The 144,179-nt window shown below is 44.9% G+C and overlaps 4 protein-coding genes across 6 annotated transcripts; 1 reads left to right on the top strand and 3 right to left on the bottom strand.

Moving 5' to 3' along the window:
• Window positions 1-2,903: 2,903 nt before the first annotated feature.
• Window positions 2,904-28,283, bottom strand: flr (actin-interacting protein 1 flr). The gene is made up of 16 exons (XM_084591120.1): window positions 28,130-28,283; window positions 26,745-26,866; window positions 24,380-24,470; window positions 24,141-24,288; window positions 23,908-24,088; window positions 23,661-23,738; window positions 23,478-23,555; window positions 18,522-18,613; window positions 17,853-17,994; window positions 16,227-16,308; window positions 15,968-16,121; window positions 15,479-15,563; window positions 15,242-15,352; window positions 11,341-11,508; window positions 5,184-5,334; window positions 2,904-3,958 (listed from the first exon to the last, which is right to left on the bottom strand). Exons 1-16 carry the CDS (start codon window positions 28,143-28,145, stop codon window positions 3,849-3,851), a joined length of 1,809 nt encoding a protein of 602 aa, XP_084447246.1. The 5' UTR covers window positions 28,146-28,283; the 3' UTR covers window positions 2,904-3,848.
• Window positions 28,284-28,710: 427 nt separating this feature from the next.
• LOC146206451 (endoribonuclease LACTB2) lies at window positions 28,711-29,673 on the bottom strand. The gene has a single exon (XM_084591121.1). The coding sequence runs from the start codon at window positions 29,664-29,666 to the stop codon at window positions 28,830-28,832; it is 837 nt and encodes a 278-aa protein (XP_084447247.1). The 5' UTR covers window positions 29,667-29,673; the 3' UTR covers window positions 28,711-28,829.
• A 40,351-nt stretch (window positions 29,674-70,024) lies between these two features.
• Window positions 70,025-97,581, bottom strand: LOC146206450 (E3 ubiquitin-protein ligase TM129). 3 transcript variants are annotated; one of them, XM_084591116.1, is made up of 7 exons: window positions 97,325-97,581; window positions 93,713-93,951; window positions 92,954-93,183; window positions 86,298-86,457; window positions 83,849-83,911; window positions 78,680-78,888; window positions 70,025-75,043 (listed from the first exon to the last, which is right to left on the bottom strand). In XM_084591116.1, exons 1-7 carry the CDS (start codon window positions 97,527-97,529, stop codon window positions 75,001-75,003), a joined length of 1,149 nt encoding a protein of 382 aa, XP_084447242.1. In that variant the 5' UTR covers window positions 97,530-97,581; the 3' UTR covers window positions 70,025-75,000. The 3 variants fall into 3 exon arrangements, with proteins under 3 accessions (XP_084447242.1, XP_084447243.1, XP_084447245.1); XM_084591117.1 differs by lacking the exon at window positions 83,849-83,911 and having other exon boundaries at window positions 97,325-97,576; XM_084591119.1 differs by lacking the exon at window positions 70,025-75,043 and having other exon boundaries at window positions 78,708-78,888; window positions 83,849-83,948.
• A 222-nt stretch (window positions 97,582-97,803) lies between these two features.
• LOC146206449 (tetratricopeptide repeat protein 1-like) lies at window positions 97,804-123,777 on the top strand. The gene is made up of 7 exons (XM_084591115.1): window positions 97,804-97,943; window positions 98,326-98,574; window positions 98,867-99,040; window positions 109,446-109,482; window positions 109,695-109,843; window positions 123,105-123,159; window positions 123,255-123,777. The coding sequence occupies exons 2-7, from the start codon at window positions 98,344-98,346 to the stop codon at window positions 123,368-123,370; spliced, it is 762 nt and encodes a 253-aa protein (XP_084447241.1). The 5' UTR covers window positions 97,804-97,943; window positions 98,326-98,343; the 3' UTR covers window positions 123,371-123,777.
• The last annotated feature ends 20,402 nt before the right edge of the window (window positions 123,778-144,179 follow it).

Raw genomic sequence — 144,179 nt, 5'->3', positions numbered from 1 at the left:
AGTGTCCCCTGATGTCGCATCGAACGCAAACAATGTGTTACGCTGAACGCACACTACCCACGTAGCACCAAACATTAGAATGTTATGAAACTTATCTAGGTTACCTGAATGTTGCCTAACGTTCTGTGACAAAAATAACATTGAAAAGAAGCATTTCACTAAACCTGACTTTTGAATGTTGTTATATAATGTTTGATGTTGCATTATAACCATTATTTTAGTGTTACAAATGTTGTTTCAGTATTGTCTCCTAAAGATTAAAGTAATTTTGGTTCATAATATAAAACATAGTGTATATATTTCACACTGTGTCCCAGCACTTTTGCCCTTTTTCTTCCAGTAACCATGTTTTTCCAATAAAAATTCTTTGCAACTAGAGCTCCGAGATGACACCCACTGTAAAATGTAAGTACAGCCCCAATATTTTGTTAGTTTTGGTTATCTGTTCGCCACTATCACTCATGGAATACCCGTCCGCAATGGATATAAAAGGTTGACTTTATGCCATTTTTCAGAGATGAGTGTAGGAATGGTGCTGCATCATTGAGTTGTAGTGCTGTATTGTGGTCTTTACAAAGCGTGCAAGCTGTGTACCATCAAAAGCGGTGGGCCTACATATGCTCATGCAAGGTTGCTCTACATTTTCAGGAAAGTTACATTTATGTTACATACATATTAGATTTATGTTGTTTAAATGTTTATGAAAACATTATACCAATCTTCATATAGATTGCTAAAACATTAAAAAAAGGACATAACATCAAAATAATTTTCGACTGAAACAAAAATATAACATTGCTCTAATATTTCGGTGCTACCTGGGTGGGACGTATCAAGTTTCAAAACATGGCATCCGGCGATGTCATCGTCCAGCAGTATGAAAGAAATATTAAAAAATAAATGAAAAATTGAAATAACATTGTCCGTGTGTGAAACGCTATCACGTCATGTCTTTAACGGCGTAGCTTAAGCGCCCCCTAATTTTTTCTATTCATATGTAAATAAATGTTAGCTCCAAATCTTGCCTAGCAACGGAGTGTGCGGCAAGTTCAAGCTAAAAATAAAAACCGCCAGCTTTGTCGCATAACAAGCAGACATTCACGAGGCCATGCCACATTTCGTTTTTTCACGGCTTTTAAATGGCACACAAGGTCCCACTTGGCCAGAAAAGACAACCAGAGCAGCACTTACAAACAAGAAACGGAACACATTACGACAGCTGGTTTTGAAATGTAAATACATTAAAAATGGGCAAATTTTGGTGCATCTTCGAGGCTTACAAGCGCCGATTAAGATGACGTATCTATAGTATCTTTTCTTTTTTTTTTTCAAAAGCTAAGAAAGCCTCCCCAAGTTCCCTAGCCGCGGAAAAAAGACCTCGAGAGTCCATAGGATAAAATATTTTTCGCGAACTTTCAGCACTAAACAATAATCCTCAGAGCCATGTACAACTGCAGGTAGTGTTTTCAAGAGTTCCTGCGCCATAATTTGACTTTGGGACCCTTGCCTACACTTTAATGTATTAATTTGCAGCCAACTTGATTTCTGAAAGAAAAATGAGGCAGAAATCAAGATTTGTGATTAAAATTCCCACCACATGAGCACATTTGAGAAACAGTAGAGACACTCGGCTCATGCATAAGTTTGAAATCGAGGGCATAAAAACCTTCCAATAGAGGGACACAGTTTTTCTTCGTTAATATGTTCCCCAAAAATGCGATTTCCCGGTTACTAGGTACAAAACTGACTAATTGTAATCTTATAAAACATACGAACGGCCGAGCCCGGGTGCTTACGGCGAGCTAGAGAGAAGCAGCGCTCATCCACTGTGAAGGCATGAAGGTTTGCAATGCCTTGGTACAATGGGGCGACCCTTAGGACGGGACTACATAGCCTTTGTGAATACTGGTTTATGGGCAAGAAACCACTGCATTTGAGTACTATGCGCAAACATAAGAACGGGCCAGATCTGGGGAATGCAGACAGACCAAGAAGGTGGCCACAGTCAGTCCCCGAGACGGCTTCTCAACAGTGCATCGGTGTAAGGAGAGTGAAGCATTCAAAAAGAACCAGGGAGTGATCCCAGCTCACCACTGCCAACATAGAGGATGTGCAATTAAATCTCATTTGTACTAAAACAAGCACAAACCGATCTCTGCAAGAACTTAAAAAGGGTACTTCATATCTTAATCCTCGAAATGCTAATCTACATTTTTATACAATGAAAATGTCACTAAATGACGTTTTATCTCACTAAACAGTTACTTTTTCAAAATCGGGCATTTTAGATTATACATTTCCCTGGATAATCATACACACGAGTGCTCAGTCTTCATAACTGAAACAGCCATGCAGTGATAAAGTATTCCATTTGACCAAGTGTATGTATTCACTGCTCGCCCACCCTACAAATGCCACTAAGCTGCCAGAGTATAGAAGTTTTCAAAAAGTGGTCCAAGGACGCTGCCATATTGGAGACTGGGCTGTGCTTGTAGCACAGGGAAGAGCCGAGGATTACCTCCCCCAACCTAGCCCCACATCCCAGTCAAACTGGTTTCTCCAAGGGCCAGGAAAAAGTCTCTCAATGCTCACAGCCTCTCAATGCTCACTACCAGCAGTGACTAAGAATAAGTTTCAGAAACTACTACCTGTCCAAATTGCTGTCCTTTGCATTTCTGACGACCACAGCACACTGCTGATTCACACTTCAAACAACAGCAATGCCATCAATTACAGCAAAAGTGGTCCAATTTAAGTGCCAAATGCAGTCCCCTAGCTCTAACACTCAAACTTTGAAGCCTACAGTAGATACTTTTTCTTACAATTCCTTGAAGTGTGAAAACGCTTGAAAATAATGGCACGGGAAACAACGCCACTATCAAAACAAAGAAGACCAAAGCAAATACTATTCCCCTTTTTTTATTGGCAAGGTAACCTGCATATTTTAAAAGTTAACAAAATACCGACAGTATTCCTCAAAATGTTGCATAAAAAGAACTTTATGAACCATTTTCACAATGCTTGTTGATCTTGATCCCATCATTCATGCCACAATAAATATTGGACAACTTTACTGCATGTGACACACAATCTTCATGGACTTGCACTTGGTGACTACAATGCATTTTACAACAAAGAAGAGATTATGACTGTGGCAAGGCATCCTCCTTTAAGGCTCTGTGCAAGGCATGTGGCCATTGAATAAAACTGATATTGGCAGGTTATACACCAAAACAGAGTAACCAAAAAAAAGCCATTTGGCAAGAAAATAAGACTGCGCATAAAGTGACAGACTTGAATAAAACACGCAATTACAACAAGAATTCATTAGCGGCATCCACAACATTTCCTTCTTCAAACTCAGTTCAGTACCAAAAAAGTTTCATCAACTTCACTGTACGTGTTAGTCAAAACATAGCGATCAGTTCACATCAGTTATAGGCACATAGGCACTACAATCCTACGTCACACTGGCACTTCAAAATAACTCTAAAGTCCACAATTTTCTTCTCACTCTGTAATGGTAAGAAGGCCCCCTACATTCCCCCGTAATCAATAACTTATCTTGCATCGCACATGTGATATGCTACCGTTAGCATTAAAACAAAGTAAGCGAACTTGGATACATAGCCACCGCCTGCAAAACAAAAACGATCTCGAACCACATCTGATTACATGCAGAAACAATAATTAAATTGCCGAAGAACCAACGCACAAATTGGAGGAGCCCAGGTGTAAAACGAACAGCTCCATGGCAAAAGGGGAAACAAAGAAAGTAGGAGCCAAGCAAGAACCCAGCTCCAAGGCAGATAGACATTTGCAGTGGCAGTGTGGAAAGGAAGCCCACTTCAGGACAAAGTCACTTCCCAAATCTTCACGTTACTGTCCTGGCCAGCAGACACAATTGTTGAATTGTCCAACCATGCTAGCCTGGTAATTTGGCTCTGGGGATGAGCCTCTGTAAAAAATAAATGAGCAAGTCAGTCTGATGGCAAGAATGGGCCCTTTGGAAAACTCTGGAAGTCAGCTTCTCTGCATAGCGCCAAACCTGTTCTGAGGGCAGAAATAGGGTGCAGCACAGGAGACATCTCGCGTGACAATAATGGCCATGTCCACTTCCTCTGCCTCGTGTCGCTGTCGAGATTGTGGGACTAAGAGCGCCTAACAGGTACCATTTGTACCTCCCCCATCCCACTGTTTAATAGCAAAGGAATGCTGCTCGCATGAGGCTTGACATAGAAGTATTCGGCACTGCACCCAACTTGTGCTCCAATGATGGGCTGCGCAGCCAGGGTAAAGGGGATTTTACTATACAGCAAAGCTGACTTACGAAGTCTTGCAAAGGGCCCATAATGTATGCAGAGCTGACTAACATGCACAGATATCTTTTCCCCAGCTTTTAAAAAGCTGTTCCTCGGGTCATATACCAAGTTGCACATAAAAAAGCTTAAAAAAAAAAAGCAAAAGGAAACAAACAAGCAAAGGTCAAAGTTTGCCGTCCAAATTGGTGCAATGTTGATTTTTACCACCCTTGACTGCTGACAAAAAAATTCCTTAGACTTCCTCTCACTGCTACTCAACCACATGCCAAAATTTGACCTGGCATTCTATTTATTCCCCCAGTCAGCAAAAATATCCCTATATACTAACATTCCAGTTGGTTAAGGGCAGTACTTGACATACACAGATTGGTACAAGTGCTTTTTCCCTCCACAGAAAACTGGAACCCCTTCACAAACACTGACGTGCTGATATCTACCATGCTTTATATTGCAATTATTTTCTTCTTTACTCTATAAAATGAACTCGATATGTGCCATTATCTTTATTGCAGTCTTTTTCTTCTTTACTCTTCAAAGTGAACTCCCTGCTCGGACCTAACCATGGCCTACAGTATGCATATAAAAAGAACTGATTGTATCAATATTCCATGTTTACACACAAAATGCAAAATGAAAAACCAAATTTACTTATTTATGCTTGTCTGCACTTGATTTCAGCATTAGTACTCTGAAATCGACTGAAAAATTAATGCCTTCTACATAGACACGCACAATTTCGATCAACAAAGAATAGGAAAAAAAAATAAGGTATACATTTACAATTTATGGCCACATTTAAGATGGCAGATATACCACAGAACACTGAATAGGATTTAACAAAAAGACACCAATCATGCTTACTCTTGATGTTGATATGCTTTGATGGCTGCTCAGTGCTCCAAACAATCACACCAGTATCCAAACTACCAGTAGCAAGAAACTTTGAGTCAGGCGACCAGCCAACACAGTTCACTCGAGCCGTATGGAAGCACCAGTCCAGTTTGTGGGCCAGCTGAAAGCAGACAGTAAAGGATCAATTTAAGAGGCCACTTTGAAAACTTTTTATATTTAAAAAAAAATAATAATAATCAATTTTTCAAACTTTATTTCATCAAATTATGCAATTATTTCTGAAGAACTGGCAAAAAGACTATGCTTTAACTAAAACTATTCCAAAGATTCAGCCAAATTTGTAACCACGGGTTCATTTTGCAAAACCAAAGCTAAAAGTTTGTTTTTATATATTGAAAAATGTTTTCATTTTTTGCTGCCTTGCTTTTTTTTATTCTTATTTCAGTTTACAATCATAATTGTTTCTAAGCATGTATGTCCACTTTACTTTGCATTTACAAAAAAAAAACCGCTCATAAGGGGCGGTGCGCATGACATATTGTCCACGTGGACTGTACACTAGAGCGTCCCCCATTGATTTGAACAACCTGCAAACATATTTTTGAGGAAAAAAAAAAAATAAATAAAATATTTTACTTAATTTACACAATCGATAGAACCAAATTTGTAACCCCTTGTGCATTATTAAGCTTCAGTTTGCGCAAGAAACGAAAGAAAAAAAAAAACAGATGCATGAGCAAAAGAAAGCAGACAAGACAAATAAAGACCTCAACGACCTCCAACACAAGCAAAGAAAGACCTGATCTACAAATGTGGTGGATTTTAACCCTCCTGGACTTCGCCGTACGAGACATGTAGCAACATCAATTTGTTTTTGTTGTTTTGCTTGAAACTTACTTCGCTGCCATTCCCTCTTTACGTAAACATTCGTAATCTTTTTCCTCAAACAGATTTTTAACAAAACTTTTCGCACTTATTTTGCTGCTATTCCCTCTTTACGCAAACATTTGTAACCGTTTTCCTCAGATTTTTTAAACAAAACTTTTCAGTTATTTTTCATATATCAACTACACACTGAACTATTTAAAATAAAACTGCGATGAATTGTTAGTTGCATTTGTTTTAAAAACATTCCTTATAGAAAACCATTGTTTTCGGTAAATCTGTCATAAAAACAATATTGAGGATGTATTTATTTATTACACAGCTGATGTCTCTATGTACATAACTGCAAAATCATATTTCCTTGTGGAAAACTATGCAAAAGTTATGAATAGTGGTGTGGGATACATATATAACATTTTTTTACAATAAAGTTGAGCTGAGTTCAGTTGAAAGTCTTTCATTAACTAGAAAGGCTCACGGACATGGATGGGGGTCTTCACAGAGTCTTCACTGCTTACATAGGTCGTCACTCATCTCACATTGCTCTGACCAGGCCACTGATGGAGCCATACTTGGCAAATATGATTTGTGAGTTAGAGTCAGTTGCTAGAAGGGAACGGTAGCTCATGTGGTAGGATCTGATCTCGGAGTGTCTAGTTGAAAAAGCAGGGCAATCTCAGAGAAGATGAGATGCGCCACCGCACGTCAGTTGTGCAGTGGGGGCACGTAATCATTTCCTGTGTACTGATGATGCCAACGGGCTATAATACATGGCATGTAAGCCGCATGGGCGAGGAGCTTATAGACCTCCTGACATCAAGTGAAATGGGTATTACGCGTAAAAGATGGGTCCAATGTGGCCACCTGCAAGCAATGCTGACTGAGGCTGAGAGGACTGGTCTGTGTATAGTGCATATAAAAAAAGGAATCTTTTTGTGTGTATTTGAACATTCTAATCAGAATTTAAAAAAAAGGCAATTTTTAGTATAGACCACTAATTGCCTCTTTGTATTTGATATTAAATTTTTTATTCTGAAAAGTGGCCTCTCATACTTTAAACTAATAGCCCGGCTCAAGCAGGCCTCACATTCTTGAAACAATGCAGTATTTGATGAGACAATTCTATGTCATATGTACCATAGAGGGCATAAGGACGTTTAGAGGTATTCCTAATGCTTACTGAATAACTCCCCTTCATGGATCACTGCCTTGTCGTGGCGGAGGGGCTTGCGAAACTCGATGAAGTCGTGAGCTCTGCTGTGTAGGGCCACCCAAGATAGACAGGTCACGGCAGAGAGTTCTGACAAAATGTGATTCACTGGAGAAGGTAATGGCAACCCACTCCAGTATTTCCTGCCAAGAAAACCCTATGGCCAGTCACAATACCATTAATGATATGGCGCTGGAAGATGAGCCCCCCCAGGTTGGAAGGCGTCCCATATGTTACTGGGGATGAACAAAGGGCGATTCCTAGTAGCTCCAGGACGAATGAAGCGGCTGGGCTAAAGCCAAAAGGACGCTCAGTTGTGGATGTGTCGGGAAGCGACCGGAAAGTCCGATGTTGCAAGGAGATGTATCACATAGCAACATGGAATGTAAGATCTATGACGCAAGGTAAACTGGATATCGTCAAGCGAGAAATGGACAGATTGAACATTGATATCTTGGGTATCAGCGAGCTCAAGTGGATCGGAATGGAAGAATTTAACTCCGGCGACCATTATGTCTTTTATTGTGGGCACGAATCCAAGAGAAGGAATGGGGTCGCTCTCATAGTAAACAGAAGAATGGGCAAAGCAGTGCTAGGGTACAACCCCAAAAACGACCGAATGATTTCACTTCGGATCCAAGGTCACCCTTTCAACATAACAGTTATCCAAGTCCATGCACCGACCACTACTGCTGAAGAAGCTGACGTTGAGAGATTTTATGCGGACCTACAATGCCTTTTAGACCGCACCCCATCATCAGACGTCGTTTTTCTTATAGGAGACTGGAATGCTAAGGTAGGGAGTGAAGAAATATCCGGAATTACAGGCAAGTTCGGTCTTGGTGAGCCAAATGAAGCTGGGCAGAGGCTAGTAGAGTTTTGTCAAGAAAACAACCTGACCATAGCGAATACTCATTTTCAAAAGCACAAGAGGCGCCTGTACACATGGACTTCGCCGGACGGTCTGTACAGGAATCAGATCGATTATATTATTTGCCGACAGAGATGGAGAAGCGCTATACAAGCACTAAAAACAAGGCCTGGGGCCGATTGTGGCACCGATCATCAGGTTCTTGTTGCCAAGATTAAGCATCGATTGAGAAAAACGCAGAAAGCTAGAAGGCCTTTCAGGTATAATCTGGATCAAGTTCCATTAGAATATGCTGTGGAAGTGAGGAATCGATTTCAAGAATTAGATCTAGAAGACAAAGAGCCCGAAGAGATGTGGACTGATGTTCGTGATATAATACAAGAAGTTGCTACTAAGGTAGTTCCAAAGCAAAAGAAATGCAAGAAAGCAAAATGGTTATCTGAAGAGGCTTTGCAAATAGCTGAGGAAAGGAGGATGGCAAAAGTTATGGGGGAAAGAGAAAGATACAAGGTTCTCAATGCGGATTTTCAGAAAATAGCAAGGAGAGATAAGAATGCCTTCCTGAACATACAGTGCCAAGCAGTTGAGGACAACAGCCAATTAAGGAACACAAGAGCTCTGTATAAGACAATCAAAGATATCAAAGGAAGCTTCTGTGCTAAGATGGGCATGATAAAGGACAAACGAGGCAAGGACCTCACTGAAGCCGCAGAGATAAAGAAGAGGTGGCAGGAATACACAGAAGAACTGTACAAGAAGGACCCGAATGTGCAAACCCAACATAAGACGGTTGTGGTCACTGATCTCGAGCCGGGCATCCTGAAGAGTGAAGTTGAATGGGCCTTAGCCAGCCTTGCTAAGAACAAAGCTAGCGGAATTGATACAATTCCAGCTGAGTTGCTTCAAAACCTCAACCATGACGCTGTTAACATTCTGCATACATTATGTCAGAAGATTTGGACAACCCTGCAGTGGCCACAGGATTGGAGGAGGTCAGTTTACATCCCCATTCCAAAGAAAGGCAGTGTCAAAGATTGTTCCAACTACCGCACGATCGCGCTTATTTCGCATGCTAGCAAGGTGATGTTGAAAATCCTCCAAGGTAGGCTGCAGCAGTATGTGGATCGGGAGCTTCCGGACGTGCAAGCTGGGTTTCGCAACGGCAGAGGAACTAGAGACCAAGTTGCCAACCTTCGCTGGATCATGGAAAAAGCAAGAGAGTTCCAGAAACCCATCTACTTCTGCTTTATTGACTATGCGAAAGCGTTTGACTGCGTAGATCACAGCAGATTGTGGCAAGCTCTCCAAGAGATGGGAGTTCCAATTCGCCTCATCTGTCTCCTCAGGAACCTGTATGAAGGGCAAGAGGCCACAGTCAGAACTGGGCATGGTCTTACTGATTGGTTTCCGATTGAGAAAGGAGTGAGGCAAGGCTGCATACTGTCGCCCTGCCTATTTAACCTATATGCAGAGTGCATTATGAGGAAGGCTGGTCTGGACGAGTCTTCAGCTGGAGTGAAGATTGCTGGAAAACGTATCAACAACCTTAGATATGCGGATGATACCACTTTAATGGCAGAAAGTGAAGCGGAACTCAAGAGACTTCTGATGCGCGTACAAGAAGAGAGTGAGAAGTTTGGGCTTAAACTGAACATTAAAGAGACAAAGATCATGGCGTCTTGCCCTATCAAGTCCTGGAGCATCAAGGGACAAGAAGTGGAAGCTGTGACAGATTTTCTCTTCTTGGGCTCCAAGATTACCTCGGAAGGAGACTGCAGCCATGAAATTAGGAGACGCCTGCTTCTGGGAAAGAGAGCAATGGTTAGCCTTGACCGCCTAGTAAAGAGCAGAGACATTAGTCTGCCAACCAAGATCCGTATAACTCGTGCTATGGTCTTTCCAGTTGTGATGTATGGATGCGAGAGTTGGACTGTGAAAAAGGCTGACCGCCGAAGAATTGACGCGTTTGAATTGTGGTGCTGGCGAAGACTCTTGAGAGTTCCTTGGACTGCCAGAAGATCAAATCAGTCAATATTGTCGACCATAAACTCTGACTGCTCATTGGAGGGTCAAATTCTAAAGTTAAAGCTCAGCTACTTTGGTCATCTGATGAGAAGAGAGGAGTCGCTGGAGAAAGATTTGATGTTGGGAAAGGTTGAGGGTTGCCGGAGAAGGGGTAGGCAGCGAACGCGATGGTTAGATGGCATCCTCGAGGCACTGCAGATGAAATTATGTGATGTTAGGAAGATAGTGAGAGACCGGAAAGCATGGCGTGACATGGTCAATAGGGTCACGAAGAGTCGGACACGACTGAACGACTGAACTGAACTGAACTGAATAACTGCGTGTATATTATGATACAAAGCTGTTTCATGAAGAGGCATATTTAAGGGGGGAGTGATCACCCCTCTAGACTAAACATTTCATAAAAAAAAAATCATGCTGAGCTTCATTTCTCTTTCTACGAAAAAAATTCAAAAAATACATGGCTCAAAAGAGACCATTTTATCTCCTCCAGCCATAAATCTGCCCTTGGGTTCATGACCCAAACTTTTTTAGCAGCACTGTACCCACCATCACTGATGCGGTGAAAATATGCTGCCTCGTGTGCATAGAGAATGCGTAGAGCGAGTTCTGTTCTCTGGGCATTTGGCCTAGACAATGCTGGCCCCATCACCTCGCAACTTGTCCTATGATAACCTTTCTTTGCAACCCTGCGTCCCAGATTTATTTCATGTGAACATGGCACCCTCATGGCCACACTTTCGAGGCCTTGCTTGTTGCTACAAGGACAACACAGGTTAACAAGGTGATAAGCTAACACCCTTCCATTTGTCTTTCTTTCATAAAATAGCTAAGGCTCAGATGAGAACAGTTTCACAAGTTCAAGTTTACTTACCTGCCCAGTCCCAATGGATGAAAACAGTGCTGCAAATACTCTTTAGCTTCCTCAAAACTTGTATCATTAATTAATATTAATAATTAGTAATAACTAATTAATTAATAATTAACTAATATTATTGTACCTGGTTTTGGAGTGCAAAAATAAACTTTCAGCTTCAACTTCAAAAGAAAAACTGACTAGCCAAATTGCCCCATGTACTGATTCCAAACAGTGCAGGCAAAATGCTTATAACTGAAACTAGCACAGCTGCCCTCTAAAAGCATCATAGACACTACCATTAATACTTGTTCCATACCTCGTAGCTTGAGCTGAGGTAAAGACGGACCATCCGGTTGGCATCAGAAGCAGCCAAGTATTGGCCGTCCGGTGAGTATCTGACATCCGTGATTGCTCCACTGTGGTCCATCACTTTCTTCTCAGTTAGGCAATGGCCTTTTAAGATGTACACATGAACCTTGTGGTCCTAGGCATGTAATAAAACAATGTTAAAACAAGGAACACTCCTTTTTTGAAAATGAAGGATGGCCTTATGAAGACATTGCCTTAAACGGACACAGAGCCCCAGATATGGAAATTGCCACGTGCAACAATACCTTGTGCCTCTGAACACTTCAGCCTATATATACAGTCGAATCCGGATATATCGAACTCGAAGGGGATCATGAAATAGTTCGATATATCGACTATTCGATATACAGAAATCGGCTTGAGACGCCACTTGCGATTGTGAAAAATGATACTGTATCTGTCGCATAGTCAACCAACTCGCATAATGAACCCACTCCCCACTTTTGCCCCAGAGAATTTTGAAAAAAAAAAATAAAAAAAGCGTTCGGTGCCACGTCCCTACGTTTCGATCATCGCATCCACAGCTCATTTATTGGCAGTGCGCCAAGATGCAGCGCAGCGATAACGTCAGGGCGTGCTTATCTTTTGACTATACTTTTCATAGATCCGGGCGAGTGCCCGCGTGATGGCTTGATTGCAAAGCCTGGTTTGATTTATCGCGCCGCGCTTGGGGCGGGCGTAGTCCACTGCTACAAAATCATTGGCAAGCGTGATAGCTGCAAATGCCGTTTGAAGCGAACAATGCTAAAAGCCGGTGTCATGATCACAGCTGACCGTGTGCTTTCGGTGATTCATAGATACAAGAATGAACAACTCTCGCAAAGAAAAGAAAGGAACTGCTGCTTCTTAGTGTCTGCAGTCGCCGTATCTTACGCGCGTTCAAAAGCACGATAACATGAGCCACGCAGAGCGTTTACAACACACACTGAAGAAGCGTCTGCCACGGGTTGAGCTGGCTTGTCCGCGCATGCGTAGTGAAAGAGAAACCGGAAAAGAGAGGAAGGGAAGAGATAAAGCTCAACAGGTGCACCTTTGCGCTTCGCTCCATGGCGTTTTTCCCCCTCTCCCGAACACCATGGCTGCATTGGTTCCCTCTTGTTCCTTCATGCACATGGCTTGCAAATGTCGCATGCTGGCGCGCGGCAAACATGGCTGCAAACGATCACCGCAGATACCGCAGATGCGCGCACCTTTGGGGAAAGGGCACGGCGCTGACCTAGACCAGCAGTCACTGAACTGTGCCCTCACATTCCTTCCGCACGTGGCTTGAAAACGTCAAGCAGCAAGCGGCCGAGGGTGATGCGATCGTCTTTGGGGAAGGCACATGTCCAATGCGTGGTGCGGAGTTCGATATATCGAATGACCGGTGAAATTGAGCTTGATATACAACGCAGCTTTCCTATACTTTTACATGGGATTTTCAAGGGGATATTCCGCGAGTGTGATATAACCAAAATTCGAATTATCCGGGTTCGACTGTAGAGTGCTATAGACCCTAGAAAAGCATTGTTAATAAAGAAAGTTTCCTCTCCCCTTGCAGCCTCTCCACAGTGCTGTCATGGTATGATGCTGCTAAATTATGCCAGCACTCAAGGTATTAATGGGAGGGGGTACCCTCAGGGTCCCTTTAAAGAGGCAATTGAACAGTGAACACAACGAAAGCGATTGAACTGTCAGGTATGATTTTTTTTTTTAGCATCTCAAGCAGTTCCATAAAACTATGCACAAAATAAAAAAGAACCCTGTAATATGTCTGTGACGTGCTGATTTTCTTGGGCAGCTGTGCTGTGTGTGTGAGGTCCTCAAAAAAAAAAAAAAAAAAAAAAAAGCCCATACACTGGCATGTATTGTATTACCGTGCAATACTGCAACATAGTATTGCCAATATGAGAGCAACTTGAATCCCATTTTCAAAACATACAAAGATGCCTATAATCAGGGTTGCTGAGCGAGTTGTTTGCTCACGATGAAAAATGTAGCGCTAGTAGCAGAAAGACAGAATGAATAAAACACAAATGCACTTTCACAATTCAGCCTTGCTTAGTTGGTAATTCCATATATGAATCCTGCAGCTTATGCATGAAGGCATAGGAACAGCAACCCAATAAAAACTGCTGAATGTTTACATTGGGAACACTAAGAAACACTATATGACATTGTGAGCATTGTTTAAGTCTTGAATAACAAGTATGAGGAGAAACAGTCAAGTCAAAAATACAATGAAAGGGACAATTCAATGATGCATGACACTAAGTATGCATTCCATTTTAAAAATAAAAAATGCCACAGATTAAAGAAACACACTTCATACGACAATGACTTCAACAAGAGTCAGATGTAATCAACAAGCTATATTTCTAAAGGTGTCGACCAGGAAAACACTATATAGGTCTTGCCCCCTCTTATGCCTCAAGGATACTGGCCCTACCCTCTGATGCAGATAGAAAGGAAGGTCAAAGCGCTGATTACCACCTGAACAAACTTACCCAAAAGCATTCAGTCTATAAGAAAGCAAAGACGTGCACAACAGTTCATGTAACAAAACCAAAACAAACAACAAACCAACTGGCAAAGCCAGCTGCATGTGTACACAGAGAGGTCTATCAGTAGCAAGCTAAACATTACTGTTAAGGAAAGCAAAATCAGCATCAAGCAAGGCCAGTAGAGATGCAGTCACGCTCCAGTTTTCGTGTCTGAAGCACTATATATCAATTCCATTCTTGCTTCCCTGAACATTCTAAACAAAGCAAAAAGAGCTATTTTAAATTAATATCAACACACACACACACACAGAGACTATCCAAGAACAAAGCTGTACATTCACTGCCTCACTACATAAAACAGGTCATAAAATATATGTTAATCAAATATTTAGGGGTACATATCCCCCAAGGTGGGGTACATTTGTAAGAAGGGAGTAATTGCTCATTAACATCCACCCAAGCGCAGCATGTCAATGAGTAATTACTCCCTTCTTAAAAATACATGTTAAGGTCTTTAATGCCAAGAACAAATTGTGCACATTATGTACGGTCATTGAAGCTGCAAGAACAGTGCATAGAGCAAGGCACAAGGGATGATGGACTTCACCAACTGTATGCACTGTGTTTGCAACAGTGTACTGAACAAGCATGACATTTTTCTAACATCCTTCAAGTGGATGCACAGGCCACTAAAAGTGAATGTAATCAGTTTACCTGGCTATGTGTGCACAACGGTGGCACAGGAAACCGTGGGAGCTGACTGCAAAATTAATAAATTCGCAGGTGATCGATCTGACTGTAACGTGTGTGTGTGTGTGGCAAGTTGCCGCTGCATAGGTCATTGCAAATGCTTTCCGCTCCCACAGGCACCCTGTGGCTCACAACCGATGGCTGATGCCAGTTGTGGCTAGCAATTCTGTACTACACCTCGTGCAGATTTGAACATAACAATCCAGCACTAGTGTGACATTTTGGGGAATGCACAATCTTTCCCCAGAGACCACCTCACCCTGGACAAGGTGGTGGTGGGCTCTCTTTTTGAGGTATCTATACAGCGTGTCCCAGCTAAAGCTAAAATCAACAGAGATTTTAAAAAATTCTAAGCATTCTTCCAACTGACATCAAGTAAGTATTGTTACGAGTCATGTAAAGCATAAAATGGTATCTTTTACATTCTACCCATTGAATAAGGGGTCAAATTAAACAATTAACTTTTAAATTGAGATTTAAATCAAAGATGTGATTAGGAAAGTTGTCGAGAACCACAAAAAAGTCTGAACCAGGTGCTTCCAGCAAGGTAACCTCAATAACCCTTCTTATTCAGCAAAAATAAAAGCCGCCAAAAGACATCAGAATTGTGCTCACCTTGGCTCCACCAACAGCAAGATCTGGCTCTTGAGGGTGCACAGTGACACAGCTTGGCTCATAGTCCACAGGATGTGAAGCAACCTTCATGTCATTCTCCACCAAAGAGATCTGATTTAGAAGCAACAAATGTGACATACAAGCATGAATTGTCACGGTTGTCTATGTAAGAGGTATAGCCAAGGCAGAATTCATCATGCAAAAAAAAAATATGTATATATATATATATATATTTACATCGCAAATGTCTGCTAAAATAACCAGATTTCCATCCGCTGTGGCCATGCCACGTGGCTGGGAGTCCATCTTAACACATAGGTTCCTTGAAGAAAAACAGCAGAATATGAAAACATGAACACTGTACCAATAGAAAGAGCCTCTTGTTACCATAGCAACCCTCAAAAAAATGCAAAGCCCTAACTTTCATTCCAAATGAAAACACCACTGCATGTTCAATTTCAAGTCACAAAAATCTCAGAGCACATCTAATCCAAGGTTCAACAAAAGTTGGTCTGTTCAGACTTTAATAGCAAATTACACATAACAGTCACCAACCAAGTCCACGTAAAAAAAAAAAGGTTTTGGAACCGTACGAGTTCTGAAACGTGTCATTTTTACTTTAACTTGATCAGTGGCCGATATACTTTTCGTTCGACCTCAAAGTACTAGAAAATCATTTGGCACAAAGCAGGTCTAAAAGGAAACAATGTTCATCCATTTACTTACGAGTACTGATTGGACAACAAGCTGATAGACCGTACAGTATCATCTAGGCCACAAGTGTAGATGGAGTCCGTGCCTGTGCACATGTCTTGAACTTGATTGCTGTGGCTGTTGCCGGACACACGGTCCTGGTCTCCCGATGCAGCATCCCAAAAACATACACTGCTGTCAAGGAACATGGCAAATAAGAATGCAGCTCAAATGATCTACCAGAAGACTACCCTGACCCACAAGCAGCAATTACAATTACAACAAAGGATACTGATGCAACCATCGTGACTTCCTGTGTAAATAGTTTCTCTGTTTGGGCTTACAGCAAGTGCTGTAATGGACTTGTGGTGGCCCTGCAAAAAAAAATTTGTTTTCTTCAACACACCATTTCTATTCCGTTAATGTAGAACTACGTAATAAGCACTTTGCCCGGCAGCTTAAGTTAGGTTTTACAGCTATGACCCGCAGGATAGCAGATTACGGTTTACAACAAACGTCTCAAAGCAACTCTGGCTATGAGGAACATGACCCCCCAGTGCAATGCTCTAAAAAATTTCCAAACACCCGGACTTTTTTTAACATGCAATGACATCACATTACACATCGGCACCTCGAGTTCAGCCACATGAATGCACATCCAGAATTCTTTCTTCCTGCAAACAATCCTCCCCTCCCTTCCGACAGGCTCATCTCAATCACCTGAGTTCTGCTAATTTCAATTTTCTTTTCGCTGAGTATGCCTTGCTAGTCTGAGCAAATATGGTACTGAACATTAGACTACATTGAGAGAAAATCTATTTTGCAATCAGAGTCTTCGAACGCAAAAGCTTGACGTCTTACTCAAAACACACGAGTGCTTAAGTTCATCCTTGGCCCGTCCAGCATGTTTCAACAACTATGCTGTCTTCAGCTTCTTGGATACAAATTGCAATAAAAGGGGCCGTATCCACTTGGCAAGCAGCTGTGCCCTAGAGTAAATATACCAGGCACTGCATCACATATAGTCGTTTTCAAAAAACAAGGATGCCGACCAGTAAAATTAAATTTAGCTAGAGTAATCACCGCAAGGATCATGCGTAAATCGGGTTAAGATTACTCTTGATGTGATTAAGCATGTGTGACATTGTCTGTATTATAAGTTGGTTTGTGGTTTATGGGGTTTAACATCCCAAAGCGACTCAGGCTATGAGAGATGCCGTAGTGGAGGACTCCGGAAATTTTGACCACCTGGGGTTTTTAACATGCGCTGACATCGCACAGGACACCGGCGCCTGGCTTTTTGCCTCCCACAAAAAGCGGCCGCCGAACCAGGAGTCGATCCCGCAACCCCGGGAACAGTAGTCGAAACCCCGGGAACAGTAGTAGAGCGCCCCAACTACTGCGCCACCCGTAGTTATCAGTGATTTGTGACTTATAGTGATTTATAAGTATTATAACTGATTTGAGATGTAGCCGTGATGCTGCCAGTGTTTTTTTTTTCGACGATTCAAGATGAAGATTTTTGCGGTGATTACGCTAGCTTTTAAAGATGAATCTTTTTGGCGTGATTTCATTGTGAACAAGGCCCCCGTTCTGGGTGCCGAAACATCAACATCAAATTTCATTCTACTAGTTGGAGTCTGTTTTTCAAAATGTATGCGCCAAGACAGACATAATTCCATCATACTCTCAACTTTACAAGCAAAGACATTTTTTGGTGTGTGTCAACAGTGCCTCCATTAATGCTTGGAAGAACACCAGCCAAGTGGCACAGCAGTCATCAGTGCTTAGCCCCACTCACTTGATGGTATGCACTAAACTGAAAGACAAAGTGAGAAGCTGCCAAAACCCCCTAAATTAAGCTACCCAAATATTGTAAGTGAGCCTAATTACAGCTTTGCATATATGATGCACTCACCTTTATTACTCTACGTGGCTTCTCAGGGTTGTTGATATCCAAATAGTTTATGAAGCCTGAGAGAGAGACCGAGAGCAAGTAGTCTCCTTGCCAGAGACAACTCACTTGCTGATCCATGACGTCCGTTCCCATCACGAACTCACTGCATTTAAATGCAACCAGAGGGGGTTAACAAAAAAAGCACATTTTGCCCTCAGATACAGTGGCAGAACTAGATGTTTGCCGAGTAATTTTTTCTTTTCAACTCCTGATATTTTGCGCTTATTTTGCGCCGTCTAATCGAATACGTCAGCATAGTTTCAGCAAAATTCTGGATTAAAATTTACTAAAAAGGCAATGATGCTTCAAAGCTCTGTAATTTATATAAATATCTGCTCCAATGCATGTTCCCACCATTTAAAAAAAAAAAAATAAAAAATATTATGGTGCAACGACACATGGCATCAGCAAGTCATACCAAGATTACAAGTCTAACTCACAACTAGTTCTCCTGAAATAATCTAGGTCATTTTGGAGTCATTTCTGCAAAATGTGAAGAAAAAACAAAAGGAGCACTACAATTAATTCAACCAACTGTAGCATCTCACACTGGAGCTAGCACCTTTCTGTAATGTTGGTTATCAACAAAAGAGACAAGTCAATGGTGCAGATTCAAAACAAGTAACTCACGTGACAACAGATAATGTGCTTGCATCCCAAATCTTGCAGGTTTTGTCTCCAGATGCAGTCAAAATCTTAGTATTGTCTGGGCTCCAAGCAACCTTGCAAAGCACGAAGCCACAAACATGAACACACCAATTGAAAGGTTGACATAGAGGTGCTTCCAATATGAACGAGGACAGCCACTTTGCACAAATGACAATTTTTTTGTTTACTCCTCTACTATTGTATAAGCCAAGAAAAAAAAATTCCGTAGAACCCCTTTATAGTAAAGTCACTAGGACCAGCAAAAATCTTTACTACATCAGTCTTTACTTTCAAAAGCTATGCGGAATGTACTAATCAATCAGGACAAATTAGAAAATCGTTCCCGTAGGAACAATTTGTTCTTTGGTATAAAAGATGACAATGATAAGGAAACATGGGATGAATCAGAGGGGAAGAGTATATCTGACTGCTGTGACAAATTAAGTGTCACTAGTGAACCATCAACAGTCGAGAGAGCACACAGGATGGGGAAGTATAAAGACAATAAACCAAGGCCTATTATAGTAAAGTTTGCGCTATTCAAGGACAAACAGAGTCTTCTTTCTGCTGCTTCAAAACTAAAGGGCACTGGTATGTCGATAAGTGAAGACTACTTTCAGCAAGTTCGTCGTTGTAGAAGCAAACTTATCGCTTATGCGAGAGAACAAAACTCAGAAGCTAAATTTAAACTGAAGTACACCAAAATGACTTTTGACAGCAAAACGTATAGTTACGATGGTGCAATCGATTCCGTACAGGAGAATACGCAATAGCAAACAGAATGTGGGCCACCGCGGCTTAGAAAACACTTATCAGAGCGCCTATTCATCGTTGTTATCAACTGTAGAGTAGTAGCCTGAAGAATAAGACAGATGAATTTGCAAGCCTTTTGCACATTTCACAACCTGATAGTGATCAGGACTGAATCCTGGTTAGAGCCTGGCATATCAGATTGTGACATGTTTCCATCGGAATATTTAGATTATCGGAAAGACCGTAATCGGCAGGGCGGAGGAGTGTTCATCCTTGTGCATAACAGAATACGAAGTGCGCCGTTACACTACGATGGCGTCTCTTCAGAATGCGTTTCGTGTAGAATATTGCTTTCTAGCGGTAGGAGCCTTGTGGTGGGATCGTTTTACAAGCCACTGTCGTCAACAAGCATAGAGCCATTTCGTAGCCTTTCACAATCACCGTCAGCATTGTCATCGGAAACCATTCTACTGGGAGGCGACTTTAACATGCCTGAAATTGTATGGCGTGACCGCTGTCCTGTGGCAACAAGCGGCTCTGGCCTGCAGTCTGCCTTCTGTGAGCTGTTACAGAACAATGAACTTGCTCAGTTTGTTAATTTTCCAACACATTATGGCTCAGCTGGAGGGAGTACATTAGACTTGTTGTTTAGTAACAGTGAAGATTTGGTGGAATCAGTTATGGCAGTGCCAGGAACAAGTGATCATGAGGTCGTATGTGCAACAGTAGTATGCAAAGAGTTAAAGATCGTTAAGAATTGCCCTAGACAGATTTTTATATATGAACAGGGTAATTATGTGGCCATAAATGAGGAGTTGGAATTATTCCTGCCTGTATTTCTAGAACGTAGCAGTCAGTGCAGTGTAGAAACATTATGGAATATGTTCAGAGACAAACTGCTTTCTTTGGTCGCTAAATATATTCCCTCTAGTGTCGTATCATCTAGGCGCAGAACAGATAAACCGTGGATTAATAAGGAGCTGCGTGTATCAATTAGAAAGAAAGCAGGGGTATACAAGGCTTTCAAGAAAACACCAAACCAGAACTTGTATGATAGGCTTAAATCTAACTAAAAACTTGAAGCAGGAATTAAGAACTGCAAAAAGAACATACTTATCATCCCTAGCGGATAAAATAAGATCTAACCCAAAGGAATTAAGGCGATACGTCAAAAGTAACAAAAGAAGACAATGGTGGTGTTCCTGCTCTCAGGCACGAAGGGAAATTATTAACAGATGATACTGAAAAGGCTGATTACTTCAATGAATATTTTCATTCTGTTTTCACAACATACCGTCATACACCACCACCTGAAATATATGAGCAATTACCTCAAATAGAGGGCATTGTGCTGAATGAAGCTGGAGTTCGGGCGCTCTTGAACAATCTAAACCCGTATTCTGCTCACAATCCACATGGCGTGTCAAATCAAGTCTTGAAGCGCTGTGCCCAAAGTATTGCACCTTTTTTGGTTGATTTATTTAGAAAGTCATTGAATTCTCAACAACTACCTAGTGAATGAAAAATGGCAAATGTAACTCCTATTTTCAAGGGTGGCTCTCGTGATTTGGTAACCAATTATAGACCGGTATCTTTGACTTCTGTTTGTTGTAAAACGTTGGAACATGTGTATTCGGAACTTATTAGGCACCTTGATAACCATGGTTTTTTCATCCCAACCCAGCATGGATTTCACTCTGGATTAACCTGTAGCACACAACTTGTAGAATTCATCCATGACACTGCATAGTTTTACAATGGTACACAGATAGATGCTGTTTTTATTGATTTCAGAAAGGCGTTTGACATAGTCCCGCATAACTTACTTCTACACAAACTTTCATATATTGGTCTTCCTGATTCACTTTACAGCTGGGTGAAAGATTACATGTACGAAAAACAGTAAAAAGTGGCCCTAAATTGTGTGACGTCACAAACGGTTGAAGTTTTGTCAGGCATGCCACAAGGATCCGTCCTGGGGCCGCTCCTGTTCCTCGTGTGTATCAATGATTTAACTGAAGGCCTTGCTTCGAATGGTAGATTATATGCTGATGACTGTGTTGTGTATAAGACTGTGTCATGTGCAGAAGATATGAGCGTGTTGCAGTCTGATCTTGAAAAAAATCTGTTCCTGGTGTGTTCAATGGAAAATGGACCTGAATGTAGCAAAATGCTATCGTGCAGTTCACGAACAAAAAGAAAAAGTTCTCTAGCTCATAAATAATGCTTTAGTACAATGTCTCGACTAAGTCAAATATCTGGGCGTCACATTAACAGCGACATTGGACTGGACAAATCACATTTAAACTACATGTGCTAAACCATGTCGCCTTTTACATCTTTTTCAAAGAAATTTCAAGTGTGCACCAAAAGCCCTGAAGGAAACATTGTACATCTCTAATATCAGGCCTGTGTTAGAATGTTCGTGTGTGGCTTGGGACCCCTTACAAAAACCCTTGAAGATAAGTTAGAGCATGTTCAAAAAAGGGCTGCAAAATTCATCACAGCTATCTACGACTACAAAATTAGAGGTTCTCAAATCAGGGAAAGTCTAGGTAGGAAACTGCTCTCCACACGCAGGAAAATCTTCCGGGGAAAGCTTTTGAACAACATTAACAATGGTAACACAGGAATTGATAGTAAAACAACCTCATTATCATTTTGCGCTTCATTCGTGTGTCGTCGTCCATTTGTCTCTGTATATCAAGTAGCGCAGTATTCCACAGAATGATCAACCAACTGGCCCCCGTGTTTGCATTATTGGCTACTCATTATCAGTCTAAGAGACGAGACAATTCCAAAAACATCAAGCCATATCAAAGTCGCATAAATGCGCTTAAGTTTTCATTCTTTCCGCGCTCAATTTCAGATTGGAATTTACTCCTGGATGAGGTCGTACCTGTGCTCAATTTTTCACTTGCCATCGAGAACATTATATGAATCTGTGTTACATTACAGGCAGTGTACTTTATTGTGAAACTGAGTCACATTTTTGTTGGGTGTGTTTTTTACACTTGGCAAAAAATGTGCTTCCATTCTTTGTGCTAAAACTTTTTTTTTTTATAACTGATTGTATGCTTTCACTTCCACTTTTCTGTTTGCTTTATGTTTGCAAATAACCCCCCTACGATAATGCCTAATGGGTGCTGTAGGTATTTGTAATAAATAAATAAATAAGTACTAAATAAATATATCAGTTGTTGGTGTTGACATGGTCCTGAAGATGCTGTTTAGTAGTTGAATGGGCACTTAATGAACATGTCTTGTTGCTTAATGAAAAAAAAAAAAAAACTGAAACAGCTTCCATCCCTCTCTTATCTCTTCAAGCAATTTTTTTCAATTACAAAAATTTTTTACATCTAGTGGAAGTAGCTTTTAAGCATGAGGATGTGGCTACGAATACAACCAAATTTGATTTCATGTGAAAATCAAAGCCTTGCATGAACATGGTGCCACTTTTTGCTATTTCTGTCTTTTAAAAGGCAATAAATGATAAATGTGCGTGGCAGTCAAGTGCTGCAAGACTGCACACGCTGCGCCTCCACTTCTTACCACCACTGCCTCATGCTTTGTGCTGCACAGTGTTGGGAATGTTCGTCCGCTTCTTGCCCTTAACTATTTCTTGGTGCACTTTTACTCTCCTTTACTTTCTGAACGGACCGCACCACTTCCATTCTGTTTGCAGACAGCTTTGTTGTTTTTTTCCTACGCGCTGTGTGCTTTCCCTTACGGCTCCAAGGCCTTCGTAAAGTAGGCTTCTCCTGAATGTTTGTAAGCATGGTGGTAAAGCCACTTGAAAGGACACTGTGTTATTTTTGTTTTAAAATACAAAAAATTCTTTTCTTCACGATTCTAGGTAGTGCGCGGGTGGCGATGTCATATCGTGGGAGTCGTCACCGCGGCCAGGCGCACTTTACTATAACAGATTTTTACCAAAAATATCTTTACTATAAAGGGGGGAAAATGTACAGTTGTCTATGGAAGATGAACTGGGAATACAATTTCACTTTACTATATCCGAGTTCTTACTATATCTGAATTTACTATAGTGGGGTTCTACTGTACTAGAAGAGCATGCTGTCACACATAGTAATAGAGAGATCATTAGGTGAATGGCAAATCCCTGTTCCCTTTCATACTGGTACAAGCTCATCTACACAAATAAAAATAATGAGTGCTGCTTACTGCATAGATGCCGCCACTGTGCGCTGGAGACCCAAATTCACCGACTTTTTCATATGTGCTGGCATTGTAGAGGAACATCTGACAGAAAAGCACAAAGTTATTAGCACAAGCTAATATTTACACTGAAGCATCTTAGAACCTTAACAGGTGCACTGCATCCCATTAGAGTTGAACAAGACCGACCTTTCCATCAAAGCCTCCACTTGCAAAGAGTTCACCATTCGGCGAGTAACGAACAGACTGAACAAAGCGAGTGTGGTCCTGAAAAAAAAAGAAAAAAAAAAGACAATCTCACAAGATGTGTAAAAAAAAAAATAACAAAACATTTAGCCAGCTGTTCGAACATTCAAACCAATTCACGATATAAATGTAAAGCCTTTTTAATCTGACGGTCATAAACGGAACCTCAAAACTGACAAGCTGCACTTACGCTTATTGTTAGCTTGTACTTGAAAGGAGGTCCCTCATAGATGCCAACAGTGTTGTCTTCACTGCCAGTGATAATGCGAAAGGGTCGTGTGGGCCGGAAGTCACAGGAATTGATCTGTTTGCTGTGGCCGCCAATCTCACCGACTGAGGTTCCGGTCTCAGCCATGAACACGTGGCCAAACCTGTCAAGGGGGCCATTTATTACATACCTTTCAACCACTATTTATTACACACCTTTCACGACCTTCTCCCACAACCATGATCCTCTGGTTATCTGGCGACCATGACAAATCCCTGACAATGCCAACAAATGGCTGGAACTCATTCTTTAGGATGTGCTCCTTTTGGGTTGTATCCCAAATTCTGATTTTCCCCGTTTGATCTAGAGAAAAAAATAAAATGTTGCAAAAATAAAATGTATTCAATGAGAAACTCAGAAATAAATATGTGACCACACCAACTTTACAACATACCAGCAGAAGCAATGTAAAATCCACTTGGCGAGTACTTGGCAACAGTTGTCATCTGGGAATGCTCCGTGTATATGTCGCATAACGAAGGGTTCTGAAAAGGCAAATACAGAGAGTACCATGACTTATTTGCCATATTAAAGATTGTTACATGGCAATGAAATTGACCTTTTCTTGCAAGGCTTGAGAAAACCTAGCTTAGTAAAAGTTCAGATAGGTGTTAACAAAGTCTAAATGATTTGGACCTGTTGATATGAGCAAGAGATTGGAAGCAGATGAGAGTGCCAATTCCTTGCAATCAGCTGAGTTTCACCCAGGACAAATATTTGATGTTCCATATTAGTGATGAGTAAGAGCTATACAGATGAGCCCCGGCTCAACGAAACTGCAGGGACGCCTAAAACATTTCGTTGAAATGGCAATTTTGTTGTGGCGAAACTTGCCCAAAAGCACTTTTAAGCTTTGACTGCATACCTCAAAGACATCATTTATTCCTGAAAAAAAGTGCCATCTTCATTTGCCTCCGTCCTCTGCATGGGCTTAATCATTCATAAAATCAATTTCCAAGCCCAGCTCACTCAGCGAAAGTTTCGTCAAAGTGAAAAAAGGCCCAAAAAATTGTTCGTTGCAGCAAGAACTTAATTGCATTGACTTCTGCTAAATTGCAGCTAGCTGACTGGCAATAGGAAATATTTCAGTGAAGCGAAAATTTCGTTGAGGCGTTGTTTATTGCAGTGGTGTTCAACTGTAATGTTTTTACTCGAGTTCCTTATTTTGGCCCTATTTATGTAAGCTTTCCTTCACACAATGCTCCAATCCATTGACAGCGTGAGGCAACCTAAATCAAAGGAATTTTTTGTGGCCATGCAATGTACAGGAATTCAATGAATTACAAAAAAATAAGCCAAAAACAAGAGAAGATATTCATGGCAAAGGTTTCGGGTTTCACATCCCATATGGTATATCCGGTTTCCTATCCCGAAGTGGCATGGGCTATTACAGGCACCATAGTGGACATCTCTTGATTAATTTTGACCATCTAGAGTTTTCAAACACAAACATGACATCACGCATTGCACGGCTGCCTTGCCTTTCGCCTCCATCAAAACGCAGCCACCACGCCTGGATTCAACCTGCATCATCGGGCCAAGCAGCTAAGTGCCCTAACCACTAAGCAACTGTGGAAAGCCACTGCAAAGTTAATACACTGAAACTGACACCTCATTAACTCTTGCACGCACCGGTTGTCACTTAATTTCAAAATGAATATTTTCCTGCTTAAATAGTTCATCAGTGCTTCAACATAGTGATTTTGGAGTTTTCAAGCACAGTATATGGAAGGTTAATTTTTTTTATATGTACATACAAAATTTTTTAATTGCACAGTGTTCAAACAGTAACATCGAAGCGTTTGTGACAAGGGAACATAAAACCACCTTCTGTTGTCAAGATGCCAATGACGTTTAGAACTTGAAAAAACAAATCACTGAGTGAAACCTGTATGCATTAAAACAGTTAACAACCTACTATCAAGCTTTCTTTTTTTGTGTGTGGATTAAAATTTATGGCCTCTGTTAGCTGGTATTAAAGAGGCAACAGATTTGAATGAAATAAATCACTGTTAAGTGTATGACACCAAGAAAAGGCTGTGAGCAAAGAATAAAGCCCTACGCACACATTTGTGTACATAGCGCCTTGCAGGTTTAAAGGACATGTGGCAAGGGTAGGCTACTTGACAAAAGCAGAGAGCACACAAAACGAAACCTTTTTAAACATGAGCAGTTGACTCTTCCTGCATTATTTTTTATTTTTGTTGTGTGCTCTTTCTTTATGCAGTTCCCTTAGTCCATGTTCCCTATACTTTTAACCACTCATTCTTACATACTACATGGCTACTCTGAATTACTCTGGAGTCCTTCACTATGGCATCCCTCATAACAAATGGGTCACTTCAGTATGTTAAGAATCATAATTATTATGTTCCTAGCCAATCATGCCGCCTATTTCTATGTTCTTTACATTACAAACAAGCATCCCTAGTTAGGACAAAAGCTGCTAGCACCAGAACAGACTAAGCTTCAGCAATTATGCATGTCAAGCTGACTTACATTTCCTTGGCTGAAGCAACAGTTTGAGCAACAGAAACAAATTCTACACACAACATTAAACGTTTTAAGGGTGGCTAAATAATGTGACAATTTATTCAATGTTCCAATTTATTCACTCCAGAAATTCAGTTACCTACTCCACTCAGGCAAAGTGGTTAACTATTGAGGTGACACAGATGCAAATGCCAAGCTTAGCACTCCGAAGCACCTCATGACTAACGACCACCTAGGCTGTTCCCAAAAACAGAATTGCAACTCACCGCAATATCTCTAATGATCACGCTGTGGCCATTAGTATAAAGGAAATTTTTTCCTTTTGGGTCTCCCCCTAGGACCAGAGGCATGCCACGCTGAGTGCGTGGCAGTGTAGCAAATGTGCTCCCTGTAAACAAGGAGCCACTAGTAATGAATACCAATAAGTGTTCACAAACCCTAGTATAATCCAGCCAGAGGCTGCATTAACGGTGTGTTATAAGTAAAGGTCCTTTACACACGCAATGCAGCTTATGGCTCCACTAAGGCGAAGAAAGCCGGTATTTATCATTTTTTTACTTGCAGTTAAATGTTCCCTCTGCTCATATTCAAAATTCACTTCGGACAAAAACATGCAAAATGAAAGAAAATACTTCGACATAAGAAAAAAAAAAAAATGCGTTTTGTTGAACGTGTGTGAAACAAGTGTAAGTAAAGACAGAAATCTTCACTGGACGACGGTTTCAAATCGCCCCTTTCTTGAGCCTCGCAATGCGCATCCTGAAGCTAAGCTTCGAAGCCTCTGGTACCAGCCCTTCTTTCATGACTAACGAATTCTCGACGACTCACAGAACTAAGGTAGCATACACTTGTGCGGAAGCTAAGAAGCAAAATAAACCGCCATGCACCAGTGACACCAGTGAAGGCCATGTTATGTGCTGATGTAGTTCCCGATCACTGGCCTATTCTATATCACGGAGGTTACTAACAGTTTACAATTAAGGTACAATTTGTCATTCAACAGACACGCATGCAGTTCCAGTTTATTCATTAATAGAAGTAAACGTTACAACGCGGACGACAGACAAGTGCGCCGGCTTCCTCCCGAAGTAAGCAAGCGGATGCCGGCACGGTTCAACGATGATTCATAGCCTTGGTGTGTCTCGTATTACAGTTGATTCTCGTTTAGATTTACAATTAAGGCAAACCAAAATACATCTTAACCTGCAACACAGCATTGCTGCAGATGATCCAGAAAGTAAAGACGGAAGCGCGGCAGCCCTTTACCAAATAACCGCCTCTTGCTGACAATAACTTGGCGGCTAAGCGGACGAAAGCAAATATATAAACAAGCAATTGGCTCTTGAAGGGCGTTCGTAAAAAAAAGCACCGAGACGAAGGAGGAACGCCAGGAAACACAGTTAGAACTTAATGCTGCAGCTCCGGAAAGCCCTGCGCTACAATATAAACGGAAACGCAGCTCTCAAATATCTTGGTGCCGTTTTTGGCACTTCAAGCCGCACCGGCTCACTGAAGTGCCGGGTCGCAATACTTTCTGGAGCGCCGCGAGCGAGATTCACTATGCCCCTTCGTTCAGCAGAAGCCGGCCAATCCGTATGCAATACAAAACACTTGTCTGAAAAGTTTGAAGAAACATTCACGTAAAACTTACTATTTTTGTACGACATACTTCCACCCAGGCGCACTCTGTATGCAACACCTCCCTGGCCGCTACAGCGGAACCGGAAATGCTGCACTCCACCTACTCCCGCGTCACTTCGCTTATGGGAGAGGCAAGACTGGCAAGACGCCTCGCGGGGCGGTTTCGATTTCGCTGCCAACCCGAGTCCGCTTCACAGCGGCGCCTAAAATAGTTCCCACTCCGACCTCGAAATACAAAACTTCGCTAAAAGTCACGGTGTCTTCACTTACAAGCCCTTGACACCCTCAGCTATGCCTGCAGCACCCTCTCCCCACCCCCCTTTTTTTTTCTTTTTCCTTCTTTTGTTTCATCCCTGTGCGATTTTTTTTTTTTTTTGTTTAAAGACGAACTTTGTTAAGGGTCGTGATTCTTTGTCCGCTTGTATTACATATCTACATAGTTGTCCTTATTTTACCTCAATTTGGATCTCCCTTTTTTCTCACGTGAGCAGCTGCAACGCGGCTCGTGTCAGCAAAGGCGTGAAACGACGAAAATTGAATAGACATTCTGCAATAGTTTTCACATATACAGCAATGTCAGTCATGAATTTTACTACAATACACACCACTTACGGCTACGCCATATTTATTTGCATACAAAAAATTCCAACTACTACTGTACAAGAAAAGGTAACATTTCTTTAGAAAATTTTTTTTCAAAATTGTTGACATCACACCAATCGGTAAGTGCGCTCGGGAACGCTTTTGACAACTTTCCCGTCCTTGATAAGCTTTTCGAGGTGATGCTCCACATTTCGTGCAGCAGCTGCATGAAGATGCACAGGCGTCTCCTTGTAAACTTCTCTAACGATGTCCATAGCCGACTTGTACTCTGTGCCTGTATCCGACAGGCACTTAATAATCTGCTTTTCTCTTTGTAGTCGGTGCTCAATGTATTCCTTTATCTTCGGCTCCGGATCTGTTATCACAGGTCCATGCCCTGGATATATGACCGAGGGTTTAACCGCTAGAATGGTGTTTAGGGAACCCATATAAGAATAAAAGTCTTCGAACACCGCTGACCCTTCGCCTAAAATGCAGTCTCCACTAAACAGTGCATTCTCTTCATCCAGATAAAGCACGATGTGGTCCTGCGTATGGCCTGGAGTGGCGATTACCTTGAGCGACGCGCCTTCCGTCCGGATCCATTCGCCATCTTTCAAGTACTGGAAAGAAAGCTCTGTACTATCTCCATGAAAAGCGTACTTCTTCACCGCGCACCCAGGCTGGATCTGTCGAAGTATTTCGTCCACACCCCCCACGTGATCCAAGTGCCAGTGGCTGATGATAATCTGCTGCAGAGATATTCCCTTTTCACACAGAACATCCTTTAGTGTTTCAATGTACTCCGGGACATCAGGATTTCCAGTATCGAGCAGAATTCGCTCTTTTCCAGTTCCTATAATGTACGTGTTCGTTCCCTGCAATGTCATCGGTCCTGGATTACATCCCAAAACACGAATAATCCGAGAAGTTAGCGCAGACACTTTCGGAATGAACGTCGCCATTACTGGATAGGATTGGATTGGATTTCGGCTTTTTCATTTTAACTATGCACACAACGTTGCAAACGCCCTGCCATGATAACGCCGTCTGCCCGCTACATTCAGCTGCAATAAACACGTAGGTACACTGCGACTCGTGAGGCAGAAAACACACACAATGCTTAAGACAAATACTAAGAAACATTGTCACTAACACTGTCCACTCCGCGAAATAAGAAACAATAGCGGTACATGGGCGACGTTTAGGTGAGTCAACGCACTGCACGCATTCGCATTGCGCGGCCTTTCTTCAAGCTTCGTGGACCCTGTGAAGCCACCTACCTGTGCTGCCTGTAGAGTGCTGCCTGTGCCGTAGTCCATAGTCCATAGTCTCGGCATAGAACGAAGACAGCTTGACGTCTGCACGACGGATGCTAGAATTAGGTAAGCCAAACGTGCCAAAGCAGGTAGCCCGCTGTCTGTTCCTGCAGTGACTGGATTTATTCGCTGTGTTTAACTTCTTATTCGCCTTGAGCGGCTTTTGTCGCTGAACAAGGACCTTTTGTAGGGCTCACCCTGGCACAGCCCAAGCTTCGTTGAAGGGCAGCTCGTCCCCGGTGGCCGCAGGCCACAAGGCCTCTTACCAGCGAGGCCTAGCATGGCCGCCTCGAACGAAATCCACGGCCGGTCACCAAGCCCTGCAGACGTCTCTGATGGCCTAGCCCTGGCGGGGAGCTCTGGCTCTCGGGACGGACCTCTACCACCTGTACAACTGCAGGCGCATCATCACGACGCTCATTCTTCCCTGAACTCTGAGCTGCGGGCTCTATCGGATGATGCACTTGCCGGTAACACACATCAGTCTTCTCCGGACTCCGCGTCTGTTCTCCCGGACCGTATTCAACTCGGCAGTTCTGCGAAGGCCATGGCCCTCCACGAGGGTATAATAGCAACGATCCTGAACCCACTGCACAAAGTACAGGCCACTGTTCGTGCAGAGCTTATCACGGCCGTCAGCGAGCTATACCGAGAATCATCAAGGTTCTTCGCTGTTGCAGTTGGCGAGCGTGGACGTTCAGATGTCCTTTTCGCCACTTTACGCGAAAGAGACCGCGAAGTTGAGGCCCTCAAATCATTGGTTGCGGAGCAACGAGTGCGGCTCACGGAGGCTGTGGAAGATTTGCGGGCCCTCCGAAGTAGAACAGCGGCTCCTCGATCCTTTGCGTCCGTGGTGCGCGAGCAGCCTACTCAGGATACTTCGGATGCCGCCAGCTGCGTCCCTGTAACTCCGTCTGCTGGTCCTATTGACTCCTTTGGCAACTTGTCCTCTGTGATCCCCAGTCCTGATCACGTCATGTTTTTGTCACCCATCCAGCCCTCCGACTCTGCAGGCCGTGATGTGGACACCGTGCTCAAAGCTAACATCGATCCTGAGGCTGAAGGCATCGGAGCCGTCACTTTGCGACGCACTCGGCGCGGGGTCACAGTCGTTTCCAAAGATCGCTCAGACCTCGAACGCATAAAGGAGGCGATCAACCGTACTGAGGTAACCCGCACTTCGATAGCTGTTCGAGTGCCGCAGCAGAGAAATCCTCATGTGAAACTTGCCGGAGTGGACGCGGGTGTTAGCACGGACGACCTGATTGCTGCCCTAAACCGCCGGAACCAATCGCTGCAGCTGGACCCTGCCACTTGTAAGGTGCGTGTTTCGTATAAAGAAAGAGGCGGAACTTATGCACATATAATTGAAGTGGACCCGGCTGCGTTTCGCCGCCTGATGGCAGCCAGAAGTGTCATTGTAGGCTGGACGTCAATCGCAGTCTTTGAGGATTTGCACGTGCCCCTTTGCACGCACTGCTCAGAGTATGGTCATGGGCTGAGCCGCTGCCCGCATGCGGACGACCTCTCAAAAGCTGTCTGCACACGCTGTGCTGGACCTCACCGCGTCACATCTTGCAGTTTACGTGTGCGGGACTCCGCTGTTTGTTGCGCCGCATGCCGTGAAGCCGGGCAAATTTCGAACCATCCTGCTGGCCACGGAACGTGCTCAGTTTTAAGGGATAAGGTAGCCCGTGTTCGGGCCCGAACTAATTATGGCGGGACACCTTAAGCACAAACGACAGTCAAAAAGTGCACCGCCGGATTCTACCATGGTTGCATGGCAGTGGAATTCCAGAGGCTTTCGTCAGAAAAAGGCAGGTCTGCAGCAACTCGTAGAGTCTCGCGGACGCAAACCAGATGTTATCGCACTCCAAGAAACGAACGGCACGCCAACACTCACGGGATATTCAACATTCACGCAACAAATATTGGATCCCTACGAAACACCACGCGTAGCCATTTTGGTTAACAATGATATGGCCGCGATTGATTGCTCAATGACACAACACTCACACATTTCACACGTTTTGCTCGAGCTCCTGCCTAGAGAAAGAGGCCATGGCAGTGTATTTGTGTTGAATGTGTACAGTCCTCCCAAAAAGGGCAAGAGGGACGTATTTGAAGAGCTCTTTCATGACGCCCTCGAGATTGTGAAGCCACGTGAGAATTCTTTACTAATTATGGGTGATTTCAACGCGTCCCATCCTTCGTGGGGCTACAAAACCGAAACTCCCAAGGGCCGTAAGTTGGCCCTAGCTATTGCCCGCACCCAACTGACTCTTTTGACTGAAACCGACCATCCCACCCGTATGGGCAACAGCGTGAACCGGGACACTAGCCCGGACCTGACACTAGTTCGCACGCAACATCCGTGCACGTGGACCAACCTAGAAGAGTCTCTGGGCAGTGACCATTTTATCCTTGAGACGGCGATGCAAGTGCGAGTGGGCCGCGTGTCTGGTCGTCAGCTGCGCCTCACGGACTGGGACGCCTTCCGAAAACAAAGAATTGCTTTGAAAGAAGGCGAGCGACTCCCTTTGGCTGAATGGGTGAGACAGCTTCAGATGGATTTAAAGAACGCCACCTCCGTAGTGAAGGCCACAGAAAAGGCACCTGAGATCGACCCGCACCTCCTCCATCTGTGGGAAGCTCGAAGAGGACTTGTCCGAAGATGGCGGAAGCAGCGACACAATCGCAAGCTACGGAAACGTATAGCGGAAATTACAATTGCGGCAGAGCGCTATGCAGAAGAGCTCACGAGTTCCAACTGGCACAGGCTCTGCACAAGGCTGCAGGGAACACTCGGAACGGCCAAAACGTGGTCACTCCTCCGAGGTCTTCTCGACCCATCCAAAACCAGAGAGGAAACCTCTAAAGCGGTTGCCAAACTTCTCCATAAGGAAGCGAAAGATAGCACTGCACTGCTGCATGCCCTGGAGGCGCGCTATATACTGACGGGTCCCAGACCGCAATATAGAGACTACCCTCATCAAAATGAGTATTCACCCCTGGACGAGGACATCACGGAATCAGAGGTTCGAGCAGTACTCGCGAGCCTGAGAAGGAGCACTGCCCCTGGGGCGGACGGTATTACATATAAGATGCTCCAGAACCTTGACGACGAATCAATAACTGCCTTGACCAGTTATTATAATGACGTCTGGAAGACAGGTACACTCCCGCAAGAATGGCGTCATGCTGACATAAATTTAATTCCGAAACCAGGCAAGCAGCTCGCCCTTCAGAATCTTCGACCCATATCCTTGACGTCGTGTGTTGGGAAACTGATGGAGCATGTAGTGCTCCGGCGGCTGCACCCACACTTGGAAACCAACATCTTCTTCCCTGACACCATGTTCGGGTTCCGGCCGCATCTCTCTACTCAGGATGTTCATCTTCAGCTTAAAGAGGAAGTGATCGATCATCCCGGCAGGACCCAGGCCCGTGCTGTCCTGGCCTTAGACCTGAAGGGGGCCTTTGACAACGTGTCGCACGATGCCATCTTGGAGGGACTAGCGAGTTCACATTGTGGTCAACGAACTTATGATTACGTTAGGGCTTTCCTCATGGATAGAACTGCTACCCTGGGTATCGGAGACGTACGCTCTGAACCGATACGTCTCACTGGTCGAGGCACCCCACAGGGTTCGGTGTTGTCGCCCACATTGTTCAACGTGGCGATGGCAGGACTTCCTCCGCTGCTGTCAAGAATTCCTGATCTGCATCATTCGCTCTATGCTGACGACATCACGTTGTGGATCACCAAAGGCTCTGACGGCCACATCCAAGACAGCCTTCAAGAAGCAATTGAGATGATACAGCAGTACGCATCTGAGCGCGGGCTTACGTGCGCGGCTGAGAAATCAGAACTGCTTGTCATTCGTGCACGAGCGAGGACCCAAGTAGTCAACCGGGAAATCGGCTTGCATCTCGAAGGAATTCCCATCCCTAGAGTGGATCGACTAAGGGTACTGGGCCTGTATCTGCAGAGCAACGGCAGAGCGACCTACACTATACAGCTGCTCAAGAAGCAATTCGCGCAGGTGGCGCACTTGATCCGCCGTATTTCCAATAAACGTGGGGGGCTCAAGGAAAGAGATACCATGCGAATCGTGCAGGCGCTATTAATCAGCCGTATGACGTTTCACGCCCCTTATCACAAGTTCAATCGAACTGAACTAAATCATCTGAACATCTTTCTACGATCGGCAGTAAAGACAGCCCTCGGACTTCCCCCGTACACCTCGACGCATCGCCTGCTTCAGCTTGGCCTCCACAATACCGCAGAAGAGCTGATAGAAGCCCAAAGGAATGGCCAACTCACGCGCCTTCGAGACACTAGAGTGGGCCGGACTGTTCTCCGTAGACTAGGCTACCCGGAGCCGACAACACCGCTGCAACAGAGGTACCATGCCATCTCGCCCAAACTGGCAGCTAAGATCAGGGTCGCGCCAGTTCCGAAGAATATGGACCCCGCACTCCACACTGGTCGTAGGACCGCTAGAGTCAAGGCACTCCTGCGCCAGTACAGAGGTGTCCAAACTGTTTTATATGTCGACGCGGCGAGATATCCATCGGGCACTGACGCTATGGCGCTAGCTGTTACGGACGCCAACGGCTCAATTAAGATTACGGGCTCCGTTCGTGGCAGGAATTCGAGCACGACGGCTGAGGAGACTGCCATAGCGGTAGCACTCACCTTCATACACCACATGGACACAGGTTACAAACATCCCACCAGTCCGACATACACAATAATCACAGGTTCACAAGCTGCGTGTCGCGCCTTCGCGAAGAATACATTATCTTTCGAGGCTTCACGCGTGCTCTCAACTATAAACTATCATACCTTTCCCATTGTTGAAATTGTTTGGACTCCTGGTCACTCCTCCCTTCCTGGCAACGAGAGTGCGCACGCGCTCGCCCGAGCAGCAACCTTCCGGGCGCTGTCGACGGAAGCGGAGGAGGAAGTAGACACAGAGGACGCCAGCACAGTTCCACAGTCATACACCCACATTACACTATATTACCGCACACAAAGAAGAACTCTACCACCGCCGCACCCAACACTCACCAAGGCCGAAGCTGTGGCATGGCGACAATTGCAGACTCACACGTATACAAATTTGTACCACAAACATTTGTTCTTCCCCACCCGCTACCCAGATAAATGCCCCACCTGCCAACAACACCGACCTAAGCTATACCATTCTGTTTGGGCCTGCCCAAAGCCACCCGGCGGCATTGCACCTGTACCTCACCCCACCCTCTCATCTTGGGAAGATGCCTTGTCCCGCACGGAGCTGGCCGAACAACGCCGGCTAATCGAGCGGGCCGAGAGGATTGCCGTGGCCCATGGGCTTATGGACTGACGTGTATTTATTTCTTCTGAGACCGCTTCATCAGCACCAAACCGCAAGACCAGCGACAGCTGTTCTGGTGGGCCTGCAGGATTGAGGCGGCACATGGAGCCCTGGACTGAGGGCTCCACTCAGGAAGAAAAGGAAGTTTACATAATAAATGTTTTTCCTCCTCCTCCTCCTCCTCCTCCTCCTCCTCCTCCTCCTCCAATGGTGACTTTTGGCAGGTCAACGACAGTGTGCCCTCGAGTTCGAGAAAGGGGCGCCTTCGTAGCCTTCCCTCGCAGGCAGGGATGGCGCCAAGGGGAAGGTGGAATGCGAAAATTTGCCGGCTACACAGAAATATATACTGAGTGTTTATCAGGCGCTGAGAACAGTTCCCAAGTATACAGCCGAAGCTCTTGCCACTGCCTTTGTAGCTGATATACTGTCATATTACAGGTTACTTTTATCAATTTCAGACTACCGCCGAGGTCCTACGGCATATCCCGCCAATCCACACCTGTCCATTTGCATTTTACATCGCTTGATCAAGTAAGCATCTGTGACGGCGCGTGCACGAGGCCGCGGACGCCGGTCAGTGACTCATATGGACACTGCTGGCCTCGCCATGCTGGCGTAGAATGGCACAACTCTAGGCGTGCGTATATTTGGCATCGCGGAACGAAAATCTGCCCATAAATGGACAGCCACCGACTACTCTCTTGGGACGGGACCTGCGAAAGGGCGAAGTGGTGAAAGCCGCGGGGTTGCTAACAAAGGCAGCTGGAGGCCGCTGAAACTGGTCAACCCGTGAAAAGGGGGCACAACAAATTTGTTTATTCCTTTCCAATACCTCAATGACCCCAGGAGTGCGGGGTTTACATGAGGGGTGCAGCGAAATGGAGCGAAAGAGCTCAAAAAATTAGAAGAGTTCAACGCTGCTGAACGGAATATTGAGCGAAAGCAATAGCTGCACTTCTAATCTTTTTCCCCAGCCCACACATAAAGCCCCGCTTTAACCAAGCCGTATGAATGTGCCTTAGTGGCCTAGAGGGGTAACGAAATGCCAAGGTCCTGGCAGGCTGATTCTAACATAAGCAGACCCAAGTTGGCAGCTCCTGTCAGCCCATATCTAAAGCCCGTCTTTAACAAAGGCGTATGAACGTGCCTTATTGGGCTCTAGGAGTAACGTGAATGCCAGGGTCCTGACAGGCTGTTCTGACATAACCGTCCCATGTGAAACGAGAGACCCAAGTTGGCAGCTCCTGCCAGCTTGGGGTCGTCTACGGGGGTCGTCCAAAGGTCAAAGGTCAATGGTGGTCACTACCGTTCCACGCTGAAGGCTCAAACTGCGAGCAGTATTGCTTTCGCAATAAAAGAGGAGGCGAACGGGAGAGCGGGGGAAAGTAATCGCATGGAGCGGACGAGACGGTCGAACAGAAGACGAGTAGGGCAGAAGACTGGGGCTGAGTCACGATTTGGGAGCCTGGGGCCTAGCCGCCGTTCAAGTTCGGCCCCTGTCATCCTGCCTCCAAGCCAGGCAGCTCATCCCCCCGCCAGCTGGAAACTAAGGAAGAAGCGGCAGCCCTCGGCGTTCCACCACCTGGCCATGATGAACACCCAGCCTTTCTTCGGAGCCCGTGCACCACGCCGATGTAGCGGCGCAGCCCAGTGACGGCGAGCTGTAAGCGAAACGGAGCCAGTTGTTTTAATTAAATATGTTAAAACTATATCCCGAGTCTGCGCTTCCATTTCCTCATGCACAGTATGGACCCAGGATCACTCTAAGGAACTCGAATCATCACAGTAGTGTCAGAAGTGGGGTCCACCCTTAAATCATTGGGCAAAAGCTGGATTGTACCCCAGCGATAGGAGCTTGAGGCACTGACAATTTGGTTAAAAATGAAGGGAACCAAGTCGAGTGCACAGCCCTTTGGGGCAAGCGTATTTGCGTTAGCTAGCATGGTAGAGAAATATACTGGTGACGATAAAGGGCCGTCTATCAAAGATTTTTTCGGTATGTTAGAACAAGTAGGAAAGATGGATGGTTTAACTGAAAAACGATAGCTTAGGATAGTGAAATGTCGAATGTCCAGAGCACAGGGACTCCGGAACCGGGGCGGTCGCCCCCCCCCCCCCCACTTTTATTCTGAGGGGGCGGCGCCCCCCCCCCCTTTCCACTTTCCGACCGCTTACCCTAAAATCAGTCAGTAGTTGGCTTACGTAGCTATATGCACTTGGGGACAATCGCAAACTGGTGGTTTAGAGCGCTCTTTATATTTCTACTTTTGGTTTCCTTGGTCTATTACGTTCTCGCACATATTCTCTAATCCTTTTTAAGTATGTAAAAGAAGTAAATAAGTTTGCAACTTCTGACGGCTGCCCATCGTCATCTGCCTACCTTCTCTTTCTGTAACGAAGTCGTCGGCCGCTTTCCTGATTTAGCAGGGTAGAGAAGCGATGCATTAAGTAGTGCATGCATTTGTTCCGCGATAAACACTCTTCATCAACTTTTCCTTTTGGAGGAACAATGAAAGGTCAAAAAATAAAAAAATGATGCCCGGAGGTAGGCCACATATTACGGGTGCGAGTAAGCCGATCTTTCGACGCATCTAATTTCAAAATGTCTTTACTTCAGCTATAGCCTCGGAAAATAAAATATAAGAAGCGCCTGTCGATAACAATGTCATCTTTGTTATGTCCGTCGTTGACTTAAAACAAGGCATTCGCCGACACAAGGAAACTATAAAGATCCAAAGACGGAGGCTGGCGGCGCGGAGACAGGGACAAGGGGGGTGGGAAGGAGGAGAAGGGCAGTGACTCCGCTATATGGAGAGGATCGAGGAAAGTGCATTTCCCGCTTCTGTACTTAGGCTGCAGTTCGCGCATTGTGAGTCTTCAGCAGAGGCGTCCCGAATTCCAAGCCCGGGCACTGAAGTGCCGGGGTCGTTAGCTCTTTCGAAGAGCGGAGGCTGCTGAGGTGCGCCTAACTACCACAGCTAGCGCCAAAGCCTGCCCCCCCCCCCCCCCCTTTTTTTCGTGGAACTGGCGAGGTCGTGCATGGTGCATACTTTCACCTCTAGCAGCTTATTGATATTCTCGATCGCCCCTCAAATGTCTTGCACTACAGGGGGTAAAGAGGGGCGGAGGTGTTGTGTTGAGTGTACACGCGTGCCCTTACCCGCAACCACACAACGACCCAAACCAGCTTGGGGAATGCGCTTTTCTCCTCTCCGTACCGCGGGGAGCCCATCCTTCACCCCTTGTTCCTGTCTCCACCTCCGCATTGAAACTAAGGGGAGATGCTTTAGAATCGCACTGACAAGTGGTAGCAAAGGGTGTAGCACGCTTTCCCTGATGGCGGTTTCCGCGTGTCGGGTGCAATGTGCCATCACCCAGCAGTGCCGAAATCACGTGAAGTAAGAGCTACGCATGCATTTTTCCATGTACAGGCTCCCCCTGCTCACAATAAATTCACACCCCACCCTTCTTGTCAGCAGTGGCAAGAGCTTTGGCAGGGGTCAGCGTCCTATACCCCACCCCCAGGGCGTCTTGACGACGAGCATGTAGCCCTTCTTTTTTTTTTTTTTTCCGCTACCGGAGTTGGAGGGCGCGTGAAGGCGAGAGGAGTACGGGCTTTGGACTGAGGCAACAGCCAAAACGGGAAAAATGTCTTTTCTTACACGTTATTCCTGCGAGCGTTGGCGTGAGGACGCAGTAGTGTAGGAATCTTTATCGAACCCATATTAAGCAGCGTGTTCACACATAGGCGGCTAAGACCACGACTGCCCGTTTATCGGTACTCGATGTTGTAAGCTGCGACGACGAGCATTGTTTCTGCGCAGCCTTGTGTACAGGTGAGTCGTTTTAACAGCCGACAAGTGTTCGTTCAAATTGGCCTGCCTGCTAGTGTTTGGGAGCACAATAAACGCATGTGTCGAAGGCGACAGGGATTCGTTACCGAAGGCGTCCCTCAACGGATGTGAAATAAGTCGTATTTAAACAGCGATGAGAAATAACACTGTTCGGGATGAAATAATTTTTTTTTCTTTCATTTAAACGTCGCGATAAGACGAGAAAGGGTAATGAAGGCTTGTCCCACACGTTCCAGAGGGTGGCTGGTCAAGCTATTAAATTTACTCCATATTTCATGTGCTCTAATCAGAATAAAGTGATGTAATTACTCCCTCCGCATTTAACGTCATGCGTAGTAGCAATATACGCCAGATTTTTTTTCGTGTAAAACTATACTCTCCTTTTTACTCCGCAGCTCTTAATTTTTGTCTCTTTCAAAATAGGTATTGTTTTCAGTTTTGTAATGTCAGTAAATCGTCAGTAGATCTACTTCTACCGGCACAATTGTTTTTTCTCAGTACCGCTGCCGGCGCACCTTATCTCCCAACGTTATAGTAGTCAGGCTGGAGCCTAGACTACCCGAGGGATTCACGCGGGTGACCTAGTAATGGGTGTGCACGAAACATGTGGCGTCTAGACGAGTGTAAATAAATAGTTTTCTCGCGTCCGAAAAACGGGCGCTGTAAAGTCAACGGCTATATAACAGTGGTGACGAGGAAGCCGATCCTAGTTCAGCGTTAAGGATATACTGAATAAAAAAAAAAAATGCCGCCGAGATTTCCAGCGCAGATGGTAGCTATCGCATTGGGAGCGAACAAAACAATCCACTTTATGAACTGAAATGAGCGGAAAGTAAGTATTTTAATGAACATTTCTCAAATCGCCGCACCTAGCGGGCTCCTGTGAAATCTGACAAAACCGGATAACAGGTCATTTTACCTGCCTCCCTCATGCCTCCCTAACCAACCCCATTGCGAGCGGTCGCACCTGTTCATTTTTCCTTTCCCTGTCCCCCATGGCACTCACAAAGCGCACTGACGTACGTGTTCTTTTTTCTTTTTTTTTTGTTTGCTTCTGGTGTTCCTGCGCACAATTCATCATTCCCTCCCAGCGCGCAAACAATTGTCCTCCGTATGCGTCCCCCTCGACCACACTTCTCAGCATTGTGCATGGCGCGACTCGGGGGAACCGACACTGCTTGTAGCCGGTCAACCAACTTCAGGTGCGGGGACGGCGGCGGCGAGATCGTGGGGACATGACGTTGCTGAGGGTAAATGTGACGTCACACCCGCCAGCTTGCAGTCGGGAGCGCGCTGTTTCTGACCCGGCGGCCGTTCAGAAAACATCAAAAATACGGCCATCCACTCAAAACTAACCCGAATTATGTGTCTGTACTAGTGTAATCGTGTCTTAAGAATGCAGTTCTGTTGCTTTCTCAATATTCTTGGATATTTGCTCAGTATACCTTTAAGCTATGCCCGTGCAACAACTTGGCTACGCTCGCTTATCCCTTACGGATACCGGAATTCAACGGCTTTACTTCGGCTTCGGTGTCACGGAGAGCGCCCAGAAAAGAACCCGCACTTGCTCAAGCTGTGCGGGGAGGAGACGAACGACGCCGTCTGTCCAGCCAAGCATGCCAGCTGCCGTGGTCTGCTAGAGTACTACACCATCGTAGATGCACTGAAGAAGCATTAAATCTGCGGCCATCTGAAGTCAGCAGCCGTCTCGCTTCCAATGGCGAGACTAGCTGGAGGGAGAACTGGCTGCCGACTGCAACTTTGGAGCAATGCCTATACGAACACAGCAGCCACTGAACAGTCAGCCAAAGCAGTGTCGTCGCTATCGCTTGTTAACCCGACTATGTTCCCATTGGAGGTCATGCTTCGTGACAAAGCCTTATAAGAGCACCGGTTCGCTGGGAAGGACCACTCGTTCTAGAAAACATGTGGCGACCCATCGAGTTGTTGTTATGGCTGTAGGAAGAAGGAAAAGAAAATGCACGGGCCTGCTACTGCCTCTGTAGCTGAGCCAAGTCCGCTGCCTCGTGCAGACAGAAGAGAAAATAGAGAAGGAAAGAAAGAGGGAAAGACGCGCACCGCAACAACAGCCGTCGTCCACCACCGAAGCGGTGGCGGGTGCAATGACGGCCTACAACAGATAAAAATTCGGTGGCAGGCTAGCCCCCGCCGCAAGCGGCGGTGACCTACCTGTCCCAGCCCCATCAGGGGAGATAATCGAGACAGTGCACCAGACAGGCCGTTCGCACAACCAGAGCCACAACACCAAGGTAAGTTCGGAAAAACTTGCAAAAGTTCGCCGTTGTTGGCAATAGCTGTGACGAACAAAATACGCAGACATGCCGGTTTCAAGAAGTTACGTGGAACTTTTAATTGCTACCGGCGTGGACACCTAGAAAAAGCCTGCATCGATAAAGAAGCAAGGTAAAGCAGCTATTTTAAGTAGCCACAGCACAGATGCTTCAATTACATAATTTGGGACGTAACAACGTGTCAGCTTCGTCAATGCTGTATGACCTTGACAGTGTTGCTAGCCTCTGCACACGGTCTAAGTAATAGCTCACTTGATCATGAACCACCATTTGATGTAGTTCGAAATGGCTCCGAACCGTAGCGGCGTGCACCCTCATCAGCGAGGACATCTTTCATACAACGTGGCCGGAACAACCACGATGACACGTACCTGCTAGGTCGTGGTCAGGACAGATCGATCCTCTCACTAATGGGTAGCGCCGGCGTTGACGATCCCAACAATAAGGGGGTGAACTGCAAGCCGCCACTTTTAGCTGTTATGGGCAGCGAATCAAGAATGTTGGGAAGAAGGTGGTTTGGCGCACTCGTGACAGCGACAAAACTACTGTGGAATATCTCAAAGAAAAATATAAAACCTCGGACGACGTTCCAGGACACAACACTCTTGTATACCTGGGCTTGCTAAGCGAAGGTATAAGCAGTTCTTTAAAACGAGGTCATTACCTTTGGCCCTGGCATGTTCAGTGGAGGTGAAAATTGACAGATTGCAAGAATAGGGCACCCTTGAGCCAACATAACAATTTCTTCTCGCAAAGAATCTGAGGGCAAGTAGTTGGTACCCTTAACAACCTTTTGTTGGCTCCCTGAAGTTTTGTATTCTGTTAAATCAGCTTTTCGATTGCTTGAACTTGAATCATGTTGGTAATTTTGAGTGAGTATAGTAATGAGTATTTTGAAAGTATGAAGTGCGATAGCGTTTTAGAAGGCCGTATTTGCGAACAGTTCATGGCCTCATTCTTCTTTGGGGGTAAAACATGCTTTCAAATTGCGTAAAACTAGATTTACAAAGTTTAAATGTCGGGCTAAATTTAATTAAAAAATTAAGATAAAATAATAAAATAATAAAACAAAATAAAAAAAACAAATACAATAAAAATTACCTGAAAAACAACTATTAGGACCTGACAAAATTCCCCCCCCCCCCCCCCCCCACTCAAAAAAACGTTCCGGAGTCCCTGCCGGAGCAGCACACGATTTTGCATGGAGAGATGAGAGAGTAAGGAACGCGGGAACAGTGCTGAATTTAAAACACTAACGTTCAAGTACTTTGACAAGGATCCTCCCAGTGTAAAGCTCCGGCGGTTTCTTGACGCTAGACAGAAGCCAGGGGAAGACGCACGCGAGTTTCCTTCCCGTCTTCACTTCCTTGGTAATGACCCTCAAGCGCGAGAGCCAGGGCCTGATAGTGCTAAGCAAACGCAGAGCCAGGGCCTGATAGTGCTAAGCAAACGCATGCCAGAGCTGCTTCTCGAGCATATGAAGTGCCAGTTTATCACCGGGCTGAGGGATCCAGTGAGCAGGTTTGTCCTGTCGAAGGCGCCAGCTACTTTTGAAGGGGATGTTGAGGCAGCCGTAGACGAAGTGCGCAACGAGTTGTTCGTTTCCAGTGAGTAAAAAGTGAGGTTGGTAACAGAGCCAAAAGGCGTAAGCGCAGACGCAAGTGTAACCCTGCTAGCCGATAGGTTACTGGGGGCGCTCCTTGCGGAAGGATTAAGATCAAAGAGAAATTTCTGGAATCGGGAAAGGCAGATTCGCTGCTATGGTTGCCGCGGTTACAGGCACGTCGCTAGGAACTGTCGATAAGCCGCAAGTTTGATCGGACAAATGAGCAGAAGCTTATACTCTGACGGAGGCGGAACAAAAAACTACTGCCCCCCCCCCCCCCCCCAAAAAAAAAGAAAAAAAAAACGCGTAGAGTCCCCCGCAGCCCAGTCGGTTGCGGGGAAGAACCTGAATAGCTGGGCTATTGTAAGCGTGTTCGGAGAGTCCTGTCAAATTGCCAAATTTGTGGTGAATGGGGTCACTTCCAATCTTGGTCGACTCTGGCTCCAGGATAACGCTCCTAAAGCAAACGTTTTTCGATCTGCTGACAAGGAAGGGAGATAGGTGCATGAGGCCCGACAATATCCTAATGTAAGGTTTGTGGGGATCACAGGAGTGGATCTCTAAACTGAGGCCTGTACCTTTTCCGATTTGCTATCGGAAGCGAGAGCTTTAACCATCCCAGCTACATTTGTCCCGACGCTGTTTCGCTACCGGACGAGATAGCGGGTTTCCCGGGTCAGGACATGATGCGGCAACGTGGCATCGATCTCATACTAAGCCAGAACTGGCTTTCCTGTCGCGGGAATCTGATACTATAAGGAAACCGAGAGGCTGAGTGTGTTGCACGGGTGGACTATGAGGAGCAGCGCGGAAGACTCGCCAAAACACGCGGGAGTTAGTGTTCGAACAATAAGAGAAACAGTGGTGCTACCTAGGTCAGAGATAGTATGTATGGGCGCGGTTTCGGCTCACATTGATGAAGGACACACAGGACTGCTTGAACCTGTAGAAGGGCTCGCAATAGGACAGAGTGTAGTGTGCTGTGTTGTCACAGTAGGGTCAAAGAAAAGGGTTCCCGTCCGCTTGTGTAACTACTCGCAAGGAGAGCTCCACCTGCCGAAAAACAAAAACGTAGCTACATTTACTACGGCTGAGGTGGATGAGACGGGTGCCACAGTTAGCTCCACAAGGCTCGTCAGTGAAGGGAAAGATAAAAAAGCGATCCCCTATTTCGACCTCTCTCATATCGAGAGCCAAGAGCGAGATAGAGCTGAGAGTCTCCTACATCGTTACTCCGATGTATTCGCTGCATCAAAGATAGACTTGGCAAGGTGCGGAGTGATTAAGCACCGTATTTTCACCAGCGGCTCACCGCCAGTGTACCAACGGGCCTATAGGATCGAGAAAGGCATTGTTGAGCACTCCAAACCTCCGCGGGGAGCACCGGCGCTTCTAGTTGATAAACCCGACGGTTCATTTCGATTGGTAATAGATTATCGGCGATTGAATTCCGTTACGAGGATAGACCCCTACCCCCTGCCACAAGTACTGGAAACCCTCGCGCAGCTAGGGTCAGCCAAATATTTTACGGTTGCCGACCCTGCATCAGGGTTTTGGCAGATCGAAATAGATCCGCAGGATGCCGAGCAAACTGCATTAACACCCCATCTGGCCATTATCAATGGAGACGCATGCCGATGGGACTTGTTAACAGCCCTGCCGTCTGGCAGAGAACCGCGGACATAATCTTGGATGGTATGCCGGGAAAAAGGATCTTCGTCTGCATGGACGATATCATCATTTATAGCAGCACATTTGCTGAGCACTTGAAGGCAGTCGAGGAGGTGCTGATCAGATTGCGAGCCGCTGGCTTAAAATTGAAACCTTCGAAGTGCCAGCTGCAGGAGCAGGTCATGTCGTTGGACATGACCTTGGACATGTCGTTTCTGCGGACGGAGTAAAACCCGAACCAGGTAAACTAAGTAGCGTCCGTGACTTCCCGAGGCCAACCAGAGTTCAAGGTGTGTGCGAGTTTCTTGGCTTAGTCGGATATTACAGAAGACATGTTCGAGACTGCCCGAATCGCGAAGCCACTGACTGCATTAACTGCAAAAAACATAGTTCCTATGTGGTCTGACGAGACACAGACGGCGTTCGGGAACTAATAGAAAAACTAGTAACGGCCCCTTTGATGAGATACCCTGACTTTAGCAGACCCTTTATTGTGGCGACCGACGCCCCCAAGTTTGCTGCAGGTGCGGTGCCATCTCAGAACTTGGACAGCAGGGAGCACCCAGTCGCGTTCGCAAGCCGGCAATTCAGCCCAGTCGAGCAGCGTTACAGTGCCACTGAGCGCGAGTGTCTTGCGGTAGTTTGGGCAGTGCGGCACTTTCGGTGCTATCTCTACGGCCGCAGGTTCACGCTAGTGACCGATTGACCGACTGGACTGCCAGCCCCTTAAAGGGCAACTCCGGTGGTGTTTTCGTCATTTTGTGTTTTTGGTTGAATGATATTCCTCGTCATGTCCTGACTCCAACGCAAAAAAACGTTTTTCGAAATTCCAATTAGAAGTATTTTTAAGAAGGAAAAACAGCAAATCGAAACCGAAACTGCTTTCACTGCCAGGAACGACGTCCCAGTAGACGAAATGGTGACGTCACACTCAGTATTAGAAAAACACTCGTACGTGCGTTGGATGGTGAAAATAAAGTATGGAAATCATGACGTACTGCATAAAATGTCTGAAGTAGTTCAATTCACAATTTCATAATCACGCGGGAAGTGGACAGTAACGTCTATATACTGTTTGTGACGTCAGAAACTCAGTGTTGCCCGCAGAAATGCTCTCAACTTAAGCCATGAAAACAGCATATTTAAAGTCGTGTTGCGTGCGAACGGATTATCGTACAGCGCCCAAATTTTGTAGAATGCGTTAGGACGGAGAGGAGAACCTACAGTAAAAATTTTACTAGAATTTTCGAATGTCAAAAAACCTCCGGAGTTGTTGCTCTTGCAAAATCTTGCAAGTGGCTGCAAAATCTGAAAGACTCAAGGTCGCGCCTCGCGCGGTGGAACCCGCTGCTGCAGGAATACGATTTTGAGACAGAACACAAATCAGGCAAGGCGCATACCAACGCGGACGCGTTAAGTAGAAATTTGGTTACACCATCAATGAGCTTTGTCCAGCCATAGACATGGAACATCTCCGCACTAACAGCGAAATGACAAAGCACTGGAGAAATTCTTTCGTGTTGCTTCGAAGACGGAGGGGGGGGGGGGGGGGGAGGGGGGGATCACCCGGGACCCTGACAATGCTTATTTGGTGGACAGCCAAGGGACACTACGAAAGCGCACACGGCCTACTTGGTCAGGAAGAAAGGCTGGCCAGGGGAAAAGTCGTGATGCCAAGGTCACTAGCACCACGTATATTGAGGATTTTTCATGACGCTCCGTACGCGCGCCACTATGCATGCAGTAGCAAAGACACGGAGAAGGTTGGAGCGCTAATACTATTGGCAAGGCATGTGTTCTGGCATTCGAGACTATACTGCGCTAGCTGCCAATCTTGCCTAGAAAGAAAGACCCCGAAAAACCGCAGGCCAGCTCCCCTTCAGGAATTTGAGGAGGTCTCGACGCCTTTTGAAAGGGTGGGAATGGATATCATGGGCCTGCTTCCAACGACGACGACAGGAAGCAAATATGTACTGGTGTGTGTGGATCACTAGACAAAATACGCTGAAATAACCGCATTGCCTGGCCAAATAGCAGAAACCGTGGCGCGCGCCTTTGTAGAAGCGGTCGTTTTGCGGCAGCTGTTAACGGATCAAGGGTCAAACTTTCTCTCGAGATTGATGAAAGATGTCTGTCGGTTTCTTGGGACTGACAAAGGGCAGACAACCACTTACCACCCGGCTTGTAACGGTGTTGTGGATAGGCTTAACCAAACCCTTATCCCACTACACTTCGAGAGACCAACGTGATTGGGATTTATGGATACCGTTTGCTGTCTTTGCTTATAACACGGCAGTACATGAGAGCGATCCGGTGACTCGCCTTTCTACCTTTTATTCCAGTATCTCCAGTATCTGTCACACTTGTTTCTGTGGACACCTGAACCACGCCGTAAGGGAAGGGAGGAAGGTGGGAGTCAAAGTGGCTACAGAGAAATGGGTGCCGTAGTGGAGGGCTACGGAGTAATTTCGACTACCTGGAGACCTTTAACGTGCGCTCACATCGCACAGCACACGGACACCTCTTCGCTTCGCCTCCATCGAAAGGGGGCGCCACGGTGCACTCATGTTCGAGAGACGTGCGGCGAACCGGTTCTGTCAATTTTTGACAGGAGTCACGGATCAAGCTTTCGGACCCCAACAATTTTGCTCCCTTTGGTTCAGCAAGTTAGCCGGCATCCGTGGACACCAATTTCATCAAGGTGGGCCCACTTTTCGGAAATTTAGAGCGGTTTTTCCTTCGCGTCTCGTGGTGCCGACGCTAAGCCTAACGGCTGCGCCGGCGCTCAGCTGCGAGGAAGCCGTTTCTCGTGTCAAGATGGAGGAAACGCCGCTTTAACGTGGGTATGATCCGGACGCCATGTACGTCTTGGTCGACTGTTCCCGTCACTGTGCAACAGATTTCGGCACCCGCGGACAAGATCCGTAATGAGAACCTTCTCCATCTAGTTGAACGCCGCTTCCGACGAAAGGCCAAGTTAGCGGCTCACGCCACGCCGTCAACCGGCAGGCTGACGCTACTCAACAAGTTGTTGCCTGTAGTGCGGTGGACTCTGCCTGTAAGGGTCGCAATGCTGAGCAAGTGGAGGCCCAAGCATTTGCCAAAATTCCACCAGGACGGTTTTGTGACCGCCATCAAACCCCGGAAAGCACTGGCCATCCGGGGCGCTTTCCAATGGGGCGAACTCGGCGCCGCATTCGGCGCTTTCCTCGGGGCGCGAATGGCAGCCGAGTTGCGCCTCCTTTTCTTCAAGGAGCAAAATTTGATCATCGCTAGCACCCGGAACGACCGCTTCGCTGATCTTCTGCTAGACGACTTTTCCATCAAATCAGCTCAAGGTAATGGACCTCTTTGCAGCCATCTCAAAGAACATGGAGAAGACGTTTGCTATGGGGTCATTACAGTGGCCAACCAAGAGACGTTCGGGTCCCTTCAACAGCGCGTACAGTTGAGGAACGGAACTGTGCTTGACATCCGGAAGTTCGGTAACTCTAACAAGGCCCGGCTGACCTTTGCCGGCATGGTGAAGCCCAGGTTCGTGTATTACAACTCCGAGATCGTTTCAGTGCAGCCATATTTGCGCACTATTATGACCTGCAGCGTGTGTGGAACTGTCGGCCATCGGGCGCCTTTAGTGGAGGGGGTGTGGGCCCCTCATGAGTGTATACACCCAAGTGTGCGGTTTGTGGTGGCGGCCATGCCACAAATTCGCGGGATTGTACTGCAAAGTACCGTCTCAACAAATCAGTCACCCCAAGGGGCAGGGAATCCGACATGACGGGAAAGCAGCCACGTCAACCCGACGGCGCCGGAGCCGATGATTCATCACATCGCGTCGACGCCACTGCCTCAAAGCGACAGACGCCTGCTATAGGCAAAGACACCAGGGGCAAACAAGTGCCACCACCGCCCCCACATAGCGGCCAGGTAAAGCAAGCCCACTCCCACGACAAGAATGACACGGCCGGTGCTTGGGCCAACGCCGTCAAAAATGACAAACAGGTGAGCAGCTCGGGTAGGGTTGCCTCCTCCCACCCCTTTTCCCCCTCCTCTTCGCTCGGCGGCAGACGCTGAGCTTTACAAATTAGTAGCTTCTCTCCGGGCACAAAACGATATGCTACTCGCCAAAATTGAAGCCTTAGAGGCTAAAGCAACTCCCCCTAGTACGCCCACTACGGAGGTTATAGAGAGCGAGACGGCGGCGGCGCCGGAACCTTCCCTTGCCGACATCGAAACCCGTCTTAATGCAAAGCTTGATTCCCTGCTTGGGATAGCGATGGAAAACCTCATCGCTCGAGTCGTGGAGGCTCTTCCCTCTATGATAGCGCAACACGTCGCGACTCACTATTCACACTGACCCTGTCCACCCAACTCGTATAGGCAACTCCGTGACTCGGGATACGTGTCCGGATTTGACCTTCACCCGCAACATTCGGTATGCAGACTGGATGAACACCGAGGAGACCCTCGGCAGCAACCACTGCCTCCTCAATACTACGATTAGAAACCGTGCTTTCGTTCGACCCATAACAAGCCCGACTCCCAGATTGGACCAAGTTCAGGCAAAACTATAACACTACCCATATATGAGCAAGGCTACCAATCTTGGTTCCAACAAGTGGTCTCTAGTCTTCACTCCTCCGAAACTCAAATTCAGCTCACAGACGCGGTCCCGGAGGTAGACAACCACCTCTTCTACCTGTGGAAGGCCCGGCATTGCCTCATCCGTCGGTGGCGCCGGCAAAAGCACAACCGGAAACTTAAATCTCGAATCGTCGAGCTCACCCAGCGAGCGGTTGAGTATGCGGCCCAGCTCGCCGACTCCAAATGGGTGGCCCAATGCAATACGGCCGCAAGCAGATGTCTAGCCGGAACACCTGGCGGCTCTTTCGCGCCCTAATTGATCCAACGCAAACACGCATGGAAACTTAAAAACACCTCCAAATAGTAATACACAGCTTTTATGGCAACACAACCCAGTTGGCGCACAAACTTCGGGAACAGTACTTGTGCACCGCTCAGGACCCCTGCGGGCCGGCGTACTCTTATGCGGGCTTTGAGAACGTTGAGCTGGATCAATCGTTCCAGCTCCACGACCTGAGGGCGGCCCTGGCCAAAATGAAACGTGGCACTGCTCTAGGTGGGACAATTAGTCAAATTATTAGCTAACCTTCCCGATCCGGCACACCTATCTTTATTGGATTACATTAACTCAATCTAGATTGGGGAAGTACCACTCCCCATAGACTGGAAGACTGCCCTGGTCACCTTCATTCCTAAAGCTGACAAGGCCATAAAGACGAAGAACCTCCGTCCCATCTCTCTGACTACCTGTGAGGGCAAACTCATGGAGACGATGGTACGTGACAGGTTGGCCGAGTTTATGGAATCCCGACATATTTTCGCAGACACCATGTTCGGATTTCGCCCACACAGATCTGCACAGGATGTCTTGATATAACTCAATAGGGTTGTCCGCGAACCCGTCGAATGCCCCCACAATGACAAGGTCTTACTCGCCTTGGATTTGAAGGGAACATTCGGCAATGTCACACACGAGATCACTCTCACTCACTTCTCCCAAACTAACTGTGGCAAAAACGCGTTTCAATACATTCGGTAATTTTTGACCGAACGACAATCTTACATTCGAATCCAGGATACGTAAAATGTTCGCTTAGAAACCAGGGATACACCTCAGGGTGCGGTGCCCTCTCCCCTGTTATTCAAACTGGCACATGCCAGCCTAGCTCGGGGCTGTCACCGGTGTGCAGCATGCGCTGTACGCCGATGACAACACCTTGTGGGTGACGCAGGGCTCCCTCGGAGACATTGAAGCCAACCAGCAGGTGGCGACCATAGTGGACAGTTATGCTCGCCGCTGCAGCCACCAATGCTCCCCTCAAAAGTCTGAATTTGTGCGCATACGCCATCAACAAAGTGAACTGCCAAAATTACATTGTCTCTCGAAACAGGTCCAATCCCTGAACGTGTGGAAGTCCGGGTATACTGGGGCTCTTTAGACATCAACACAGACGTGTGGAAGTCCGGGTATACTGGGGCTCTTTAGACATCAACACAGACGGTCAGAAACGACATTGGCCAAACTCCGTAAGGTGGGGGACTAAGTGAGCCGATTAGTTCGCCGGGTTTCTAACAAGAACGGGGAGTTACGATGCAAAGACGCCTTGCGGCCGGCGCATGTCTTTATAACCAGTCGAATTCTTTTCGACTGTACCTCCACCTACGGAAGCAAGACGAGGATGCACTCGAAGTCATCCTCCGCAAAATTATAAAATGGGCTCTCGACCTCACCGTGAACACCTCCAATCAGCGCCTCCTGGGGCTCGGCATGGTGAACACATCTCGTGAACTGCGGGAAGCGGCGCCTGGCGCGGGCGGAAGCCCTGGCTCGCCACCATGGATTAAAGCCCGGCGTATTTTACGTGGACGCCTCCAGCCCCCCCCCCCCCCTCCATAGAGGATGGTATACAGCCGCAGTAGTCCACCAGTCTAAGGTAGTAAATGGGCTTACTTTTCGAGCCCGAGACAGCACACGCAGAGGAGGCCGCCATTGTGTTGGCTGCATCTCCCATCCCACTTCCAAAATAATAATTTCCGATTCGCGAGGGGCCTGTCGAAACGTCGAGCAAGGCTGGGTACCGTACCTAGCCTACCGTATTCTACAAAACGGTGTATACACCTGGGACCCTGCTCGCCGGAGTATTATTTGGGCTCCTGCACACATGGGACTTGAGGGAAATGAGGCAGCTGACGCCGCCGCCCGCGCGCTCTCTCACCGGGCACTCCCCTCCTACCCCGACAATCAGGAATTACAATTCACTCCTGCCTACTCTTTCAAAGATATCGTTCTGCACTATCAATCTGACCACAGTTTTAAGGGACCGACGGGCACAACGATTTAGCGCGGGAAGTCGGGGAAAAGTATGTGGCTATGAGCCCAACTCCTAGACAACAGTCTTGTAGCATGAGTGGACGCAGTTGGTGCGCAGACAGGAGGGCGCCGCGAGGCGCGGAGTGTGTTACTAGCTGAATGACAGGTAGTGAGTCTCCGAAGAGGGAGACATAGACGGCACTGTACACACGCTTGAGCGCACAGTGTCGATCCCGCAGTCGCAGGTGAGACGCCCATTCACGCCAGCACCTGATGGAATGTGGTGGCTTGCGTCTAACAAAAGCGGTACGGCCGTAGCGACAGGCGAGCGGTGGCACGGCCACTGACGGCTCTTTTCTTTTTCTCTTTTTTTTTTTGCACTGCTAAGTCGGGGTCACGAATTCGGCAAATTATGGAAAGCGAGGGGTGAGAGATGACAGATGTTGGCCAGGGGTAGCAATGATTTGACCTTAATGTTGCAACGGCCAGGTGTACAGCGGAATGTAGGAAGGACGTGACCCTAGGAGTTTTACTTTTCCTTTTTTTTATCTTATCTGTGGAGAGAGGGTTTTTAATCCTGTTAAGGTTGAAGTGGGAGCTGTATCTCGCAAAGAACCAATCAGGTTGATGTTTGTGGTGATTGGACGTTGTGTAAATTAGGGCTGGACCTAAGGGGGTTAAAACCGAGCCCGAAGGCCCAGTCTGGCGTTCTGGGCTAGGTTTAGATGCTCTGCATCTTCGGCAATGCCGAGGTGGGAATATTTCCCAGTTAGTCAGTTCCACCTTGTATCTCTGTTGTAAATGTTGTTGTTGTAAATACTGTGAATATAAATATTCAGTTATTCTTCTCTCAAGCTCCTGCATTCAAGTCTTCTCAACATACCGTCTCCGACGGGGCGCCTCTGGCGCAAGGAACCTCCGCTGCAACTCGTATACCGTCTCTGACGGCGCACCCCTGGTGCACAAGGTAAAAAGAACGAACAACGGAACTTCGCTATAGTCTTTATCCCCACCCATGTAAAGGCCTCTCAAAGGCAGAGGAGCGGCTTCTGCTCCGTCTTTATACTAATACTTTAAATGTTTCTCTCCTAAATCGAAACGCGGCCGTCGGCTGTCGCGATCGAACCCGGGCACGGGCATCTTAACCACTGCACCACCGCGGCGGGGTAATGGCGTGAGTGGTGATCAGATTCTGTGCGCAGAAAGTGGTCACCGTAGTGACACTTAAAAAAAATCTTCCTCCATCGGAAATAGAACCATTATCAATCTGATCTCCAGCCGAGCAAGCAAACGCGCCGAGTTCACGAGAAGCGGTGTGCTCCTTGCCAGCTTGCCGTCTCCACTGCAGCATAGGGGGCGCCAACTATGATCTCCGGATGTCGATGTAGGCAGTCTCCCTGAGGCCGTCGCCGTAGGGTTTAGTGATACAGTGGTCAGGCGAATGACCGAATCTCCGGTGGCAGTTGGCAAAAAACGATTGGTAGATTGGCAGCTAAAAAGCATAAAGGTGACATAATTGGTTAGAGTGTAGAAATAAAAATTTAGTAACTTAAATGACGAATAGGATACCAATTTATAACAACTTTCAAGATATTTTGAAAGAAAAAAAAAAAGAAAAAGCCGATCATGGTAGCAGCTGCCATCGCCCCGATCCATCCGGAGGATATGAGAAAGAGGAAAGCGATAGCTCGGGCGACAAAGGAGGAGGAAGAAGTGTGGCTGGCCACAGCCGCGCATCGAAAAGTCTGGCTCCATCGGAGGGGGTCTCTATGACTTAAGCACAGGTGGAAAGGGAACAAAGTGAAAGAGAAAAAGCGGCTAGTGGCCTGTTTTGCACACCGTTTTATGCCCCCCCAAAGGAAGAAATCACTATTCTTCTCCGTCTCGGGCTTTCGAAAACAATGGTTCTTCGAGAAGATAGAGAAGAAATGTATGTTCCGATTACCACTGAACAGAATAAAAAATGGTTGCTTGCTTCGTATTCATGCAGTCATACTTTCAAGTGCGGGAGGTCTCAGACACCTCGAGACCTCCTGACTTTAAGCCCTGTTAGGTGCCCCCACCGCACGCCATCTGCCTACAGCAAGACAAGCGCGTGTCACCGCCGCCGTATGGAGCTGCAGTGGTGACCTCGAATCCGGCACCGAAGTCGCTCTCCATGTGTCATCTGCGGGGGCACTTTGCCCGACCGGAGCGACTGCCGCGAACCGAGACCTTGTTCGAGGAGGGGGCAGCAGACACGTGACCGTAACCGCCTTCATGGAACATCGCGCCCCTTGTAAGGGCAAGGTCTGCGCCCCAAATGAAAACTCTCCCCCCTCTGCCTGGTAGGGGATCTTGCAGGGGTCTTCCTATCTGACGTCGGCAAGACGAGTATATAAATCGTCTCAGTGCGTCTAAACTTAACAGTTCTCTCAAATTAATACTACAGTACTATACGGTACCCAAATGCTTTCGCCTTAATCACTCTTAAAGGGCCTTAAGTGCCTCCTAGAATGTTTTACAAGTATTCGCAGAGCAGCACCTGATTGAACGTCACCGTAAAAAAAAAAAAAAAAAAAAAAAAGACATGTTTACTAGTATAACCTTTGAGGCCTTGATATGGTTTAGTACGTGCACCGCGGCACGTGCACGGCTGGTCGCTTATCCATTACGACGTAAAACCGAGCCAAAGTTCTGCCAAACAACAAAAGGTGCTTCGCTCATCTTAGCCGCTGGCCAGGTTTTAATAATTGGGAACGTGTCATGCATGCATATATATATATATATATATATATATATATATATATATATATATATATATATATATATATATATATATATATATATATATATATATATATATATGATTACGCTTCACGACAACGTTAACGTGGCAAACGATGCCGCGCTGCGGTTCAGTTGCATCTACCTTTTCGGATCTGTAGCCACCACCTGGCGTTTGCCCGGTTGCGACATTCCGTTTGTTTAGGTAAGCAGCGGCCGGCCTCTATTTTGATGCCAGCCGCTCGACCAGTGCCGTTGGAACTTCGTTGCTACTTCGCCTGAAAACCGTTTTAATCTACTTAACAGCTGTGACGACCCAGAGTATGTCCCGACTAACGACGTGTTTGCTTAATTCCTAGTCCTATAACTGATATAACAAGCAGATGTGTGACACGCGGTACAATGTATTTGAACAGAGCATTTTTCATTCCATTACAGATCCCGGCGGACGTGTGCCATTATGGCCGCTAAACATGGTGGGCAAACTACTTACATGCAACTTATAACTACTGGAGCCTCTCATTAGCGTTTAACTCTGCTTACCACGCCTTTTCAAATCGTTCACTTCGAGCTATAGGCGCGAAATCCTTGATCATTCGGAGCAATTCAGGCCACAATTGTGGGGAATACAAACTGACTGTACTAAAGTTTCGGAATCGTTTTTCGTCGGCCTTATATATGGAGTATTTTTAAACTTTGCACCGATCCTGCTCAGCAACGTTACAACTGTTTTCTCGCGATTTGGCAGCCTCGGCAGAATTTGTGCGATTTATAGCTCGGACAGATATACGGGTACGCGGATTATCAACAGGTTCCCGTCTACGACTTTCGTCCCCGCCACCTAACACAGTTCTTGGAGCCAAAAAAAAGATGTTCCCTCCTCCTCCACCGTTGCCGCAAATTTAAGATGCGCTGCTTTTCTGACCTCTTTGAAGGTACCGGGCGTGTTCTATATGAATCTAAGACATTCCGGAGTCGACCTTGGCATTGCAGTTTGGAGTAGCCCATTCAGCTGTTTTCAGACTGGAATACTTATCACGAAGAGTTTCGCTTATGACATAGGAACGCACAAAAACGCATATTCTATATTTTACTCATCTCTTTTTTATTACGATCGATATATTATCTTTGTCTATTTTTGTGCGAGCCCCAAATTTTCCAATTAAAGATTTTTGTCTTTTGCAAGAAATGTGGGTTTTTTTAATTTTTTGTCAATAAAAGAGAGTTCCATCAGTTACTCTGATCTGATCTATAATAAAGACAAATTTTAGATTTATCCGCGAAAAAAAATTATACACACCATCCTGAAACTGTGTTACCTTGCGGTAAGGGAAGAGTTGTCTTTAAGGAGTATAGACAACTTGGTCGTGTGCTCTCTGCTTTCTAATGATGTGCGAGACAATTGTATAAGTGTACCAGTAGCCGACATTAACCTATGACCACTATATACATTATAAGTGAATTTCTTATCCCACCTGGTTTGGATTCAACAATCGAGTGTTGGTGATAACGTCAAAGGTTAGCATAGGTGAGACATGAAAAAAAAAACTGCTTCACTGTCTTAATTCACTAACCCGAGTCACAAGGAATGAAGCAGCGATTACAATGCAGTTCTGTTCAGCTGTTGAAACTGAAACCAAAACAACTGACAGAAATTAAAAAAAAAGTTTGTTTTGTGGGTTTAACGTCCCAAAGTGACTCAGGCTATGAGAGACGCCGTAGTGGAGGACTCCGGAAATTTCGACCACCTGGGATTCTTTAACGTGCACTGACATCGCACAGCACACGGGCACCTTGCTTTTCGCCGCCATAGAAAAGCGGCCGCCGAGGCCGGGAGTCGATCCCGCATCCTTGGGAGTAGTAGTCGAGTGCCCTAATCACTAAGCCACCCCGGTGAAGCAGAGAAAAAAATATATATTTAGTGGTGTAAGTAAACACTGCGTGGTGACACCCGGCAGCGTCATCAATCACACACAAATAAAAAAAATATATATGGAACCCAAAATCTGGTGTCTATATATTCCTTGAATGCAATCACACACAGTGAAACCTCGTTAATCCGAAAGCGTTGAGGCCGCGAAAAATTTTCAAAGTAACCTGACTTTTTAATTAACCGAACAAAGAAAAAAAAATCAGACCCAGGTAAAAAAAAAAAAAAAAAAAAAAAAAAAAAAAAAAAAAAAAGATAATTGTGTGCACGCGCAGCGCATGCCGCTCGCTTTGTCCTACCGCTCACTGTTCTGTAGTTTCCCGCGGGATGGAATCGCGGTACATGAAAGCGTCACAATGCCAGCAGAGATGAAAGCGAAACGGCGCTACGTATCTGTCACACTCGAGTGCAGCTGCGACAAATCTGCACGGCCGAGCGAGTTTCGGATTTCGCGGCACCGGCACGCCTTCGAGGCCCTCGCACTACCATCCAGGGGAGTGACTGCCAGCGCTAACGAGCCGGGCAAACATGCGCGCATTTCAAATGTCGAATTAAATCCTCTTTCTGGTGCATGGAGACGCCATCACGGGCTCCTCACACCCGGCAAATAGGTCGGCCAAATTGCGGATGGATGGCGCTAACTTACAGCAGTTTATTATGAAACGCAAGGCGGTAAATATACACGGGGAGGCAATGCATTGCGCAGGAGCAGGACAAACAATTTTCAATAGTTTCTCAGATATACTTTAGTTCTTTTTGAGATAAACCAACAGGCGGTTTTGCGATGCACAAGTCGCCGAAGCTGTCAATGGAATTCAGCTTCGATTATTTCACGGATAAGTTTGCTACGGTTCTTGATGATGACTTTGCATGCAGACAGGTACACAATCTTCACAGTTTCGTGCAGTGCACATCAAGAAAACCACCTTTTTTTTTTTCTTAAGAAAAGAAAACCAGTTTTTTCTTGGTTTTCTTGATGTGCACTGCACGATTTTCTTGATGTGCCCTGTTCTGTCCCTGAGTTATTTTTGTTGGCACCATTAAAAGAAACAGCGCAAGCCAATCTCGTGCAGTACAACCCGTTGCGGCGCCGAGTAAGAATTGCTGCGCCGCGTAACACGACGCACTGCCGCTGCATGGGCGGGATGTGACATGGGCATCATGAGGGCGTCCTCACCCTCATCTCGTGAGGATTGGACTCAGTGAGGTGAGGGAGGATTGGCGCTGAAAAAATTCGTGAGGACGACGGTGAGGGAGGGAAGAGGCGGTGAGGTGAGGGTGAGGGAGGGAAAAATACAGAGCTTGAGGGGCGAGGGCAAACCTTCCACGAAAGGCGTAGTTTCGATATAGTAAGAAAAAGCACGCGGCAACAGGAAAGGCACGAGTGACCACACACTTTCTCCTCCACTGGGCATGTGTTGTATAGAAAACAGATGTAATGGAACGGGGCACTGGCGCTGCAGCTATACTGCAGCAAAAAGAAGCAGGAACGAAAGCCACAAAGTTGTCCAGGCGCTCGTGGTGAAGAAAAGTCTAAAAGCGACACTAGAGAGCTGCAGGGAGTCACCGAAAGTGATGTCGCTGTTTCCAGCCTCACGGAACACGACGGGACCGGCGAAATACACAGGACAGCCGTTTCTAACTGCTAACGTTTCTTTGCGTCCAGAAAAAAAAAAAAGAACAAGAAAAAAGCGAATCCTAAAGAGATGGGACGCACAGTAGAAACGTTGAACACAAAAGACCGAGGTGGGGTGATCTTATCTGCTGCGACCCTGCCACACTTTTTTTTTTTTCTCTCTCTCTCTCCTTCAGAGTGGCTTGCATGAGTAGTCGACGTATGAGTGTTTCTTGACAGTGTTTCGTGACTGTCTGGTTACCAAGATTTTACATACAACTTTCATAAAAAGTGTAAATTACAGTTCGCAACAAAACCAATGAAAAAACAAACAAACAGCAGTGAATTTGTGCTGATAAGAGCTCCAATAAAATAAACTGCAGTTCAATATCAGATGCAACTTATATTTGTCATGTGTTTGCAGAAACAAGTAGAATTTTCTTATTTCTTTTACCATTTTTTGCTTCGTTGTGAATTAGCAATATCATCATATATCGTGCATTAATATGTGCGGCACGTAATTACAATGCATTGATTTTTCTGTAATTTCTATAACATTAGGATTTAATTTATCTATCTTCATAAGATAGTTTTCTTCAGATAGGTTTTAATATCGTTGGTGAAGTAATAGCCTGTGAACATTGAGCACAATTTCACGAAAGGGTTGTTTCATTTCCAGTATCCACAGAGTGTGTTCGCATTTCGTGTTAACCTGTTGAAGTCCTGTACCGGAGTAAGGCTCTTTAATATTCCTTATTTGATTTTAATATTCGTTCTGTAGTAAGAATAAGTTTAATGCATCGTAATGCCCGACGATCGTAAAGCCGGATGTTATGACAGACTCACGCATGATGGGGGTATGACAATGCCGAACCGGCTTTATGAATCTTTGCCGAATGCGCTTTCGGGTTGGATTCAGCTGAGGTGCCAGCGCGGGTGCTTGCAGTTCTTAGATACATTTGTTGCTGTTCGCAAAACCAAAGCGTACTGGTGGTAGCAGCCTCGATAAAAAAAGGTATTTTAAATCACCAGTCAGCTCATTTTAAGTTTCTAAGGGTATTGCTAAAAAATTAACTGCATGCATGCCACTCGACAAATCCTGTCTACATGAAATGACACACAGCACGGGTGTTTGGCTGCAAACGCTGATCAGGGCAGGATTTCTCTGTGAGGTGGTCACGTACCCTGTTTTAAAGGACCTTAATAGCTAATGATGCTAGGGATGTAGAGGAGCCCCGCTGAGCTGAAGAAGCGCAAAGTACAAGGCCCAATTGCCATTCCATATTACTATCAAATTTCCCACCGCTTAAAAAACGTGGCTCAGAAAGGTGACGTCCTGGTAGTCATCACAAACACACACACACACACAAAAAAAAACCTTGCTGGCAACATGTGCCATATGGTGCAGCGAAAGCACAAGAAGGAATGTAGCATCAAGCACGTAGGCAGGTTCATTCCGAGGAAGAGTGCCAAAAGCTACATAGAACAAATTGAATGTTGCACAAACGGCACACTTCAGGAGCTACACACACGAGTAGGCGCACTGGCGGGGGGAGGGGGGCAACTGGACGCATCTATTGCTGCCACTGCATCAGGAGGAGTGCGACTCGATTCCATGAAACGACAATCTTGAAGAAGTTCGCGTCCAAACTCAGCAGAAAAGTATACGAAACATACTGCATTAAGATGGAATTCACCACTTGTGTTAGCAAATGAGGCTTCGTCGCCTCGTTACTTTGCCAAGATCAGCTTCACTGTAGGGGTGGAGCATGTTTATGTTGGCTTTCAACGGCTTCCTATCCAAAGCATGCATGGTTTCCTGTGCTTGGTACGTCACAATATAAAGCGAAAAAGTGATGCTGGTTCAATGCTGCAGAAATAACGCCACCGCTGAACTGAAATTTTTAACTGACACAAAGGAGGGTTTATATCGAGGAAAGCTACAAAGCGTCTCTTCACACTCGGTGATAGAGGTCCGCACGGGCTGGGCCCGACCCACCGTGGAGTGTTTTTTACCTATTAAGATGAGAGTGTGACATCGAAGTCCAGCTCTCCACGACGCTTCGACCTTGAGTATGACCTGCTGCTCCAAAGCCACGCAAGCACATTCATTGGGTTTGGTTAAAACGGGCTGTAATTTAACTTACGACTTTACGAGATCGTTTCAATAAGTGTCCCTACATTTTCTTAACATTATGGCCAGCTGAGATGAAGTACCTTTATGCATGCTGTCAAGGCTATAGAGTCGCACCATAGAGCGCCTGCCTTGCATACTCTTAAAACGGCTGCCAGGTCTGAACAAAAGGAAGACTTCAGGGAAAAAGCTTAGAGGGTTTGCTTGATACCTACTCTCGAACGCTACCCTTCAGCGCCTCACACTCACTCTAACAACACAGGTTAAATGAAATCCAATTCCGCGTAGTCATGATATATGTCCTTGGATCTCATAGCTGGCAGGTTAAAATTATGACAGCACTGCGCTTTTTGTACACCTGATTCTAGCCATTTCTGTGGAGAGAAAGAGGCCTCCACTCTTCCGCGAATTCTCTGTGTTGTTGTGCAAGCAGTTCGCTCCTCGTGTGAGCGGAGATGCCTGCTTTCAGATAGCGTCCTGTCCCTTTTTCTGCCTTGTGCCAAACACACCTTGTGATAAGCATACACCATGTGCGTGTTGCTAAACAAACTAAAAACGAAGCAACGAAACTCGCACTAGGCCGGGAAGATCTTCCATTCGGCGGGCTACAGTGTTCTAGAAGGCTGTAGCCGGAACGTTGTTAGCCGGGGCGCGCCTCAGTCTGCGCGCACGAGAGCTTTTGGTGGCGGCGCTTTGTTTGAAAACTGACTCGGCGCTGCTGGGAGGCGACAGATAAAGCACAAAGCAAGCAAGTGTGCGCCGGACTTTGCCCCCTGTGGCAATGCGCCGACAACAGGCTAGACTTCCTTCACCGCGAGGGCAGCTGTCAGTAAAAACGCTGTTTGAAATAAAATAAAAAAAAAAAAAACCTCTTCTGCGCGGCGGGCAGTTCACGCACGCTGGTCCACGGTTGGGCTCAAGCAGCGGCTGTCGCTGGGTATCATCAGATCTCCCTGAGGCGCCGGGTGGAGACATGGGTGCATGTGGCAGCAGTGCTCTCAGAAGGGTGCACACGCGTCCAGTTCGTTCCTTTCCCGCTCTCTCTGTCCAAAAGGTCCAATCTCAGAAAAAAAAAGCCCCGCCGGAGTGGTGCAGTGGTAAAACGCCCGGCTACTGTCCGGAGTTCCCGGGTTCGAACCAGACCACGGCGGCTGCGTTTTGATGGAGGCGAAACGAAGAGGCGTCCGTGTGCTGTGCGATGTCAGCGCACGTTAAAGATCCCCAGGTGGTCGAAATTACTCCGTAGCCCTCCACTACGGCTCCCCTTTCTCTCTTTCCACTTTCACTTCCACCTTCATCCCTTCCCTTACGGCGCGGTTCAGGTGTCCACATAGCAAGTGTGACAGATACTGCGCCTTTCCCTTCCTGTGAACCAATTATTATATAAAAAAAAATAATAAAAAAGCGAACGGCAGGAACGGCTGGGGAAGCCCTTCAATTTGTGTTGCTGTGTGCTTTCGATCAGACCGCTCATGTTGTTGATGCTCATGTTGAAAACTACACTTTGGTGCGCTCTTGCAAATTATATATGCTTAAGGACGTCTGTGTACAATGTGCGCGAATAAGTTTCCATTGGGTAGTGCCCTCGGATATTTTCGGCAAATGCGCGGTCCAAGTGAAAGGTGTGTTCATGCAGGTTCAAGGTGAGTTTTTCTTTTGCGGCTCTTGCATTCTCAGTGCGGGCAATCTGGTTTTCGGCTTTTGCATATGCGGGTACGTATATTGTCCGGAATTCAGAAGGTCAGCTAGGAGATGAGGCGAACTGATATCGAGTGCTTATTCCGGCAAGTTGGCGCGTATGTGTTGCTTTTCTGTCCCCGTTATAAGTAGTTTTTTTTTTTTTTTTTTTTTTTTTTCATAAGCGAATCTAGCACACTATCCAGGAAGCATAATCGAACCTTATGCACGAAATGCCCTATGTTCACTTTGCACATCGTACCTGCTCTAGTTATAGGCGCTGTCTCATTCTGTTCTCGTATAACTTTAATAGAAATTTAAAAAAAAAATACGATTTTAGGCACTACTGAGGCGGCGTTTGCGAAAATCAGCTAGAAGCGTAACAAAGTTACGTGTTTCACTTTGCTTTTTGTTTGTTCCTGGAGGAAGTCGGTATACCATCGGGCACATCAACGGTGGTACCTGCGGCGCCGTGTCCAAACAGCATTTTTACGCGGCGTCTCCCAAATGACACTACACGTACATGTCGATCTGAAACTCGTGCACGGCCCCAGACTTACATGCTATATATCCCCCCCCACCCTTCTCGGCGAAGCGAACGAGGGTGAGGACCCTCTGCACCCTCGAAATTCATGCTTCTGTGCGATAGCATTTTCCTGTTACTTGAATTACATTGTTCTGTTGCCAATATGCCATATATGCCTTATGCTTTCTTCGTCTGCGACTGGCTAGAAGTTCGTATCTCTTCCTTCCTCATGCGGTGTAGAGTATTTCGTCTATCTCCTTCAAATATCAAGTGTGAACTGGTGGACAGGTTTGCCTGGTAAACTATGCCAGTGGTAATTTTTTACTGAATTATGACAGCAGGAAGCAAAAAAAAATGAAATATACATGCGAAAAACGAACTACTTTTCTAAAACTACTATTGACTGTCGCTGTGTGTATGATGAAAACTTTTAGCCGCAAGGAATTAAATACAGCCATTGGCAGTTAAAGTTTTGTTTGTAATACTTTGGCCCTGGGGGCAAATTAACATTCACTTTTCAGGCAAGGCTGAAGAAAGTAGGCCCCGTACTTCATTCATATACCAGATACAGCAGCTAATGAAGGAGTGAAAACTGCTAAGTTATTTGACTGGGAGGTATTCTGCCCTACAGCAGCACACTTCTCGGACTACTTTCCTGTCTTCACTGTATCTCCAAGTGAACTCCAACATTGTGTGGAAGGCCAACCAGTAGGGAACCACCTCTACAAACAAATGCAGCACTTGCAGCAGCTCTCAAAGGTAAGTGATTCATCTGAGGTAGCATAACCTGTGATACAACATGGAAGCTATGATATTATTCAGCTTGCCAAAAACCTGCTGTGGACACATCTGCCCATGCATGCAAAGGAAAGTGTGCAGCGTCAGTGCATGCCTGTAGTGCATGCACACATTTAGTTGAGTACGCATGATGTGAAGGTTAGCGAAAAACACGAAAAAGAACAGCAGGCTTAGAAATAGTGATAGACAAATACTTTTTCTAAAACTGCAGGTACAAGGTAAAACACCAGATGTAATTAGCACACCCATTTTGCACATGTATATCAGAGCTACGCATCAAAACTGTCCTCTGCCTAGCATATCTCACATTCCCAAGACTGAAATTACTTTTTAGCATCCCAGTTGAAAGCTTAAATGTGCATGCTGCTTTGTAGCTGCACTTAGGCAGATGCTAACAACATTTTAAACTTACTTGTCTTTGAGAGATCGCCCTAAACGCATCAAAATTTTTACCGTGCAGTACAGGCCAACAACACACTGCAAATTCTTAATGAAACCTTCTTATTGGCCCGCAAAGAGAACTACTGCTTGGTGTTCCAGGAAATTAGTGTAACAATTCGGCATCAGTTAGGAAAAGGTGATCAGTGTTTGACTGGGGAGAATACAACCTAGCCACTGATTACTTTCTGTTGAAAATACTAATTTTGGTTTTAACGTGTCAATACAATCACTGCATAATATGCAATGCATTTCAAGTAGCGTCCCGCTTAGCAATCTTTGTAGAGAGCAGCAGCAGTAGAATTGCGGTAGAAACTCCGGCGGGGGGGGGGGGAATGCAAGGCTAAAGGATCAACGTTCGAAATCTTGCGCCAATTTCAATAAAACTTTCAGGGATGAATGATCTTCCTTTTATCAGAATACAAATATTCTAAGTTTCATCCCCTTAGCAGAAAGAGAAAGTTGTAGTTGTCATGAGTAATTAAGTGTGTCAGCTTAGGAAAACAATAATTATGAAGATGTCCTAACTGTTTGTGCTCAGACAACTTCCAAATAGTTCACTGTGCAGGATAAAACCAATTGCTGGTTCTTTATGACATTTGTGTAAAAATCTGAACAGTTTGAAAGTGAACTTCATTTTGTCATTATATGTCACATGCTTATTTTTTTTTCTCCGAAAAACATTTTTGTCGAGAAATAACTTTGAAAGCAGCCTTGGCTAAAAGAGTTTGCAAATGGTGGTTTTCTCCATGGTTGTGTTTTGCAAAAAGTGCAAAATGAGAAAAATGAGTTCAAAGATTTCAAAACCATGCTGTTCAAATTTATGACCTAAACTAATAAAACAAAGCAGCCTGGTGCACATATTGGGCCATCACTTTTTATATGACACTGCTCTGTGGCAATTGCTTCAAATTGCCTCTTTTTTTTTAAAACTTCACAGCTGTCCAGTGTCCTTGTCTGCACTCGTGAAATGCTTTCCTTGGCTGCTTGCTGGGTGTGCCTCTTCGTCTAGGCTGCATATTCTACCTGCAGCTTGTCGAGAACATTAAGTAGCCAGACTCCCAGCAGTGCGAGAACAGCGTTAGGTTACGTGCAGCTCTTTAGTCAATCTAAGCTTCTATTTTAGTTTACCAGCCAATCCACTGTTGAGACAGCCCAAACTTTGCCTTTTCCGTCCTTTTTTTTTTTCTTTTCAATTGTCTTATGCACTCCCGATAGCAGGTCTTTTTCTGCTAGAGAGTGCTAAAAAAAAGCATTCTAACTTGGGGATACGCTTCGCATTCAGTTTCTTGCCCACTATGCGGCTGCGTCTTGAAATTAGAGTTCATAGGTGCTTTCAGTGGTGAATGCACTGTACCAAAAAAAAAAAATTTTTTTTTTCTACTAAGGAGATGACAACCAAACTTGATGAAAAGTTTCTTTAATACATGCACAATGCAAAACAGCAAAAATTTGAAAAAATTTTTAGGGTGCAAATCATGATTTTACCCTCGCATCCACCCTTAAGCTCTGCCTGCTGATTTTGGGTGAAATTGCTACCGCCTGCTAGCGCCATGCTCGAGATTTAATTAGCAAAAACACAAGGCAAACCTCAATTTTGGAGACGTTCAGCACCTACACTCTGGAGCAGCTCCGCAACTGTATTAAACACTTCCTGACGAGAGTCCCTCACTGCTTGCTGAAACAGGGTACATGAATAAATCAAAGCATGGAAAGAAAAATTTATCTCCAACAGATACACATTATAGTAAACTGTTGCAAAAGTAATGTTTTTAAGACAAAAGCCTTTCTAGGTTCATGCTGAATATCTCGAATTTGTGAGATATGCCCGCGAGATTCCACGAGATGTCAGCAAAGCGTCGCAATAGGTTCAAACGTCAACATAATTTTCCCGGCAAGGATGTCACAATAGATTCTAAATGACCCCCCCCCCCCCCCCCTCCTTTCTAAAAAAAAAAAAAAAAGTAATGAAATTATAATGAGTGCACAAACATGCAAGATAAAAGAAAAGAAGAGGTAGACAGAAGAGGAAAGAGAGAAGGAGGAAAAGCTTTTGCCATTAAGCTCTTAAGCAAAGCTAAGTCCAATCTTGTAATTTATCTGCGACAGATACACACTGAATTGTTACAAAAGTAATGTTTTTCACTGCTGTTCCTGTCCCTTAAACCATTTTGGCAATCATAACTAAATGCATGAAATCAGTAACAGTCTAAACACTACAATCGCATTTATGTGCTGTATGTAAACACAATAATTTTTTAGACAGCTGGCCAAGGCACCACCACAACGCACATTTTTACTTGCCTCTGCCGAACCATACGAGTTGTGAGAGCAATAGAAAATACCATAGAAAATAAAGCAAAACAGAAACAAGAACCACACTTATATCATACTGAGTAACACTGCACTTCGGACTGAGAGAGGATGCCATCTTGCTTGCATCGCTAGATGGATTGCTTCAGGAATTTATGAATCACTGAGCACTTTCATTCTCCAAAGAGTGAAGCTACCTTTATGTTGCGTGGGCTGAAATGCCATTTTGTGGAGAAACTAGCAGAATAACATTCCAGCCACATATCATAGAGGTAGCTTCACTCTTTGGAGAATGAATTGAAAGAATGAAAGTATGCAGTAATTCATAAATTCCTGAAGCAATCTATGTAGTCTAGTAGGCTACAGCTTCCAGATCACCTGCATGGCAATATCAACATACTAGTTGGTTTGGTGTATGGGGTTTAACATCCCAAAGGGACTATGGCTATGAGAGATGGCGTAGTGGAGGCTCCGAAAATTTCGACCACCTGGGGTAATGTGCACTGACGTCACACAGCACACAGGTGCCTTGCTTTTCGCCTCCATTGAAAAGAGGCCGCGTCCGCCAGGATTCAATCTCGCATCCTTGGGTACAGCAAATATCAACATACTAGACAAGTTGTTAGGCAAGTTGGTAATGGTACTTCACAACTAGAGTAGTGATGGACAGGATACAGAAGAAAGGACGCAACAAAGCATGGCACCGTGTGTTTCTAGCCATCCTGTAGTCATGGGATCAACACGCTCACACAGATGTCAACTGTCATCTGCTGATAAAAGTGATAGTGCAGATGACCCTCACCTAAAACTGATCTATGGCACTTACAGTACCAGAACCACTCTCCCTGCCTCACCTGTTAGGATAACCTTCAAAAATCTGCCCATACACTGCTTAATATGCACGCATCTGCCTCTATACAGCTCCTCTCAAAGTGAAAATTCACGACTGACAAGAATTTGCTTAAGCAGAAAGCATAGAAAAGATGCAGGAAGATACTCAGCTAGACCTGACCAGAGGACTTAATCTTGGAGGGTGCCGCAGTGCCTACTGGGTGGAATTAGAGAAAAGTTGGGTATAGAGAGCACGATAAAATTGAATATGGTAACTTGTGGTTTCCTTGAAACGAGACGGGTAGAAAAAAAAAAACTGCCTCAAAATCGCTGCATGGAAATTGTTTAAAACAAGCCCAAGATGGCGGTGATCGCCCGGCTGCTTCGCCCGCGGCGCGCGCGGGAATTTTGAACAAATTTTGCTCGTTCTGGGCCATTTCGCAGCTCCTATGGTGCTTTAAAAGTCAGTTTTATTGTATTTCCCGATTGAATTCAGCGTTGATATTTTTTGGACAGGTGCTTGAAGGTACAAACATTCCGAAAATGCATTTTTCTCAAAATCGATTTTTTGACCATTTTTTACTATTCTAAGACCCACGTCCCCCCTTAAGTTGTGCTCCTTATTCTCTTACATCAGATCCAAAGGTTAGACACACACCATTTCAGGGACCTTTTATTTTTTTTATTTATTCGAGAAGTTTGCCATAAGGCATAAGTTCAAAAAGGAGGGAATGGAATGCAGGAGATAGAAAGTTAAAAGAAGGATTGAAGTTCAGTTTCACTGAGGCAGTCACAGAGGTTGGCGGTGTACTGGTTGTCCATTGTACACGCGGTTCCACCCCAGGCCCACCTTCATGAGCAGCGTTTTTTTAACTGGAGCCGTTGCTGGGCACGTCCACAAGTGACGCACATCACGAATCTCAGATGCAGCGTCACAGTGAGGGCACCTGTCAGTCACTGGCAGATCTTTTTCACGCCACCGATGACGTACAGATGGGGTCAGAGCCGCCCCTGCCCGAATCCGGCGCACAGATACCTCCTCCTGCCGAGTAAGACTACGGGGGAGAGGGTGTGAACACAGAGGAATGAAAGTGAGCGTTCGCTGGCACAGAACTTGTGAATTGAAAACATGGAACAGGTACGGATCTGGGGGAAGAGGGGAAGGTGGTGGGTCATCTGATGTGTTAATGTGTGTCATAGCATCCGCTTGAATGTTGTGGATCGCGAGCATTGCCGCGAATCCAGTGTATGCACACAGGACATGGGTACTTTGCACAGAGCAGATGGATGGACTGAGTTATCTGGAATGTGTGTCGAACAGCCTTAAGTTGTTTAAGGGCAGTGAGAGAGTCGGTGTAAAGATGAACTGCATTGAATATAGGAACGGACGAAAGGGAATATAAATAGAATTGCAAATGGCATGAAGTTCCAGTGCCAGACGGGTGCACATATCCGCGGTATATGTCACGCGAGAGTTCAGATGCGGATGAGAGGGACTATACGCTATGCTGTATATGATGAATCAGTATACAATATGCACCCTTCAGGCAGATGTACGGATGATACCGATGGGGAAGCAGTGGGGCGATTGTCCGTGAGCTGGCAGTACGACCGCGGAGGTAGTGTCTTTAAACGATGAAGTTGTAAAGACTGTTTGCAAGCTCTGTTTGCCGTTCGCTGATCAACGAGTTCAGTGAGTGTATTTAGTTGGGGTACTCCTGAAGCACAGGTATAGGTGTAAGATGGGGGAGACATGTAATGGCATGCATAGCTTCATGACTGATAGCCTCAAGGGAGTCCCACGTTCTGCGGGTGAGACGTTGAAATTGTCTCTGGTAGATTATCCGCAGCTAGAGGACAGAGTGAACAAGCTGGCGGGCCGTGTGAGCATGCGCGCCGCCACAGCTATACGACGAATCAGACCTAGAGTAGCGTGAGCGGATTTACGGGTGGCTGTCAGCCACGGGGTGCCAGTCCCAGAGGAATGAAGGAGAAGACCAAGAATACAAACAGTTTGTGCCTGAGGAATCAGGGAATTATATATCATAAAATGTATAGTAGGAGCTTTCCATAAGCCAGCTTTTTTTCCAATGCGAAAGAAACATGATTTAGTATGTGAGAATTAGACCCAAAGGAGGGAGGCGAAATGTCAAGACATCCAGCGCATGCTGGAGGGCCGCCTGATGGACAGACGTATCTGGGCGACAGCACCACCAGGTTACATCATCGGCGTACCCAGGCACGTAGATAGACGGGATGGTCTCTAGGGCTCAAACAAGTGGAATAAAGGCCACGGGGCGAGAACGAAGCCCTGGGGCACTCCTCTGTTGGAGGGGAAGTGACCAAAGGACTTTCCATGGACACACACACTGAACGTTTGAAAGTTGTTAGAAAGGCGTGAATGGAGAGGAGAAACCGGTGAGGGAGACCAAGAGTTTGAAGGAAAGAAAGAATGGAAGAGTGAAGGATGTTATCATATGCCTTTGTTATGTCTATAGTGATCACGGTTCTAACAAGGCGACTGTGCGAAGAGTGGTGACGCACGTCAGCAGACAAAGTAGCAAGGCCGTCTTCTGTTCCAATTTGCGAGTGGAAGCCGATTTGGGATTCTGGATAACAATCATGGGATTCCAACCACCACGATAAGCGAGCGGCGAGAATATTTTCGTAAAGCTTGCGGATTGTAGGAGTAAGGGAAATTGGTCGAAGGGCTGAGAGAGATACTAGAGGATGACCTGACTTCGGTATTGGAACAACAATAGAATGCTTCCAATTGCCCGGCATGTCACCAGAATACCCCACGTCGTTGAATGTATCAAGGAGGGTCTGCAAAGCAGTCCCTTATAAGTTGTGGAATAAGGAGTTAGGTATGCTGCCGTGCCCGGGAGCAGAGTTAGATTTGAGGCGTTCAATGGAGGCGAGCAGCTCTGCCATGGTTAGGTTAGAAGTAATCTCATCAGGGACATTTTATACGACTGTATGCACACACCTATTAAACCAGTACTCAGGTTAGATGAATAGAAATTCAGGAATCCTTCAATATACTGTTCACCTGCAATCGTTGTAAATAATTTCTGCTAGCTGCTTATGCATGCATTGCTGAGTTGCAATAAATGGTGCATGATGAGACAGATGTAATACAAGCATAATTTTTTATTACACTGTAAATTTTGAAATCTACAATGCTCACTTGCTTCGAATTGCAAGCACAAAGTCTTTGAGGTGACACTGTTTTTGCTTCTTGAAATAAATGGTGCATGATGAGACAGATGTAATACAAGCATAATTTTTTATTACACTGTAAATTTTGAAATCTACAATGCTCACTTGCTTCGAATTCCAAGCACGAAGTCTTTGAGGTGACACTGTTTTTGCTTCTTGTTCAGGGCTAAGACAGAGAAGAGGCTGAAACAGCAGTTTCATCGACGCCAGCCAACACTGCTTAAGATCTTGATGCCATTTGATTTCAAAACCATCAGGCCACCATGGCTGCTGATGAATAAAGGAATGACCCCTAGAAAGGATCCTAGTGATGCTGCTGCACATACTTCTGCTGAACTGAACTGTGTTAGTCAAACCGACAGTCTTGTGTTGTGCATACGTGCAAATGTGCACAGTACAGCAACTTTCAGCTTTGTTGCCCAGGTCGTTTTTAAGTGCCGAATTTGCCTACAGAACACTTCAAATGAATTTTAAAAGGTAATGTACGTCCCAAGAGGAATGATAAATTATCATGGTGCAAATAATAGCAGGTTAAGAGTAAAAAGAAAAATGAATGAAAATTGATTTCAAGTGCGCAATTTAAATGGCGACTTTCGTTCAAAGCATTTCAGAATGCAACTTGAAAGGGCACACATCCCCAGAGTAATATAGCAAATACTTTTAGTGCAGTCAATGCTTCAAAACAAAGACTAATAGTGGCTTTAAACTGTTGTCTTATGCCTTTAAACAAAGCTAAGTAATCCACTGAGCCACAGAATCGATTGAAATGGCAGGTTTTTGATTGAGCTCTTACCCACAGATATTCTTGCATTTTCGCGCATGTGTAGAATAGATTCATTGTGCACGAATGGAAGTCAAAGACAGCACGCAGAGCCCAGCACGAGAGAATGGCAGTTAAACATGAGATTTGGCTGCGGTGATGGTGGAGTCACCAAATGCAGTGGCAAGCGAAGCCGATATCTTCACACCGCCGGAGGTTCAAAACCCACTCGTGGCCATAATATGTATCATTTTAGTTTATTTTACTTTCAACTTAATGCCTGGCAACTACCACCTGCAAAGACCATATGAAAAGAAGTTGGCAAAATCAGCGATTGCGGAGACTAATGCAAGTGCACTATGCGAGGTCTAATGCAGGCGCACTAAATGTAGCTTTGCAGCAGCTTCCCCAAAGAAGAAAGCCAATGCAGGTGACCAGTGCTGAATAATATTGGTACTCAAAGATTCTTTATAGCAGACAAATTAGAACAACATTTGTCAATACGGCCTAACCATTCTGTTACTGTTTCTGAAGTTTCTTCATTAAACAAATTCATACCGTCTGCAGAACAGCAACTACTGTAAAAACCCGTGTATAATAAAAACCTGCATATAATACAAGGTGTAATTTCGGAATAGCAAAAAGGGAAAAAAAAAAAGGTTTCATTCGTGCATAAAGCGAGTGAGGAAAGATTAGCAGAATTATTTGCACCACACTTCGCGGTTCCCCCACGAATCGTACGCACTCCGCGCTTTTGCCTGCAGTGCAATCCCGCACCAGGCGTCAATAGTGCCATGAACCTTTATGTGCCACTGCTGCAGGGCTCCCTTTCTTGCGCCAACACGCGTGATCGAAAAATTTAACGCACCGTGATGAGAAGAGCACCTCACATTCGCCCCGCTATTCGGTCCTCCGGCTGTTCTAAAACCAATAGGTCGCTTCGAGCTCGGACGTGGAAAGGCAGTGCACGAGCAGCTGAGCCGGCTATCATGCGCCGTGCTCGCGCCTGTGCGTCTAGCACCGCGCGCAGGCACGCGGCATGTGCACCTCGAAAGTGTTCACAGATTGAGAGCTTTTGCGATTGTCGTCGTCCAGTAAGTATTGTCTGCAGAGTCCCTTGCTAGAGACAGCTTTCTGTATAAAATCTTTTTCGGTACCTTTAAACGCATTCGGTATCCCATATTTCTCTAAAGTGCAACCAACGAGCTCCTTGGGAAGTGCTGGTCAATCATCTGCGATTAGAATGTAGGGCACAGCAGCACGGCTGAAGAGACCCGTGCATAGTGTGCGGGATAGTGTGAGGTGTGTTCGACATACTTCTGGCCGCGTGCGCACGAGGATCACAGGGTCAGCGTGGTGAAACTGAAACCATCGAAACAGCCAGCCAACGCCATTGCTAGATAGCGTCTCCTCCCGCTGAGAGCCTGATGCTGATAGCGCTTAATAATAACGAGGCCTAAGCTATAAGCCGAAACTGGCTCACTGCTACACCCGTGATGCTGAGGTGTCAAAGCCAACATCTCCATCCCATCTCAAACGAAAGCAAAGGAAGGCACCCATGGCACCTTCAGAACCTCTGCATAGCATAATTCGTTCTCTCAGAGGCCTAGAACCGCAACTTCTGGCTCCATATTTCTAATGTGCAACCAGCGCGGACTGTCAGGCTCGCAGCTTTCCATATGGTGGCAAGCTCAAACATCTGTCAGAGAAGCAGGTCAGACATACTAATGAATGAGCGCTCGCGTTTCTTCTCTGTTGCAGGTCTCACAGGCCAGCATCTGCATCCCATCTCAAATTACGGCAAAGGAAGGCACTCATGGCACCTTCAGAACCTTTGCATAGCATAATTTGTTCCCTCACAGGCCTAGAACCACAACTTCTGGCTCCATATTTCTAATGTGCAACAAGCACAAACTGTCAAGGCTCACAGCTTTCCATATGGTGGCAAGCTCAAACATCTGTCAGAGAAGCAGGTCAGACATACTAATGAATGAGCGCTTGCGTTTTTTCTCTGTTGCAGGCCTCACAGGATAAGGCTTGTTTACCAAGATTACTACACTTCATTCAAGAAGCAGCAAACCATGCAAAACAGGGAAAAAAAAAAAAAAAAAAAAAAAATGGTTAACTGCATTAACAGGATTTCAACTACCATCTCCAGACCGTAAAATGCAGAACTAATGTACTACACCACAGTTTGTTGATACTGTCATAAAATGCTGCATAACTGGTGGTGGTGCTGCTTAACTAGTGCATCAATGCCGCACACATGAATTGAGGCGCCTAGGAAGTTAAGACGCAGTGCATTGGAGAGCACAAATACCTCTTCTGCCCTGACTGCAAAGTTCAATTTCAACAAATTGCATCAATGCTGACTTCAACGACATAACGAACACTGGAAATAGTGTTATTACACGATGGACATCATAAGTTGAATACAGAGCAGTCAGGTACACTACTTGATCATTTTGTGAGCTGTGACAGGAAAGTGAAAAAACCTATGTCAATGTGTTTCTTTTGTGCCACTTTACCTGGATCATATCCACAAACACCAGAACTACAACAGCACATGCCTTTCCCTGGCTACACACGGCATGACAAGACACACAACTTAATATAATGACATGAAAACTGAACATTAGATGCGCTGTTCGACACATTAGATAAAAAAGCCACGAATAGGGGGTTGTGGGTTGGCAGTGCATATTGGGAATAACATCTGCACCATATGTACAGACGTGAGCAAAAGTGGTATACAACACTCAGCCAGTGACAGAGCTCAAGAAAACTGCACCGAAATGCCATCTAGTGACAGCGACTGGGACAGCTACACATGCATTTTGCTAAAAAGGGGTACTGCCACGATCATCATGATCACAGAGAGCTGTTGCTTGATGGCGTTCCAATGCAGTTTTTGCAAAGCTCTGATATCGGCTAAGTTTTTGTACCACTTTTGCTCACGACTGCACAGGAAGATGTGGGGCACACAAAAAATTGAAATTGATATGCCCAGCGCAAGAACCAGCTGTCATTTCATTCTGGAACACAATGTCATTAACTCTAAAAACATTAATTTCCTTGCCTGCATTTAAGATTAAGCTGAACATATTTTTGTTGGAATGCTGATGTTTCATTCTTCTAACAAGTCTATTACCTGTGTTATTGAAATGTTAGTCATTGTTTTTCGTGTCAAAGTACTGGTATGTTATGTTCTGTATTTTATAACTAGTATCTGTTAACTATGCTCTTATTTCTTTCATTGTAATAATTTACCAAAGGTCCATTTTGCCTATGATACCCTTGTCTGTATGTATTTGTGTTTTGTAAAAATATTGAAACTAATAAACATTGGCTTAAAAAAAACAACATAGCACTGCAAAGAAAAAAGTTAAACTATACAAGTGAGTAGCCAAAAAATTAAAACAGCAGCAGCCAAAATAAAGTTAGAGCACAAAATGGGCAAAGCTTGAGAAAAGGCAGTGTCTGGATTGGGAAGCAGCAAAATTAGCAAAAACACAAGGCAAAGTGGCACAAAGAGGAAGCGGGAGTGCAAACTGAGCACACACTAGAAGGCTGCCTAGCAGCGTGACTGCCCCAGCGGCATTGACTGCAAGGGACGAAGACAGTGGCCACATTATTGCTGCTCTTACATGGATCTTTAAACAGACTATTTTTTTTTCCTTCTCAGCCTGCATATGTCCTTCCTGACTTAGATAGTTGGCTCCTCCATTCATGACCCAGTACCAAGGCAAAGATGCAAAACACACGGGTATCACATGATGACCCATACTGTATGTGGAGGTGGCACAAAATAGATTCAATTATGCAGCTCATCCTCATCACTTTTCCCTTCGGTGATAAAAGTGACTTCTTTTTCTTCTGCTAAAGTAGGTTAAGCTCATCAGGCAAGGCAATGTGAAAACAGTTCTGCTTATCAAAACAAGCCATGCTTACTAAAACGTAAACTGTGGAGATACAAAGTCTGAACGAAACTAGAGACCAGAGCCATAGATGCTCTTCTGAATGTACACGCTAGCAAAAAAAAAAAGAAAAAAGAAAAAAAAAAAAAGAGACCACCGGTCACATAAAATATCACATGTAGTGCTTAAGGTGGGTTTCCACATGTATCAGGTGAAAGACTGATAATTTTTTTCTTCGTTGTTTGGATACATGGTACTGGTTCCACACATCATGTGGTCGCCAAGTGCTCAGTTCCAGTGATGCCAATCAGATCAAAACTTCCAGATGAACTTGATGGTGGTTGGTGAGCTAGGCTTCAACGATGCACACATCAAGCATGCAGAACACAGACCTGTAGAGAAAGAAGGCGAGAGACAGCTGATGGATCTACATTGTGCACAGCCCTCTCTATATGCATGTCTATATGCAACTACCCTCCATATTCACCTGCAAGTGACTGCAAATAATAAATTGAAAGACATGAATTAAAGAGAAAAAAATCTTGCCTCAAAGCAACGCACAAAATAACATTCGACTATAGCACACACCTAGTTTCCTTTGCATGAGAGTATTGCACAGAATAGCACTCACGTGTTTGCATTTTGTTTGCATTTAAAAAAACAAATTTGAAAAGTGCTTTCCTTCACGTTCAAAAACAAGTACAGTCAAATCCAGATATATCGAACCCGGATATATCGAATTTTTGGTTATATCGAACTCACGGAATATCCCCTTGAAAATCCCATGCAAAAGTATAGGAAAGCCGCGTCATATATTGAACTCAATTTCACCGGTCGTTCGATATATCGAACTCCACATCAAGCACTAGAAAGTGTGCCTTCTCCAAAGACGATCGCATCACCTTCGGCCATTTGCCGCGTGATGTTTTCAAGCCACGCGCGGAAGGAATGAGAGGGGACAGCTCGGCGAAGGCTGGTCTAGGGCAGTGCAGTGCCCATTCCCGAAAGGCGTGCGCATCTGCGGTTATAGTTTCCCACGCGCCAGTATGTGACGTTTGTAAGCCATGTGCGTGAATGAACCAGAAAGAACCGGTGGGAACGAGAGGGGGAAAACGCGATAAAGCGAAGCGCAAGCGTGTGCCGTTCTTTTTCCCGAGCTGTTTCTCCCTCTCCTTCCTCTCTCCCGGCCTTCGTTTGCAGTAGCAGGCGCTACGCATGCACCAAGCCAGCTCAGCCCGTTTTCAGACAGAACGCCGGACGCTTTCTCCAGCGTGTGCTGCGAACCCTCTGCGCGTGGCGGCTGATGTGGCTACGGTGCCTACGGATGTTAAGCGGCGGCAGATCTCTCTCTCTGTCCGTTTTTTTTTTTTTTGCGAGAGTCATCCATTCTTATTGTTGTGCTGTACGCGCGGCGTAGCGTAAGGTATGGCGGCTGCGGACGTTAAGTAGCGGCAGATTTTTTTTGTTTTTTTTTTTTTTGCGGGAGTCGTTTATCCTTGCATGTATGAATCAATGAAAGCACACGGTCAGCTGCGATCATGACACCGGCTTTTAGCATTATTCGCTTCAAACAGCATTTGCAGCCATCATACTTTCCAATGATTTTATGGCAGTGGACTACGCCCGCCCCAAACGCAGTTCCAATAAGGGACGCAGTTCCAATAAGTTAAAAACTTTTCGCTCTGTCGCTGCCACTCGTCGCTGAGATCGCTTGCATGTGAGAGAGCTGGCTTTAACGTTTTTTGTTTTTTTTTTCTTTTAAATTCTCGGGTGCAAAAGTGGAGGGTGGGTTCATTATGCGAGTGGGTTGATTACGCGACAAATACAATATCGTTTTTTTGCATCGTAAGTGCTGTCACAAGCAGATTTTTGTATATCGAATTATTTCGCGATCCCCTTCGAGTTCCGATATATCCGGATTCGACTGTAGTGCTATACCTTCAGTTTGCAGCAGCAGTTTACACAGGAAACCTATGTTGTTTAACAGGTTGCCTAGTGGCCTCCGTGACATTTGAAAGACCATGTCCACCTAAAAAAAAATAGTTATAAGCTGTAGCTCACACAGCAATCATGAAAGCGAATAAATGACGAATATTTGAACACTTTCTGTTTTTATACTGCTGCTAGGACACAACCAATTTCACAGCTCTAGTTGAGTTGAATGCCTGTCAAAGGCAAAGATCCACTTTCTTTTTTATACTGCTGCTAGGACACAACCAATTTCACAGCTCTAGTTGAGTTGAATGCCTGTCACAGGCAAAGATCCAAGAACAAGCGTTGTGCATACAGTCACTGAACCAAGGTGGGACAGAGATTTTGAATGGTAACATAACAGCATGTTTTTATTGGAGTTCAATGTCCCAAAGCGACGGAGGCCATGACGGGGGCTGTAGTGGATCCGCTGAACATTCTATCAAAAAACAAACGAACAAACAAACAAAAAAAGCCGATATCCAAGAATTTCTCAGATCTTTCTGGTTGTAAACTTTTGCTAAACCTTTCTGCCCATAGCACAGCTTCACTTCAGGATGACTTTACATGGATCTTATAAGCAAACCACAGAACAAAAAGCATTGCCGTGTCAAGAGCCACATGACAACGATGTTACTTTCAATCACAGCTCAGAGATTTTCAAGGATCCGTTTGCATTGAACATGCAAAGGCAGGCAGATCAGGTGCACCTCTATTAATCTACAATCATAAAGTACTCTAAAAGTACTACATGTAGGGCACCCATACTTTGGCTATCATAGCCAGTAAAAGCTTGTTAATTCAAACTTCATGGAGCTGAAAAAACAACTCGAATTATCCAAACTTGAATTATCGATTGACCTGGAAAAAACTGACAAGAACCACTTACATTATGGTAAATTCATTTAGCGAAAGATTGGACAATGGTCGTCTTATTTCAAGACAAGGTCGTTAGCACACTGTCGGGAGCATCAGAGCAAAACTGCTCAAAAATAGCAAGGGCCTCCTCGGCATCCTTCACGGTGTGACGCGGCAATGGCGGTGCTCCCCCTTACAAGCAGCCTACGACGCGTTGAACGACACTTGACAAGCTCATTCTTTAAGCAGTGGAAAATCCACGCAAATGGAAATGTAGAAAATGCCCACTACCACCAATGATTGTTCGAAATGCCGTGCAACTGTGGCCAATTAGCTGGCTGATGTGCTACCAACAGCCACTGCCGCTGTCAGTCGGCATGAATGGCGAGATGCTCATGAAAGCGAAACCAAAACTAAGTAGTTGGCTTAGTTTCAGTAACAAGGCCATCCGTGTTTCGCTATGCTTGCGGCTGCATGCAAGTCAGAGGTGCGTGGTACTGCTCATGTTTGAGGAGTGCTATTTTGACGATCGCTCTTACAGTGTCAATCGTAATCGGACATGACCCTACCATTGAGACATCCATCGCACCCCTCATAGCTTTCAGTGAGCACTAGCTGGGACCGTGCTAACAGTAAGACACCGAATTAATGGCACCAAATTGAGTATTTAGCTGTAAATCTCAGGGCCAGTCCCTATCCTCCGGTGCCATCAGCCGCCATGCTGGTCATGGAGCCAGTTTGGCTTTGTCCCTTCTTCCATGGTTTTACCTGATTTTATCTTCTCTCCCCGTTTAAGAGGTGAGCACCCTTGTAACAATGCTGCCCTATCATGGGGCATTTCTCTGGCCACGTGCCAGGCAGCAGGTACATACATTCGTGGTGGAACCGACTCACGTTTGAATTAGCGGTCTTTTTTATACATAGATTTTATGGAGCTTGGCCAGACCAAATAGTGCAGTTCAGATTATCGAGGTTCCAATTAAAAGAGTTTTCACTGTAGTACCGCCACACCCGTACATGGTAGAAGAACTAAGGTTTGGACCAGAAGGCACATGCTCACTAGAAATGTACAATGATGCAAAATAAATGGGCAAGGCGAGCACACAGCATACGTGAAGCTGCCCTGCTAAATGTTTTTCCTTACAAAGCAGACACTTAAGCGGGAGCAATGTAAAATGAAAAACTTGAGCAGTGCTGACCTGCAGGTGGGGCAGAAGCAACGACTTCCCAGCCACGTCTCTGGGCGTGCCTGATCCTGGCGGCTGGCAAACCAACGACCCATGCAGTCCAGGCACCACATTGGTCGACACAGGCAGCCTTGGCACTGTCCCACTAAAGCTTCATCACAGAGCTTCTGCAGTTTCACATTAGCTGTTGTCTGCATGCAGCCAATGCATGGCTCCAGTTCCTGTACCGGCAGACAACAGCCATGTTCTCATATTCCCTTCCTATTCAGCACTGAGTTAAAAGCACTGCAAAGTTGCTCTGAGCATGTGAGGAAACATGAGAGCACTAACCCGCAAGGCCATGCAGCAAAGACTGTCAGGACCGATTACAATGAACACTGCTTAATCAAGATTTATTTTCAGTGGGTTTTCCAATGCTACAACAGAACATAGGGAACCAAATTCTGTGTTGGTTACTGCATGATGCCCAAGCTTTTGCCCTTTGAACTGCCATAAGGTTTGCTCACGTGCAATCTTACACAGTACAACATTCAAAGGCTGCCTTCCCAGCGTTTTCTCCTTTTTTTCAGCCATGCCAGCAGTAACTCATCCTTTGAAACGTTTTCCTCTAGTCATTTCCTTTTAATATGCATATGGAGACAGTATGCAGTATTACGCGGAGGAGTTCCAGAGCTGAAGAAAATATTTCCTGCTTTTCAATAAGGGGTGGTGTCATTAAAAATTTATTACAGACCGATACAATTCAAGAGCATAGTGATAAATGCACTTCAAAGAAGTGCCTTCAGCCAGTAGAGTCTGCCAATTTTCATTACATTACGGTTAATCTAGCTGATTTCATAGACAGATCTGCCATTTACCTGCCAAGCTAGGGGATTGACCGTGATGTTATGAGATCTGGTCAATGCATTGGCTGGGGGGCCTCCCACGAGGGGCATTCACCACTGCATTCTTGAGTTTATCCAACAATAGGCAACCAGAACAGCTCTTCATTATTCAGTGATTGAATCCAGGGCGCAGTAATCCTTCAGAGCATACTTCGAGAGACACATTTTTGCATCATATATATAACACAGCATAAAGTTGACGGTAATCTTGCCACTTTCTGGCAATCTGTAATTCTGCAGGGTGCAATGGCTTTACATACTTCTTTTTATATTGAGAAGACTACAGAGAGGGAGAGTACTTTAATGAGAAGAAAGGTGGAGAGGTCGGCCGGGGGTAAGGAGACCCTGGCCTGCTACTACACACTGGGGAAGGGGGGAAGAGGAAGTAAAAGGAGAGTCAGGGTCTGAATGGAAGGGTGATGATATCGTAGTACAGTGAGGTTTCACTTGTGGTCCGAGTTATTGAGGAGCCCACGCACACACTTAACGACACTTGTGAAATGCCACATGCCGCATATGTCTTGGACACACACCACTTGTCACTGAACACACATGCCGGCACAGATGCGAAAGCACGCACACAAGGCACTGACATGTTTCAGCATAAGCGCGTATGCACGTGTGATACTTGCTCACTTCACTGCACATGCAAATGTCATAGGCGGGAATCTAGGCCAGTCTCACTTAAAAAATCGAACAGGGCCTTCATCATGCACCAGTTATTTGTTTCGCCCTAGCCTCTAGAGTGGAGTAGACTAGGTTTCCTTCCCAATGATAGGATGCCAATACATTTAATATGGAGCCAGAAGTAGAGGTTCTGTACACATTCAATGGATGGTGATAGTAGCTGTGGGGCCCGTGCCAGCCACAATTAAAGGGAGCGCCTTTTCTGCAGCTACCGATGTGCCGCGCCCCTTTACCTCTTCCTTCTTTTCACTCGTGCCAGGATAACCGGTCCTGGCGTGGGGGCTATAAAGGGGGGCGCACCAGGTCGCCTCTCTTTTCCTTGCCGGCATCGTCTTCAGTGCGGGTGCTCCTGCTACTGGCTCCCGACCTTTGTTTACACGACCCGCGTCGAGTCAGTTCGTGTGCCCCTCGGGCAGAGGAATCGTCCACACAGCATAGCACATTGAGTACGTACAAAAAGACCGTGATTTACTGTGGGTACGAAGCTAAAAAAGTGAGGAAGAGAAGAGAGATGGAGATAGAAATAACATAAAAAGAAAGAAAAAATAATTGAGGAAAGACAGAAAGAATAAAAAAAATGATAATGAAGCCATTCCTGACGTAGCAAGTACTGAAGGCCAAAAAGCAGGTCATAAAATTAGAAATAAATGATTCCTAGAAGAAAGGAAAAGGAATGGATTGTCTTAAACACAGATGGAATGTGCATGGTCATTGCACACCAAAGAAAAGAAGTCAAGGACAGTGACATATTTTTGTGGAAAAATTTTAAGGTCACTTATGATCCAACTTTAAGATAATATGACATATGTATTGGTATTGACTCCCGTTTGTGGCCCCTTTGCAAATCCTCATTTGCGCATATCCACTTTGCTATTGTTGCACACATATTCTTTAGAACACAGGAGTAAGCTACACAGTAATGTGAGAGAACACCCAACATAGATATCTATAAAGCCCCACTTTAACCAAGCCGTACAAGAGTGCCCACATGGCCCAAGAGTAGCATGTCTTAATTATTCCCCAAGGGTCCTGGGAGGTTCAAATTCCATCTCAACCACCCATCTGAAAGTAGAAGCCTGACTTGGTAGTTCCTGCCATGTTACATGGTTTCGTGATGTCACACAACCTGCCAACCAATCAATACATGGATATGTCATCTGTCAACTATCACTTGCTAGAGCCATGATTTGATATGGACCTTTGGTTCACAATGCTGATGATGCCAACAATGATGGATTTTTTGCAGAACAGACCCTTTAAGTAGAGAGTATAATGGAATGTCTGCAAGACCCGCCTTACTTAGTCCCAAGAGGTCTTTATAAGCAAGACTTATGCTGATTCCGCATACACTCCAAACACTCTGGCAAAACGGTGATGGCCCGATATCACCTGGGTAGTGTGCCTGCAGTGCGAGCTCCACTAATATGTGGACGTTACCCATTCACTCTGGCAATATAATGCATTTTAAACTGGGAATCCTAGTCTACAATATTTCTTTCGTTCACTAACATTAATTATTATTAGTTATTGGCTCGAGGAAGAAAGTGTCAATGTAAAAGTTCTAGATTGCTTTGAAAACGGTTATCTATACGTTATTTCTGTCAAATCTGAAATTTACATAGCTTTATTTGTTTTTGATAAAAGCCATTGAAATACAAAAACAACCATGTGACTGGGCAGCTATTTCAGCGCTCCCAGACGATCAGTCAGGTAACGAAATAAGCTTACCCCTGCAACGCTGCCCAGAACAGGGTTTGGAGCTTTGATATGGTTTCAAGAAGTGTGCTAGGAACTGCTTACACATTGCTGCATTCAAGAGAAGGCAGCTCTTGTAGAGCGCCGCTATTGCGCGCATCGTGCGAGATGTGGTGATGACAGTGCATTGTGTTTTGATGAGACATGGCATAAACATCTCATTCCTATTAGATATGTGCTCCACTCATGGAATAAAGCTAAAACGCTCAAGACTAAAAACTCAGCTTTCAGTAAATGTTTCTGGCAGCTAGAATACTTTCATTGCGAAGAAAAATTGCATCGTCATGTTCTTCTACACGCTCGCATTTGCACCTTACTTGTGACAGCTCCAGGCAGATAACTCGTCAACACCCCCAAGATGCCAAACCCCATTCGGGGCAGCATTGCATAGAAAAGTGGACTTCGTTACTTGACTGGTCGTCTAGGAGCGCTGAGATTGGTGCCCTGTCACATGGCTGTTCTTGTATTCGTAGGCCTTCTTTAAAGGCCAATAAATAAAACTATGTAAATCACAGCTGGACGGAAACAACGTAGCTAGCCATTTTTCGAGGCAATCTACAACTTTTGCATTGACACTTTCTTCCGAAAACCAAAAAAACAAGCTAGATAATTTTTCTTATTAATTAATATTGGCAAACGAACACTATACTGCAGATTAGGAGAGGTGACGCTAAACAGCTCACAGTAGATTTCACGACGCTAAGGCGCACCATATTTTTTAGAACCTTGGTTGCATTTAGCTAAGCCACCCTGTATAGGAGCCAAAGCAGCCCGATCAGGGCAGTGTAGAGCTGCTGACTAAAAGGCCTTTCTGATTGGGTCCAGCCATAACAAAATGGACAGTAAACTAAGTCAGACCTCGAGATGTGACTAATGTTCTTTCCTCATTCCCCCCCCACCCCCTTGGCCTTGTGCCTTCCCCCTTCAAAATAATGGACTTTTGATCAATCTCTCATTTTATTTTTATTCTTGGTTTACTTGAAACTACCTTAGTGCTCTGAATTGCAGTTTCAAGAAAGTTTGAGCATCTTGGTTAATGTCATTCTCAATGCTGAGAATGTAAGTTGCCTAAGCAATGTGGCAGTCCTCGTGTCTGTGGAGTTCCATAGAGTTACTATAGTGACCATGTATCATATCCCTAATGTCAAGGTTTGCACATGCTGTCTACCAGCAAAAAAAAAACAACAAAAAACGAGACCCCCATAAGAAAAATTTGGGTTTTAAATTGTTTTTCTATGTTTCTCAGTGCCACAGCCAGGTATTCATTAGTTTGGGCACAGTAAATTTGATTGATGCAAAAAGAAGTAAAAATTTGTTGGCTAGCTCTTTAATCACTGTTTTCATAATATAGGGTAGTGCTTTTGAATCTTTTTGAACTTGTGGAAACCAAACAACCTAAAAAAGGTGCTGAGGAACCCTATCTCTCTTGGTTTCCACCTGCCAAATATGCAGACACAGAGGTGGGGTAACCAAATAAGGTTTTATAGCAGCTCTTGGAGGAGAAAAATAATCATTCCATAGCAGCACTATCAGAAAATTTTGGAGCAACTTGTGAGCACAAACGATGGAAACCTTCACTAAAACACACTTGCATGCCTCCATGTAGCAAGGTGATTGATGAAAGTTTTAAGCCCTGCGTTTTCAACCCTTACTGTAACTCAAAAGGTTTTCGCAACAAGATTCAGATGTATCGATGTATTTGTGTATGAAAATTCACAACTCAAAATTCTCAAATTCACTTTTCTAAAAATTAGTGCCATCAGCCAATGGTCTGCGAGGTCCATAATGCTGCATAGTATGCCATGAGCCGAATTTTGTCTTCATCCACAACAAAAATTTTCCTCTCGCCTCTTACCTGCAGTGCCCTGAACTTCAGATGGTTCTCGCCAATGTGCCCATATAATTTCCCGCTGTGAAGCTGGGGAAGCACAAAGTCTGCTTTCAAAAAATGATACCTGGATAGAGCAAATGAGACATCCAGACACGCTTCTGTCCCGTGATGTGATTCATGTCTGTTCTTTGGCAGCAACAGCCCTAGGGCATGCAAATATAAAATTTTCGAGTAGTATATGCAAAAAAAAAAAAATGAAAAAAAAAAAAAAATCGGCAGCTTAAAAAAATAAATGCTTTCTCAGAGCACAGCCACAAAAACTGAGCATTACTGTGCTCAGTGAAATAGAGAAAAACAAGACCTCCTTCGATGCATTATGTAAGCAGAATGTGACTTTCAGGTGACGCTTTTCTTTTCTGTCACATTTTTCAAAATTGTGTTAAGGCTTGTCGATAATTTTTTATTCTTTCATGTTTGTGACATGAAATAAATTTCATACATGTGCTTTTGGCGCCACTTGCCTTCTCTCTGCACTTGCCACTCACTGGAGAGAATAGCTGCCCCCATCTATGCCTTTCCACTGACTTTCCCTCTCTCTTCTTGTCATGGTGCGCTGTGATGCCAGAGGCTTCATTTGGCGGCCACACAGAGACACACGCCAGAATTTTCACCCAATGGCACTCCTATTGCTTACGCAGTAAATGTTAAGTGACAAAGCTCATGAAATGCTGTACTACTCTTAGGTACTAGATCTTGAAGCATTCTGAGGTGGAAAGATATTTGTGGAAAGATTTCAAGACCAGAGTGGTACAGCTAAACATAACAAGACAAAGGACTGGCCACTTGTGGTTGCAACGCATGCCGGACCATTCCTTCCGGCTTTGCTGCGATGCCTGAAGGCAGAGCACTGGTTGTAGAATGCAGTCCCAATGCACGTCGTTCTCCACTGGATGTAGACAAACTGTCTAGCACTTGTGTGTCTCGCAACACTAATAACCAGGTGACGAAAGAAAATGACTCCGAAAAACGAAAGTGCTTAAAAACTATGTCGCAAGATGCAGCACACAACTCACAGGCTGCATAAGATGCAACTGCACAGAGCTGTCTCCAAAGCTTGGTTTTTATCATCCAATTTTTTTTTACTGTCCCTGGCGACTTAAAGCACAGATTTCCTGAGCTCTAACATGCAAACCTTGTGTATGATAAAAGCGGTTACTGTGAAAGAGCAGCAACAGCCCACGAATGCAGCAGCTTCGTCCATTTCCCGATCTTCTCAAGATAAGTTTCTACGAATGCTGCGTCTCTCATGGTACAGTGACCAAAACTGATCACAGCACTGGAACTCATTCGCTTTCTTAGCTGAGATATTCCCTTGCCACTTGCTGACTGCATCCTGGCCTGAAACTATGGCATGCCACATGGCACTGCGCCAACTTATTTTCTGATCCACCAGCGCCTAGTGGTTGCCCTGCACCAGCTCCAATGGCTCTTGACTGCTGTCAATGCAATGCTTACGCACAAGGACTTACTAGCATTACTGCACATGCTGACTGTCGATTCCATAAAAGAAGAGCAAGTAAACTCATGTGAATGTTGTGAAATGCTGCAATTAGTGAGCACTGCGTGATTGCTGGCGCGAGTTCAGGAGGACAAAAAAATCCCATAACTTCTGAATATCCAGAATGAATGAATGCTTACAACAATTCAAGTGCAGTGCGAGTGGAATAGTAAGCACTATTTGCAAACTGTTTCAAATGTTCAGGCACCCCTACAAGCTGTTACATAGGGGGAAAAATAATTGTAGCGTTTACCTGGCCTTTTTGGTACAAGTTGTCAAAACTGAAGCCAATTTAATGTTTTTGGCACAGCATGTCACCAAAAACGGCATTTGTATCAAGGTGGCACAATTCGTGCAGCTGTATCATCCTTCTATGCTAAGAAGAACGTGCAGATGCACAACTCCACAAAAAAGAAAAAAAAAAAAATCAAATTCAATTAAATACTGACTAGCAGTGCAGTGAAATAGTCAGTTATAAATAGTTACAGTATGATTATTCCCAAAATAAAACGAGTAAGGAGAGATGGGAGTTGAGTCAAGAATTGAAGCACTTCAGGAACCCTTAGGGTTCAGAAGTCAAGGGTTTTGCAGAACAGAATCCAGTCTGAGAACTGCCTGCAAAGGGCAAATTATTGCATGCATCATGCCCCTCATATCAGGCAAAGGACAATCCAAATTGTGTTGGCTGCTGCAACTAATTTCGGCACACCACTGGTGAAGTGCTGCTAAATGTGGCCCATTTGTAGCAACAAATAGAGGGCTACAAATGGCGAAGTTTAGACCAAACAGTGCCAGATTTACACCTCTGTTAATAGGCTGGCCCACTTGCACTTGCCTAGTTTGGAGATCAAAGCATACTCATTGAACAACATCAATTTCATCAATCTCAAAGAAAGCCCAAGAGGTCATACTCACCATGCCTGCTGGCAGTCTGTACCTGGCATTCTGTTCAACATGGCTTCTGAAGGCATCAGTAAACCTGTCACTCAGGCTTCGGTGTATTACAATGTTACGAACATTGTCCAATGGGGCCTGCAGTTTTTCTTTAAGGTCATTGTACTCCATTGAGTTCACTCTGGAACCAATACATAGCCAAATATTAAAAAAAAGATCTCATTGCAGTAAACACCTATAGTGAAGGTTTAAATATATGTATGCTTGCACAGTTTACGGCATCCCAAATTACCAACTGAAAGGAATCCTGTACCTTACAAATTAAACACCAACTGGGCGATTTTTTTACACAAGGCACGAACTACTCAAGTCTGGCTGTGAGCAAAAAAAAAAAAAAAAAAAAAAAAAAAGCAATTAAACTTTCATAAAAATATTGTTTTGTTTCACACTGCCTTGTAGAACCTGTATGCAACACACAAATGACTAAACCCCTAGTTTCACACAATTCCACACAAAAATAATTAAGGATTTGAACAATTTCTGTGCAGTGCACAATTTTTTTTTGTGTTACTATAGCATATACATCAGAAGAAAGCACACAATAAATGGTATGGAATTAATTCAACTGCCTAAAATATCTGAAAGCCAGAATATGGCAAAAAGCCTCTGCTGATGCCTTGAGATACTTGCTCCCCCATAGACTTGAGCAAGTAGGCACATAAAGCGCAGCTACTTTGGATGGGGAGAATGTGTTCATACATTCTTCTTTTGGGAGAGTGATATACTGCCATCTATTGAAAGGAATAAGAGCACAGGCAAGAAAATGCTTCTAGTTTTAAATAATGCTCAGCATCCATTTTTGGGCTTTCTTGTATGAGAGTAGCACGCTACCAGGGAATGAAATTTGGTATGACTGCTTCCCGCATGAGGACTCGGTCACCACAGCAAGTGTGGGACCATGCACCAGGGCACCATTAGAGAAATCAATCAGTCATTGTGGGGCATTGAGGCAAAGAAGTATCAATCTTGAATTGGAAGGAGCACAAAGCATTACATAATGCTGAATTACAATGACCACATCCAATTTCAATGAAGGCAGATTTGGTGTGTGTGAGAAAAAAAGTTATTTTGCATTTATTACGTTTCTGCACAAAACTGGAGATTGATGGTTTTTCACCGCAGAAAACTAAGAGCCTTAATAACGGTATATAACGAGAACCTGTCTAGCATGAAAAATAAGCTCCAACAAACGACAGACATGCAAAAATATTTTGAGCTTAAACGGACACCCAGGACAAACTGAAGTTAGCTTGTAACAATGGACTTCTGCATAAAGATGCCACATTCACTGAAAACAAGAGCTTTCATAGGCTAGGAAAGGTCAAAAAAGGAAACACAGGTGTGTCTACGCCTTGTCGGTTTCGCAGGCATACTGCAAATTCAATGCATCGAGACAAATTTTTGCATGAGGACTCGAGAGGTTAGACAACATTCCTATCAATTTCCAAATGATGATCCCAGAGCCCTTTCCACAGTATGGACAAGTGTGACTCAAGTGATAAGAAAATTCTTTAAAAAAATTTTCTCGACAATAAATGCAGGCCTTGCTGCTGCTGCTGGAGAAGCGTCAACATACACAAAGGGAGCCAGAAAATCAATTTTTTGCTGGAGGAAAAGAAAAAGTTGAATGAAGCTGTCCTTAGGGTCCTTTGAGGACAAACCTTGTGAAAACTCCCTAATGCATTGGCAACTTATGGAACTGAAAGATCTCCTCTTGCAGGCATCTTATAGCCTGAGCCGCTTTGAGACATTAAACCCTACAAATCAAACCAAGCCTCTTGCAGAAGTTTTCTCTTCAGTCTTTTTGATGTCTTTTAATATCAACAAGGTAAGAGAAGACAAACTCATTTTCTTTTGCTTGTTTTCTTGTGGACAACACAATCCCACGTTGGCAGCCAACCTCAAAAAGAAAAGCCACGATGGTGCTTTTCTGTAGTAGATTTTACTGTTTTGCGACACCAGTATGTCCTGAAATGTGTGGCCACTAAAAACCATAGCATCTCTTGTCACTTCTCCCGTCTTAAAAATGAAAGGCCACTAAGAGTTTTATACACTGTCAAATTACTTTCGAAAATAAGAGCATGAAGCCTCTGGACCCCAGTCACTCCTTTCTATGCAGTTTTGACATATTGTTTTTATCATGAGATTTAATGAAACCAAGCTTTCTGCAAACTCCTCCGCTCCCCCTTTTTTAACACAAATAAACAAACACTTCACAACAGCATAGTTGAGCTATATGGTGGAAATTCAAGAGCAGAGAGACAGCATAACATAACAGAACCTGGTGTTGTGTTGTCGCATCTAGTGTTCTGCACCATTGTGCTGTTTCCTTATCAGGAAATATAATGCAAAGTACACTAAACGAAGTGCACTCAAATTTATTTCTTGAAAAGCAAATTCCAAGAAAACACACAAGATGATATCAGGCAATAACTAGCAATATGCACAATTAATATCTAATATGAATGGTTGCTCATAAAACTTATATATAACATTATATATATATATATATATATATATATATATATATATATATATATATATATATATTTTATATCTTTAATTTACTTGGTAAAACATTAGTATGCGCAATAATTTAAAGATAGCATCACTCTTTTTAAGGCGCATTATTTTTTTACTCTCGACCACTGTAACCTGTGCCGCTGAGAAAAGCAAACACAATAAAAAGCACAGCCGTATGAATGTCAACGCGTTTCAAAAAGAAACAAAGTTGTCCTTTAATAACAACCAAACATCTGCAGTTACTAAAAAAAAAAAAGTTAACAATTATATTTCATTTTGTATTTATAGAAAGATTTTAGTTCTTTAAGCAAAAATGAAAGCAGCGATAGTGGCGCCACAAAACTTTGGTATACCAAACATCAGAACTATTTCAACAGCCTTTGAAATTTGCCAACTAGCAGCGGCACAACTCCTTCGAGCTCAAACGCGATTGAAAATCTCAAAGGCTATCGACTCAATCGCCTTTGAAAATTACTGTGTGACAGGGGTATTACTTCCAAATTGTAATTATATGAAAACACAAATACACTAAAACCTTGATGGTCTAGAGGGTTAGCAATCACTTAGAGGGTTAGGTTACCAGCATCTAGATATTGTAATTTTAAGTATTAAAGTGTTCAGTTGACCTTTCTTCAGAAAAATGACCACCCAAAAACTGGCCAAACTACTTTCGGGGTGTAAGGCAGCTTTGGACGAGCATCGGGTAGTGTGCCCCCAGTAATGGTGCCTGTTACTGTCAGGGCGCATGAAGCACCATGCATCAAAAAAGAGGATTAAACCATATGCAAATTGATTAAGAATTTTGAATTGCTCGCTATATTTGCCCGGCTTGTTCACGCTGGTAGTTCCTCCCTCAGACAAGTGGTAGGCAGGGCAAGAGCAACATCTGATAATAATCTCAGAGAGATGGGCACACACGCCACAGAATCAAACTCAGTAGGGTCAGCAGAGTTGCCACAAGCAAGTTGGGACACAATTAAATGTGGAAAGCAGGGTGGAGCGCCATTTCGCTTCTGATCTCAGCTGGCTACATCGTAATGTGTGTGTTGTGTTGTTTTTATGGCACATAGGCAGCTAAGGCCATCATGCGCCAAACTCGGGGTTTACATATGTTTGGTGAAAGGAAGCAAGCGATTATTTTAATACACTAGAGTAGGTTTAAGATGTTGGCATCTTTTAAGAAATCAACGAGAGAAGACGTTTTAATCACTGAATTTTCTCCTAAGAGTAAGCTAGGGTGTAGGGGAATGTAGTTGTCATAGAACTGTGGAAAATGCTTTTTTCTAAGTTGATCGAGTTTTATACAGAATATTAGGATGTGGTTTATGGTGACCACCTCTCCGCAGTGTTCGCATATGGGCTTGTCTCTCTTTGCTAGAATGAAGTTATGAGTCAGGTGGGTGTGTCCGATACGAAGGCGGCATAAGATTACATCAATAAAACGTTCTTGATGGCTGCATGTTTTCCATTCTTCTATAACTGGCTTTATTAGGTGTAGCTTGTTATTAACTCCATTATCCCATGCATCCTGCCATTTTTGTCTCAGCTTTCTTCGTATGAATTTTATGACACCATTGTGTGGAATTCTCACTTTCTGTACTTGAGCATTGCAGGCGGCCGCGGCACATGCATCAGCCCTCTCGTTACTGCTGATTCCAACGTGGCTTGGCACCCAGCAAAATTTGATATTAAGTCCTTTTGTTTTTGCTATCACTACATAATGGACTATGTCCCCTACTAAAGGTTCTCTTGCATTTTTTTGATGTAGTGATGCGAGTACGCTCAGAGAGTCTGTATAGATGATACTGTTTTCAATGTTTTTGTTGACTATTTTATCTATTGCTAGGGATACGGCGTAGCATTCAGCAGTAAATATTGAGGCACACTGTGGTTACCTTATTATTTTTTCCTGTTTGCATTCTATTACTGCACTGCCTACATGAAATATTGTCTTCGAAATATCTGTATAAAATGCCTTGTGATCACTGTATTTTTCGTTTAATGCCAAGAACTCTTGTATAGTGTGTTCATGCGGAGTTTATGCTTTGCGAAATTGAGTTAAAGTGAGGTCACATACAGCAGTGAAGTTGTACCAAGGTGGCAGTAAGTCAGGTCTCCGTGCAATATCAGGAAGTGCATCCAGCAAGTTGAGTTCCCGGCCCTGCTCTTCAAAACGGAGTATGAGAGGTCTGATGGATCGAGATTTATTGATGTACAGTGTTCTTGAGGGGCAGTTTGTAAGTATGAAGTAACAGATATGTTTCGGTAACGAACGAATTTTCAGAATTTATGAAAGTGTAAGCATGTTCCTCCTGTATTTTAGTGGCGGTTCGTTTGCTTCTACATATACAGACTTGTCACCGGCGATGTCCTGTATGTACCAGTCGAAAGAAGCAGACCTAGGTTATGTACTAGGTCCAGTCGTTTAAGATATGACGGTCTTGCTGCCCCATAGACCACGCACCTGTAATCTAAACAGGAGTGTACTACTGAGCAATAGATATGGAGAAGGCATGTCCTATCAGAGCCCCAGTGTCTCCTTGAGAGTACTTTAAGAATGTTGAGAGCTCGAGAGGCTTTGACTTTCAGGTTGTTTATGTGTGGGAGGAATGTGAGCTTCTTGTCAAACGTTAGTTCTAAAAATTTGTGTTCTTGCTTTATCGGGAGTATGGTTTCATTTAGGTGCAGGGTGGGATTGAGCAGCAGGCCTCTCCTGAGAGAGAAAAGAACGGCAACTGTTTTCTGTGGTGAAAACTTGTTTGGTTCGGTATATGGAGTTTGACGTCTCAAAGGCTATGAGAGATGCTGCAGTGGAGGGCTCCGAAAATTTCAACCACCTGGGGTTCCTTAGCGTGCACTGACATCGCATAGCACACGGGCGGTTTGTTTTTTGCCTCCATCGAAAAGCGGCGGCCGTGGACAAGATTTAATCCCATGTCCATAGGCACAGCAGGCGAGCACCTTCAACCACTGGACCACAGCAGCAAGGACACCATAATGTGTTTATTAATTAATTTAAGCTAAAGGTTGCAAATTCCACCCCGTGGGAAAATACTGAACAGAGTGCAGTGGTGGGAAGGAGTGGGAAGGTATGCGAAGTGCATTCTTGCAATTAAATTTTCACCTGGGCCCAATTTTGTGCTGTGCTGGGTTCATTCGAAAATCAGGATAATATGAACATTTCTCACGGTCTCGATTATTTCGAATTAGCAAGGTTTTACTGTATAAATCAAGTGATGCGTTTAGATAGAAAAAAAAATTGTGGGGGTTTAAGCATGGCTTGAACCACAATTTTTTCATAATTATTTAAATTAGGTTTTGGGGAAAGGCAGGATTCTTATACTTTTGAGTGGACGCCACATAATTATGGACACCTAGACCTAACCAGGTCAAGACTACGTTTTAATATTTTTTCTTGTATACTGTACATTGGTTTATAAAATAGGAAAGGCGCCGTACCTGTCTTTGACCTTCAATGTTGTTCAAGGTGGAAACCTCCATGACGCTGACGGCTCATAAATTAGGTTTTAGGGATAGGAAGGAGTCTTATACTTTTTAGTGGACGCCACGGAATTGTGGACACTTACATCTAACCAGGTCACGATCATGTTTCCATATTTTTTTCTTGTATATAGCACATTAATTTATAAGAAAGGAAAGGTGCAGTATCTGTCTTTGACCTTCAAGGTTGTTCAAGGTGACATCGCACCCAACCCAGGGCTGCCTCTCCATTTCAGTTAGATTTTGGGGAAAGGAAGGCACAGTATACATTTGGGCAAACAACAAAATAGTGGACGCCCACACTTAATTAGGTTAAGGTCATCTGAAGGGCAAATTTAGTATCACATGAAGACTTACAGCACCTAGCATAGTGAAGGTTTCGCTTCCATTGTAAATTGGTTTACAAGAAATAAAAGGCGCAGTATCTGTCAAGGTCACTTGAAGGTGAAAACCATACATACCCAAAGGCTCGAACTACCTGGCGTAGTGAAGCTTTTGCTTCAAAATAGTGCTAGGCATATTCATGCAAAGTACTCTCAAGGTGCACTACCAAGTTTCCTCTGTGCTCGAAAGCAGCTTGCAGACATACACACCTGATGGTGAAAGAGGGGATTCCAGGCCTGCGACTTTTGACGAGAATGTCCAGATATTGGATGCCCATGCCGCTGACATGTGATACCGAGTGCTCAGCACTGCTCACCAGCTCCAACACCGCGTCTGTCTGCTGAATTAGGTGCAAGTTGTATGGTGTAGCCTTGATGATCCATGAATTGGTCACTACCGTGCGTGTGAGCGATCCTGCCCCACTAATGAACTTGTCAACCTGCTTGAAAAAACAAAACCACCAATGAAACATAGGGAATCATGCAGAAAACCTGTTTATTACCTTCATTTTTCTGCAGACTACAGGCTGCTAAAACCGTATGGCACTACCCCAAAAGAGTGCTGCCAAAGTTAGGACCACAATGCACCCAGTGCGTCTCACAGCCTCATTCTTAGTGATTTGCACTCCTTGGACAGAGCAAGAGGAAGAGAGCCTTCACTTCCCCACTGCTTATGTTTGCTTGTAGTGGGTGAAGTAAAGATGGCTTAGTGATGATACTCTAGTAAAACACACAACACAGTTCAAGTAAACAAAAAAAGCAAAAAAATTTGCTTAATTCCAGAGACTTGAGATCACTTCCTTGTGGAACAGTTAGGGAGCAACAACAACCAGGCACCTCTCAGACAAGATGTGGTTGCAAGGTGCAGCAAGTAGCACAGCCTTTAATTTTATTTTGCTCCTTCTGAAGTGGCATGCCTAAGAACACCATATGTAACGAACTGGTATAGCATACCAGATTTCAGCCCACCTGGGAAAACTCTACATTGATGCGCATGGCGATAAGGCGCCAAGGACTGCCATACTGGAGAAGCCGCTGGGTCACAGGGTGCCGGGACCAGTCAGCCATGGACCATGTGAAAGCCAGTACAATTCCCGCTGTGAACACCAGGCAAGATACAGCCAAACCAACTTGCCACAACAGCTTTGACTGCCAGAGTTCCACAATACTGTCATCTTCAATCAGGTTTGTGAAACCGACGAAGTAACCTGGGAACGCAAGATTTGAAGTCAGTAATGATGAAAGCAGACCACACAAGGGTTTTTCGGCATGCACAAAATTTTCTTACATGTCAACCCTCTCGTGTGTGTGTGTGTGTGTGTGTGTGTGTGTGTGTGTGTGTGTGTGTGTGTGTGTGTGTGTGTGTGTGTGTGCGTGCGTGCGTGCGTGCGTGCGTGCGTGCGTGCGTGCGTGCGTGCGTGCGTGCGTGCGTGCGTGCGTGCGTGCGTGCGTGCGTGCGTGTGTGTGTGTGTGTGTGTGTGTGTGTGTGTATATATATTACTATGGCAGGAGTCTGTTAAAGTACCACGAATACATCTCAATATAAGCACAGCAGTAAAGAAAAATGGACACTTTTGAATACACAAAATGCAATGCGCAAAGAAAAAAAAAGGAAAATTAAGAATAACCATTACGATTGGCCACCCGTCACAAATTTGCAGGAGAATGCACCTTGCATGGCAGATGCGAAAATTCAAGACGGATACAAGTGAATAAATCCAGGCAATGAATTCATCTTCCATCCAGCAAGGAAAAACATGAATATGAACATGCTATTGTGTGCATAGCAGGGTATCAAGTTTACAATGCGATTTCTTCTCACTGATCATACTGCCATGTAGTTAATCTGTCATTCGCGAGCCAAACTGTAGAACTGATGATGCAATGCAGGAATCGACTCAATGCAGCAACGTGAAAACAGCAAGGCTAGGTACAGGGAAGAAAGCGAAAAAAAGGATGAAAAGTCAGAAATATAATGACATATATATCACACAGTTCTTTTTTCTGGATTGCTTCTAACTTGCTGATTTCCAATTGCTTATAAGGGTTCAAATTACAGGTGCATTATCAAAAACGACAAATTAGAGGTTAGACATGAACAACTTGCTGTTCTTAAGATAACTGTTTAGGATCTGTCAAACATAACCCTAATTTAAGTAAAACCCATTGCTGGGCTAGATGGTGCATTTTACAGAAAAGGAAAGGTTCCGCAGCGCTAATAGAGATGAATTCCCAAATAGACATGGACAGGACAGGCACTGAACTCCAACTGGTCACACTTTTTCGAAACAACAACAACAAACAAAAAAAAACATTTTTTGCACATGCGCAAAAAACAATTTGCAAAGTAAACACCTACAAATGCCTTCACACCGCCGGCAAGGCATAAATATCATGTTAGACCTTTCCTATCTAATCAAATTAAGAAGACTTTTGCCACCAAAAAGTGATACCGAGGTATCACTGATGCAGTCTAATCCCAGCCTTTTGATACGACGCTTCGAGCAACTCACGTGTGAGAGTGTCCCTGCTCCTGCTTAAAATCCTGATTTTTATAAGCTTTGGTTCACATTTCGGATTGAAATCACATAATTGGCAGTTGGCAGGCAGATGCAAATTTGAACTGTTTGTCACAGAACATTCTTGAGCGTTTTGTACAAAATAGACAAAAAATACTTTTTCTTCTTCCTTTTCAGCAAAAAGTTTGGTAAATCGAGATGGATAGCGAAATTAGCTTCGTTATTTCGAGTTACTCAGAGCATTGGACCATAAGAGTGTCTGAGGGGGAATCGGGATACCTTTGTTAAATCGAGTTTTGACTGTACATATATATATATATATATATATATATATATATATATATATATATATATATATATATATATATATATATATATACTGTAGCAAAATTTTTTTGCAACTTGTATCAAGCATTGTCTCACAAATAAAAGTACTGAAAATTTGTACATGTGATGCTGAGGGAGATTGCACGAAATAGTACATTTTTTTGAAATGGCATGGGCTTCACTGTAACCCACAAAGCTGGCAAATGGTGCTTCTAGACTCAATCACAAATCCAAACATGAGGGGACAAATTAATCTGGTTAGCAGAGCTATGCCTGGTGTCATTCTACATGTTTCCCTCTGTATTCCTTGTATAAGCTATGCAGTAAATCCAATTGTGTCAAATTAATCAGGACCTGTTTTTCACATCAAAGAAAACTGCTAAAGGTGATGACATGTTACAAGTATGCAATCATGTTCCAATATGAATACTGGTATAGATGCCCAGCATTCAGAGTTTGCTACACGTGTTTTTTCATGAACGACATTGCCTCAATTGTTGAAGTAACGAACTACTAAAAATATAATTGGGTGCAGTACTAGCGTATTTAATTAAGGCCCTCACAAACACATGTGTGGTCCCCAACTGCATGGGCCTCGAGCAAAGACGTGATCAGGTTTGCCGTCTTTTTGTTGCGGAATAAAGAGATAAATGCTGGGCAGAAGGTGTGTCTACTGCCAACTACTGCCTGCATCGCACCAATGTAAATGAATTTTTCAAGCAAATATGTGAAGGTGCCTCAGAAACTCTTGTCCGTCAAACATACTTTGCCCGACGGCCACAAGGGGGGTGCAGCGCTACTGAAAAAAGGTCAATTATTATTACCACTTTTGAGAATGACTGCTAAGATATTAGTATACCTTAAGCAAGATTTAAAAAAAATGACGGCAGCTCTAAACACTTTATATCCATGCTATATTACCAACACAAAAAGAAAATGATGGTTTGTACATATCACATGAAAAATATGAAAAAATTGAACTCCAAAAATTACTGCGATAGTGCGGGCCATTGCGAGCGTTTTGAGAATGATTTTGCACCGAGAGCATTAGATAATTCGAAGTCACTATGAAATCCAGAAGCAAAGGACGCTGCAAGCTTAGTTGAGCAGCGCTTTAAGTAGGACGCTTTAAAATGGCCCAGACCTGGAATCGCGCAACGGTCATGTCCCTAAAGCTGTATGTCGACCAAAAGACTCCGCTCCTACTGGCCGACACGTCTGCTGATCAGAATCGACCAACAGGAGCACGCCTAACTGATCGGTTTACGAGATTTTGTGATGTGATCGTTGCGTTATACGGCTCCTGGCGTCTCTAACTGCAGTTCCGCTCGTTGCTGTACTTCGTGAAAGCCCTCCGCATACAGGCAGAGAGCTGGACAAACCCCGCGCTATGTGCAACGTCACACTCGTTCGTAGAACAACAGGCACCGTAACCCTCGCCGGCATCTCATCCGGTTTTTCCTATATATTTCTCATAACGTGAAAGGCTGGTAGACTGCGCTGATGTTACGCTGAGCGCACACGGCCAACATGCGCAGCTACGCTGGCGCACCGACTACCACAGACTGTTGATGAGGGGACACGTCACTTCTACACAGACGCCACAAAATATCGAGCACCACTTTGAAACTAGATAAGCAATATGCGCCAGCAGGTATGTTACTCTTGAAATATATATCGGCGCGAAACAGAGCCGCGGCACTTGCTGCAAAACGTAATAAAACACAAATATTACCTAGCGGCAGGAAAGTATGGACGATAACTGTCAACAGTGTTCGTTGAATATGGTGCTCAACAAACTTGACATCCTCTTTGTCGATGAACCTTCCAAAGAGATGAGTGAGAGTCAAACCAGCTGTCACAAATTCAGTTGGCGGCGTGAGGATATAAACACATATCATAGCGTACACTACGCTAAACCAAACTGCCTCTGTCGCCATGTTTATTTACAGTTGCAGCGCGGCACCGGCTTGGCTAAACTTGCCGCCCCTGTACTTCGTCTGCTTCGTTCACGGCCGTCGCAAAAGAAATCGAAAAGTGATGAAAAAGAAAAGAAAAGACAACTAACAATCAGAGTGAAGGCAATACTACCAGCAAAATTTTATTCATATCACTTTATGCTATAATAAATAATTAAGTTACCATTTTGGTAATTTTGAGCACGAAAATACTTTTTTTTGTTTTAAATGTTATTTTGAAACATCCCAGCTTTGCTCTTAGCAACCCTGACACGCTTGCAGCGGTAGCAGTGGATATTTTTTCGCGCATTTTGGGTCATTGATTACGTACAGTTTGCGTACGCGTAGTTTAAGTCAAAATTTATGATAAACTGTTATTGCAGGACTGCTTGACCGGTAAGGTATAACTTCCTGCAGCACTTCTGTATCGCTGGTGAAGTTTAATAATTTGTGCCTTGCATCCTGAGCTAGCTTGCGCAGAAGGGTTCTTCCCGTAATTTGACAGGTTCTTCTTTTTTGGTTTAACAAAGATGTAAATAATGAGAACGAAAGCAAAGTTTGCACCTTAGTTAATCTCACTTTACTGATGTTTGTATATATATATATATATGAAAAAAGTCTAAGGCGTGTGACTGCAGCGACCAATGAGCTCCGATGGGTGGTTGCAGCATGCCATGTCTCTGCTCTTGACAGTCATATTGTTTGTGTTGCATAGCAATCTCGTCTACGTGTTTGATATCACATGATCGTCTGCTAAACTTTAGTTGTTTTTTTTCAGCCGTCTGCGCGTGCAACCATGGCTTCAAGTCCAGAAAGTGAATACGCAGACATCAAGTCGTGTACGTCAGCTGTGGAAGGTCTAGCTGGGAGAGGGGATTCGAGTAAAGTCTGCAAAGAAGAATTGCAGAGCACGGAACATCCGACAGACTCAGAGAACGTCGAGGATGGCGAGGAAGAGGACTTGTATATTATTGACGAAGAGGAGCTTGAACAATTTGAGAAGACAATAGACGAGGAGGAGAGAAAGGTATGACTGCTCATTCTTCGGGTTCCTGGCGTGGTTTATATGAAGTGCTTACATAATGTTGCCATTCAAGCGGAGTTGATATTGGGTTTGCTTTAGTGATCGCGTTCACAGGACCTTCGCATGCTATGTTATATTTTTTTTAATAGCAACACTAAGAGCATTACTCTTGAATCTCCAGCATCCCTTGCGAAAACCATGCATTGTATGCATGATATGTACTGTAGTTGCCACCCTAATATGCTGTCACTCTGTAGCCGGACTAAAAACTTAAACTGTGTATCTGCTTTCACAGTCCAACAAGGAACGTGCATTGAAGTTGAAAGCAGAGGGTAATGCAAGTTTCAAGACTGGCCAGTATGCTGATGCAATGGAGTCCTACACAGAAGCCTTGAGGATATGTCCTCTCACATCATTAGCAGAGCGCTCGATCCTGTACTCAAATAGAGGTGCTACATGGGCAAGGCTGGTGAGTAGCTACATTTGTGAGGTCAAAGTCATAGAAGAGTTGAAACACTTGTGATATGGACCCATCCAAGCTCCATTGCAGTGTTTCAGGGAAGCTTATTGTTTATGCTCTGCCTCATAGGTACAACAGATAATAAAGTGAAATGGCTGGTAAAGACCAGTAATTTTCTCTTCATCCATGGGTGCCGTGTTGAGTAGTTAAACGCTCAGCACACTTTGTGACAGCAGCAGTGTTGTGGTTCTTGACCAACCACAAGTTGTGCAAAGCAGCATGCAGTCAAAACTGGTTCCTGTCTACATCTGGCATTCACCTTCCAAACTCAACTACTTTTTTGCATCACATTTTTTGTTTTCTTTTTTATTGCAGTGCTGTGCCATGTCACACTATTTAGTTGTCAGAACCCTGACTTCACAAAACTTCTGTGTTGAAAGGGCTCTAGTAAAGGCTGTTTAGTGAGATTGTTGCAAAATTTTGAATGAGGTGTTCTGTGGAACAAATTGGAAGAGCTTATCAATTTGTGGTGGACTCTCATTTTGTGAAGTGATGTTTGTTGAGGTGAAGGAGAACTTGAAAACCTTAGAAGAGATAAACTAGCTTGTTTGTGATTGATGTATTGCAAATTTACATACAGTTCTCACACCAGGACACCACAAGGACACATGCACAATTGCTCAGCTGGATGCCATTAAATGTATCCCAACAAAGTGTGCTATGTGTAATGTGCTTTAGAAAGAAGCCATTGTACTCTTTGTGGTCTGGGCTTTTTGGTTTACTAAAACGCTTAATGTCACTGATATTGGCATACAGTCTTCCATCTTTGGCTGTGAGACAAAAAAATTTCTCTGTGTTAACGCTGCCCTAATCAGGCTCTGACATACATACAAAGTAGACTATCTGTTATTAATGGAAAACTGCTATGAACTGAGAGTACTTTTTTTTAGAGAGAGGCAAGCTGAGTAGCCGATGTGAGAGGCTGCACCACCTTTTAGGAAAAGAAGAAAGCCATGACCTGGTTCATTGGATTGGCAAGTTGCAGGGTTGATTCGATGTCACACTTTTGTGGGACGAAAAATTCTTGCTACTGAAGGGCATCTGCAACTTGCCCGTCCTCCAACCGCAGAAATATCTTGTTAATTCTGAATCTGGGCAAGTGTCATTTGCTTCTTCTCAAACAATGCCGATCATAATTGTGCACAGTGTTTGTGCCCAATTAGGCCGATAGTTTGCATGAAGCAATATTATAAAATTTCTGCAACCAAAGCTACAATAATTTATTTTTTGGATTTCATTTATATTGTCACGTAGCCGTTCAGGCCCGTAACCAGAAGGTTGGTTTTAATAGGGGTTGACCTAGTAAACACAGAAGAGCAGGTCCAGAGAGCTCTGAGTGACAGCAGCAGACTTCAGCTTCTTCTCGAACGCCACGGGGCCACTTCTTCGAGTCCGCGCACGAAAGTCTCAATGAGCAGCCGCCTAGTGGCTGCCGTTGCACACGCTACAATATTATAAGGGGGAGGGATAAGTATTGGATGTCATTTCTTAAGTTCGAAAGAGTACCAGTCGCATATTTTTTGAGGCTGCTTCAGAGTTCTGGCTTTTTCGAGGAATGATTTCTAGGGTAAATATAATTAGGATGCTTGCTCGTTCTGTTATGGACCATAAACAACTTTATTTCTTGTTTATGGTTTTCTGAACAGTCTACATGTTTAAAGGGCCACTGTCTAAGATCTGGATATTTTGAACAATCCTGTGCTTAGATCAGACATAAAAGACTGTCCTTGCAAAATACTAGGCAATGTGTGTCTCGAGTAGCAAAAATTCAAATCAAAGCCCTGTCATGCCCTGTCAGAAAACAAATCTCTTTACCTTCTACCCTGGCACTCTAACATCTGCACTGACATCAGCACAGAAGAGGCATCCATTGGTCAGTCTATCTGACTGATGGGTGAAGGGCAGACATAGACCACACATTTTGTCATCTGCTCGTTGCGCACTTTTTTGTCGCCCGTTGACCAGGTGAAGACAAAGGACCTGGGGCATTTTCTTGTGTTGTTACCTCACTGCTCAGAAGCATGTTACTGTCCAGGTCCACTTTTGGGCCAATATTTCCAGACAGACACGCATGGTGGGGGCCATTTATTTGCGAAGATGATTGTGGATTTTCTGATCCCAACAGCACGTCAAAAGAACCCAAGGTGGAGCTTGCTCAACGGCGCTAGCGCTCATCTTCTCCCCTAGTGAAGAAATGCAGTCTTAAGCATTTGGGATGACTTAGGAAGAAAGAATTACTTCACAAAGTGGAGCCATGACTTGGGCAACCAACATACTCCACCGGACTTCATACCTCCTACCAACATTGGAGGAGGAGGGCAAATTTCGCTTGCGGAGGCTAATCAATCAGACAGGGAGTGGAAGGAGAGAAGCACAGCGAAGTAGGTTGATTGGCTTTAACTGCGCTAATAATTAGTGTGCAAAAAATGTTTGCAGCCACCTGTTCTGTGGACGATACCACTAAGTCACCGGGGTAGGAAATATTTTCGACCAGGGAGTGGTCAGTGGCCTTTTAAGCTAAACGTATTGGGTACCAGTCACATATTTTTTGAGACCACTTCATAGTTCTGGTTTATTTGAATGATGTCTAGTATAGACGATGAGGATGCTTGTTTTGTTAAGGACTATAAACTACTTCATTTCTTGTTCACATTTTTATAAACTGTCGGTACATGAGTGGTTGCAACATGGAAATGCTTATTATGTCACATTGTTTCTTTCTCATTTTTTGTGATCATTTTGTTAATTGCATTACAGCATTTTTGTATCACTGCTGAATGTGCGTAATCTTGCACATGTGCTGTAGACACATTCGTTCCTCCTAATAGCTGCCATTTTGAATGCACAGTGCCACTAATGAATACAGGTCCCTCCAGTATGAAAGAGAGCAACTCAGTTCGCATGAGGAGATGAGTTTTTTGGTCATTTCTTTACTGAAGTTGGAAACAAGTTTTGGATACTATGTACCAAAAGAAAAACTAGTTAAAAAGCAGGAAAAAATTCTGCTTATCATGCATAGTTAAGTACTTATGATCAATTGAATGCTCGAACTTTGTTTCCTTTGTATTGGAAAGCTTTTCAACTTATTTTTAAGCAAAGCTATGCTGTAAATGACAAGCGCTGAAAGGCATCTTTATGATGAAATTTACTGAGCAGACTGCTATCTTTTTAGCTGTACACTGGCTGGGCAGCTACATTTATAGGGAAGCAGCTTTTTGTGTTAAAACTGTGTTCCCTGATTCTCATGAAATGTTCTTGAGATGCAAAAGTCAGGAAGTGGGTTCTGCTTGAAAATGAAGGGACCTGTAGCTGTATTACCACAATTGCATTCAAGGCCTCATCTGTGGAAAATGCGGTGTTCTCGGCATTGTGAGTGAAAAATCACAGGTGTGGCTCTGGTAGGTTTCAATTGGCAGGTGACATAACCGGGTTCTGTTTCGTCGGTAGTTTGTGTGACGTTACCAGCCACTGCCAACTCGGGCTTTTCCATTAAGATAGGAGGGTGAGATGGCAATGCAGACTTCCAGTACCTTTGGGCAATGAGTACAACACGCTTTTCCTAGGCCATGCAACTATGTCCTTATGTGTTGATTAAAGTGAGGTTTAATAGGTGTCTCTGTTAGATGGTCTTTCACATGAGATAATAGAGCACAAATTAAGGGGTTAGTGACTAAGCAAGCAGCAAAAAGTGCATACACGAACGAGGATCTATCGCATTGTACCCTTAAAAGTGTCGCTCCAATTTTTTTTTCCTCTGGGATATTTTTTTTGCATTTGGCAGTAACATGGTGGAAGCAGCAGAGGATCTGGTTTGCAATGACCCAGAAAGCTGTCTTTTGACATCTCCCTCTGACTGAAGGGTCTATAGGTTGTTTTTAAGCAAGTGGTGAACCACGAGCTATGTGTAGCTTGAGTTTTGTGTGTCTGGCACGAAAACACTAACTCACAGGTGTGACATTTCACTTCTCAAAAGGGGTACGGTTAACTGCAGTAAAAGCTTGTTAATTCAAACTTCACGGGACCGGGAAAAAAGTCGAATTGTCCGATGTTCAAATTAGCGGCTGGTCTCGAGAAAACTGACAAGAGCCATTTGCATTATGGTAAATTTACTGTATTTACTCTCGTAAAGATTCCATTGGCTTAATGCCCCTCCCCCCCCATTTTTTCCAATGAGAACGTGAGAAAAAAAAAAAACATTAGTCTTTAGCGCTTCCCTCTGTTTAGCACCGTTGCATCCCACAGCGATGCTGCGCAGCGATAACATCACAGTTTGTTTACCTTATGGCACGCCTCGTTTCTTGTACATTTGCTTTATCTTTATCATTTCACGATTGGAGCGGGCGCCGCACCCTTCATAGCCACAAAATCATTCGAACACGTGACACACGGTGTAAGAGTAGATTAGGTGAGAGAACGGCTACATCCAGCCTTCTGCCGAAGAATTCTACTTCTGAGGGCTGCCGACAGATGGCGTAAGCAACTGTGGCCCGCTCCGCGAGCGGCGGGGCCACGTTGGCGCTATGGGTGCTGTCGGCATGCATTTGGCCTCACTGTGTCAGTATGAGCCTTAAAATTTTCTCCTCTGGTATTTAGCTTTGGGGATGTAAATAATGCTTTATATACAAGGATGATTTTAGTTTGGTTAAAGCAGAGCGTCAAAACCAACATAACTGCCGCTCAAGAAGGCAACGCTGACACGGCGTTGGCGGCACGCATTTTAATAAGGCACCACATTTTCTGTCGCATTGCACGCTTCACACTAAACCGCCAACCACATGAGGCGAGAATTCGCGGCCGCATGCTGCGCGAGACACTGTCGCGCGTGAGGGGCTGAAGGGCGCCAAAGCATTGCCGCTCGTCGCTGTCGCTCAGGTTCTGGGTTTTTAGAAAATTTCGCGTGTCGCCCGGAAGCAGCTAGCGAGGCAACCAATCGCAGAAGGCTTTGTGGTACTGAACTTCCATCCTGGCTTTTTTTGAGTGAAGTCTGCAAACGCCCACTTCGTCTGATCCTTGCATATATGAGCGCATCGATACAATTCAGTAAAAGCTTAGTAGGGTAGTGAAGAAAAAAACTATTGTTAATTTTGTAACGGAGCAGGAGAAGGTCACTGCTTGCAATGCAAGTCGGCATCGCAGTGTAGTATCGCACTGCTGCGCTGTGACCTTTAACGATGCGCGTTACAAAAAGTTCCATCAGTGTATTACCGTACTTCATGCTGTTTAGTGTAAGAAATGAACGGAATATGGCGTAACTGCACTCCCCCGGACCGAACGACGAGGCGGCGGTTACAAAGCAGCGCTGAAAACGCGCCTCTCTGTCACCAAGTCCCGTCGCTCCGTGCGGTGTGCACCAACGGCAACGACAGGCGTTGACGGCGGCGTCGAGCGACGGATCGCCAGGGGCTGTCGTCTCATGCGGTTACCGCTTTACTCTACTAGTTACTAGTTATAAGATACGCCGAACAGTGCGCTGTCTAAGGAACCGACCTCATGCCGATACCGGAAAAATACAGGATACAGGGACCCATCCCAACCAGTCTTACCGGCATTTTACGAACATGTAAATTATCTTCCTACCCCCCCCCCCCCCCCCAAAAAAAAATCACAAGTCGCTTCAGTGCATGAATGTGACGTTAGTAATTTATTCATACAACTTTAACATTTCTGAAACAAACACAAGTCGCGAAAGGTCTCCTTAATGTTGGAAATGAAGATGAAGAAAAATAAACACAAGAAAGTAAATTTCAGCACCATTGCACTCGTCCCTACCTACGAGCTCACACAACCTTTGATAATATTCGCAAATCCTGGCTCTTATTGTCATTCTGACTCTTCAATTGCCTGCAATATTGACACATGCGTAGGCACAGATAATAGTGCAGCAGTTTCTCAAGCATGTCTTCTTTATGAAGATTGCATGGAAATGTAAACTGGAAATTTTCCAGCACAGCATCAATGGTCTTATTGAACACGTGCCTGTCACTCGCATATTTTTCAAACTTCTCCTCGCAGTACTTGAAAAGGTCAAAAAGATGCGTGTTAGGTTGCGTCAGCCTGCCCCTTATTTTGAGATTCACCAGCTCGGCTTCAGGAACATTTGCGATCCCTTTTGTTCCTTTAAGCGCCTGCTTACAATCCGTGCAAGAGGTCTCGCTTGCAAGCTTTCTTAAAACAAAGCTAGTAGCGTAGTAAACGATGCGGTCTTGAACCGCTGCATCGCAGTCCTCTAGCTCAAAAACGTCTTCACAGTCCCAGCTGCCTTCGTCAATTAGCCCATCAAGCCTCAGCTTCAATTCCTGCAGTTTGTTCAGGCGCTGCTCATCCGAACTTTTGTATATCTCCCTCAAATCCGCCAGAGTGACAATAGCAGTCTGGCCCTTATCGGACGCTGTACAGTTTCCAAACTGTGGAGGTTTTAGCAAAGAATACATGCTTAGCATGTGACAGAGCTGCAAGAATGTGGGAAAGGTCGGATGTTCATTCTGTCTTCCCGCTTGTCTGATGATACCGAAGAAGCATTCTAACGGATCCTGATTCATTTTGGCCGACAGCCCATACTTGAAACCGCAGCCTTGTAGAAGGTATCTAGAAAGTTGTAGGACAGATTTCAGTGTAACGCGCAAACCTTCGGTAGTCGACTGGGTCAGAAAGAGGTCTTTTGAAATGTCACCGTGTATGACCTCTTGTTCCCATGAGTCCATTCACATGCAGTCTGGAGAGTAGTGAAATTTCTGCATCCTAGTCGAATGCCTTCTCCAGGGTAGCGGTGGTTTAGAGCGTCGAACAGGTCATTCAGAAAAAGTGTGAACTTCGCTGTCGGTTCCGCATTAGCCAGCCTTGGTGCACCTCTGCGAGCATAAAACATTATTCCTTTGGCAACAGAGTTACTGAAGAGCTGCGTGGCCAGCTTTACTCTTATCTTCAGCATGTTGGATGGGTTTACATGATTGTAAGTGAGCTTGGGCTAGACTGGAAGCGCTGCAGTGTTCTTGCTATCGGCAACAAACACAGCGTCGTAGCACGACCATATAATAAATTGGCCATCTTTCTTCAGAACTTTTTTGTCGTGCAGACGGTTGGCTCCTAATGAGGTGCGTCGGAAAAAACATACACCTTTCTTGAAACGTTTGTTGGATGTTCAAAGCAATTAACGACATGTCCCAATGTGCCACTGATGCCGAGCTGCTTCCACATTGCGCAGTTCGTGGAAGCGCCTTCGCACACAACTTCGTCGACAAACAAACCGGCCTTCACTAAATGTACAATGCACTGAATCAAAAGCTGAGCAAGGAGCATTCCCTTTGTTGACCCCTTTGATGCAAACACAACCACTGGCTGTAAATAATTTTCGCCGAAAGGCAAAAATGCAAAAACAAGGCCATGGTCTGCAAGCTCATTGCTTTGGTTGTCGCTCTCCCCATGATTGACGAGACCGGCGTAGGTCATCGTTTTGGAGTTTACACTCAATTCTTTTCTTACTTGAATTTCATCCATTATCGGCATTCCTCGGCGCTGGAAAGGAGTCTTCTTAGAGATTTTCACGTTCGAGGCTTGAAAGAAGTTATCGTCAAAACCACATTTCAAGCCCACCATGCTTATGTACTTCCTCACAGTAGTAACACATGGCAAAGGCAAAATATCATTGCTTCGTAAAAAAGTGTACGAAGCAGGGCTGTGTATGTGTAGCAATAGGCACAACAGAATCCAGTCATCTGTGTATCTCCGGTTTCTTGTTGTTGCGCTCCGGGCAGCTGAAATATGTTCCTCTAGCAAAAGCATCTGCGCTGGTGGCATATTCAGGGCTTGCAGTTTACTTCTGACATCTTCTTCCTGAAATTTTTTTAGCTCTGTTCTGGTGTCCTGTACCTGCTTGATCAAGAGCTTGTTGCGCTTCATAAGCCGCACTCGTGATGGCTGCAACGCTGATTTTGCATGGCGTAAAGCTTTGAGCTCCTCCTGCTGGGAAGGCGGCACAGAAAGCCTAATGCGCTTCAATGGTCGCTCCTGCTTCGCTCTTGCAGCTTGGCGGTCGGCATGCAACCTAAAGGTGTCGATGAGACCGTGGCAGTGATGACATATGACACCTCCAGGTGACAGTAATAGGCACTTGTTGTGTCTCCATCTCTTGTGGCCTTCAACGGAAGCACACTCTGGATGCCCACTCGAGAAGTCCTTCAAACTCGGCCCTCAGGCACATATTAAGGCTATCAATAGCTTGGAGCATAACTTCAATTTCAGATGACGATGCGGCAACCGAATTTATACCAACAGCAGCACAATCCATAGGCCTGCCGAAGACATACGCCTGAACTGTCAGGTCACTCTTCACATGCAAAGGCTTTCTATTGAAAATTTCTTAAGAATTGACCCTTTGCCTGTGTGTTACCTGTGCGTCGATAAACACAATGTCCTTCACCCCTGCAGCGTCGGTGTGATGCACTGCCCACGAATGCTGAGGCAGGCAAATGCTTCCTGCTTCGTTGAAGAGTGTTTCAAATGGTGAGCTAACTGTGACAGTCTCACAGGATGACGCAACGTCGTTTTCACCAAGAGCGGTTGCCGCAGGGAGAGTTGTGTCAGTGGGCAATGTTGATCTGACGCCGCTGCTGCTGCTGCTGCTGCTTTGAGAGACTGAAGTTGCACGATCAGACAGTCGCTTCGCTGTCTTGCGAGGACTCTTGATCCGCTTGGAGAGGTAGCTCGGCGCCCCTACAAAGATAGACGGAATAGCGTCTTTTGTGAGGCTAGCTCTTTTCTTCCCGGACATTAACATGCAGCCATCGATTTCCGCTGACCATGTCTTCAAGATGAAGTGGGGAGCAAAATGTGTTTCACAAACATGATTGGTTCTTTGCAGTACACGATCTTTGCGAGGTATTGCTCGCCGCCACGCTTCAAGCCTTGCTTCCTCGTCCGGCGGCTTGAAAAGCGAGTACTTCTTGCACAATTTGTAGCCGCTATTACAAAAGTGCACAGAACACTTCACCATGACACCGCCGCATAAAATAACGATCACAGAGATCCAGATTTCATTAAACACGAGCATGAAAGCAGAAGCAAGTCGCGGCAGACAAAGAACACAAATGGCGCGAAGGGCGAAATAGGGCAATAGTTGCGAGCGCCATCTGTTGAAGCTCTGCGCAAGCAGAATCTTGCGGCCTCATCTCTACGTAGCGGCTCGCCCGCGCCGTTCACTCACCTAAACTACTCTTACACCATGGCGTGACAGCATCAAACGCCTTTGAAGCGAACAAGGCTGAAAGCCAGCGTCATAATCGCGGCTGACCATGTGCTTTCATTGATGACTGATGGGTGAATGGATGGCGAGTGAATGGATCTGTCGCAAAAAAAAATTTTTTTTCCTGCGTAATGATTTGTTTTTTAATTTGGAGACTCCTAGTGCCCATCCGACGTCAAAGCCTTTTTTCATGGGCGTTGGCTGGGACCGCGCCAGCAGAAATACTTATCCATATTTCAGAGTCAACGGGGATTGAATTAATGACTATTTAGTTCCTCTCTTCCTCTCTCTTCTCATCTGATGAAAAGAGAGGAGTCGCTGGAGAAAGCTTTGATGTTGGGAAAGGTTGCGGGTCACCGGAAAAGGGGTAGGCAGCGAACGCGATGGTTAGATGGCATCCTCGGGGCGCTGCAGATGAAGTTATGTGATGTTAGGAAGATAGCGAGAGACCGGAAAGCGTGGCGTGATATGGTCCATAGGGTTACGAAGAGTTGGACACGGCTGAACGATTGAACTGAACTGAGTTCCAAGTTTCAGGGGTTGTGCGGTAGAAAGAGCAGGCAGCTGCCGCTGCCAACTTCTACCCTAGCTCCCGGGCCGCTGGCTGCTGTGCCGGTCATGGCGCCATTTGGGCTTTACACACAAACCAGTTTCGTCTTCTTTCCCCATTTGTACGAGTGCAGCCTCTAACTATGCTGCCCTATCACGGAGGCGTTTCTTTGGCCATGTGCTGAGCGGTAGGCAGTCAGACACGGTGGCGCATAGTTCGAATTATCCGTAACGGAACTGACCGCGTTTGAATTAACGGGCTTTTTTATGCACAGACCTCTATGGAGCTTGGCCAGACTAAGTAGTGTAGTTTAAATTACCCGAAAATTCAAATTATCGGGGTTCAAATTAATGAGCTTTCATATTCATTAGTGCATTACTCTGAATCCATTTTGGCTGCTGGGCCACTAGGTTGACTGTACTGGTTCACCGTGCTTTTTGTCAAGGTGGCACACATACAGTACCATTATGCAGCTGGAAGAATATGTATTGTTGTTGGTTGCTATTATTGTTAATTGTCTTCATTTTTGTCTAGTTCAAGCCTTCTGCTTCATTGTTATATTTCAGGAAAAGAAGAAATTGGCTATAAAGGATTGCACTAAAGGTGAGTAATAGCTTCACAGATACATAGCAATACCAGACATGATTTGTTATTCATTCATTAGGAGAATTACGTGGCAGTTATTACTAGCTTTATCAATAGTGTTTTAAATATGCAGTTTGTTTTGCATCAGTCTTCAAAGTTAGTCAAATACTATGCTGTTCTAAAGCTGTGGCTGTCGTGTCAGTGCTTAATTCTAATTCTTTTGCCATCAGCCATAGAGCTGAACCCCTCCTATGTAAAGCCCATCCTGAAGAGAGCACAGCTCTACAAGGAGACGACAAATCTGGATGATGCACTGAAGGACTACCAGCGTGTCCTGGAACTAGACCCCAGCATTGGAGAGGCACGGCACGCATGCATGGTGAGGCTGAGTGAATTTTAATTTTCTTTAAACCCTGTCACCTATGACTGCAGGATGGCCAACTTTGTAACATCTGTTAAGTGTATATTTGTTCCATGGGCTTCATATCTTTCTTTTTTTTGTCGGCTTACAATGGAGCCTTTTTATAATGGCTGTCATTGTAATGAATGGTTGCCTATTTTGAACGACTGCAGTGCTACCATCAATATATGTAGGGTGTGTTCAGATAGGAACGGTAACCGAGGTCCCATGACCATTTTTTGCTTTCAATGAAATTTTTATATTTGGCGGGCAAATGTCTCATCACAAAGGAATGAACCTTAGTTATGCAAGATATAGCGTAGTTTCCTCGAAAAAAAAAAAAAATATATCACTAGAGGGGGAAAACATCATTTTTTTTTTTTTCAAAAAAAGTTGCACGTTTGAATACCTGCTGCTTCCGCACCAAGATCTTGCCATCTATTATTTTTTACTTGCTCAATCTATACAATCTATGCAGCTTTTATTTTTAGAATGACTATTAGAAACCCCTTTTCTTATTGCAGTTGATTTAGTAAAGATCTCAATTTTTGCTTCAGGAGTGGCGCACTGAAAAAAATTTAAATTTTCAACTTTGCATACTGGCATGATGCCTTAAATTGTTGCATTAAAACTTTTGCTCTTTATTATGGAGGTTATGTTCTTAGTTTCACACAAAATTTGGAGCTCTAGATGGCTAGGTGTGTTCTCCACAATGCATCAAAATTTCCCGAAATTTGAAAACGGCAAAAAAGGGGCAACTTTGATTCCAGTTGAAAAAAAAACACTTCATCTTCGATTTTTTTTAGGATTCCTCTCAAGAACCCTCAATGCCTCATAAATGCTATGGACTAAAAAAATGTTGCGTTATATGTTCAAAATTATAAAAATAGATATAAAGCTGAGTGCTTGTCCTGAAAATTGCAAATATTCAGCTCTACATTCCGGCATGACCTAATAAAGTGTTGCAACTGAAACCTTTGTCTGTATTATCCAGGCCTTGGTTTTTATTTCTGGAAAAATTTAAAGCACTAGAATTTTTCGTTCTTTCAGCCAAAATTCAAACATAGAAAAAAATTAACTTTGATTCGAATTTAAGAAACTACTCCACCTTTGATTTTTATCTAAACCTCCTAAAAACAATCCTAAGTACTTTACAAATATCAGACACTGATGAGTTTTGCATTATGTAAAATAAAATATCAAAATGTATATAAATCAGAGCACACGTTTGTAACCTATAGAAGTGCTTATGGCTTCTGCTTAACGTATTAGCTTCTGCGGCCGGCGATCCGCCGGCCGTACAGGCTGAAGCCAAAGCCGCTTTGGCCGGCGAATCGCCGGCCGCTTTGGCCGGCGAATCGCCGGCCGCTCAGAGTACGGTTACTTTTGCCGTTATTCAATAAATGGCAGCACAACACAACTTTTGTAGCAATTACTTGATGTGTTTTCTACCAAAGGGACATAGTTGTCCACTGTCCGAGGTAAGTGTGGTGTCTTGATTCAGACCAGACGCATGACACGGGACCACGCAAGCGCAGTATGCAAAAACCCTCCTTTATTCGTCACAGTGAAGCCACTTATATAGGGAATCATATTGAATGACGATGACGATATATACACTGAAAAAAACGAAACTGAAACAATAAGGATACAACATCGCCTCCCGCTTGAAAAATACAACATAGTAATTTGCAACAACCAAAATAACACGAACTAAACACTTATTGTTCAGGTAAAGAGAACCCAAATCTTTCTACAGGTCGGCGTATTCTAGTGCTGCGACGCAAAGGTTGCTCCACCGAATCCTCTAAAGGAGCAACCACTTCTTCATTAACTTTCAGCCCTTGTTTCCGGCAATCGCATCAATTCACCCTGTTCAGCGTCTGCGCGGCTTTCAGGCCCAGCGGTACCCGAGCAGTGATGAGGCAATTCCCATGCCCATTGTTCTATTGTCTGCGATTGATTGCAGGGAACCCGAACTAGTTTAGACGCGTTCCAACAACGACCGTCGCTCATCAAAAAGCTATTTTTGCCTTTTCTGCCGACAATCTTGAAAGGTCCCGTCTAGTTTACCGACGCTTTCCCACCGTCTGCTGTCTTGCGTACACGAATGAAGTCCCCTACTCTAAAGGCTGGTCTTTTCGCACCTCGCCTCCTGTCCGTATACTGTTTTGCATACATCTGCTTCGTCCTAACCCTAGCAGGAACATTTTTATTCGAACAGGCATGGCCACCCTCTCTTGTCGGCAAACCCACTGTATTCAGTCTTGTCCTTGGCTGGCGCCCGTGGAGCAACTTAGCTGGTGACACACCCGTTGTCGCATGCGGCGTCGACCTATATATGGCGAAATAGTCAACCACAGCAGCCTGGAGGGGCCGTTGCTCCAATCGGGCAACCTGCATGAAATCTTTCAGCACGCGATTAAAACGTTCAATCGTGCCGTTTCCCTGTGGATAGTACAGAGAAGAACAACGATGCGCAATACCCCTCTCTCTTGAGGCCCGATAATAATCTTGTTCTTTGCATTACTCAGGAGGATTGCTCAATAAAAGAACGAGATTATTATCGGGCCTCAAGCTGTTATTCTTGGCCTAAAGCTGTTATTCTTGGACTGATCTTACGTTTTGGGACCATGGTAGTTTAAAGAATCTTTTTTCCTCAAGTACATGGGCTTCGTGGCTTCGTAGACGTTGGCAAGTTAAAGTTTTTCAATACATAGGGACTACCGTAAAAAGCCCGCATAGAGTATGAGGTTTTTTTCAAAATTTTAGGATGTAAAATTTCCGCCTCGTACTATATTCGGGTCCCAAAATTTTCAGCCCCAAGTTCGTAGTTCTTGTTTCGTTACAGCCTGGAAATATCATCATCAAGGTTCGCAACGAAAGATGCGCCGTCTAGTGGTGGCGTCAGCTACCTTTCTTTCTCTGTTTACAGTGTTCTAGAACACTGTACTCTGTTGATGCGTCGCCATTGTCGCCATTTTGGACATCGACTAGGCTACTAGGCGAAGCGCGCATGTCAGTGACAATGTCGAGTCCACGGAAGCAATATTCAGCTGCTTTCAAAAGAAAAGTAATAGTAGCAGCTGAGACCATCGGAAATTCTGCGGCAGGGCGACAGTTCGGCGTCACCGAGGGCAGCATTCGTGAATTGAGAAAACAGAAAGAAGCCCTCTTTGCGTGCTCTGGCCTAAGACGAAGTTTCCGGGGGCCAAAAAACGGAGCATATCCGGAGATTGAGCAAGGCCTGACCTCCTTCGTACAGGAACAGCGTGGACATCATCTGCCTGTGAACATCGAGTTGCTCCAAGCAAAGGCAAGAGAGATCGCAGCGGAAAAAAACATCCCACTGAGCAATTTCAAAGCCAGTAGGCACTGGGTGTCTCGGTATATGCACCGCGCTGGGTTTTCGTTGCGTCGAAGGACGTCAATATCCCAGAAGCTACCCGCAAGCTATGAGGAGCAGCTTGTGGCGTTTCAGCGGTACGTTATATCGCTGCGAAAAAATGTGAACTTTCCGCTGGGCCAGATCGGCAACGCCGATCAGACTCTGGTGTACCTAGACATGCCCTCTGCACTCACAGTGCATGAAAAAGGCAGCAGGCAGGTTTGTCTGCGTGCGAGCGGAAATGAAAAAACACGGGTGACCGTAATGTTGGCATGCACTGCGGATGGCCGCAAGCTACCACCCTACATAGTGTTCAAGCGGAAAACTTTGCCAAAAGGTGAGCAGATTCCCAAGAATGTTGTCGTCCGATGCCAGGACAAAGGTTGGATGGACGAGACTTTAGTCCTGGATTGGATAAAGTCCGTATGGTGTCGGCGGCCTGGAGCACTGCTCGGTTTACCGTCAATCCTTGTGTTGGACGCCTTCCGCTGCCACCTAGCAGACTCTGTCAAGAGACTGCTACGTGAATCTCGCACCGAGCTCGTCGTCATCCCAGGAGGGATGACATCGCAATTGCAAACGCTCGACGTATGCATAAACAAGCCTTTTAAAGACTCCGTGAAACGCTGTTATTGGTGTTATTGAAACTATTGAAAAAGGTGTTATTGAAACTAGATAAGTGCTGGACTGAATCCTGGCTTTAGCAGTCATGTTTTGGCGGAGGTGAAGCGCAAAAATGATTGTGTGCTTTGCGAGGTTAGCACATGTCAAAGAACTCAAGGTAGTCTAAATTAACCTGGAGCCCTCTGCTGACACGTGTCCCTCGTAGCTCACGTGTCACTTAATGATGTTAAACCCTATAGTTTATAATTCTAGATAAATTCCAGACGGGTTTGTGTTGGCGACCTTTAAGATCAGTTGGTGTGTGCGTGCATGCTAGCTCTGGAAAGTGTAAGTGGATGGATAGATAGATCGATAGGGAGGAGGAGGGAAGGCAGGGATATTAACCAGAAAGGCCTCCAGTTGGCTACCCTACACTGGGGAAAAGGGATAAGTGGATGAAAGATGGGAAGAGAAAGGGGACGTGAAGTACAGTCAGAATTTGTCACTCAAGCTGGTGGCTGTTAGATAACTAAACAGTTTTCTGTATGCCTTGAAGGCAGTCGACTGTCGTGGCCACGGACCAAGGATCTTATTTGCCGTTAAAGGATGAGGATCAAGGTGGTCCAGCGCACAACGTAGCTCATGTCTTTCACTCACAAATGTAAGACATTTACATAGGAGATGTTCTATTGTTTCTTCACAGCCACAATTTTCACAAGCAGGGCTGTCGGCCGTTTCGGTCTTGAAAGCACACTTGTTGGTGAACGCAACATCGAGCCATAAATGACTCAGCAACGTTGCTTCTTGACGCGCTATCTTATGGGGAAGGCGGAGGCGCAGTTCAGGATCCAGTGCCCTGAGGCGGTGGTTGGTGGTTGCAAAACTCCGTGTTCCATGCTGAAATTATGTTCTCCAGGGCCAAAGAACGAAGCGCACTTGCTGCGTCAACTCTCAATATGGGGATTTTGACTGGAACGCCGTCGCTGTGGGCAGAACTGGCAGCTTCGTCAGCCTGGCGGTTTCCATTGATGCTGCAGTGTCCTGGTAGCCACTGAAAAATAATAGTGACCTTTCAATATTGCATCGTGGTACAGCTGGTGGATCTCTCCCAACGAGTTGTTCACGTGATCCGCGGCGTAGTGCTGCTTGCAGGCCTTGAAGGGCTGCTTTAGAATCTGAGAATACTGTCCAGTAATGTGGATGTTGTTTGCAAATGAATTCAACTGCCGTGCGTAGGGCAACTAGTTCAGCACCAGTTGAAGAAGGCAGATATGATGTTTTAACCTTTATCAGGATTGATTTGGCCGGTATTACCACAGACCCCGCGGAACTGGTTAGATTAACTGAGCCGTGTGTGTAGACATGTATGCGATTTTGATGTTTGAAGTACAGGTAATCCAATGTCAATTTTTTAAGAGCAGGTGATTAGATTCTGGCTTTCTTCGTAATTCCAGGAATATAAATTTGTATCCTTGGTCCATGTAGACTCTATAGGAAAGCGTGGTCTTACAGCAGGGGTGAACTGCAAAGAAATATAGGTGCGATGAGCTTCTATAACTTTGGCGAATGCAGTGCTTGGCCTAATTACTGGAAGGGTTGCTAGATGATGACTAGGCACCCTTGTTAGGTGCCAAATAAGCGTTCTGATTGTATCAACAGCGATATGTGTGGTAACAGGATGATGCCAGGCGATAAGAACAGTCGCTTGCTGTTGGGGCACATTTAGGGAGTCCAAGGCATTATACGAAGAGCTTGAGCTTGCAGACTTTGAGTATGGGGAATCTGTATCGCATGTAGCCCAGAAACAGTGACAGGTACAGTTGGAGCAAATGAATTCAACTGCCGTGCGTAGGGCAGCTAGTTCAGCACCAGTTGAAGAAGGCAGATATGACGTTTTAGCCTTTATCAGGATTGACTTGGCCGGTATTACCACAGACCCCGCGGAACTGGTTAGATTAACTGAGCCATGTGTGTAGACATGTATGCGATTTTGATGTTTGAAGTACAGGTAATCCAATGTCAATTTTTTAAGAGCAGGTGATTAGATTCTGGCTTTCTTCGTAATTCCAGGAATATAAATTTGTATCCTTGGTCCATGTAGACTCTATAGGAAAGCGTGGTCTTACAGCAGGGGTGAACTGCAAGGAAATATAGGTGCGATGAGCTTCTATAACTTTGGCGAATGCAGTGCTAGGCCTAATTACTGGAAGGGTTGCTAGATGATGACTAGGCACCCTTGTTAGGTGCCAAATAAGCGTTCTGATTGTATCAACAGCGATATGTGTGGTAACAGGATGATGCCAGGCGATAAGAACAGTCGCTTGCTGTTGGGGCACATTTAGGGAGTCCAAGGCATTATACGAAGAGCTTGAGCTTGCAGACTTTGAGTATGGGGAATCTGTATCGCATGTAGCCCAGAAACAGTGACAGGTACAGTTGGAGCATCGCATCGAGTGCACTGGTGTGCCCCAGGACTTTCCCCCTAGGAAGGAGAGAACTTGGACAATTTCTACAAGTTTGCTTCTCATTCCTCTGAGATGAGGGCTCCACGAAGCATTACTATCAATGACAACTCCAATGGATCGGTGGCTTCACTCGTAGGGAATGGGTTTTCCATTGATGCATATTGGGTACCTTGATTGTTTCACGTGTAAAAGCCACGAGGGAACACTTCTTGGTTGAAATATCTAGGCCTTGCAGACGAAGGCATGACGTCAATATCATTGAAGCCTTTTGCAGCCTCGCACGAACTTGGGGACGAGTCACATTGGATGACCAAACACATATATCATCTGCATAGATGTAGGTTTGAACAGATTGTGGTAATCAGTCTTCGAGACCGATGAGAGTAAGGTTGAAGAGAGTCGGGCTGAGCACTCCACTTTGTGAAACTCCACGCAAACATCAATGTAGAGACGTTGGTATGCCTTCAGTCTGGATGTAAAGGAACCTCTCTCTCTGACAGGTAACTTAAATTTCGCTATAACGAAGTCGTAAGAGCGCCACATTTCTTTTGCTATAACCATTAAAATATTGTAAGTTTAACTGCTATATACAAGGGGGTACTTACTACAGGTAAGCCATCGCCGAGCTATCAGCTCTAGGCGCTTTTGCGTCCTTGGTAAAATACCTGATCCCATGCAGCAAGAAACTGGAGTCAAACACATTGGAACTGATTTTACTGACATTCATGTCGATGGTGCGAAAAAAACAGTGATGCTACGCTGCTGAGTCTTCCGTAGACGAAGGACGGCCTTCTCAGTAGCAGATGCTATATTGACTCCACCTCTGCCATCTTCATTGGCGCCGAAGTAGCGGCGCAGCAGGTCTACTGTGTCCAGTGCTTGGGACGACACATTCGTCGTCGCTTTCTTTGGGCACCCGGGCTGCAAAAACGAAATCGCCTGTCAGCTTCTCCATTTCACAACGTCGGCATCCGCACTTACATACTCGCAGAAGGTTTCACCTTTGCGCACAACACCAGCGTCATGGAGCGCTTTGACGCTACAGCTTCATCCGAATCGGTGACATCTTTGGGTGCGGCGGCTACATGGTCTGTTGAGTCGTCGGTGTCATTTCGTTGGCGGCAAATGACGCGTGTCGAAAACGGTTGGCGATGGTGCTGATAGTCACATTCATCCATGCTGCGTGAAACATCTCTATTGCCATGTACAAGTCGATCTTCATGTCGTGGTTCAAGTGCATGTTGAGAAGTAGCTGGTCTATCACCTGCTTACGGTACCTAGCCTTGAAAGACATGATCACACCCTGGTCGAGGGGCTGTATCACTGCCATGCAGTTCGGAGCCAAGAGCCGAAGTTCAATGTTTTCCAGCGCCGCAGTTGTGTGGTGGGCAGCACAGTTGTACAAGACAAGGGATATCTTTTGATTCTGCCTCTTAAATTTCTCATCCAAGTCTCGTAGCCATCCCACAAAAATTTCCCTCGTCATCCAGGCTTTTTTGTTTGACAGGTAACTGCAGTTGAAGTCTCCTCTTTCCTTTAAAACATCGCGGTGGCGCACTTTTTTCAATCACCAAAAGTGACATCATCTCAGACCATCCATGTTCGTGCAGAGGAGTACAGTGACGCGGACTTTATTATGTTTACCACCGCGATGAAGCTCGCCTTTTAAAGATAAGGTTTTGTGGCAACATTTGATAGAAGACAGCAGTCTTGTCGACGTTGAACAGATCTTTTTCTGCATACTTATCAAAGAGCAGACAAACGCTGGCTTTTACCCAGCTTGTTGCTGTTTCCGCATTGACGGCCTGGGACTCACCAGCGACAACCCTGCTGATGATACCACGGCGTTCCTTAAAACGCTGTAGCCAGCCATCACTTGCAACAAAGCTGTCGTGGCCCATAATGTAAACAAAGTCTTTTGCTTTCCTCTGGAGCAGTGCCCCACTAATGGCCAAATTCGCAGCCCTGGCGTCCAAAAACCACTTGGAGAGCGCCTCTTCTACTGCTTCATAAGCAAAGGACCGTAGCTTTCTTCGGCTGCCTTTTACGCCATGTGCGACAGCACCAGTGATGGTCTCTTTGTTGCTCAAAATTGTAGAAAGAGTGCTCAGTGCGGTGCCAAAGTCTTTGGCCACTTGAGTCTTCTTCTTTCCTGGCGTAATAGCTCTGATTATGAGGGTTTTCTCATTCAGGGCAATAACTTTGCTTTTTCGCTTCGAGCAGCTGCTGTCGTTGCTTCTGCCATCCATTCTTCAGTTGTGACTAGCACGGCGGCACACCAGCTACTGAGTTCGAGCGAAATCTTCTTCGGCCCGCATATGGAACAAAGCAAATGACTGCGCGTGGCACGTAATTGTGCCTGTGCGCACGAACTGTCAGACTTGGCCTGGCTTGGCTTGCAGCATAGCCTGACGATGAGCAGCAGCACGGGAGATTTAAACTGCCTCGATGGAGACCCGCTAAGCGTCACGCAACGCAATGCTTGTGGAAAAGGGGGCCGGTTAATTCTCATTTTGTAATAAAAATTTTTCGTTATATTTATTGATCAGTAAATTTTTTTCCAATAAATTGAAATTTTCAACACACAGATTTCTATGGAGATGCTCAATTGGCATTATGAATCTTTTGTTATATCCAATGTTTCGTTATAAACCATTACGCTATAGTGAGATTTAAGTGTAGCTGCGTATCCAGCTGAGCATGTGGCCTCCTATCTCAGCAGCTGCCAGGGTGTCCAGAATGGCCTGATTTGTTACGTTGTCATAGGCGCTCATGATCCTTGATGTCCAAAAACAGTGCTACTGTCAATCGTCAAAGACTTAAGCTGTTGCACAGACGTTACGAGGTCAACCACATTGTCAATAAAGGAACAGCCACAGTGAAGCCCGGACATAAAATTTGGATAAATTTTGTATCGCTGCAGGTATCATTCGACGCGTGTTAGTAACATTCTTTCCGTGACTTTGCTGACGCAGCTGGCTTGTGCAATTGGACGGTATGAAGCAAGGTCGAGTGGCGATTTTCCTGGTTTCAGAAGTGGAACCAGACGACTGGTCTTCCATTCTTTAGGAACTGTGCCATCATATCATGACTTATTGTAATTATCCAAAAGGTACCACCGAGCTTCCTGGCTAAGATTAGATAGTGCGGACTATGTCACACCATCGGGCCCTGGCGATGATGACTTTTCACAGCATGCCAGCGCAGCATCAAGTTCCTCCATGGAGAAGGGAAGATCCATCCGTGAATCCCTCAAAGGTGGAACGTCGCAGCAATGTAGCGTTGTGGATGGGTTCTGTGGGACTATTCTTGCGCAGAAATCTTGGCTACCTCTCTCTTTGGTGGAGCACGAGGGAGTTGAACTGGAGAAGCTGTTGAGTGGACGTGCAAAGGCCACGAATGACTCTTCAGGCACGTGTCAGAGACTTGCATGGATCTAGTTTTTAATCGCTAGGCATGAGCATCATGGAAAGGGAAGCTACTGCACACAAAGTCTGTGTATAGCCAGTGGCAGCTATTTCCAACATTTGAATCCTACCAGCCATGTGGTATGCCTTGGTGGCTTAGCTGTCACACGCCATTGTGTGCCCAATTGGCTCTCTGTCTTGTATTCTGCTATCATCATGAGGAAGTCTCGCAAGCTGTGACATTTTGGAGGCTACTTACCCGTACAGAGCCATGGAGGATGTGCAACTTGTTTGCTGAAATTTGGCCATGGCACGTCAAAAGATCTTGCTCATGTATGACTATTGTGTGCAGCACCGCATGCCATCCTTAACTACTGTGATCGCAGTCTCCTTGCCGTCTATCGCTACATGCAAGATCAAACTATTGGACATAGGCATCATCTGAGTGATGGAGCTGGCCTGTCGGCAGTACATCAGCCAGGGCATGCTGATTGCAACTGACCATATGGGTAGACAGAATTGCTTCCATAAGGCGAGGTGTATGGGTCCAGAAATGAAGGGTGATGCTGTCAAACACCCATGTAATCAGATTCACGGGGATTTCTAGCAATGTGTTCAGTGCACAGCTGGCCAAACTTAATGCCGCCTAGGATAACTTCACTGGAGGGGATGATGACACCAACATTGCATACTCATGCACTTATGACGTCATTGTATATGAAGAACGAGTGTTCCCTGGCTACCGAGAATCTGCTGAAGATTTGAAGAAGGCTGAACTACCACCAGTTGCTGAGCGCTTCTGAATCGCTACCATTAGTTTGCATCCCTAACGCAGCTATAGTTTGCAGCTGGAGGTTCCGCGTGGACTATATATAACTGTGCTGAAAACCTTGAAAGCACTGTGGCAGAGTCTGCAGGTGGGCTTCTTGACAAACATCTTAAATAAGCGCTCTGTCATCACTTCATATTTTTGCCTTGTTCTTTTTTTTTTTTTTTTTTTTGCTGCAATACGGGAAGTTCACTTTCCATATTTAGTTGAGCCTAGGCTGGAATTGATTCTAAGCCGACAACCGAAAGTTGAAGACCAGGAGAAACAGAAATATCTTTCTTGATTGTAAGCTATAGGAAAACAGCTACAAAATGAAAGTCATTTGTCACAAGCCTGCCTCCCACTTACTTGTCATCGCTGGTCTCCTTGTCACTGTCCTTTTCATACAGTGCAAAATCTTCTCTTCCACCAAGTGCGGTATAAATTCAGCAAATTCAGCATTTCCTGAATGAGTGTGCAACCAACCCTTCTGGGATGTCATCCCAGGTTGCGTCAATCCAGGTTCCTACTGCTCCTAGAGATGCGAGCTTGATTGAAGTGGTCTGTTGGCAGTAGCTCTCATGTTCCAGTGAGTCAGTCTCCATAAAGCTTTTGTAGCTGTGTTTTGAGAGGCTTGTTAATACAGATGTCAAGAAGCTGTAGCTTGCTTGTCATGGCACCAGGTATAACCAGATTTGGCGAGTAGAACATCAGTTTGTCTGTCAGATTCCCACAGTAAGAATCGAAGATAAAGTACATGGCTTTTAGCGGTGTTTCAAAGAAAATAATTAGTGCATACCCTTAATAAATTACTGTTAAACTTAAAGCTTACGACTAAAAGTTGTGCCAAACTCTTCAAGCGCTGTTCATATCCAGCACGCAGATTGCCAGGTCATGTGGCAGGACAAAGCTCCACGACCCTTGGGGTTACTACTTGATGTCATAGCCGTCATCTGAAGTGCTTCTGTCAGCTACGGCTATGAGTATTAATGGCTACAGAGCTGTTTTCTGATGGACTGTCGGGGGGGGGGGGGCATCACCTGCATGCAATTTTTCCAGTTATATGCTTTGGATTAGATTAGATTACATTACATTACATATACCTTTGATTACTGTACTCCTCATGTGTTGTTTTTTGTTGTTCAGGTTGTGTGATGCTGCGAAGTGGGAATTCATCAGATTTGACTCTGTAATTAATTTGATTTAAAGGGCCACCAACTGGTGTTTAACTTTTCTTTACAGCAGAGCAATTCTCATTGTCATACAGCAGTTCTCACAGTAGTGTATTTGCGCCTATTGTGGTCACGAAAGTGTATATGCATCTTAACTTCTTTTTCGGTTCTACTGAGAACCGGCATCAGTAGCTCTATTTTGACCCCCCTCTCCACTTGAATCACAGCCTGGGTCACATCCATAAGTTGGGTGGCTAATGCGGAGTTCATGCTCTGTGTTGCACCTATCTGTCCCGTATTGCTGTGAGCCACTGCAGCATTCTCATGCAGCTCTCATTGTAATTGAAAATCTTGTTTCTGGCACAGCTGTGCTCAAGTGAGCCTGTGGTTTTTTATATTATTCATATCATTTGCAAGGCTGGCTGTGCACAATTCTTAGGACACTGCAAGCGTGGATACCTTGCACTAGCCTGCAATGTATCAACTTCAAGGCATCAGTGTTTTTTGGAAATGAAGCACTTATTGAGCTGGGAGCTTCAAACCTAAAGCTCTACAGTTAGCTTCTGTGCAGTGTCATTCAGTGTTATATATCGATGTTAGCATGAGAAAGCATATAGTGCATTACTTATTACATCTGATCAGGGAAGCCAGTATAGGTTGCACAATATTGTCCAGCTTTTGCTTGGCTGTATAGGTTATTGTAAAAAAAATAAAGGCTCGAAATTTCTAATATGATCCGAGTATGTTTTTTATTCAGCTTATAGTAGAACCTCGTTGATGCTTTCCTGGATCATATGATTTCCTGTTTCATACGTTCAAAATCGTGGGCAGTAAAACATCTCCCATAGAGTTACACTATTTTTCTCCTGGGTAATGCGTTCTTTGATAATATGGTTTCCCGGTTATTACGTTCAAAATTTGAACAAATTGTGGTAATATAATACATTTTGCAATAAACTGGATGTATGCTAATGAGCGCTTGCGGAATGAAAACTGATCGGCGGTGCCAGCCTGCTAAAGTTGCTTTCCTGTAGTGCAAGGGTGCAAAGGGGCAAAGTATCAAAGAAAGCCAACGAGCCAACATACGAGGTGCCCTTTCCTGTGGAAACATAACTTCATGAAGAGAAATGCTATGGCTTCTTTGCGGTGCCTTGGGGGCACAGGGGTGAACCATTTGATAACTACAATTCGCCTGCATACGAGCGGGCCGGATCTGGGGGACGCAACATGATCCAAAGTGCAGCGACTGTAAGCAATCGCGATGGCTTCTCCACGTGTCACCGGTCTAGGAGTTGTGGGATGTCGTAGGTGTTGCTGTGCAAAAATATATTGAGCGCATTTTCACTGCTGACTTGAAGAATTGTGGGATTACAAAGTTTGTTTCTTGTTTTCAACAGACACTACCTGATGAGATCAAAGAGAGAAATGAGAAATTGCAAGGTGAAATGTTAGGTAAGGGTTGGTTCTTTATTTTTTTCTTTACACTACTCACCTAATCTGGCAGTTCGCATTTTAAAAATCTGATGCTCTTGGTTTGTTGCCCGCAGGTAAACTGAAGGAGCTTGGAAACCTTGTTCTGAAACCATTTGGTGTCTCGACTGATAATTTCAAGCTCGTTAAAGATGGTGATGGGTCTGGATATAAAATACAGTTTATGAAGTGATTGCAAAATTGTGAAGTTATAAATAAATTTTAGCAGTTACATTTGGTTTCTATTATGCTTGTTATGTTCCGTCTTGGAGTGACCTTTGCTTCCAGCAACTTTTAGTCTGTTCAGCTTTGTAGACATAGAGAGTGCACTTGTGCCGGATGCTCACAATAGCTTATTTAAAACAAAATTAAACACTGCACAGAGCATCTCTTTTAGCTGGTTGCTTCTTCAGACATTAATTCTTGTCTGTACTTATGCAGGCTATAGAAAGAGAAAAAACTGTGACTACTTACATGTAATGATTATTTGACACTTCTACATGGTTCCCATTCTGTTCGCTCTTTTTGAAAGGAATATTATAGGCTGTTCATTCTAACAAATATATTTGTGTCTCTTAATGCTCTCAAAATAGTTCCCTTATACGCTTTGAAACTTCATATCGAAAAAGGTAAAAAATAACCTCGTATCGTGAAGGTGTAATCTTAAGATTTTTAGGTTGTGAAAGTGACTTTTATTTGTAGACGGTGGACATCACAGAAACTTGGTTGCAAATTGCACCTTCTTTTTGCTCTCAACCACAGTTTAGGAGTTTTCACTTGCGCCGTGAAAGAGTTGCTTGATTGCTGTCGTGTCAATAAGAAAGTGAGGCAGGTAACCTCATAAATTTGGCATGCTGGAAATCTTTTATCTTGCTTCTGGCCTCGTAGTAATAAATGTTTCAAAGCATATTACGAGGGTTGGTTAAAATTACCTGTACTTTGCATTCCACAATTTATTTGTGCAAAGGTACTGATTTTAGAGCACTGCACCGGCCTGATTTTCTGGCCTGGACCTGGCCCGGGCCCATTGTTTGAAGCCCAGCCCGGGCCCATTGATTTGCAAGTCTGAGCCTGGCCTGGACCCACGCTGACATGCAGCAGGCCCGAACCGAGCCCGCACTTCTAAGACTCGGCCCAGCCCAGGCCCGGCAGTCGGTCAGTGCGAACTCCTTAAAAATGTGCATTTAAGACAAAAAAAGAAACTTTTAACAATCTTCCATTTCATCATAAATGATCTAGTCCTGATTGACATGCAACAGTATATGAAGAAGTCGACATCCCGAATAATGTGGAACAAAAATTCCAAGCACGTAGAAGAAAAGAAATTTTCAAAAGACTGCATGAAGTACTCTTTTTTTTTTTTTTTTTTTATCGAAAGAGTGTGAGCTCTCTAATTGGGCTAGTTGGTTGCTAGATTCGGATGCAGTGGCTAGGGCACGAGGGACTGTTCATCAACCTTCTGTATGCATCTTCTGTATTCCGTGTAGTCACTATGTTCGAAATGAAGTTGTCATAAACTTACCAAAAATATTGTACGGGCTAAGAGCTGTGATTAAATCTCTCTGTTATCTGAAATTTGGAATTAGCGCTTGTAGGTATACTGTTCACGAATATTCTCTTCCTTTGGTCATGACTGTATTTCATGCTTAATATTTATTTACTATTATGTGCGTAATATTGATGCAACCAACCCACTCCTATCTTAGTCCTGAATAGGACTAATTGTGAAAATAGACAAATAATACTGCTGATATGGTACATAACAACAAATCAAGATGTGAGAAAAAACTGACAAAGCATTATTCTCAGCAGAAAAGAACACTGTTAAAGTACTGGCAGAATACAAATGCTTGGTCGAAAAATTTTTGGCATTTCGTTTTATTTAAAGGTATTGTGCTCATGCACGTTTAAGAGCTATGGATTATGGGCATGTTAAATATGGCTCCTTATTAACAATTAGGTATTGGGGCAAGCTATTTGCTTAATCACACACAAAGAGGCTGGCCCCAGCAACTATGTCACAGGAACCTGTATGAGCAAGGGCAGGAAAAGAAAAAATCTACATATTCTTGTGCAAGAGTATTTTAGTGAAGAATTCATGGCCACACTTCACATCTCTATGGAGAGTAAAAGCAAAACCTCTGCTTATTGTGCATATATATGTGTCTGAATATCTGAAGATTTCTAAATCACTGCGCTCTTTTTCAATGGTGTTTCTCGTAGCACAGATTTTTTTTTTAGGGGGGTGGGGGCAAAGCAGACAAAGATTATCTCTGGAACGATTTAGCGCCGGGATTTCTTCATTTCCGAAAGAAGCTGTACACAGCTAGTCCGAGCCCTGTGTGGGCCCGCAAAACAGCAATTTTCAGGTCCGAGCTGTCCCTAGATTGTGCAGTGCTCTAACTCATGCAACATACAGTAAAACCTTGTTATTCTAAGTCATTGGGACCGAGAAAAATGTTCAGATTAACCGGATTTTCAAATTAACCGAACACCGCAAAAAATCTGGCTCAGGCAACAAGTTTCATTGCGAGAACACGCCAGTCATACTTCCTCTTCATCCTTCCACCCATCAATCATTCAACGAGAGCACGCGTTCCGCCACGATCATGACGCTGGCTTTTTTTTTTTTTTTAAGCATCGGTCGTTTAAGCAGGGTTTAAGAAGGCATTTGCAATGATTTTGTCGCAGTGGGCAGCACGCCCCAATCGCAGCGTGACAAAGCGAACATACTGAAAACCAGGCTTGCGCAACTGAATGAACTCTTCTGGCACTCTGCCCAGTCCCTCTCTCCTACACGCTCACCGCGGGTGCAGAGATTTCCTTACAGCGCGGTTGAGGTGTCCACAAAAAACAAGTGAGACAGTTACCATGCCTTTGTGCCTTTCCCCTCCTATAAATCAATCAATCAATCAAACGTGCCATGATGTTATCGCTGCGCAGGAGCTTTACTGCGCAGCACCTTGGCGCACTGTTAAATGCGCTGTGGACCGCGACGACAATGACGACAACGCGAAACAAAGGGACGCGCTAACACCCTTTTTTGAAGTTCTCTGTGACAAAGCAGGATGGGGTATGCGAGTGGGTTCATTACACGAGTAAATACGGTAATCGAGACGCTTGTTCACCCTCTAAGCCATGACGCAATGTTGTGCGCTGTCAGGGCACGGATCAAGAGTGGGCGCGTAGGAGGACATGCGCTGCCGCTGCTATGAGTGGGAGATGCTTTGACGCGAGCACCTTGTCTTTCCATGCCTTGACTAAGCACAGAATTTTTCTACGGCGCGTTGCAGTGAAGTTCGTCTCCACCTTTGTAGGGGCGCGCTTCAGCAGTCGGCAAGCCGTACCACAGAGTGGTTTTCTGTGCTGAGAGCTCTAGGGTTGGGGCGCTGCAGACCGCTGAAATCTTTAAGAATTATATATACGGGATTTCAAATTAGGCGAGTTCGAATTGTCCAGGTTTTGCTGTATATGCATCTTTTTTCTCCGCAGTTTCCTCACTTTTTAATGTATTTCGTCTATTGGGCATCGAGCGTGTGTATTCCAACAAGTTTTTAGAATGGTCACGTAGCCAATTTTGCGCTGCTTCCTGCACGTCTCTGTAATGAGCTTCCTGCGAGGCATGTATATGCAAGCGGCCATCTGCTCATGCACGTGCCAGGTTGGTACACCCGTACTCACGTGTGTGCAATATTCGATCTCGATTGCATCGTTTGCCTTCCAATTATAGCCACGTAAACATGTCCGCTGCCCTAACTGGCACCTGGGAGGAATGAGTGCAGATCAAATTACTCTGGTCGCAGCATGTGTAAGGTGCTGAAATTGGTGACGTAGTCCTTGCGCCAAACTGTGCAATCCAGGTAAGCTGCATCGTTCTCTTTAAGAAATTGGGGAAATTGCGCTAAACTACTCTAAATTGACTGTTCTGGAATTGGGGCAGTGCCTTGCACCAGCCATTCCTTTTCTATCCCCTGCACTGGCTGCCTATCACCTTTTTATTCCTGCTAGCTCCTGCATGGGCTAGCCCCCATGTGCCTATCAAAGCACACTTAAGACAAACCTGACCGTTGCACGGCATATTTGTTTATGTCCCGACGTTAGCAGCAAATGAACTAATAAAAACGCCCAGTTTTCTTCATTAAACTAACGTGACGTAGGTGCGCTGGCACAGTCACCTTACTTCGATAATTTTGGTGATTATGTTGCCGGGGATGAATGAGAACAATTTTATTGCTGTGGAGGATGGTTAAGCATATGCCGTTTTGGCTCCACTTAAGTGCGATGAGAAGCACATTATACAGTTATTATATCCACGTAGTAGAACCCTTTTATAGTAAAGTCACTGGGACCAGCAAAAATATCGGTTGTTGGTGATGACAGGGTCCTGAATTAAATGTCTACTTACTGAACATGTCTTGTTGCTTAAAGGGAAGGTAAAACGTTTTTTGCAAAAAATGAGTTATGTGCAGCATTTTAGTTTTTTTTTGTCCGCTGAACAAGACTATTTATCATACTTAAGAAAGGCAGAAAGAAGTGCAAACGGCAATTTTTACAAAAAAAAAAAAAAGAAAACGAGCACTGGCAAAATGCCACACGGCAAACACTTAAGCTTGTTTCAGTAGCAACAAAAGGAATAGGCATTGCATATGATGCAATCCTAGTCGACAGCGCGTGTATACAACTTTTGAGTATCGCCCAACGGCGCAACAACAAACGCATGCGTACTGCAGTTGCTGCCCGTCCTATCTTTGCAGCTAGTTTGCGCGGTGCGCTGTTCAACGCAATGCCGAAAATGGTCCGGCTTCGGCTTCGGCCGCATCATAAAATCAGACATGTTCGCAGCGCCTGCAGCGCCGGATGAAGCGAGCTTACCGAAACTGTGCTGGCAGCAAGCACGGTGGACGGGCGCTAGAGCGCACTTTCTGGTCGTCGCTAGGGCTATATTTTGTTTCGCATCGGCGCCACAGCAGACTACGGTTTCACCACCACCACCACCGACGCTTGGAAATTGAGCGGCGCTGTAGTAAACAGGCTACTCGTAGAACTGCCTACTGTAAATCACTTTGTCTCACAATGAAATGAAGATATCGTTTATCACGGGGCCGCCTTAGAAGATGAGCTAATGTATTCATACAAGATTGGTTGAGCCGCGACGGCACTGGCGACTGCCGCTACATAGCTGTGAAGAGAAACTTGCTTGTATCGCAGTTATCCTACCAGCATCTCGGTTCGGGTCAGCAAGCTTAATAAGGGTTAATTTTTGACATTCTGTTATCTCTGGGCTTATTATTTAAGACTGCAATAAATTTGAGCACGCTTTCTTGACGCTAGCGCCAGGGACCCACGGACAGCTTGGGGGAGGCGCGGCATGTGGAAGCAGTGCTGCGTTCGGACAATGCTTGAGCGCGCTGTTGCCACGCGAGCAGCACGGCACTCCAGACATTGACTTATAATGACTATTGCAAATGGACCTTCATTCTACAGATCATATGCATTTCGTTTGCTGTACCTCGTTGGTAATTATTGACGTAGCCGAGAACGACGGTGACCTGTGTGACAACAGTGAGCCGCGAATCACGTTTTCAGTTCGATATTGTTGGTTAAGCGTAACGACGGTGAAGCCAGTCCAGCAGCGGTATTAACCTAATTAGGCGCGGGAACAGACAGAAACAGCACGGGCTTTAGTTGTGCTGATTTATTTGAAATCCCAAATGGCTGCAATCGCTGCCAAGATTTCATTATCGTCATCGACATGCAAATCATCACTACAAAACACAGCTGATTCCAAAGGCAAGATTGTTTTTTTTTCCTTTTCATGACAGAGGCCCACAGCGCCGAAAATTTCTTATCCTCTGGGAGACTATAAAGCAGCACGTCGCCTGGACCACCGATGTTAGCACAACGGAAAGCCGGGCTGACAGCTACCATTTACTTCACGCACTCGCAAGAATGCTTGTTTTCTAATGATACAAGAAAACAGTTTTCGAACATTGAGCGGCATTTATTTTACAACTGAGCAAAAGAGGCTCACTAGTCGGAGGGCGTCGAACAGCGCGGAGCGCCACTCCGCAACAGCTGCGTATCTGCTGGTTGACCTCATGGGATCTTTGAACATGCGGAACCTTCAGTACAGAACTATAGAACTGGAGAAAACAAATGGCACCAGCACCAGATTGCACTGATCCGTAGATCCCCAGTGCGCGGGACGGAGCGAAGCAAGCGTCGCGCGGCCGGCCGGCGTTCTGAAATTGATGTCACTGCCGCTTGTTCCCCAGTTTCGACGCCCCGCCTCCGCCGCTCCCGGCAGCGATGAGGGCATGACCGCGGCGCGTTTTTAACAAGCGATTTCTGTTTTTCTTATGAACAGAATTAAAAAAAAATTTACACACGATTAACAAATCCCTTCTTTCCAACCACCGAATTTCATGCAATTTGAAAACCGTTTCAGCTTTGCTTTAATGAAAAAAAAAAAAACACTGAAATACCTTCCATCTCTCTCTTATCATCTCTTCGTGCAATTTTTTTCAGTTATAAAATTTTTTTACACCTTGTGGAAGTACCTCTTAAGCATGAGGACACTGTGGCTACAAATACAACCAAGTTTGATTTCATGTGAAAACCAAGCCTTACATGAACATTGTGCTACTTTTTGCTGTTTCTGTCTTTTAAAAGGCAATAAATGATAAATGTGCATGGCAGTCCAGTGCTGCAAGACCGCACACGCTGCACCTCCACTTCTTGCCTCCATTGCCTCATGCTTCGTGCTGCACAGGGCTGTGAATGTTCTCCCGTTTCTTCTCCTTTCCTATTTTTTGCTGCACTTTTACTCTCCCTTACTTCCTGAACGGACCGCGCCGCCTACTTTCCATGTTTGTAGGCAGCTTTACTTTTTTTTTCCCCTATGCGCTGTGTGCTTTCCCTCACGGCTTTAAGGCCTCCGTAAAGTAGGCTTCTCCAGAATGCTGCTTAGTCTGGTGGTAAAGCCACTCAAAAAGACACGATGTTATTTTTCTGTTTTCAAATACAAAAAATTTTTTCCTCGCAATTCTAGGTAGTGTGCGGGCGTCGATGTCATATCGTGGGAGTCGTCGCCGCGGCCAGGTGCACTTTATTATTACCGATTTTTACCGAAAATGTCCTGAAAATGTGGTGAAAATGTTATAATTGGGTTTTTGTTATACCTGAACCTTTTGTCTGTCCCTTACGAGGGGTAATTTCCCAGTTTCTATTTTACTACCTTCCAACTGGGGCAGGTCGCGTTTTCATTAATTAATCTCTTCTGCGAAGAACCTGTTCTCCTAAGTTTCATTCGAGGACAAGATGGTTTTTTTGCTAGCGAGGCATTGGTGAACTTCTGAAACAAATGTTTCAGCGCGGTCGTCCATAGTGTAATTTTTAATACAGGAATGCATTTAACGACTGCATTTTCGACTCTCATTGTCCGTCATGGTTCCTTTCACGACATTCATGGATGCCCGAGCGAGGCTCAGTGGAGTTTTAAAAATTCTCGTCTGTTGTTGTAGTAACCATTACTTCAAAATATCGGCAAATTAAGCAGTACTACCTGCGAATGGTCTTTTTTATTATTTACTACCTTCAATAACGCCATTGTGAAGGCACAAGAGAGTTTCTAGCGCGTGCACCCTGGTGTCAAGAGTTGCCGCTGCAGCGCCGGGTTGTATTCAGCCACCTTTCGGACAGGTGGCGGAATACAACCCTCGTGCTTAAACGACCATTTTTGTTTTGGATATCCCACTCATCAACTGCCAACTATGTTTCTAAGATGCTATGTCCTCGCATAATGGCGTCATCGGCAGTGCCTTCCACTATAGCCAAATGGGCGAGTTGGTGGAACACAGTGTTCGTCTTGTGTTCCTTTGCTGTGGTGTTCGTCTGTCGCGCTGTTTTTCCATCCAATACCTTCCACTAGTACTGCTGCTGATGGCCGAGAACGCGATCGCCTTCGGAAGCAACAAGGAAGAACACTGACCGTGGAAGAGGACAGCGCGGACACCACTACTAGAAAAGCACCTTGCTTTGATTGCGTCTTTTCATGATACGCTGACGTAATCAGCATGAACTACGTGTCTTGTTTCAGTCAACACAGAGCACACGCGTGATAAAAATTGTTTTCTGAAAGACTGCACTTTTTCTAACTTTATGTCAGCAGAACATAGACCAGCACGCATGCATTCCTGCAGTGGAATAATCTAGGTGTAGCACGGATTAGACTGCCAATTTTATGCCATTTGTGCTCGCCACCATTGGTAAGAGAAAGTTTTTAGCACATGTTTTTGGGTTGTTGCCTGTACCTGCCTCGGTGAGAAAACGTTATGAGCAGCACATGCATAAAGATGAATGCCATTTGAGGCCCCCACACTTTTATATCTGTAGAATCTGACTTATCAGCATGATTCAGACTGGCCGGCCAATTAAACCTAGCGTGAGTCGAGCGATCGAAAGTTGCATCTAATATAGTTACTATAACGCTGGTATTTGCTTGCAGAATTCACGCGTGAGAGTGGCGATTTCTTTGTTTACTGCACATCGCATCTGCAAGGATTAAATAGCGCCTTTGTTGAGTGCTGCCGAGCGACAGCTTGCGGGAAGAGTCGACGTACCAAGCGAAAATGGTGCTTGTCCATCCACCGTATGCGCTAATTAGCCATGCAATTACACTATAGTGTCGCTGCAACTTTTTTTAGTTATTTAATATTTCATCTCAGTTTGAAGGAACTCTCTGATCGGTGCGTGCACAGCTGACAGGGTATCAACTACTGCGCTCCAAGGCAGAATATGCTTGGCATATCGCGTCGACGCAACATCTTGCAGTTGGTACAGCATCCGTGAAAAATTTTTTCTTTCTTACGTTCTATAAAATACAACGCATACATAAGAGCAAAAAATGAAGGGGGGGTAGCATGACGTCTTTGCTCCACTCCGAATCCTTCACACGATAGCTTCGCAGTCAGCTCGAAGTCCGCAAGATGAAACAATGCTGAGCTCGTGTGGAGGGTTTTTTGTTCGTTTAGAAGCGTGGGTGTAAAGCTTTTCACTTTGGCCGTGTAAAAATTGTGGCCTCTCATCTGCAGTATATGGTGCACTTTTCCAAGAGAACATGCGAAAGCGCGGCCAACGCGCTTCACGAAGCAGTACTGCGAAATCACCAAGAATGAACTGTTCGGCTCGTGCTCTCAAGTTTGCAGTTACTGCCATGCACATTTCCTTCGTGAAAGAAAGTAATCATAAAGCTCTTCTTGTTAAATAAAAGGCTAACCCTCAAGTAAATTTTAAGCCCAAGAATTGTGATCTCTGGTTTGATTCCGTCAAATGTCAAAAACTGACTGTTCCTGTTCAGCGGAGTAATACACATGCCGCGTACCAAGGCCCATAGTTTGTAATTTGAGCAGGCTTGCCCAGCAAGTGTGGGTAGGAAGTGGCAATGAAATTATAGGATTTCATGACAAATTGTGACGCAACCATTCTGTGCAGCGTCCAACTATTTCGCCTCCCATTTAGCATCCTTCTTTTAGGGAAGTTAATTGTAGGCTAGTATCCGAACCACCGACATATGTGCTTCCAATTTTATGCCATTCATTGTAAGTGAAGGTGTCCTCCGGGAAGTGAAATTGATACTGCGTTTTTCCTTTTTCTAAAAGCCAAAAGAACTATATATACAGACGACGAACTATATATACAGATGCTAAACCACTAAGCAAAACAAGGCCAAACTAAACCAATCAGTGCTTTCGCATGTCTGAATCGTGCCGTAGGCACTGAGACTGGGAGTTACAGGATGATTGACGTTGCTGTGTTCGCATACATAACCACGAAACGTATAGCAAACTATCTGCTTGCTACTTGTGCAGCTTTGCGATAAAGTAAAGGCCTTCAAAACAATGACGGAACAGAATTATTTCTCCAGTGGGAGAATGAGCAGCCTGTGAGTAGCATCAGTATATGATGCCACTACGTCTACAAGGCGGAAAAAAAATTGCTGTAAACTCTGTTTCAGCATCTTTTTAGCATACGCTAGAAGAACAACCATCCCAAGTTTCGTGAAGTTAAAAACCAACAAAGTTACCGGCAGCGGCGGCTGTGTTTCGACAACGGCGAAATGCAGACACCTACGTACCAATATTTCGATGCACTTCAAACGACGCTGCACGATTGTTTAGCAACGCGCCTCTAGCTGCTCCTTCGTAAAAATCCAATAATTACGAAGGTTAAACTAAGCCATCCCTCTTGCATTTCCGTAGCAGTGGAAAAAAGTTTTGCGAGCACTTTAGCTTGCACTTATATATATATATATATATGTATATATATATATATATATGCGTGCATTCTTTTTTCTTAAAAATGCATGCTTATATGTTTCTTCTGCAACACGTCAGTTTGTGTTCGCAGGTAAACCATTTACATAGGCTCAGTGACCACTCATGTAAAGCGTGAGTGATATGCAAAATTGTGCTTGCTGCCCATTGCACCTGCATGTCAACTCGGCTGCCACAGGCGAAAAATTCATACGCACGTTGAAGCTCTCGCCCCAATTGCTTTCAAGATTTTGCTCTATCTGGTTATAACGGTACAAACCAGAAGAGTGCGCTTCGCACACACCTATGTTGAGATTCCCAGGGTCGAAATTGGTGCTTAGTGTCACAGCCTGCCCCAATTTGTACTGAGAATTTTGGTACTCGCGGACTGATCCACGACGAACCTTGGAATGCGAGAGAAGTTAGCATTTCACAGGAGCTGTTGGTTGGAGCACCTAAAGACAGCGCGCGTAACCACTTTGAAACGGCACGTTCGAGCAAACTGAATACAATGCGAGCTGACGGCAATGGGAAGCTACAGACGTCAATGGCTCGTCTGCAAGGACGTTGGGCGTGGGTGCGTGCTTTCATGCGCACATACATGTGTGCATCTGTACATGTTACTGCTGTGTGTCTGCGCGCATATGTGTGCTTGAGCAAGCTTGCACGATCATCAACTCAGTATCATTGCATAGGGGATGCTCAGTTTTCAGACTTTGGGCTCTGTATTAGTAAAAATAAACTATAAATTTTCAAACTGGGGATGTAACGCGCATAGTCTACTTGTGAGTCATGATCAAGGCACGCTGTGTGTTCCGAGAGAATTTAGACCACTGAGCTTCGTTTAAGGTGCACTGGCATCGCACAACACACAGGATATCTTTCATTTCGCTTCGGCCGAAATGCTATACGGCTGCAGCTGGGATTCTATATCCCGCGACTTTGGAATCGGTATTGATGCTTGTTCGGCGAGCTAGGTTTTTATATAACTGTAAAAGCAGCGTGAGAGCAAGACGGAACAATTAGAAACGGCACACCAGAGGATTGGTACGGGAATCATCCAGGCAAAGAGTGTCGCACACGCAGATGACAGATATATCAGCCTGGCACCACTGGTACTAGAACGAAAGAGCGCACGTTTTTACATCATTGGCAATCAACGAGAAATGACTAGTATCAATTGTGTGCATCATCCTGATTGTTATTTTCTGGTTCATGCTGGCGCTTAATGCATGTACATCTATGTCACAATAGCAAGAAAAAACTATCTTGGGTATTTAAGTCTATTCACGTGCTGTGAATGTGTAAGCTTTAAGTGTTACTGTTTCGCATTTTTATTGTTTTTTAACCGTGTTAGACAAACGTGAGCTCGGTTGCTCTACAGTTCTTGACCTTTTCAACCATGTATGAAGCCATTGTAGCCTATTGTTAAATTGTCTATCACAAATAAATAACTTATACGTTTATTAACTCGAACCTGCAATTAGAGCCCTGCAGTCATGCTCAATAGCTACCCAGTAATATTTGACATGATGTTATAGCATACACTTCAATTTTCAATGCAATTAAAAATGACGGAACTAATACCAGAAGCCAGTCCAGTACATTTATACTCAACTAAGATATCCAACGGAGCCAGTCCAGTACATTTATACTCGACTAAGATATCCAATGGTATGTAACTTGATGCTGACGCAGAATGATCAATTTTTAATTTCAACTGCTTAATTCACAGTAATTAATATGCATAATTATTCCAGCCTGATTATACTAGACATAAGTTGTTTAATGGTGTTTGACTGGATGCTCCATACCTCTATAGAAACACCGTTCTTAGGGTGCTGCAAAGGGAAGGCACAGTCAATTGTCACTTCGGGGTGGATACGGTATACCCGAACCGTGTCAAATGGGAAGCGAGGAAGGAGGGAGTAAAATTCGGGAATGATTTTGGCCACCTATGAATCTTTAACCTGCACTGACATCACATCATCAGCACTCGCGTTCGAACTAGGGAGGCTCCGTACAAACGCTGTTCTAAGACGATGCCAACTAACACAGGAGTGGCGCCAGCGGGCACCAGATTTGGTGAGCCAGAGGCCGCTTTTTTTCTGATTCTCAATTTCCCGAGCTCTCCACTATGACAGCCTTTCTTTCATACCCTCCTTCTGGCCTTGCCTTAACACGCCGTTCTAGGTGTCCATCCAGAAGTGTGACAGATCCTGCGCATTTCCGTCCCAATTTATAATTTTACATATAAACATAGAAACCTCGGTAGGTTACTAAAATGATCACAAATCTCTGTTCGTAATCGTTACAACGTGAAAGAAATCAATAAAATGAACGCTGACAGGGACGCGGGATCAAATCCCGGCCGCGACGGCCGCTTTTGGATGGAGGTGGTTGAAATTTTCGGAGTCCTCCAATGCGGTGTCTCTCATAGCCCGAGTCGCATTTGAACGTTAAACCCCACAAACGAAACCAAAATAAGGATTGAAACAATTGTGTCTTATATAAACGGAGCTATCGCTCGACATTCAGTTCAGTAGCTGAGGCTCGGTCCACACATTCTGCCGACACGCTCTGTGGAGAAATGCGGCCGACACTGTGTTGCGGCACCAGCGCAAGAATATTTTCTATTTATTTCTAAATTGATTTGTATCAATTCATTTTATTTACGGATCTTTTTTCTTCGGCACAATTATTTGTGAATTATAACCTTTGCTGTTCGGGATGTTGTTAAGCAAGTACAAACGCAGTGATGTATTATGGGCATTTGCATGTTTTTCATCAGTGCTGCAAGCCTTCTGCCATTGTACGATATCAATGCCTTCAACGTGACGTCACGGGCTACACGATAGTAACCTGCGCCAAGTTTCCACGGCGTTGGTGATGGTGGTGAAAAACATTTAATGACTCGAAAGGGGTGAAGGTATGCATGAGCTGAATCTTTGAAGACCCGACCCTTACAGATACTAGGTGGGGTCCCTACTAAGGGATCCCAGTGGCTACGGCCGCTGCCCGGGAGCGCTCGACCAAGGCCTTTTGGGCCTTTTTGGCCTGCAGGTCATAGCAGCTGAGTAGGACCGCCTCCCAGTCTTCCCGAGTGGGGTTGGGGTGAGGAGGAATAGCTGGGTTGGATGGGCAAGCCCAGCGCGGACAACTGCCCGTGAAGGAAGGATTAAAATGTTTGAGTGCTGCCGGGCACAGCAGAGGGCTGGTACAAAGATGGAGTAGAAGCCGCTCCTCCGTCTTAGACAACTGCTTTTTAAATGTAATTCTGTCTAGCACGTATCACTGGAGCGACAGTATTATCACTCTTATTTACCCTATGCGGCAGCATATCAGACTAAGCAAAACTGCGCGATTCGCTACACCCAGCTTGCCTTTTGTCGGTGTCTGGATTCATAACACAAGTTATTCGGGGAGTTTTAAAAGTAAACTGCCTCCGTAATGATGCACCATACTTTATCACACACTTCTTCAAAGCGCTGGTCAACGTTTAACGACCGGCCACCACTTCTAATGCTCTGCGAAATGAGAAAAATGTTCCGGTAAGTTGTATTTGCATGTATTTCTACGGGTCGCCCTCCCAACTCGCACCCCAACATGCTTCGCGGTATTTTAAAAATACTTCGCCTCGTTAATGAGATTTCATACTTTCGTTATCTGTTCTAGGATGTTCATAGTTGCTTTGTACTGAATAACGACATCACAGGTGCCCTGTGAAATGAGAAAACTGCTTAGAAATATTTCGGTTCCATGTATTCCTATGGGCGCTAACCCTATTTTTCACTCCCAGTCGGCTGCGACGCCGCGAGCGCCCCTTTGTTTGTAAATACGGTGTTGGTCTATAGACCGTTTACAGCGAGTAGTTCCACTCTCCCCAACAGATGGCGCCACTAATACGGCCGTCATTGCTGGCCTTCGGAACGCATCGGCGCGCACTGCGGACTGCTGCTGTGCATCTTGTGTAACAATGCCGGCTGACTTTTAAACGCCGCTGTTTTGATGCAGGTGTCATCTGTATTGTCTAAGTATTCTGTGAGGAAGTAGAGCTAATGAACCTGTTGTTTATTGGCGAAGAACAGACGATGATTTCTACATAAGGTGCACATCACGCCTTAGGCCACCGTTTTCCTCGAAGGTGTATCACGAGTTCATGTTTTTTTCTGGGACAAGAAAGCGCATGTACATTGTGAAGAAAGGCTATACCTCACGCACCAGCTCATTTTAGTACCGGCAGTAGTCATGGGAATGCGAGAACGACCCTTACGTTTTCTGAGGATTATATTGCGCCATTGATGCCGCGTTATTTTCGCATGGCGTTAAGCAGTACCTTGACGTGGCTATTAATGTATATGCATTTATAGGAATTGATTGTGCAGAGAAGGAAAGTCAGTGTGGGCATGTCGGTGAATTTGCTTACTTTAATTAGGTACCGTGTTCCCAAGATATATGCGGTATCGAATCCCGGCCTCGGCGGCTACTTTTCGATGGAGCCGAAAACCCAGGTGCCCGTGTGCTGTGCGATATCAGTACACGTTAAAGAACCTCAGGGGGTGGGAATTTCCGCATCCTCCACTCATAGCTTCAGTCGCTTTGGGATGTTAAACCCCACAAACCAAGCCAAACTTTAATTAGACAAGCACTGCTGCAATTGTAATAACTGCTGCTTTTATGAAACTAATGCATGGACCAATGATAAAATTTACCATAAGAGTTTTTTATATCCCCACTTGCTTGGGCTGCCTATACAGTGGGTTCTGAATTCCGATGCAGTTTCCAGTCACTTTCGCCCGAGCGCAGGTGATTGCCGCTGAGCGCCTGATGCGGCCATCAAGCAGCGTAATAGTCTTTTGAAGCCAGGACGTTTACAGGAGGTAAAATTATACCTTATCAATTGTCGGGAATCACACGCGCGTCCATATTGAGCAGTAAATATTGTGCACAGTGTTAAATGGTGAACAATAATAATGCGTCTCAGCCAGCACAGTCTGAAAATGCGTTCGCCCTCTGCGCAAGAGAATAAGAAAAAAGTTTGAGGGGACAATCAGTTTGTAATCTATTCAGTTTTACAGAAAATGTTTTCCACTGAGAGCGCAAGAGAGGGAATTGGTAAAAAAAAATTTAAAAAAATGAGTCGACTGCTGACGGTTTGTCGAAACGTTCTAGCCAATGCAGATATTTAGGAGGGTGCAATAAATGAAATACGTGGTTAAATTAAACTTTTATTAGAACCTACACACACACTGAGCATTCACAGGACGTTTTTCGGCTGTCTACAAGCTCGTTGTCCCCAGCGATAGCGGGTACACCGCACCGTGCAGCCGAGTACTAGCGCGCCGAAAGCCGGCAAACCAGAAGGCCCGAAGGCCAGCGATGGCGGAAGGGTCACATGATCAAATATGGTAGCGCCCATGCGCTCGCGCTGTATAGGGTCTATAGACCAACACCGATCTGTGACGTAAGCACGATGCGGTGGCGCTTCTAACGCTACCGTGGTCCGACTGGGGGTGAAAAATAGGCTTAGCTCCCATAGGAATACATGGAAGCGAAATATTCTAAAGCAGTTTTCTCATTTCACGGGTCATATGTGATGTCGTTATTCGGTACAGAGCAACCATGAACACCCTGGAATAGATCGTGGAAGTGTGAAATCTCATTACCGAGGCGAAGTATTTTTAAAACACCGCGAAACGTATGGGGGTGCGAGTTGAGAGGGCGACCCATAGAAATACATGTAAACACAACTTACCGCAACATTTTGCTCGGTTCAGCAGCGTTGAATCCTTCTCATGTTTTGGTGAACGTTTTGCACGACGCCCCGACGACATGTTGCATGACCCACTACATTCTCTTGCCAGTAATGCAAGTCTGACGACTTGCGGACCGCTCACAGCACGATAAACTGACCGCGCACAGTTGCAGACGACCACGCACCACCCGCGGTCGCTAGCAGACGCTCCGGAGCTGGAGGCGGCCGCGGCCAGCTACGCTGTCGTCTGCTGCAATGCGCGAATCTCGTTCGGTTCATATTGTAGTATGGCGTTTGACAACTGCTTTTTAAGTGTAATTCTGTCTAGGACGTATCACTGGAGCGAGAGTATTATCAAGCTTATTTACCCTATGTGGCAACATATCAGACTGTAAGCAAAACTGCGCGATTCGCTACACCCAGCTTGCTTTTTGCCGGTGTCTAGTCATAACACAGGTTATTCAGGGAGTTTTAAAAGTAGACTGCCTCCGTAATGCCGCACCATACTTTATCATACACTTCTTCAAAGCGCTGGTCAACTTTTAACGACCGGCCACCACTTCTGATGCTCTGCGAAATTAGAAAAATGTTTTGGTAAGCTGTGGTTACATGTATTTCTACTGGTCCCCCACCCAACTCGCACCCTCACATGTTTCGCGGTATTTTAAAAATACTTCGCCTCGGTAATGAGATTTCATGTTTTGACGACCTGTTCTAGGATGTTCACACTTGCTTTGTACCGAATAACGACATCACAGGTGCCCCGTGAAATGAGAAAACTGCTTTGAAATATTTCGGTTCCATGTATTCCTATGGGCGCTAACCCTATTTTTCACCCCCAGTCGGCTGCGGCGCCGCGACCGCCCGCTTTGTTTCTAAACACGGTGTTGGTCTATAGACCAACACCGATCTGTGATGCGGTGGCGCTTCGGTTGCTAGAGTGGTCCGACTGGGGGTGAAAAATAGGCTTAGCTCCCATAGGAATACATGGAAGTGAAAGATTTCAAAGCAGTTTTCTCATTTCACGGGTCATCTGTGATGTCGTTATTCGGTACAGAGCAACCATGAACATCCTAGAACAGATCGCGAAAGTATCAAATCTCATTAACGAGGCGAAGTATTTTTAAAACAATGCGAAACGTATGCAGGTGCGAGTTGGGAGGGCGACCCATAGAAACACATGTAAACAGAACTTACCGCAACAATTTACTCGGTTCAGCAGCGTTGAACCCTTCTCATTTTGTGGTGAACGTCTTGTACGACGCCCCGACGTCATGTTGCATGACACACTACATTCTCTTGCAAGTAATGCAAGTCTGACGACTTGTGGGACCGCTCACAGCACGATAAACTAACCGCGCACAGTCGCAGACGACCCGACGACCTTGCATCACCTGCGCTGTGCTGTCACTACCAGACGCTCCGGAGCTGGAGGCGGCCGCGGTGGGTATCGCCAGATACGCTGTCGTCTGCTGCAATGCGTGAATCTCGTTCGGTTCATATTGTCGTATGGCGTTTGACAAGTGCTTTTTAAATGCAATTCTGTCTAGCACGTATCACTGGAGCGACAGTATTATCAAGCTTATTTACCCTATGCGGCAGCATATCAGACTAAGCAAAACTGCGCGATTCGCTACACCCAGCTTGCCTTTTGGCGGTGTCTGGATTCAATAACACAGGTTATTCGGGGAGTTTTAAAAGCAGACTGCCTCCGTAATGACGCACCCTACTTTATCACACACTTCTTTAAAGCGCTGGTCAACGTTTAACGACCGGCCACCACTTCTAATGCTCTGCGAAATGAGAAAAATGTTCCGGTAAGTTGTGTTTGCATGTATTTCTACGGGTCGCCCTCCCAACTCGCACCCCAACATGTTTCGCGGTATTTTAAAAATACTTCGCCTCGTTAATGAGATTTCATACTTTCGTTATCTGTTCTAGGATGTTCATAGTTGCTTTGTACTGAATAACGACATCACAGGTGCCCTGTGAAATGAGAAAACTGCTTAGAAATATTTCGGTTCCATGTATTCCTATGAGCGCTAACCCTATTTTTCACTCCCATTCGGCTGCGACGCCGCGAGCGCCCCTTTGTAAATACGGTGTTGGTCTATAGACCGTTTACAGCGAGTAGTTCCACTCTCCCCAACAGATGGCGCCACTAGTACGGCCGTCATTTCTGGCCTTCGGAACGCATCGGCGCGCACTGCGGACTGCTGCTGTGCATCTTGTGTAAGAATGCCGGCTGACTTTTAAACGCCGCTGTTTTGATGCAGGTGTCATCTGTATTGTCTAAGTATTCTGTGAGGAAGTAGAGCTAATGAACCTGTTCTTTATTGGCGAAGAACAGACGAGGATTTCTACATAAGGTGCACATCACGCCTTAGACCACCGTTTTCCTCGAAGGTGTATCACGAGTTCATGTTTTTTTCTGGAACAAGAAAGCGCATGTACATTGTGAAGAAAGGCTATACCTCACGCACCAGCTCATTTTAGTACCGGCAGTAGTCATGGGAATGCGAGAACGACCCTTACGTGTTCTGAGGAGGTGCATATTGCGCCATTGATGCTGCGTTATTTTCGCATGGCGTTAAGCAGTACCTTGACGTGGCTATTAATGTATATGCATTTATAGGAATCGATTGTGCAGGGAAGGAAAGTCAGTGTGGGCATGTCGGTGAATTTGCTTACTTTAATTAGGTACCGTGTTCCCAAGATATATGCGGTATCGAATCCCGGCCTCGGCGGCTACTTTTCGATGGAGCCGAAAACCCAGGCGCCCGTGTGCTGTGCGATATCAGTACACGTTAAAGAACCTCAGGGGGTGTGAATTTCCGCATCATCCACTCATAGCTTCAGTCGCTTTGGGATGTTAAACCCCACAAACCAAACCAAACTTTAATTAGACAAGCACTGCTGCAATTGTAATTGCTGTTTTTATGAAACTAATGCACGGACCAATGATAAAATTTACCATAAGAGTTTTTTATATCCCCACTTGCTTGGGCTGCCTATACAGTGGGTTCTGAATTCCGATGCAGTTTCCAGTCACTTTCGCCCGAGCGCAGGTGATTGCCGCTGAGCGCCTGATGCGGCCATCAAGCAGCGTAATAGTCTTTTGAAGCCAGGACGTTTACAGGAGGTAAAATTATACCTTATCAATTGTCGGGAATCACACGCGCGTCCATATTGAGCAGTAAATATTGTGCACAGTGTTAAATGGTGAACATTAATAATGCGTCTCAGCCAGCACAGTCTGAAAATGCGTTCGCCCTCTGCGTAAGAGAATAAGAAAAAAGTTTGAGGGGACAATCAGTTTGTAATCTATTCAGTTTTACAGAAAATGTTTTCCACTGAGAGCGCAAGAGAGGGAATTGGTAAAAAAAATTTAAAAAAAATGAGTCGACTGCTGACGGTTTGTCGAAACGTTCTAGCCAATGCAGATAGTTAGGAGGGTGCAATAAATGAAATACGTGGTTAAATTAAACATTTTTTAGAACCTACACACACACACTAGTAGCATTCACAGGACGTTTTTCGGCTGTCTACAAGCTCGTTGTCCCCAGCGATAGCGGGTACACCGCACCGTGCAGCCGAGTACTAGCGCGCCGAAAGCCGTCAAACCAGAAGGCCCGAAGGCCAGCGATGGCGGAAGGGTCACATGATCAAATATGGCAGCGCCCATGCGCTCGCGCTGTATAAGGTCTATAGATCAACACCGATCTGTGACGTAAGCACGATGCGGTGGCGCTTCTAACGCTACCGTGGTCCGACTGGGGGTGAAAAATAGGCTTAGCTCCCATAGGAATACATGGAAGCGAAATATTCTAAAGCAGTTTTCTCATTTCACGGGTCATATGTGATGTCGTTATTCGGTACAAAGCAACCATGAACGCCCTGGAATAGATCGTGGAAGTGGGAAATCTCATTACCGAGGCGAAGTATTTTTAAAACACCGCGAAACGTATGGGGGTGCGAGTTGAGAGGGCGACCCATAGAAATACATGTAAACACAACTTACCGCAACATTTTGCTCGGTTCAGCAGCGTTGAATCCTTCTCATGTTTTGGTGAACGTTTTGCACGACGCCCCGACGACATGTTGCATGACCCACTACATTCTCTTGCCAGTAATGCAAGTCTGACGACTTGCGGACCGCTCACAGCACGATAAACTGACCGCGCACAGTTGCAGACGACCACGCACCACCCGCGGTCGCTAGCAGACGCTCCGGAGCTGGAGGCGGCCGCGGCCATCTACGCTGTCGTCTGCTGCAATGCGCGAATCTCGTTCGGTTCATATTGTAGTATGGCGTTTGACAACTGCTTTTTAAGTGTAATTCTGTCTAGGACGTATCACTGGAGCGAGAGTATTATCAAGCTTATTTACCCTATGTGGCAACATATCAGACTGTAAGCAAAACCGCGCGATTCGCTACACCCAGCTTGCTTTTTGGCGGTGTCTGGTCATAACACAGGTTATTCAGGGAGTTTTAAAAGTAGACTGCCTCCGTAATGCCGCACCATACTTTATCATACACTTCTTCAAAGCGCTGGTCAACTTTTAACGACCGGCCACCACTTCTGGTGCTCTGCGAAATTAGAAAAATGTTTTGGTAAGCTGTGGTTACATGTATTTCTACTGGTCCCCCACCCAACTCGCACCCTCACATGTTTCGCGGTATTTTAAAAATACTTCGCCTCGGTAATGAGATTTCATGTTTTGACGACCTGTTCTAGGATGTTCACACTTGCTTTGTACCGAATAACGACATCACAGGTGCCCCGTGAAATGAGAAAACTGCTTTGAAATATTTCGGTTCCATGTATTCCTATGGGTGCTAACCCTATTTTTCACCCCCAGTCGGCTGCGGCGCCGCGACCGCCCGCTTTGTTTCTAAACACGGTGTTGGTCTATAGACCAACACCGATCTG

The sequence above is a fragment of the Amblyomma maculatum genome, chromosome 1 (genome assembly GCF_055883805.1).
Source record: "Amblyomma maculatum isolate TAMU_Amacu chromosome 1, ASM5588380v1, whole genome shotgun sequence".
Lineage (NCBI taxonomy): Eukaryota > Metazoa > Arthropoda > Arachnida > Ixodida > Ixodidae > Amblyomma > Amblyomma maculatum.
Note: the sequence above shows the minus strand (reverse complement) of the source record. Positions and strands in the feature narration are given on the sequence as shown.

Excerpts from the sequence above, each read along its gene's own strand:
- LOC146206450 (XM_084591116.1), bottom strand. The coding sequence starts at position 97,529 with ATGGCGACAGAGGCAGTTTGGTTTAGCGTAGTGTACGCTATGATATGT. Across the intron at positions 93,184-93,712 it reads TCAATGTAGAGTTTTCCCAG|GTTGACAAGTTCATTAGTGG; the intron begins GTGGGCTGAAAT and ends TTTTTCAAGCAG. Across the intron at positions 86,458-92,953 it reads ATCCCCTCTTTCACCATCAG|AGTGAACTCAATGGAGTACA; the intron begins GTGTGTATGTCT and ends TATTGGTTCCAG.
- flr (XM_084591120.1), bottom strand. Across the intron at positions 18,614-23,477 it reads ACAGTGGCGGCATCTATGCA|GTTGCTTGGAGCCCAGACAA; the intron begins GTAAGCAGCACT and ends GTGCTTTGCAAG. Across the intron at positions 16,122-16,226 it reads AAGTCACGATGGTTGCATCA|GTTTTTGGGATGCTGCATCG; the intron begins GTATCCTTTGTT and ends ACAGCAGTGTAT.
- LOC146206451 (XM_084591121.1), bottom strand. The coding sequence starts at position 29,666 with ATGGCGACGTTCATTCCGAAAGTGTCTGCGCTAACTTCTCGGATTATT.
- LOC146206449 (XM_084591115.1), top strand. The coding sequence starts at position 98,344 with ATGGCTTCAAGTCCAGAAAGTGAATACGCAGACATCAAGTCGTGTACG. Across the intron at positions 99,041-109,445 it reads GTGCTACATGGGCAAGGCTG|GAAAAGAAGAAATTGGCTAT; the intron begins GTGAGTAGCTAC and ends GTTATATTTCAG. Across the intron at positions 123,160-123,254 it reads ATTGCAAGGTGAAATGTTAG|GTAAACTGAAGGAGCTTGGA; the intron begins GTAAGGGTTGGT and ends TGTTGCCCGCAG.